Genomic DNA, 109978 nt, shown 5'->3' with positions numbered 1-109978 from the left:
CCAGAACACTCTTCTTCTGCGTCGCGCTCGAGTTGGACGGGATCCCGGCACACGCTTGGAGCAGCCGCACTGGGAGAAAAATGTTATCCTCTTCGTGCTGGATTGAGAAGGTCGAAGAGGTAGACGAAGGCAGAACTGACATGAGGAAGATGAAGGTCCAGGCCTGGACGCATGATCCTGATCGAATTCCTCGTCGAGTCAAGCTTCAGATCGCTGAGCATGAGCCGCAGATCCAGTACGATGACCCGGAAATGCAGCGCATTTGGGGTAACCTCCCTCCCTACTTACGGTTACGGCAAAAGAAGGTGCTGTCGTATGATGTTATCGTCCGCCTCCGGCACATCGCCGATTTCCGGTCACGCAACCCCACACCCTCGCCGTCGCCGCCGTCGAGCGACGGAGACTCAGGCCATGATGGTGACCCGGACAGCGATTACGGCGGCTCAAGGGGATACGGTCCGAGATTCCACGGCTTCTTCACCAGGGCAGGGATTGCGGATGGCTGCGAACTGCCGGACGATGGCGAGCCGGGGAGTTCGCGTTTCAGGGAACTGGCGAGTATGCCGCCGCCGTCGTGTATGGCGCAGCAGGCTTACGATGCCTCCTTCTCGGCGAACACCTTGCAGCGTGAGCATCCGGCGCCCAGGCAGCGCCATATCTCCAGCGGGGACGCTGGAACGACAGCACCGGAGGCGGGGGCGCAGCCCCAGCAGCGAGCCGTTGCGAGGGTCAACGATTCAAACAGCCACTGCGCCAAGGAGGGAAATGCGACCACGCCCGTGACTGGTTCAGTCTACAACGTGCGTGCAGGCCAGTACGCGCGTGACTGACGCGGACAGGCGCGCGGCGCGCCCATACCCTGAAGGCGCACCGCTGACGCTGCTACAGTCCGCGCGCGAACACACGCAAGAGCAGCACGTGATGGGGTCACGGGGACGTGCCTCACCCAGTCTACGCGCCGAGCTACCACCTGTTGCTGCCTCTGAACCGCTGCACAAGTGTAGCCTCTGAAGACCCCATGCTGCTTGAAGCTGCAGCCCACCACAGTGCCAACCCCTCCCACGCTGCCGAGCACGCTTGCACCAACATCCCCATCAGCGGTGCACAGCTTCCCACTTCAGACCAGCAGCCACTGCAAACCTACACGCGACGCGCGCGGGTAGGCCCTGAACGTGTGCCCAGAGGCGTATCCGCCCAGAGAAACTCCTTAGCTGATGCACCTGACGCGCCGGAGGGGTCTGAGCAACCGTTTCCTCCCAGCCCGACGGTGCTGAACCGCGATGCCACAACTCCAGCAGCACCTTCACCCACGGCACCCTAGTCATCGCCCGGGTCTTTGGCGGCAGCAAAAGCAAAAACTGCCGCCTTCTTGAGCAGCATACGGCTCGCCTTACAGATGCCGCTCTCCGACATGCATGCCACCAGCTGTAACCAACACGGCTAAGACACAGATGATGAACACTCCGAGAAGAAGCGACAGACTGGCCAGCAAACCGCTGAACGTTGCGGTTCGACCATCAAGAAAGGGTGAGATCCTTGCAATGAAAAAACTTGGTGTAATCAGCAATGACGCCGAGGACGACAGCATCACTTCAACCGCAGCACTTTGCGGCGGTTAGAGACATCTTCCCCTTGGCCAATGGTCTCTCTGGTGACCAACTCCTGCAGATCGCATGCCAGGGGACACAGGTCGGCGCCTGACGGCCAGAGGCAGATGCTACGCCACCTCCTGTCGCCGATGATCCACATGGATACAGCAAACGTCAACGTCCTTGTGTGGAATGTTCGGGGGCTGAGTGCCCGTTGCCATAGAGATGCTCTACGCTCCGTCGTTGCTGACGCTGCGGCGTCCATTTTCTGCATCCAGGAGACTAAGTTGGTTGTAATTAGCCCGTTCGTAGCAATAGTGGATTGGTGGCTGTCAAAAAGAACCGGCCTTAACAAGGTGCAGAGGAAAGGTTTCGATTCCACGTTTGTGCTAGTGTCGTGGAGGATATGGAAGGAAAGGAATGATCAGGTGTTTAACAGAGCAGCTGGAAAAACGCCATTGCAGCTGACCGACACCATCACAGCAGATGATGCAATGTGGTCTGCAGCAGATGATAGGCTGGCAGGTTCAGACGATCCTAGTGTGATCAGTCTTTTTTCTTTCGGATGTAAAGGTTTCTAATGTAGTTTTTTTATGCCGTAATGCCTTAATCCATGTGCGTGCATCCAGTCAGCCCGCGTTGTAAAACACTTTATTCACTTCTTCTTATGGAATGATACACAACTATCCTACGTATTCTAGAAAAAAAAGATTTTCTGTACTAGTTTGACGTTCTGTAACAACAAATCTATCAAGTGCACCCTTCTGAGTCTGAGCAGCAAGATCTAGTCTTTTATTCTTCTTACGCTTTTCACAACCGGAATCATATTTTCTAACTCTAGAAGACATCGTAAATAAATAGACCTCCCTGTTTCATGAATCACAAACAAATTAAACGGATGTGCGCCTGTGCGACAATCACAATCATTAATGTAATGAGTTCAGAATTCTCACTGACCTACTTTCACCGTCGATGATCATATGTCCAACGGAGTAGAGCACGGAGCCGCCTGCCCTGCGCCCTTGAGGCGCTGCTCGAAGTAGGATTGAGATGGTCGACGTCCGACGAAGGAGACGAAGCCAGAGGAATTGCCGAATCAGGTCTCGCCGCTGGTGTTTGCCGAATCAGGAATTGCCGACGTCCGACGAAAGAAATTCTTTATATGTTTGCAGGAGTAAGTTATTTCATCCCCGAGGGGGGTTAAGTTATAATTAATGACTGGTCGTGGTAACTTAATCTGCTACCTATTGTCTATGTGATACTTTGACCTATGTGTCCCATCTAAGCTACAATTGAGAAACTAAGTTATGATAAATTACCATGTGCTTTTGCTGTCCTTATTGTAGAGTATTTATCTCTTCGCTACTGGTTTGATCTAGCTTACATTATCTAGTTCTACATATTGTAATCACTTGTCTATCAGCATTCAGCAACATAGCTGTTGTTTCTGTCGTTTGGGTCTATCCTCAGGAAACTGGAAAGATGGGTTAGCTAGGCAGTTCTCGCTTTCGCTTTTGTTGTTTTAGTCATTTGGTCTATCCCCAGGAAACGGGGAGGATGTGTTAACCAGGCACTTCTCAGAGTGCTGCCTACTCATGGAATGTTGTAGGCTATCGTTGTTTTCACTTTTCACCCTGTTAGATATGTAGGGAGCTTTGCATTGCTGCCCCCTGCTTCCTGTTTACTGTCAGTGTATTTTTGAGGTAATGCCCGTGATCAACCGGAATGTTTGTAAAGTTTTTTTTTTATTGTTCTTTCTTTGTCATTGCTATTTCTTTCATCATGGTATTTTGGAAGATCTGAAGAAAAATGTAGCATGCTGGCCATTACATTGCTGCACTTCCACTCTGTGGGAGTTCTTGATTTACCCTTTGCAGCTACTTCACTGTGCCACTGAATATCCACGCTGCTACTGAGTAGTTCCTGAATGTTAATTAAGACGAAAGTCGGCCTCAGTGATCCGACGGTGCCGAGTGGAAGGGCCGTTGCTCAACGGATAAAAGTTACTCTAGGGATAGCATTGGCAGGTGGTGCCATTTAGTCTGCATCAACTGAACGTCTGTTAGTGTCGTCGCATTGAGATGTAATACGCAGGGGGAGCTGTGCAAACTCGCGTCTTGTTACTGCTTATTATTAGTTGATATTCTGGCCCCGGCTTTGGCTGTACATACGCTGCTCTGTTTTGGTAGGCTCCCTTTGTTACAGCCAAAAACTTCCAGGCGGTTTGAGTTTCAACTCGAATAAAATGCATAGTGCACCCCTGGTAACTTGTTATGCTGATGTGGCATAGTCCTGCAAGCCTGGCCAGTTGAGCACCGAGGAGAGCTCACCTGGCATCGCCATGTCTCTGCTTCTGGATTGGAGCGCTGAATGTCTGCACGAACTGAATGCTGCTGTCCATGTCAGCTGCTCTGCTCGAGTACAGTGCCACTGCCACGGGAGCGATTCAGCGACGACGGAACGACTGCGCCGGCGAGGGCTCGCCCAGCCTTTTGGATGCCATGTCACGGCCTTCGCAAACACGGTGGCAGTGCCAGGCAGCATACGAGTATAACTTGACATAACAAAGTGCCAAAGCATACGAATAATTCGTCAGCCTATTTGTTTAGCAACAAAAGGACAAGTCTCAGATGCTATTTTCACTCGAAACTCCTTGGATGACCAGGCAATCCAGAAATTTTTGCCAAACATCTACCAGTACACACATTGCACTGTTTTATATTTCAATCAGATACGAAACCAATTCCAGTTAGGCAAGGAACTATCTCACCACAAAATTTGCCAATCCTCAAGGGATTCAAGTTCAGGGCCTAGTAGAAATTGATCTATTTCGTCAACCAACTCTTGCAAATTCACAGGAACTCCCCCATAACATAGGTGACTGAACCATACAATCAGGCATAGGCAAGCTCAAAGGAAGCGGAGAGCCCAACCGTGCAGCACCGGCTGGCATGCGGCAATTTGAGAGTTCTGAATGGGGAGGAATCCAGCACGGTGGAGCGCCAAGGAGTCCAGCGTGACGGGGTATGGGAACCTCCATGTTTCTGAAACCAAAAGACTGACCTCAGCCAATCTGGTTGTCACTCCAAAATTATTATTTTTTTTAATTTTTTTAAAAGAAATCAATTCTAAGATTTCAATGTTGGGACCTTTATGAAACAGCTGATCAGCATATTCTTCTCTATCCTAAGTCTAGTTGAGTTAGCCTTGTTAATGCTATGAGAAAAGTACCACAAATAATAAACAACAATATAACGCTTGCAGAAAATAATCAACATTGTATCTGCTACCTCCTCCACACTGTACACTCCACCAAAAAGAGGGAACAGAGCCAACTGTATTTTGCAACACAGAAAGACCAGAGCAAATACAGCGCATGTGCTGACTTAGCTACTGAGAGGGCAAATTCATCAATGAGCCTATAGATAACACAGTATGATTTTACGTTGCAATCAAACATTTATTCTCTATTACAACAGGCAATCCAAGTAGTACTTAAGGAGCCCTTTGGTAGGGCTTTGGCTCCGGCTTATTTGCCGGCTTATGCCGAAGCCCTACCAAATGCTAAAAATCAAAACGGCTTCTTCCCAGAAGCCGGTAAAAGCCTCTAGCGTTTTTGCACTAGGATGAGAGAGCCGAAAAAAGTGGCTTCCCCCAGCTTCTCTTCCTCCCTTGCGCCAAGACAAATGGAACTATCCCTCAACTTGGCTGGAATTGCAACGAAATTGCCATTCCTACCTCTTTGGTGGTGGCGTGAAGCTCACCGGTGATGAGAGGTCGCAGCTGCCCGGCGCGAATGGTAGCAGGTGCACGCGTGCAGCTGCAGCTGGATGGCGCGGACTGACAGCGGGGTGGAGCAGCGGCAGCGCGGTGCTGGGCAGATCAATGACGGCGTGACCCCACAGGGCGCACTAGCGGCAGAGCAGCTCAGCAGCAGGTCGAATCAACAGCGTAGCCTAGCACGAGAGACGAGAGAGCGAGATTGGGTGAGCGGACGGTGGACTCCGGATAAGAGGATAAGGATGTACGGAAAGAAAGGGAAATAGGAAAGGAGGAAACGAAAAAAATAGAAAAGAAAAATAAAAGGATAAAAATAAATACAAAGAAAAGAGGAAAAAAGAAAGAAGGAAAAATCATAAGGGTATTATCATTTTATTTCACACAAATCACATTATCAATAGAGCCACACATAAAACTCATATGTGCAAGCAGCATACATATGCAAGGGCAAAATGGACAATTGACATCTTCTATACATTCTAAAAAGCTAGGAGAAGCCGTTTTGCCAAACGTTTTCCTACAAAATAAGCCAGAGCCAGAAAAAACTGCTTTTCCATATGAGCTAGAGCCAGAGCTATTTTTTCATGAGCCAAAGCCGTGACAAACGGGCCCTAAGTGTGCAACCAGAAAATAAAATGCTTCTAATGGCCTACTTAGAAGCTACCACCAAGAAGTCAAAACTGCCGGCAATCCTGAAGGTCCTGAAGGTAAAAGAGGAACAAAAATAAAGAAACTAAAGAATTCAGCACGACATAATTCAACATGATTGGCGGCAGTTAAGTATCCCAAATCAAAGGACAAACAAAAAACATGTGTCAATGCTGCAAGCTTAAATTTCAGGTGAAGAACTGCAAAATGAAATGAAAAAAAAAGGAAATACTGTGCATACAGAGCCAAATATGCATTTTGAGACTATAGGGACCCAAGTGATACAGCCGAACAAGTTTAGGGACCGGCCATGCACTTCACTCTAGATAATTATAACTGTAACTGAACTCCAAATACGACTTAGTGATTTTTTCTGTCATCATAAAGAAATAATCATATCTGACACTAATGAAACCCAGTTATTCAGCCCTATGTGGGTAGATATGGCAAATAGAAAAGTTTTTGCTTAATCCATAACATAGCTAAAGAAATGAATAGGTATTGTAAACGATAATAACAATTCAACATGAGTCCAAACTAACCTTGACGTGCACTGTAAAATCACTGAATACCTCAACATCTGGGTGGCTTGGTACCTGAATGTCCGAATCCAATTTCAAATCTGCATGCCGTGCCTGATTGAAATTGAAACTTATGAATAAAGCAAACATGGTGTAGCCAAATCCATGGCCTCTGTCGAATCAGAAGCCAATGCACTTCTTTGAGATATTCCTATTGTTTCCAATCTTAGACGTTCTTCCAGTCCTTCACGCAAAAAATCCAACTTTCTACACACCATTGCAGGGGTGAGCCAGCTGACGGAGCCACTGGTGTCAGCTCCGTAGGTAAACAGTGCATAATAGTAATTTTCTACTGATTTTGCAAAAAATCATTGGTATCAACTGGTACCAATAAACAGGCCTGGCAACGCCCCTGCACCATTGGGCCAACGAAACATACTCATATACATAATATGTACTGCAAAACTTCATTTGGGCCTGAAAGAACCAAGGGAAATCAATTATGGGAAATGGAACCTGAGATGTCCGAGGCAGAGGGTGATGGCAGGCTTAGCCAGCGGAATTGAGGCCGTGGAGGTGGCCTGCTTTGCCTCTTCTGTGACTTGTGGCCAAGATGGAGAGGAGGCTACCATGGCTGCTGTTGGAGGCGGCAGAGCTCACCCCACTCAATAGGACTCCTGCTGTCATCCAGGAATACAATACCTTGTACAAACACAACAGAGACACAGCTGAATTACTGTTAGGAGATATTACAGAATTGAAGTATTTACATCCTGACACAGTATTTCAAAATTTAGAGAACTATTTAGCGTAACTCCCGTAATCTGGCAACCAGAACTAATATTTCGACCATAATGTAAGCAATTGCTAGTTGCGTGTAAAGAACCAACTATTAACTCACAATTGAAGTAGCACCAGACTTAATGATTCCATCCTCCCTGGTTTTCATGGTAATGCTGTAAGCACCCATGATCTAAGTTCATGTTAGTAGCAGAATCCACCGTATTGTCATTGGAAAGCACCCCATGATCTACAACGTTGGTCACAAAACCTTATTGATGACTCTTCCTTCCTCCTGGACAGACATAAGTTCAGTAATAGCAGTCCAGAACTTAATTTCAGTAATCCTTAAAAGGGTTATGCATGTCATGTGCCATAAGGGGAAAAAAATACTTTAACATGTAAGTTCAGCCAACCCACTTTTTTTTTCTCAAACGTGCATACTTCAACATGTAAGTTCAGCCAACCCACAGTTTTTTCCCCCCTTGAACATGCAGAATAGCTGTGTGTCATTCCATCATTGAGAAAGAATATAGTAAATGAGAGGGAGACCTCCTCTCCTCCACTCCAAACACACCCTACGCACACCAACATCCGGGTCCGGGAACCAACTAAAACAGACGTGCCACACACAAATTCCAGTGACCAACTCACTTAACACAAACTAGGTGTCTGGGGTAAGCCAACCCACAATTGCAAGGCTACCTTGGTCACTTGTCCAGTGACTATGTCTATCATGCAATATGCAACAGGAACAGGGAATAATTAAAAAGAAGAGAGAAAGTAAAAAAAGAAAAAATTTGAATCCATCTAGAACCCCTTGCTTTTCTTGCAAGTTCATTAACCAAACTGCACCCACCTCTTCCCTGTGCTATGGCGCCAACATGGCGACATCCACCAGCCGAGGCCACCAACATCACCATAACAATCGTGCAAAAGTTGTCACAATTGCAGTAGCGTCAAGCAAAAAGACACACAAGAAGTGAGGCTCCACAACTGCAGGCTCCCAACTAACCCACAGTAGGAAGGTCGGTGTCCATCTGATGCAAAGGAAACAGTAGACAATTGAAAGGATTGCTTATACAAAGTGAGGAAGAGATCAAACTATGAAAATTGACAGCAATCAAACACAGAAGCGAAGAAAAATTAAATACGACCTGCTTAATATTGAGGTTTGTCAGTAACCTCATCAACAGATAAATGTGAAGTTTAAAACTCAATGGCAAATTTATGAGACTTAAAACAACTGGGATAGAGAGACGTTGAGGGCAATTAGATTGCTTTCTTCCTTGATTTGCAATGAGTACATCTCCCTCGATTATATAGGGACTCTAAGACTTGAAGCCTAAGGCGACTAGGACTGGATTCCTTATAGATTGGATCCATCCTTTCCTAAACAAACTCTCAACTTCCTAAGCAAACCAAGATACTAATATCTAATTTGACTAAGACTAGACTTCCTGAAGATAAGCGCCAGTGGGGCCCCACGGTGGCCAAGCTGGAGCCCTTCCTAAGGCCTGCTGACCAGCCCCTGGCGTGCCTGCTGGCCGCCTCAGGCCTAACAGGGGCCCTTGAGCCTGTAACATCCTCATAGTAACAGAAGTAAAACATATCATTGACTAAGAATTCTAGCATTATATAAGACTCCAGTTCAAACAGCAAAAGAAACTAAACTGCCATTAATCCAAATAATTCAGGACACATAATCCTTGAATAATGATGACATTTTATTTTAGTTTTGCAATGCAATCATTTCTTGTTCCTACATGCATCTGAAATACAAGGACGCTATGAAAACTGCAGGAAGAAACCATGGCACCACTATGGAATGAGCTAAATCTAATGTGATATAATTATTAAGTGTATCACTACAATCTGATCACACATTACATATCCTACAACCAAATTAGAAGAACGGTTATGCCACATTACATATCCTACAACTGATTGGTACTTATAACCTCATGTGAATGGAAGCCTAGAAACAGCTGTCATTAAACTCACATCCCTAACATATCCAAATGAGCGGGCCATTGAAACAACAACTGAGAAAACAGAAGGATGAAACATCACCTTGACTGGAGGAATGGAGGGCAAAGCACATGATCCAAAAGATCCAGATTTACTCAGGCCTTTGATATTAAATATGTAGGTTTGTGATCATGCTCAACCTGCAGTAACATCAGAACATGGCTTAGGCATTCTGTCAAACACATCGCAAGCACTGGATCTGCACCAAAAAGAAAAAACAGAAAGGAGGCATAGTGGTATTATTTACCAGGACTTGCAGGGTAGAGGAAGAAGATAGTGAGCATAAGCTGGGGCACCATGGCGAGCAGCTCGTCGCTAAGGCCATAGACCTGGACCAACAATGCGCAAACAATCGAGCGGCGGCAGCACAGGTAGCGCTGTCTGAATCAGGGTTTAGATGTTGGCATTGCTTCGTCCACACCTGAGGCGTCATAATGCTTTTAGTAGCAGCAGCCGGTTCATGGAAACCACCATCTAATCATAACTAGTACCATTGAAAACCAAAACAATGCTACGATTGCTGCACTTAAAATTAAATCAGGGACAGGTTGTCTAATTAGTTAATGTGCCAGAATCAAACCCAATATAACAAATCCATCTATAAAGTTCGAAAGATAAAGGACCCAATACATCTATATGCATTTTTCTTATTCATATAGGATCATACCATGACAGTAGGGCCCAATATCTCAATGTGCATGATTCTTATTCCTATAGGATCATACCATGACAGTAGCTAACAATCTCTGCTCCTTTTATTTGAGAAAAAGAATCTCTGTTCTAGCTAACATTTATGTCCAGTAATGGAAATAGCCAAACACAGAACATAGACAAGGTACAATGGAGATGCAGACTTGTCAGCTCAGTTGTACTTGTTCTAGAGAAAATTTTCTTTGCTAAGTTGTCATGCATTAGGTTAGGCGGGCTGCAACCACCACCTCCTAGCAAGGCAATACAGTATGCTACTTTTGGCTGATGGTGCAGAATTGCCCATTGCCAGCGAGGCAGCTCAACCCATGGCAGCACACTGCAGATATCCTGCTGGTGAGGTTTGCAGTCATATGATGGTTATAGGCAAGGCCTGTTTGATGTTCAGTTGGAGCAAAGCCAAATAGATGTTTCATGGAGTCTATTGAACCAGCAGGCCAGCAGTAATGTGAGCCAATGCAAGAACTCTGTGATCATGATGTTGCATAGCAATTCCATATAAGCTGGAGAAAAATGCTTGCCATAAGTTACAGGTACAGAAATTTTAGGCCAGCTGGGTGGTTATTAACATTTTCGAGTAGTATTTTAGATCAAAGAACTAACAAGGATTTCTTTGGCTACTAAAATCTCTATTAGAGCAGTAGAGACTCTCACATTCCCCGTTTGCATCGTTATGCAGTGAACAAAGAACCGAGCTAAAATTTTCAACAAAAAAAAAAAGAACAGAGCTAACAAGTAGCAGCACATCACCTGATCCTCCTTTCTCGGAGTCGAGGCATGAAGCCGCCGTATACTCCTTTTGGATACCAGCGTGCCGCGCCGCGGCGACCGGAACCGGCGTCGTGAGGGAAGATGGGACGAGGATGCAGTGCAGCATCCTGTTGGTGTTGGTGCGGGGTGCGGCCTGGTGGAGGAGGGATACGGAGGCTCGGTGAAGGAGCCGAGGCGGAGAAACGAAGGGGAGGGGACGAATTGAGAGGCGGCGCGGCGGTGACGGATGCTGGCGGCGGCGCCGTCGGCACGAAGTGGGGAGGGGGTAGGAGGATGGAACTGGCAATCGATGTTTTCCAAGGGACCCAGATGCGAACATCTCATGAGGGACTGGTGGTGACGTGGCAAGGGATCGATAAGACGACGACGTGTCGTCGCCCGCAATACAGGGGGCGGGAGGTCCTGACGATGGCACGGTGGAATCCCTGCGCGCCGAATTCCGTGCGCGGCCGGGGGGCCGGGGGCCGTTTGATTTGCCGCTCCGTGGCACATCGAATATTCGAAGGTTAATTAGAAGAATTAAATATAAGTTAATTATAAAACTAATTGCATATATAGAGGCTAAACAACGAGACGAATCTATTAAGCCTAATTAATCCATCATTAACAAATGTTTACTGTAGCAACACATTGTCAAAATCATGAACTAATTAGGCTTAATAGATTCGTCTCGCTGTTTAACCTCCACTTATGTAATGAGTTTTGTAAATAGTCTACATTTAATACTTCTAATTAGTATCTAAACATTCGATGTGACGGGAGTTAAAGTTAGGGAGGAACCAAACACCCCCTTACATGCGTAGGCATGGTAGAGTTTTGACTTTTGTGAGGTAAAGAGCTCCACGGAGGGAGAGGAATGAGTATTAATATAGATTAATTACAAAATTAATTGTATAAATGGTGTTTAATTAGCAAGACGAACCTATCAAACTTAATTAATTTAATAGTTTATGTGTAGTATCTAAACATTCAACGATGAACATTCGATTCGATGAGACACGACTAAACCTTAGTTCGAAACACGCCAGGCTTGCATCGGCCATCGGGGAGGCGGAATAAAGGAGAGATGGGCCTCTGCTGCCGTCCCGTTCCCCGTGGCAGCGAGCGTTCAGATCTGGCTGGAACGGGGTCCGTCCGGTCCATCTATCGTATCGCGCGACCCGCGAGAAGATCTCGTAACGGGACGGCGTTGACGGCCACCAACCAAGCCACACGCCGTTCCGTCATGTGTGTGTGTGTGTTACGTGTATGGGGGCAGCCAGGCAGGGCAGTCCCAGGCCCCAGCAGGCGCGGCCGCGCGGTCCCGGCGGCGAGGCGAGAGCAACACCGGCCAAACCGGCCGGCTCGTCCGCTCCGCACCCGACCGACGCGTCTCTCTCTCCATCTCTTTGGAAAGCCCTCACTCTTGAAAACTCTATCTCTCTCGTACAGGGAACAGGGAAGCAAAAGCCTGGGTCTGGGTCTTACCTCAAAAATAAGCCTGGGTCCGGGCGTGCCTGGCACGCACGCTACGCGGTTGTTTGGATCTATAAAATATAAATCCATTTTAGTAAAACGAGTTTTAATCGGAATTTTAGGAAAACCAGTTTTAGGTGAGTTTTTTTAGAAAAACGTGTTGGACTGTATTGGCTTAAAAAACATTTGAGTAAAATTATATTTGGCTGGCGCATGTAGAAGCATGCTACAGAGTTCACTTCTCATCCTTTCTACCGTACCCTCTCTATTGACTCAATCCTCCTTCCTGCCCTCTAACCTCTCCCACTCACTTTTCACCATCTTATCGGCTCATCATCGTTGCTGCTATCTCCTTACCACCATCGGCCAAATTAGGTAGCCCAGGCTCCACGGCGACTTAGGCGAAGCTTCCTGGAGGCTGAGACATGGCCTGTCTTGCTCCAATGCCTGCGCGGCACCGACATGTTCTACTTCGACATGAAGCCAGAGCGCATTCCCGTGACTCCGGCGACGCATCTGCAACTTCGCGGCAGCGGCGAGGGGGGCTCTTCTGGAAGGCGTCGCAACGGAGCGCACCACCGAGCTACAATGGCTTCCTCTACCGTGTGTATCTCGTCAACGCCGTCACTCATACTTGATAACTTCCCTGTTGCCTATGTACGGGTCTGCTCCCCTTCTTGCATGCTGCAGCTAATGATCCTATTTTGCCTTGGGTGTCATGTTAATTTCGCAATACTGCTGCCGCACTAGACTTAGATTCAATACTTGCATATCCTGATGAGAATGTCTTATCTAGTAACCGGAAAAGTAGAATGAATTCTCATTTGGTTTATTGTACAGATAAAATTGGGCATGTGCTCTGAGTCAGAAATATCATCATCTAATACTTGTGATGAGTTCATAGCACCATGCATGATACAACATTCTCAGTACATAAATAAATTAATTTCACATGAACATAGCAAACATGATTATGAAACACAAACAAATCCCTCGGAAAAAAAGTTAATAGAGACTGTTCCATCACAACCTGGAAATAAAATACATATAGTCTGTATTATGAAACCAAATGTAATCTAAAGACCATAAACTCAGTTTCTAATTCATAAATCTAAAGTTCATGTATCCATAGAGTCCGCATCTCCTCATCCATCTCAACAAAGACTCCCCTTTGTTCAACATTTATAAATGTTGCTACAACCTTTACTTTCTTTCTTAGGTTAACACCACTCATATTCTTTTTTAGTATTTTCATGTAGGCTTTCACTGAATATGCTTCCTCCCGTAAGGCTGCTCTTTTCTTCATTTCATGCAGACACTTTGTTTAAATCTTTGTTCTGTAATGTAGATTGTAGTGCTTCTTCGCTATGTATTTATAATATTGAGCATACATGAACAGATACAAGGCTTTGCTTGTTCAGAGATAGGATCGAGCTAGACTAATTATAGTAATAAACTAATAATAGCATTCTGTATGTAGCAAGTATGAAACAAGTTATCGTGCTTGATCTATAAGCAGGCAACAAGAGAGATGTACTATCTAATCAAAGATGATCCTATTGCTCGACATTAAATTAATGTGCAAGAGAAGAAATTACCTTTGATCAATTGCAGTTCAACTGGATTGGCCTTGACTGCTGAAGGGACTCCAGACAAAGGATGGCGACTCAACGGGTAGCCGGCGGCAGCCAACGACCCTCTCCGATCTCGTTTGATTAATTAGGTGCAGTAAAACCTAAATGTGGTCTTATATAATGCTAGGTGGCAATATCTACTGCGCACCAAAGTGACGCGGTGTAAGGTAGTTTCCTGCACAGAAGCCGAAAAAGTGACGTCCAGATCGTGGATATCCAAAACCTGTTCAGATATCGTGGATATCCAAAACCTGTTCCACCAAAAATGAGTCAAAGTTGTTTTTACTAATACACATTTTTCTGGTTTTGTGAAAATCGAGTTTTCCTTGGATTGAGACTTGGTTAAAGTGCATGATCGTGTGTCAGGCGACTTAAGTACATTTTAGTCAAGTTAATTTGAGCGGTTCTGCCACAGCTGCGTGAGGCGCTGGCCCGACAGCACGCCGCACTCGGGGACTTGCAAGCGGAGCTCGATGTCGAGCGCGACCGGCACCACCAGCGAGGCCATGACCATGATCCTCTGCCTGCAGTACGGGAAGGCCGAGGCCATGATGGAGGCGCGCCAGTTCTGCCATTACGCCGAGGAAAAGATGGCCCACGACGCCGTCGAGCTCGCTGCCCTCGAGGAAGCGCGACGCCGCGGTGCGCGTGCTCCAAGTCCAGCGCCCGACGCCGCGCCACCCCATGTCACCGTCGAGGGCATCCACCCCACGCCATCCTGGAACCACCACGCCGCAGCACCTGCCGTCGTTGTCGTCTCCTTCGGTGTCGTCCGCCAACGGTAGCGGCAACGGATACTACCCGCCACTGCGGTGATGCATCGACCACCCGCGCACCATGTCGGAGGCGGATGCCCTCGAGACTCCGCACGACCAGCTAACCCGCCTCGCCCACCGCGTCCACCTCGTCGAGCGTGGCTCCACGCCCATGGCCTCCACCACCACGCCCATCATCCGCGTCGCGCCGGGCTCCGCCTTACTAGTTTGGGGGTATTTTTGTCCAAGTTAACAGAGCTGACGCTGAAATCTAACCGATTGGTATTTTCAGTTGAGGTCCGCACCTTTCAATGGTATTTTTTACGAGACCGATGTCTTTTAGTGGTATTTTACGAAAGTCACGATCTTTTGATGCTATAGAACTATTTTTTTTTAAAAAAAAAGAGAACGAGTCGTAGAAGGAGGGCTGGGGTGGCCGAAAAAATAGGAGCGGGGGAGCAACCACGGAAGAATGGACGGCAGAGGGGCCTAGAGGGAAGGTGGTGAGGGGGGAATGCCGATTTGGAGTGCTGAAATCGGCCTGAGGGAGAACCATGGGGCGGGGGTAATACGACGCTCGCTTTTGGTTTTTTTTTAGTAGAGATATTACTGGCTGCCGTTGATTTGCCTCTCAAATTAGTCGGCCATTCTTTTGCAAGCAAGCTTGGTCTTTTTGCTGCAAAACATGCTGGACTAGCTCCATGGATTTGGTGGGAGCCTAGGAGTGCGGTTTTGCAAGATGATTTCCTGGGCCAACACTAGACTGGACATTCCGACTGGTTGACCAACACAGTAGTAGAACTCCAGGAGTCTGAAAACAATCGGTGCTTGCCTCTGCAAACCACTCAGAGTCAGATAGCATCAGCCATCATAGTACTGGAAGGCCCATGGGGTCCTGGTGAGTTAAAAGTAACCAAAGATAATGAAGCTGCTGCCTACAAGGTCTTCTTTCATGGATTGAGGAAACGTCACGACTCATGAAGAAGACCTTACAAGTTAAAAGAATCCTCTCCAAATCCTCTCCACTTCATCCTCGTTCAGTTTCAGTTTCGTCGGAACATCATCCTGCCGCTGCTCCTGGTTCTTCAGTTTCGTCAGAGCTTTCATCGATGGTGACGGCTCATCCTCGTTCAGTTTCAGTTTCATCAGAACATGCCTCTCCTGGTTACTAGCAGATTGTTGTTGATTTTTTTTAGGACATAAATTGTTGTTGCTTAAAATTGCGGTAAGCGAGCGAGAGAGAGCTGAAACGCTTCCTAATCTGGACATTTCGTTGGGCCGGGCCGTGTTTCTTAAAAATAGTTGGGCCCGCGCTGGCCCAACCAATTTGGAGGTTGGAAACCAACCCGACCCAACACCGCCGCTGCCCCCCACAAATATGCCGCGAGACCCGCCGCAGCCGCCGCCGCTTGTCCCCATCGAAACCTAGGGTTTCCAAATTCCCCGAAGCATCCGTCCCGAAATCCTCAGCGAGGGAGGGTCGGATCAGGCGAGGAGGGCGCGATGCTGAGGCGCGGCACCACCAAGGGCAAGGGCGCGAGGGGGGCGCCGCGGAGCAGATCCGTCGGGGGGGAGCCGTCCGGCGACGAGGGGGGCCTGCAGGTGCGGCGCGCCGCCATGGACGCGGAGTTGGCGGCGCGGATCTGGTCCGTCGACGGGTGCGTGCCGGAGGATGCGGTGGCGATCGGGAGCAAGGCGGCCAAGGGTCGTCCGGTGAGGAAGCTCTCCAACAAGCTCATCGGGGCGATCGTCTCATCCGAGGCGGGGAAGGCGACGGCGGCGGCGGCGGCGGCTGCTGTTTCTGCGGCCGAGGTGGCGGGAGGCGTGGACGATGGGGAGAAGCACGCTGCTGACGTGGCACCGGCGGCAGCGGCGGAAGCCGACGACACAAGCCGCAAGGAAGGGCGGCTGCGGCTTTCGGAGGAGTACGTCAAGTGCATCCTGTCACTGAAGCAGGAGTTCTTCGTGGACCCGGACGAGGAATACGCCCGGATGGTCAACCACCCCGGCAAGATCTACCCCCAGGAGTTCATCGAAAAGACCTACGAGGTCTACCGGGACCAGGCCGAGTCGAGCAAGCGCACCTTCGCCAGGTTCGAGAAGCTTCAGGCCTGGATGCGCGCGGAGTTGGAGGAGAAGGGATACGTCGAGGTCGACGACGACTACATCGCTCAGAGGGTCCTGTGCCGCGTGGCCGCGGAAGCGGGACTGGACGAATGGGTCGACGCTTTTGTATCCATGGAATGAAGACCGGGGAGAGCTGAGAGGGGAATGCGTGGCCTCAACTTGATGACATCCGGCTGGTCTATGTGGTCTAGTCTATATGGTCTATGTTTTATGTGTGCAATAAGTTCTGTCCTCATGGTGTGGTTAATTAACTAGTGCCATCATCTCTCGTTGCAACCAGTTTGAGGAGTGAGGACTGATGTTGCTAAGTTAACTAATTAGTGCCCATCATTGCATCCATAAACTATCTAGGCTACAACCTCGGAACTAAGTTTATAATGTCGCGAGGAACATGTGTTTCCTAATAGCATATGCAGTGCCTCTTGTCTTCTGTCATCTGTGCTGATTTGTGTTGGCTAGAGTTAGCTGCTCCTTGTCATGGTGATGCCCAACCAGAAAGAGCATTCTATTCTGCATAATGCTGCAGGGTGATCGAGGTATTGATATTCTGCATAGCGCTGCAGGGTGATCCGGATATTGTTGATTATTGTTTGACACGTCAGTCCTTGCCTATTTTAATTGCAGAATAGTTCTTGCTCTGAACTGTGAATCGGGATCACCTGGGTGTCTACTTTTTTTTATTATTATGGTTTTGTCCTGGTTTAATTAACTAATGCCACCATCCTCTATCTGCTATGCTAAGTTAGAGTTGTTTTTCAAAGTTGCAAATCTGAGGAACATGTGTTTTTCCTAGTAGCCTATTGCTGTATTACCATATTTTCTGTCGTGTTGGTTTCTGTTGAATGGATCTGGCTGAGCCTGGTCATGCCATATTAAATACTGACAGTCTAAGATTGGGGTAACATCAGTTATTGGCTGTTTATGTCGGTCCTTGCCTATTTCATCTTGCTCGGAACTGTGAATCGATTGTCATTGCCTGTTTCAAAGCATCTGGATAAGGTCTATTCATGGGGTACATCTGTTTGCAGTACTGTCCTCATATTGGTTGAGTAGCATTATCCATCTCTACTTGACATTTAGTGTGTTTCTTTTAAGTTACAACTCCAAGGAACATGTGCTTTTGCCATTAGTATAATACAGTAATATGGATGAATCTTGCGAAAAATGATCGTGTGTGCGTGTGACTTAGAATTGGGGGTTTTCCCAGTTATTGGGTATGCTTGGACTCATTGCAGATTCTTTTGTGTGAAGTGCTTGTCGGTTTTAGTCGGTCGTCATTGTAGATTCTATTTTTTGTGAAGTGAAATTTAGTTGACATTGTCACTTGTTGTTTGGATTTATATGTAATTTTATCCTCAATTGAAGGATTGGCAGGAGTTTGCTACTTGTGTTTTGGGCTTGTGACTGTCGCACCGTAGCGTGTTGTGATCTTTGGATAGAATGGCATCTACTTCAGAGCTCAGATTTGCTCAAATACTCTTGATTATATTCGCTGCTTGGTATACCTGGAAAGCGTGTGCTCTCTGCCTTGTTGCGGATTTCTGAAAACCGAAACTATCGATGGGTTATGTGTAGCAAGAATGCAGGTCCGCGTGGGATAGGATCATCACGACTTCACGAGTGCAGAGCTGTGTGCTCCGCAAAAGCTGAAGAAGCCATGCCAAACATTTTGCCCCCATGCAAAACATGATTTAGGAACGCTAGCTGAGCTCCCCACTAACCATAAGGCAAGACCGAAAATAAAATTATGATTGGTGCACAATGCGATAAGTGTTATCTGAATATGACCAAACAAAGCATGAGATAGTTTCAAGAGACATAAATCAATGCATAGTAAACAATATTACTCCGGAAAGCACCAACTTATCGCCAAACAGCCGGCCTTGTTTACTTGCCCAACTTGGGACAACCAAAATTACCGTAGCGCAACTATAGCATTTCGTTTGTATTTGTGAATTATTGTCAAATATTGACTAATTAGGCTTAAAAGATTCGTCTCGCAAAGTACAACAAAACTGTGCAATTAGTTTTTAATTTTGTCTCTGTTCAGTACTCCATGCATGTACCGCAAGTTTGATGTGATGGGAAATCTTTTTTTTGCATAGTGTTGAAGTTGGAATTTGGAGGTGAACTAAACATGGATTATCCATGGTTACCACCAAAAACCGAATTCACTGCATGGCATAGGTTCGGAACGGCACGGACAAATTGATCCTCATCTCAGTTCAGTCAGTGGGCACCCTCCTCGACGTCGTCTTCACTGTCAGAATCAGAAAACCCCTCCTCCCACAGCTTCCTGGAGAACTCTTCTGTGCGAGCCCTCCTGGCGATGTACTCATCACTGACAGCAACGTAGCCCTTGGCCTCGTACTCGCTGCGCACCCAATCATGGAACCGGATCCTCATGTTCTGATTCTCCTCGTGCTCGTAGGAAGCATCGTCGATGTCTTCCTGCGTCGTGGAGGGGTCTGCGATCAGGGCCTTGTACATCTCGGTGTCAGCAAAGAGAGTGCGCTGCACAGGATTCTGCATGATCAGCTCCACCTCGAACGGCGGCAGCTCCTTGTAGGTCATGATGTACTCCATGGAAGTCATCCCATCCTCCTCGTCTTCACTATCAGTGGCATAAGCATCAATAGCAGCAGCAGCCTCCTGCTCCTCCTCCTCCACCTCCACCACCTCCTCCTCCTCCTCCCTCCCCCCCACCTCCTCCTCCTCTGCTTGATTGGCCTCCTTCGCTTGCTTTTCCGCGTCCGCCTGCTTCGACGGCGCCGCCGCTAGCACAGCCGCCTGCTGCGCCGCCTCCATCGCCTTCTGAGCCATCGCCGTCGCCGGCGCCGACATCGCAAACGCCTTCTCCACAGCGGATGCCGCCGTCTCCTGGTCCGCCTTCCCCTTGGCGGAGTACCCCGCGAACAGGCCGTGCGGCCCGATCGCGGCCGCCGCCGCCTTCAGGCTCTTGGTGGTGCCCCGCGCCATGGCACCCTCCTTGCCGGACGCCTCCGCGGCCTTGGGGCCGTAACCCTCCATCGATGCGGACCCGCCTCGCCTGATCTCGCCTTCGCCGAGGGATTTGGGGGTGTGGATGCTTCGAACCCGAGCTTTCGATTTGGGGGGAAGGAGGCGGCGGCGCGTCTCGTCCTATGTAGGTAGACGAAGGGCTCTCTCGGGTGCGAGTCGGAGTCCGAGTGGGCGGGCCTGGATCTCGGGTGCGAGTCGGAGTCCTGATGGGCTGCGAGCTCTCTCTCTTTTTGCTTGGAATCTAAATTGGGCTGGGCCTTGTAGCCCACGCCGGCGGACTCGGATACGGAAGCGATCCAGGCCGTCCACTCCGACTCCGAATCGCAGACCGAACGGGCGAACGAGCCGCGAGACGGAGGCGCGGGGGCGGAGCGGATGGCGACCTAGGGTTCGCCGATTCAAATCGGCGGCGCGCGGTGGCCATCCCCCGCCGGATCCGGGCATCCGGCGACGGCGACTCGGGCGACGCGTCGACGGAGGGAGCCAGGGAGGCAGGAGAGGAGGAGCGAGCCGGCGTCCGGCAAGGGAGGCGCGGCCGCGCGGAGGAGATCCGGCGGGCGGCAGCGGCGGCGGGTGGGCTGGCTCTCCGGCGGCGCCCTCAGCCGACAGCCTGGCGTAGCAGGAGCAGAGGAGCGACAGGGAAGCAGCCGACACCCAGCACCAAGCCGGTAGGCAAGCAGCAAGGTAGCTCACCAATTTCAGTTATTCGTAACTTGTTTTGGTTAGCTTGCAGCCTTGCACACTGGTAGCCATGGTAGGAAGCTAGGAATGTAGGATTGTAGCGCATTGGTAGCGCATTGCGCATTGTTGTGAGAAAACATGGAATGCACATTGGTAGCCGGCGGTAGGAATGTACATCTGTAAATTCGCAAGCAACTAGTAATTTGTGAAGATGTTTTATTCAGTGTGAATGAAGATGGTATAATGGTATAATGGAGACTTTATGGCTGTTGGAAAGCATAAGCCCGACATCGGGAAGAAATAGTATTGTTGTCTTATTTGAACTATTGTAAGTGTGTAAGCTCTCTTTTGAGGCAAATTTAATACTTAATTGTGGATCTGAAGATGTTTGTAGGACAAGCTTTTGTTCTTGTATTTAAGTTGATAATTTACATGAGATATTCAAAAGTTTTGACTTATTGGACCACCCTAGCTTCAAATCCTATATAAGCGCGACTGACCTGATGCCTCCATTCCTTTCATGTTTTGCTCCAGAGCCATGTAACCCTCCACCAAAAAGACATCAGGTGCTCTGCGTTTGCTCCAGAGCCATGTGACCCCACTACCAAAGGATATCCTGGCAAGGTGCTTCTCGGGCTGACCATCGAAACAGAGAGCTTCATGCCTGCCTAGTACTAGCAGCTAACGATCTAGCTAGTAAGATGGCATCCATGATCGCCTCGTCCAAGATGATTGCACTTCGTGCACTGATCTTCCTCCTCCTTGTCTTGTATGGCTCATGCACTAGGATCGTCAACTTCAATGCCTCCCACATCACCGCAGACCCCTACTGGGTGGCTGCCAGGGCAACTTGGTATGGTGCGCCAACCGGCGCTGGCCCCTATGACAATGGTATGTACATTAATGTCGGTGCATGGCGCCAGATTATATATGGTGTGTATTGTTGTTGGACGATCTATAAGCTTCCATGCATGCAGGTGGAGCTTGCGGGTTCAAGAACGTGAACCTGCCTCCTTTCTCGGCCATGACGTCATGCGGCAACCAGCCCCTGTTCAAGGATGGCAAGGGCTGCGGCTCGTGCTACCAGGTACGTTACTTGGTCAGAGATACTATTTCTAGGATGTCGACAAGCTTGTTTGTGCTGTTGGATGCCCTCATGAAAATGGAAACAGAGATACACTGAGAGAAAACTAGATGAGGCACAGTGGACTAAATCCTTTCATTTGTTGCTGACCTTTCTCAGATAAGATGCCTCAACCACCCTGCATGCTCCGGCAATCCGGAGACGGTGGCAATCACTGACATGAACTACTACCCAGTCGCCAAGTACCACTTTGACCTCAGCGGCACGGCGTTTGGTGCCTTGGCAAAGCCCGGCCGCAATGATGAGCTCCGCCACGCCGGCATCATCGACATCCAGTTCAAGAGGTCTGTGACATGCACTGCTTATTTCATAGAACCAGAGGCCAACCAATCTCATGGCCCTACTTTGCTATGGAGCCCTTGTACTTTTGCTCAACAAACTTTAGCGACAACAATCAGTTTGAGTAGATTCGCACAAATAGCAGTAGTACTTCCACTTTACAATTTGGTGTTTTATATATAACATGTAACATATAACATGGCCTAATCCAAATTACATATAACATGGCCTGTTCCTGTAGGGTGCCCTGCATCTACCCCGGGCAGATGGTGACCTTCCACATCGAGCACGGCTCAAACCCTAACTACTTGGCGGTGCTCGTTGAATTCGAAGATGGCGACGGCGATGTCGTCCAGGTGGACCTCATGGAGGCCAACTCCGGGTGGTGGACGCCGATGCGGGAGTCGTGGGGATCCATCTGGAGGTTGGACACCAGACGACCGCTCACGGCCCCCTTCTCGCTGCGCATCACCAACGAGTCTGGCCAGAAGCTGGTGGCTTACCAGGTCATCCCGGCCAACTGGGCGCCCAACACCTACTACCGCTCCAACATCCAGTACCAGGCTTTTAGCTCTGATGATGGTCTGGATATTGGCTCTGCTGCTGGACTGGTTATTAGCTCTGCTGCTGGACTGGACACGAAAATTCTCGGCGTTATTGGCTTGATTTGTTTGGTGTTGTCTCGTTTGCATGGGACTGATGTGCCGTAGTTAATTTGCAGGTGACAAGTGATATGTCGGGTGTCCTATGCGGCTATGCTGTAGGAGGTGTTGTGTGTCTTCAACAATTTGATGATGAAAACCATAATATTCCTATGAATTTCGTTGATTCCTCTGCATTTGTTTTCCCCCACCTCTGAAAACTATAAAAAAAAACTCGTCAGGTTGGGCCGAATCCATATCCGTCTCGCTTGTCTCCCGTCGAAGCCGCCTGGGCTGGGCCATCGTCAGGCAGCCCTTATTGCCTCCTAGCCGCGTGTGCCGCAGCACTATTGGAAAACATGGGCCTGAAAACACCTTGTTCAGCCCACGGCGCGCGGTCCGGACGATCGGAGCACACTTGGCACCAGCACTATCAACTAAGGTTCGAAATTGATTACATAAGAATCTAGGAGATCACGCACCTATTTTATTTCTCAAAAATAAACAAAAACTTGGCATCAGCACAGTCAAATCATCAGAAGCAAGTTAAAGCTGTAGGGATTAAACATGAAACAGGCGCAATTCTTCCGAAGGCTAGTCCAAATCCACCTGTCGCTGCATCAACTAACCAGATCACAACTAGCAGGAAAGATGGGAATGGGAATGAGCAAGTAAAATATTCTGCAAAAGCAACAAAGTGCTTAGCGCGCCTTCGCCGGAGCTCCGGGACTCCTCATCGCGGGCGAGGTCGTGTCACTGCTCTTCTCGTCTGCTCTGCTCCCAACGTCCCCACGTCCGAGCACGGCCACCGTGAGCAGCAGCAACAGTATGGCCGGGACGAGCTTGGTCGCCTTCTTGGACCCGTGCGAGCTGGCGGCCGGAAGCGCCGCGCCGGTGGAGCCGGTCTACGGGAAGCTGCAACTGCAGGTTGATCCCCTGTTGATTAGGCGATGCGTACGCGGGCATCAATTTTGATCGAGAGTGAAAGAGCAATCACTTCCCAAATCCAAATCAATCGAGTTCGTACGGTGCCAATGGACGTCCCGCCCGACGTCGGCCACCATAAGCGTGTAGCGCGCCACCGTGCCGTCCTCCGCGCCGACGTCGCGCACGATGAACGGGACCGGCGGGTGCAACCGGAGGCTCTCCTGGATGACGGCGCGCAGGTACGGCAGGTCGCGGAGGCGCTCGTCGGAGATCGCGCCATCGCCCTGGTCGGCGTCGGCGATCTCCCGGTGTAGGTTGTCCTGGAGTTCTGGATCGGCGACGAGGTGGGCGAGCTTCCACTCGACGCAGGCGACCGCCGTCTCGGTGGCGGCGCTGACGAACTCCCACACGAGCGACGCCATCTCGTGGTCCGTGAGCGGGCGGCGCGCGCCGTCCACGTCGTCGTCGGGGACTCGGAGGTCGAGGAGCGAGTCGACGTACGGGCGGATCGTTCCTCCGTCGTCGTCGCCGCCGCCGCCGTAACCGCATTGAGATCGCCGCCGCTGCCTCGCCGCGACCAGAGGGAGGAAGAGCCCGATGAGCCGGTCGAACGTGCCGCCGAAGTGCTGCCACTGCCTCCAGTGCAGGAGCCTCGCCACCCTCGAGGCCGCGAGGCCCCTGGCCTCCACGATGTTGTCGAAGAACTCCCTGAGCGTGTCCTGCATGGCGCGCACGTCGTCGCGCGTGACGACGCCGTCGCCAAAGCACATGCGCACGGAGATCGTGTGCACCGCCGTGTGGACAGCGTCGCGGAGGAGGACGCCGCCGCCCTGGCCCTGCGCGGAGAGGCCGGCGACGAGGTCCTCGACGGCGTCCCGGTGGAGCTAGCGGCGCGACGACGCCGAGGCTCGAGCGGTGGAGGACGCCGGCGCTGAGGTTGCACCGGAGCGCGCGCCACAGCGGGCCGTGGGGCACGATGTTGATCATGCTGTGGCTGGGGCGGCGCCGCCCGGCGTCGTAGTCGACGGGGAAGGGCGCGAGCGGGCGGTTGGAGAAGACGTCGGCGTGGTCGACGAGCATGCTCCGGGCGACGGCCGGGTCGGTGACTTCAATGGTGGGCGGGATTGGGTACACCTATATAAGTAGGCATTAATCGTCCTTTCTTTTGAACAAATTTACTTCTCCCTGAAATAATGTTTTGATGGGGTGGATTATTTGCACCAAAAAGTATCCCACTGTAAGTTTTATTCCGAACCAAACATACGAATTTGAATGAAAAATTGCCTTGTTTGTTGTACACCTAAAACTTGTCCTTGCTTTCCAAGCAATCCCATCCATTCTCAGAGTGCCAGTTGTACCGTACATGCAATGATTCACAAGGCTTTAGAGAATGCAACTTAGAAAATGGGGAGAGGTGCACGTCGTGCGTGATTATATTAAGATTGAGAAAAGAAATACACCACAGGAAAAATGGAAAGTAGTTAAGCTAGGCTGTAGCGTGATGAAGAGATTAGCCTTTGAAGTTTTAATACGTGATGCACATTTGTTAAAAGCCAAATATATTACCTTTAATTTCCATAACAATATCTTATGATCTCAAGATAATACCTGAGTAGTTAACTATTACAGCAGATCACGAGGATCACCATGCATTACTGTAAAAAGCCTCACACGTTCCCCATGCCGCTACTCGATCGGTGGAGCAGTTTGTCGGCCGTGTCCACAACTTAAAAAAGAGAAAGGAAATGTAAAGGGAACAGAAGAAGAGCTACTCCTAATGAATTAGGCCAATCCTAATGAAGAATCGTGGATTGACGTTTCTAAGAGTGCCACGTACTATTAAAGGGAGAATTTAATTGATTATTACGATATATAGTTCCAATGTATTGTTTCATTATTTATTGTTTCATACGCAACACTAGGCAAATATATCTTGCACTTTCTAGTAGTGGGTAGTATTTGTGTTGGAAATAGGTAGATTTTGTTTCATCTAGATGAAACATCTTTCTTTTCTTTTTACTTTTTAATCATAAACCGTCTATTAGAATTGTCCCCGATTAGGAATGACTAAAGATAGTGATTTTCTTTTGCTGCAGCACCTTCGAGGCTGATTATCGTACAGGAATATAGGATTACGCTATATTCTTAATTAGCGTGCGTTTGGTTCGAAGACAATGTGGGATGGCATGGTCCCATCTCAGTTTTTTGGATAGGATGATCCTGATTTTTGTTTGGTTATATGGGATGGAATGGTCCCAGATTCCCGGTTTTATGTTTGGTAGGAGGGATGGATGGATTTGTTGGAAGTACAAATATATGCTGAAGCTTGAAGGCCATATGAGCAGTACTGCAGTAGTGCTTTCCACATATGATCATCTTCCTTCATTTTTTATTGCCTTCTTATCCCGAAAGCACATGCATGGATGGATGATGTGGACGGCCAGACCAGATAATCATCACTAAAGCAAGATAACACTGCAATTAATAACGTTGTTCTAGTGCACTATGCATATGTGTATACTCCTATACTAGCTAGAGAATTCCGTGCCAAATATTTTGGGGAGACAAAGTCCATTTTACCTCTGCATTTATCCTTCCCGAACTCAAAAACCATAAATCTCTCACCACCACATCCCCCCCCCCCCCCCCCCCCCCCCCCCCCCACAAAAAAAATATGTCTCTGCCACCCCTGCCTTGTTCAGTATCCCAAACACCGCCACCTTGGGGAGGGGATTAACCGAACAAACTCTCAAGGGTTCAACGTGGAGAACGCCCAACCTTTTAGCTAAGGGCAAACACAGCCGGCACTAGTTGCTCATAAGTTGTGGTTGTGTTACTTTGCACATTGGTCGGCACCGATCTCATCACGTAACTAGCAGAATTTTCGAGTTGAAAGAGTGAAGAAGGTAAATACAGTCGCTGTCAGGCACTCTATATCGCACAATATGACAATACTCCGATAACTAAACCAATATCCCCCGTGCCCTTTCAAGATCTCAAAGTAGCAAGGATGTTGTAACAGGTAATGTAGAATATAATCTTCTCAAATCATGATGTAGCAACTCAGAGAACAGTGTAGTAACTTAATTCATAGCGGTTAGCATAGTTGATTGGCTTTTCAGTCAAGTTCATATATTTCAACCACGTTTTGTTCCCTGCTAGAGACCATTTTTTAAAATAAAGTTTTTGTCTCAAGGACATTTCATATTCTCAGATTCCACTAGCTGCCAAATCGACGAGTGGAAGCATCTCAGTAGCGTGCCATGCAGATCTCATTTCAATTTGAATGAAATAGAAGCAAAACAACATACATACACTGTCCTATGGAGGAAAGAAAAGCAAAGCAGCCGATGAGATGACTACATCGCGCACAGTCTTATTACATTGCACGCAAAACAGTGCGCTAGCTAATGAGCATAACATGTTTGGGCACACGGCGTAACAAAGAGGAGAACAAAGACCATCAAGCAGAAGCTGGGTGCCCCTCCCCCTCGCCGACGTCGCCGCCGCGGTCGACGAACCTGCCATTGTTGGTCCTGAAGCAGCTGAACCGTCGGATCTCGCCGAACCCGGCGCGGGGCACGTTGTAGAGCTTGTCCATCTTGGACGAGAAATGGTTGAGGAACTCCTGCGGGTGATCGTTGTAGTACCTCACCCACATGGCAGTCAACGGGTGACTCAGCAGCGCCACGTCGGATGTCAGCACCCCCTCGCCCCTGTACAGCAGGTTCCTGTAGTACTGGCTGTCGAGCGCCCGCGGCGTGACGCCGTCGAGGTCCTCCACCATGTACGCGTCCCTCCCTGAAGAGCTTCCTGGTGAAGTCGTCGTCGTACAGCGCCGCCCGGTCGCGGAACGACGGGCACAGTGCGCCTTGCCGATGGAGTGCGCGCCGGAGAGCTCGACGAGGTCGGTGAGGCCCCGGCTGGCGAAGGCGGCGAGGAGCTTGTCGGCGTCGCTGGTGTTCGGCAGCGGGATGGCGGCGACGTCGCGGTGGGTCGCCGGCGCGACGTTGTCATAGCGGCCGAGGCGGACAGGGAAGGTTCAGCCGCCTGCGCGGACGACGGCGCGGCGGGTGGCGAGGGCCAGGATGTCGGCGCAGGACACGGTGGGCCCGCACTGTGCGTGCACGGTGATGCGGGTGTCCTCGATCAGCTGCATCGCCCGCTGGTTCAGGAACAGACACCGCTGGTTCAGGAAGGGATATCGATCGTGCTATGGGGAGCACGACGAGAGCGGAGAAGAACAGCTGCACTGCTGCAGGGCCGCATCGAGTTGGTACGTATTACTACTGACATAATTCGCTACTAAAACAATGCACCCTGCATGCTACACTCTACTGCCACGTCAGTCTAATAACGTGGATTTTGCTAAATTCATAACATTCATGAATCTTCATGACGACCCCTGGATTTTGTTGCGCTATTGGAACTTAGGTAAAAAAATAAATACTCCCTTCGTTCCAAATTATAGTTCCTTTTAGTTTTCTAGGTGCATAGATATTATTATGCATAGATATATGTCTAGATGCATAATAATATCTATGAACTTAGAAAAATCAAAATGACCTAAAATTTGAAATGAAACGGAGGGAGTAAATAAGCATCAAACACTCAAATTCGTGGGATCATCAGGGTTGGATTACTGTTAGGTATAGTAGCAATTTAAGCTCCGATTAACTTATAACTGGATATTGATATGCACAGGATACCTTTTCTTTTTGGCGACGATATATATATATATATATATATATATATATATATATATATATTGTTTGAAACTCATAAAAATTTTGCATTACTTAATAATATTGTTTGAAACTCACCAGATCAGATCCAGATCTTCAGTTTGGTCATACAAAATTTGTTTGCAGTTTGCCATGTGATCGAACCAGAGTCATGACACATATTTGTTAAGAAATAAGAATCTTTTACCTTCCATGCTTAAGTAGTATTGTTCTCTAGGACCTTAGGTTAAAAAATAGGGACAACTCTCCATCCCATTATTGGCATCTTGCTTAACATTTCGTGGGGCTCGCCATGGTGATAGTAGTAGTCCAAGCCCTCCTTACATCATCTGCTCTGTCACTTTTAATAAGTAAGTAAAACATCTAAAACTTTCCACCACAAACAATATAAACTTTTTCATTCTAATAAAGAGGTAACTTTCATTGCGCAAGACCTTGTGGATCCTGAACTTTTAATTTGTATGACAATAGATATTCACAGCACTGAAACGTACACTTTCAATCAACAAACAGAAATTGTGATTGCACTGCGTTCCCAGTCCACTGAGAACCTCCCGCATTAGCGAGAAATATTGCGTAGCAATTGAACGAATCCAACATCATGAAGACTAAGAAATTGGTATGAGAAGATCCAGTTAAAATGATCAATTATCCATACAGGACGAAGAAAGCCGTAATGCATGCAGCCAATACAAAACGGAAGTTGAACCTAGTAAGTACTGCGCGTGGCACGAAGGTTATCAAATTAAAGCCTAGCATTGCACAATCGCCAAGGATCGCAAAACAATCCTCCTCCTCATCTGAGGAGCTGTAGCTGTCCTCATCGTCGTCCTCCTCATCCGATGAGTAGTCACTGTCGTGGTCATCTTCCTCCTCATCCGACGAGAAGTAGCTGCTGTCGTCCTCATCATCGTCGTCTTCCTCCTCGTCATCTGACGAGCAGTCGCTGCCATCATCGTTGTCATCTTCCTCTTCGTCTGATGATGAGTAGTCACTGTCGTCACCATCATCTTCCTCATCCGAAGAGCAGTCGCTGATGTCGTTGTCGTCATAATCTTCCTCCTCATCCGACGTGTAGTCGTCGCTGCCATCGTCATCGGACGAAGACGAAGACTCAGTCTCCGGCTCGAGTATCCCTTCGAGTTTCTTCAGTACCCGTTCAATGGCTGCCTGTAAGCCTGCCTTCTGCCTGACCCAATCGTCGTCTACCTCGACATAGCCCTCCTTGGCCTCCATCTCTTTGCGCACGCACTTCTGCAACTTCTGATAGCCCTCCTCCGTCTGACAGAACGCGTTGGCCCTGAATTAGAAGAGGTCAGGTAGCCGTCGGCGTCAGGCCGGGGTTGCTCGTCTCTGCTAATATTGCAGTGCATCTAGGCAGGAGTCCGAATTGAACTCAGAGTCCTCGATCGATCCGGATTGGCGTTAAAGCACGGATTAGGGTAGGTTTGCAGGTTATGTGGTCTGCAGATTTCTTCCTTTCAGAGTTTGTTACGGACTTCTGAGTGCAATATATGGCCGTGCTGGGGTACGGTGTTGGGTCGGATCGGACTGTGGGCTGAAATTGGGAGCAGGTCGAACCGAAAAAAAATAGAGAAGAAAAGGATTTTGTGGGCTATAGATGGCTAGTGAGTAGTGCCTGATTCTTATGTCCTTCGAAACTTGGAGGGGCTCATATAAATGTTGTGGTAAAACTAGCAAAAAACAAAATGGAGAGAGAGCGAGCGAGCGAGATGACACAAATTGAACAATGCAGAGTCTACTCAATGTTCTTCCTCCTTTGGGTCGGATTTCTACGAAGCAATGTTCATGTTTTTTCACGCGACCCGGATCCTATATTTCCTTTTTCTCTTTTTTCCTAGGAATTGGTGGGATTTGCCCAACTTGATCATCTCACAATATTGACTTAGAATGTCTCTTGCAGTGTAATGCTCATCATTGGTGCAAAGCATTCTAGCAGGTGAGAAAACATGAACGACTCAATGACATCCATGAGGATTGGCTCATGGAACAAATCCTATCCGAGTCAGATGAACAATGAAGCTCAAAATGATTTGCATCCACATCAGCAAATCACACCTTTACAAACCAACTTTAACAAAGTGGAACACATATTTTTGTGGCTAAGACTTTCACGTGTTTAAAGGTGAACCGACCATGATGTTGTCACAAAGACAATACCAACAGAAGAAGACACTTTTTTGCTTGTACAACTGCAAGTTGTCTTGCCAACACATACATTACAACACAAGGGTATTTATCACTAAATGCCAAAATTGACTAGATACCATGTCATCTCTAGTTTATCAAGCTAGCGATTTGCAAGGCACAAGCAAAAATCTTGCTAAAGCTACATGAGCTCTCATGCCTATAAATAGGCCCCAAATGTTGTGTAGGTATTCCAATCACCCATCAATCTAGCAACATAGACATTGAAACCGACAACCAACCTCTTAGCAACAATGGCAGCCAAGATATTTGCCTTCCTTGCGCTCCTTGCTCTTTCAGTGAGCGCTGCTACCGCGGTCCTTGTCCCACAGTGCTCAGTAGCCGCCGCCGCAGCCACAATTCCCCAGTACCTCTCACCTTACACAGCTCTTGGGTATGAACACCCAATTGTGCAATCCTACAGGCTACAGCAGGCACTTGCAGCAAGCATCCTACCATCATCGGCCATGTTCCTACCACAACAGTCGGCCTTATTGCAGCAGCAATCCCTATCTCATCTGACAGTACAGAGCATCACGGCACAGCAACAACGCATTCTATCACCGTTGAACCAACTAGCCTTGGTGAACCCCGCCGCATACTTGCAACAACAGACGCTACTCCCGTTCAACCAGCTGGCCCTGGCGAACCCCGCTGCCTTCTTGCAGCAACAACAGCTGCTTCCGTTCAACCAACTGGCTGCTGTGAACCCAGCCGCCATCTTGCAGCAGCAACTGTCACCATTGAACCCACTTGCATTGGCAAACCCCGCCGCCTTCTGGCAGCAGCAACAGCTAGTCAACCAACTAGCTTTGACGAGTCCCGCCGCCTTCTTGCAGCAACCCATCGTTGGTTCTGCCCTCTTCTAGATTACTTATGAGTTGTACTTGAATAATTATGTTTGCATGAGGACATGGGTGACTCCCCGGAAATAAGAAAAGTATTGGTTGAGATTATGAAGTCCTATCTGTGTCCAAATGTGTTTCGTAATTCTTTGTGCCATACATTCGACAACTACCAAATACTATGTATCGTACCTATGGAGCCATACATGATTTAAGTACATATTACATCATGCAAATACCGTGAGGCGGTTCAGTATCTCCAAAAGTTCAGATTTCACTAGATGGGACAGCACAGCCATGCCACGGGCGCGTAGTAGGACTTAAGATAACACAATGGTTGTTTCGAATGTTCCATAGGAGAGAGAATTGGTCAACATCACTAATTATTATTGTGCATGTTATATGCCAGTATATCTACATGTTTCAATCATTGCCACTGAAATCCCTGAGTATAACATAGTTCTCACGAAGAAGGCCAAAGTTGAGCCCAAAATTTTTCGATAAAGTCATTACATCTTATTTCGTACTTATATCATCTTTACACACATGATCAATATTTTTTTCTAGCAAAAAGTCATGCATGCTTCCATATACAGTGAAGATATGGGCATGGATAAATCCTAGGAACGCAAAAAAAATTGACCTTGCTATGGCCCACGACTTCTTGATTCTACCAATTTGACGCATGAAACCTCTCTCAAGAATGGACATAAATTTTTGGCAAAACAGGTTCAACCCAAGTATATAACATAACACACGTATCACAATAGTCTACGTTGCTAGCATGATGGGGAACAATACATGCTCATAAACCAGACATCATTGTTTAAAATTTTTTGGTTACATGTTTGATTCACATGTTGCCGTAAAATGGTGCTGATGAGCTTAGACGAAGGACTCATTGCGCTTCCTGTTATCTTGTGCAAACATCTCAAAAGTCATTATTCAAATTCATAAAGTGAACGATACAACACTTTTAACCGGCGTAATAGTTTAATAGAGGTAGCGTATAGGGTCGGAATATCATCTTCTTTGTAGCCATAGGCATGTCGCACCCAAGAATTGAATGGCAATATGATACGGTTAAGTTGAGCGCCAGTGTCTCATTTTGTTGTGCACCGATGAAATTGGTTCCTGAGTATATATGGAAAACAAAAGAGTCTAGGTTTTAATCCGATCCATTGTTACCACACATCCAGAAACACTATCTTCAACTTTTCATAGAAATATTATGCAAAAGCAGGAAAAAAAACTTCCATTGGATCCATATAGATGTCCCTACAATATGTATCTGTAGACAAGGTAGAATACATTCAAATATGTCAAAAGTAGAATCTTGGGAAACTACAATGTGCACAAGCAGCGGTCCTCCCACTTTGAGCGACTTTCACCTTTAGAGAGATAGCTCTAACATATGCATGCGTAGATCTGGTGCAATATATGCACACCGATTGCAAACGGATTCCTCGCAACCACAACGCAAACACCTTGTTTGCATGACTTACAATACTGACTTAATCTAGGTTCTTGTGTATTGGCTCATTACTTACTTGATAACTTCTTCTAGAACTAGTGTGTTACCTCTATCATCCATGAGGATTGGCTCATGGAACAAATCCTATCCGAGTCAGATGAACAATGAAGCTCAAAATGATTTGCATCCACATCAGCAAATCACACCTTTACAAACCAACTTTAACAAAGTGGAACACATATTTTTGTGGCTAAGACTTTCACGTGTTTAAAGGTGAACCGACCATGATGTTGTCACAAAGACAATACCAACAGAAGAAGACACTTTTTTGCTTGTACAACTGCAAGTTGTCTTGCCAACACATACATTACAACACAAGGGTATTTATCACTAAATGCCAAAATTGACTAGATACCATGTCATCTCTAGTTTATCAAGCTAGCGATTTGCAAGGCACAAGCAAAAATCTTGCTAAAGCTACATGAGCTCTCATGCCTATAAATAGGCCCCAAATGTTGTGTAGGTATTCCAATCACCCATCAATCTAGCAACATAGACATTGAAACCGACAACCAACCTCTTAGCAACAATGGCAGCCAAGATATTTGCCTTCCTTGCGCTCCTTGCTCTTTCAGTGAGCGCTGCTACCGCGGTCCTTGTCCCACAGTGCTCAGTAGCCGCCGCCGCAGCCACAATTCCCCAGTACCTCTCACCTTACACAGCTCTTGGGTATGAACACCCAATTGTGCAATCCTACAGGCTACAGCAGGCACTTGCAGCAAGCATCCTACCATCATCGGCCATGTTCCTACCACAACAGTCGGCCTTATTGCAGCAGCAATCCCTATCTCATCTGACAGTACAGAGCATCACGGCACAGCAACAACGCATTCTATCACCGTTGAACCAACTAGCCTTGGCGAACCCCGCCGCATACTTGCAACAACAGACGCTACTCCCGTTCAACCAGCTGGCCCTGGCGAACCCCGCTGCCTTCTTGCAGCAACAACAGCTGCTTCCGTTCAACCAACTGGCTGCTGTGAACCCAGCCGCCATCTTGCAGCAGCAACTGTCACCATTGAACCCACTTGCATTGGCAAACCCCGCCGCCTTCTGGCAGCAGCAACAGCTAGTCAACCAACTAGCTTTGACGAGTCCCGCCGCCTTCTTGCAGCAACCCATCGTTGGTTCTGCCCTCTTCTAGATTACTTATGAGTTGTACTTGAATAATTATGTTTGCATGAGGACATGGGTGACTCCCCGGAAATAAGAAAAGTATTGGTTGAGATTATGAAGTCCTATCTGTGTCCAAATGTGTTTCGTAATTCTTTGTGCCATACATTCGACAACTACCAAATACTATGTATCGTACCTATGGAGCCATACATGATTTAAGTACATATTACATCATGCAAATACCGTGAGGCGGTTCAGTATCTCCGAAAGTTCAGATTTCACTAGATGGGACAGCACAGCCATGCCACGGGCGCGTAGTAGGACTTAAGATAACACAATGGTTGTTTCGAATGTTCCATAGGAGAGAGAATTGGTCAACATCACTAATTATTATTGTGCATGTTATATGCCAGTATATCTACATGTTTCAATCATTGCCACTGAAATCCCTGAGTATAACATAGTTCTCACGAAGAAGGCCAAAGTTGAGCCCAAAATTTTTCGATAAAGTCATTACATCTTATTTCGTACTTATATCATCTTTACACACATGATCAATATTTTTTTCTAGCAAAAAGTCATGCATGCTTCCATATACAGTGAAGATATGGGCATGGATAAATCCTAGGAACGCAAAAAAAATTGACCTTGCTATGGCCCACGACTTCTTGATTCTACCAATTTGACGCATGAAACCTCTCTCAAGAATGGACATAAATTTTTGGCAAAACAGGTTCAACCCAAGTATATAACATAACACACGTATCACAATAGTCTACGTTGCTAGCATGATGGGGAACAATACATGCTCATAAACCAGACATCATTGTTTAAAATTTTTTGGTTACATGTTTGATTCACATGTTGCCGTAAAATGGTGCTGATGAGCTTAGACGAAGGACTCATTGCGCTTCCTGTTATCTTGTGCAAACATCTCAAAAGTCATTATTCAAATTCATAAAGTGAACGATACAACACTTTTAACCGGCGTAATAGTTTAATAGAGGTAGCGTATAGGGTCGGAATATCATCTTCTTTGTAACCATAGGCATGTCGCACCCAAGAATTGAATGGCAATATGATACGGTTAAGTTGAGCGCCCGTGTCTCATGTTGTTGTGCACCGATGAAATTGGTTCCTGAGTATATATGGAAAACAAAAGAGTCTAGGTTTTAATCCGATCCATTGTTACCACACATCCAGAAACACTATCTTCAACTTTTCATAGAAATATTATGCAAAAGCAGGAAAAAAAAAACTTCCTATGGATCGATATAGATGGCCCTACAATATGTATCTGTAGACAAGGTAGAATACATTCAAATATGTCAAAAGTAGAATCTTGGGAAACTACAATGTGCACAAGCAGCGGTCCTCCCACTTTGAGCGACTTTCACCTTTAGAGAGATAGCTCTAACATATGCATGCGTAGATCTGGTGCAATATATGCACACCGATTGCAAACGGATTCCTCGCAACCACAACGCAAACACCTTGTTTGCATGACTTACAATACTGACTTAATCTAGGTTCTTGTGTATTGGCTCATTACTTACTTGATAACTTCTTCTAGAACTAGTGTGTTACCTCTATCATCCATGAGGATTGGCTCATGGAACAAATCCTATCCGAGTTAGATGAACAATGAAGCTCAAAATGATTTGGATCCACATCAGCAAATCACAGCTTTACAAACCAACTTTAACAAAGTGGAACACATATTTTTGTGGCTAAGACTTTCACGTGTTTAAAGGTGAACCGACCATGATGTTGTCACAAAGACAATACCAACAGAAGAAGACACTTTTTTGCTTGTACAACTGCAAGTTGTCTTGCCAACACATACATTACAACACAAGGGTATTTATCACTAAATGCCAAAATTGACTAGATACCATGTCATCTCTAGTTTATCAAGCTAGCGATTTGCAAGGCACAAGCAAAAATCTTGCTAAAGCTACATGAGCTCTCATGCCTATAAATAGGCCCCAAATGTTGTGTAGGTATTCCAATCACCCATCAATCTAGCAACATAGACATTGAAACCGACAACCAACCTCTTAGCAACAATGGCAGCCAAGATATTTGCCTTCCTTGCGCTCCTTGCTCTTTCAGTGAGCGCTGCTACCGCGGTCCTTGTCCCACAGTGCTCAGTAGCCGCCGCCGCAGCCACAATTCCCCAGTACCTCTCACCTTACACAGCTCTTGGGTATGAACACCCAATTGTGCAATCCTACAGGCTACAGCAGGCACTTGCAGCAAGCATCCTACCATCATCGGCCATGTTCCTACCACAACAGTCGGCCTTATTGCAGCAGCAATCCCTATCTCATCTGACAGTACAGAGCATCACGGCACAGCAACAACGCATTCTATCACCGTTGAACCAACTAGCCTTGGCGAACCCCGCCGCATACTTGCAACAACAGACGCTACTCCCGTTCAACCAGCTGGCCCTGGCGAACCCCGCTGCCTTCTTGCAGCAACAACAGCTGCTTCCGTTCAACCAACTGGCTGCTGTGAACCCAGCCGCCATCTTGCAGCAGCAACTGTCACCATTGAACCCACTTGCATTGGCAAACCCCGCCGCCTTCTGGCAGCAGCAACAGCTAGTCAACCAACTAGCTTTGACGAGTCCCGCCGCCTTCTTGCAGCAACCCATCGTTGGTTCTGCCCTCTTCTAGATTACTTATGAGTTGTACTTGAATAATTATGTTTGCATGAGGACATGGGTGACTCCCCGGAAATAAGAAAAGTATTGGTTGAGATTATGAAGTCCTATCTGTGTCCAAATGTGTTTCGTAATTCTTTGTGCCATACATTCGACAACTACCAAATACTATGTATCGTACCTATGGAGCCATACATGATTTAAGTACATATTACATCATGCAAATACCGTGAGGCGGTTCAGTATCTCCGAAAGTTCAGATTTCACTAGATGGGACAGCACAGCCATGCCACGGGCGCGTAGTAGGACTTAAGATAACACAATGGTTGTTTCGAATGTTCCATAGGAGAGAGAATTGGTCAACATCACTAATTATTATTGTGCATGTTATATGCCAGTATATCTACATGTTTCAATCATTGCCACTGAAATCCCTGAGTATAACATAGTTCTCACGAAGAAGGCCAAAGTTGAGCCCAAAATTTTTCGATAAAGTCATTACATCTTATTTCGTACTTATATCATCTTTACACACATGATCAATATTTTTTTCTAGCAAAAAGTCATGCATGCTTCCATATACAGTGAAGATATGGGCATGGATAAATCCTAGGAACGCAAAAAAAATTGACCTTGCTATGGCCCACGACTTCTTGATTCTACCAATTTGACGCATGAAACCTCTCTCAAGAATGGACATAAATTTTTGGCAAAACAGGTTCAACCCAAGTATATAACATAACACACGTATCACAATAGTCTACGTTGCTAGCATGATGGGGAACAATACATGCTCATAAACCAGACATCATTGTTTAAAATTTTTTGGTTACATGTTTGATTCACATGTTGCCGTAAAATGGTGCTGATGAGCTTAGACGAAGGACTCATTGCGCTTCCTGTTATCTTGTGCAAACATCTCAAAAGTCATTATTCAAATTCATAAAGTGAACGATACAACACTTTTAACCGGCGTAATAGTTTAATAGAGGTAGCGTATAGGGTCGGAATATCATCTTCTTTGTAGCCATAGGCATGTCGCACCCAAGAATTGAATGGCAATATGATACGGTTAAGTTGAGCGCCCGTGTCTCATGTTGTTGTGCACCGATGAAATTGGTTCCTGAGTATATATGGAAAACAAAAGAGTCTAGGTTTTAATCCGATCCATTGTTACCACACATCCAGAAACACTATCTTCAACTTTTCATAGAAATATTATGCAAAAGCAGGAAAAAAAAAACTTCCTATGGATCGATATAGATGGCCCTACAATATGTATCTGTAGACAAGGTAGAATACATTCAAATATGTCAAAAGTAGAATCTTGGGAAACTACAATGTGCACAAGCAGCGGTCCTCCCACTTTGAGCGACTTTCACCTTTAGAGAGATAGCTCTAACATATGCATGCGTAGATCTGGTGCAATATATGCACACCGATTGCAAACGGATTCCTCGCAACCACAACGCAAACACCTTGTTTGCATGACTTACAATACTGACTTAATCTAGGTTCTTGTGTATTGGCTCATTACTTACTTGATAACTTCTTCTAGAACTAGTGTGTTACCTCTATCATCCATGAGGATTGGCTCATGGAACAAATCCTATCCGAGTTAGATGAACAATGAAGCTCAAAATGATTTGGATCCACATCAGCAAATCACAGCTTTACAAACCAACTTTAACAAAGTGGAACACATATTTTTGTGGCTAAGACTTTCACGTGTTTAAAGGTGAACCGACCATGATGTTGTCACAAAGACAATACCAACAGAAGAAGACACTTTTTTGCTTGTACAACTGCAAGTTGTCTTGCCAACACATACATTACAACACAAGGGTATTTATCACTAAATGCCAAAATTGACTAGATACCATGTCATCTCTAGTTTATCAAGCTAGCGATTTGCAAGGCACAAGCAAAAATCTTGCTAAAGCTACATGAGCTCTCATGCCTATAAATAGGCCCCAAATGTTGTGTAGGTATTCCAATCACCCATCAATCTAGCAACATAGACATTGAAACCGACAACCAACCTCTTAGCAACAATGGCAGCCAAGATATTTGCCTTCCTTGCGCTCCTTGCTCTTTCAGTGAGCGCTGCTACCGCGGTCCTTGTCCCACAGTGCTCAGTAGCCGCCGCCGCAGCCACAATTCCCCAGTACCTCTCACCTTACACAGCTCTTGGGTATGAACACCCAATTGTGCAATCCTACAGGCTACAGCAGGCACTTGCAGCAAGCATCCTACCATCATCGGCCATGTTCCTACCACAACAGTCGGCCTTATTGCAGCAGCAATCCCTATCTCATCTGACAGTACAGAGCATCACGGCACAGCAACAACGCATTCTATCACCGTTGAACCAACTAGCCTTGGCGAACCCCGCCGCATACTTGCAACAACAGACGCTACTCCCGTTCAACCAGCTGGCCCTGGCGAACCCCGCTGCCTTCTTGCAGCAACAACAGCTGCTTCCGTTCAACCAACTGGCTGCTGTGAACCCAGCCGCCATCTTGCAGCAGCAACTGTCACCATTGAACCCACTTGCATTGGCAAACCCCGCCGCCTTCTGGCAGCAGCAACAGCTAGTCAACCAACTAGCTTTGACGAGTCCCGCCGCCTTCTTGCAGCAACCCATCGTTGGTTCTGCCCTCTTCTAGATTACTTATGAGTTGTACTTGAATAATTATGTTTGCATGAGGACATGGGTGACTCCCCGGAAATAAGAAAAGTATTGGTTGAGATTATGAAGTCCTATCTGTGTCCAAATGTGTTTCGTAATTCTTTGTGCCATACATTCGACAACTACCAAATACTATGTATCGTACCTATGGAGCCATACATGATTTAAGTACATATTACATCATGCAAATACCGTGAGGCGGTTCAGTATCTCCGAAAGTTCAGATTTCACTAGATGGGACAGCACAGCCATGCCACGGGCGCGTAGTAGGACTTAAGATAACACAATGGTTGTTTCGAATGTTCCATAGGAGAGAGAATTGGTCAACATCACTAATTATTATTGTGCATGTTATATGCCAGTATATCTACATGTTTCAATCATTGCCACTGAAATCCCTGAGTATAACATAGTTCTCACGAAGAAGGCCAAAGTTGAGCCCAAAATTTTTCGATAAAGTCATTACATCTTATTTCGTACTTATATCATCTTTACACACATGATCAATATTTTTTTCTAGCAAAAAGTCATGCATGCTTCCATATACAGTGAAGATATGGGCATGGATAAATCCTAGGAACGCAAAAAAATTGACCTTGCTATGGCCCACGACTTCTTGATTCTACCAATTTGACGCATGAAACCTCTCTCAAGAATGGACATAAATTTTTGGCAAAACAGGTTCAACCCAAGTATATAACATAACACACGTATCACAATAGTCTACGTTGCTAGCATGATGGGGAACAATACATGCTCATAAACCAGACATCATTGTTTAAAATTTTTTGGTTACATGTTTGATTCACATGGTACCGTAAAATGGTGCTGATGAGCTTAGACGAAGGACTCATTGCGCTTCCTGTTATCTTGTGCAAACATCTCAAAAGTCATTATTCAAATTCATAAAGTGAACGATACAACACTTTTAACCGGCGTAATAGTTTAATAGAGGTAGCGTATAGGGTCGGAATATCATCTTCTTTGTAGCCATAGGCATGTCGCACCCAAGAATTGAATGGCAATATGATACGGTTAAGTTGAGCGCCAGTGTCTCATGTTGTTGTGCACCGATGAAATTGGTTCCTGAGTATATATGGAAAACAAAAGAGTCTAGGTTTTAATTCGATCCATTGTTACCACACATCCAGAAACACTATCTTCAACTTTTCATAGAAATATTATGCAAAAGCAGGAAAAAAAAAACTTCCTATGGATCGATATAGATGGCCCTACAATATGTATCTGTAGACAAGGTAGAATACATTCAAATATGTCAAAAGTAGAATCTTGGGAAACTACAATGTGCACAAGCAGCGGTCCTCCCACTTTGAGCGACTTTCACCTTTAGAGAGATAGCTCTAACATATGCATGCGTAGATCTGGTGCAATATATGCACACCGATTGCAAACGGATTCCTCGCAACCACAACGCAAACACCTTGTTTGCATGACTTACAATACTGACTTAATCTAGGTTCTTGTGTATTGGCTCATTACTTACTTGATAACTTCTTCTAGAACTAGTGTGTTACCTCTATCATCCATGAGGATTGGCTCATGGAACAAATCCTATCCGAGTTAGATGAACAATGAAGCTCAAAATGATTTGGATCCACATCAGCAAATCACAGCTTTACAAACCAACTTTAACAAAGTGGAACACATATTTTTGTGGCTAAGACTTTCACGTGTTTAAAGGTGAACCGACCATGATGTTGTCACAAAGACAATACCAACAGAAGAAGACACTTTTTTGCTTGTACAACTGCAAGTTGTCTTGCCAACACATACATTACAACACAAGGGTATTTATCACTAAATGCCAAAATTGACTAGATACCATGTCGTCTCTAGTTTATCAAGCTAGCGATTTGCAAGGCACAAGCAAAAATCTTGCTAAAGCTACATGAGCTCTCATGCCTATAAATAGGCCCCAAATGTTGTGTAGGTATTCCAATCACCCATCAATCTAGCAACATAGACATTGAAACCGACAACCAACCTCTTAGCAACAATGGCAGCCAAGATATTTGCCTTCCTTGCGCTCCTTGCTCTTTCAGTGAGCGCTGCTACCGCGGTCCTTGTCCCACAGTGCTCAGTAGCCGCCGCCGCAGCCACAATTCCCCAGTACCTCTCACCTTACACAGCTCTTGGGTATGAACACCCAATTGTGCAATCCTACAGGCTACAGCAGGCACTTGCAGCAAGCATCCTACCATCATCGGCCATGTTCCTACCACAACAGTCGGCCTTATTGCAGCAGCAATCCCTATCTCATCTGACAGTACAGAGCATCACGGCACAGCAACAACGCATTCTATCACCGTTGAACCAACTAGCCTTGGCGAACCCCGCCGCATACTTGCAACAACAGACGCTACTCCCGTTCAACCAGCTGGCCCTGGCGAACCCCGCTGCCTTCTTGCAGCAACAACAGCTGCTTCCGTTCAACCAACTGGCTGCTGTGAACCCAGCCGCCATCTTGCAGCAGCAACTGTCACCATTGAACCCACTTGCATTGGCAAACCCCGCCGCCTTCTGGCAGCAGCAACAGCTAGTCAACCAACTAGCTTTGACGAGTCCCGCCGCCTTCTTGCAGCAACCCATCGTTGGTTCTGCCCTCTTCTAGATTACTTATGAGTTGTACTTGAATAATTATGTTTGCATGAGGACATGGGTGACTCCCCGGAAATAAGAAAAGTATTGGTTGAGATTATGAAGTCCTATCTGTGTCCAAATGTGTTTCGTAATTCTTTGTGCCATACATTCGACAACTACCAAATACTATGTATCGTACCTATGGAGCCATACATGATTTAAGTACATATTACATCATGCAAATACCGTGAGGCGGTTCAGTATCTCCGAAAGTTCAGATTTCACTAGATGGGACAGCACAGCCATGCCACGGGCGCGTAGTAGGACTTAAGATAACACAATGGTTGTTTCGAATGTTCCATAGGAGAGAGAATTGGTCAACATCACTAATTATTATTGTGCATGTTATATGCCAGTATATCTACATGTTTCAATCATTGCCACTGAAATCCCTGAGTATAACATAGTTCTCACGAAGAAGGCCAAAGTTGAGCCCAAAATTTTTCGATAAAGTCATTACATCTTATTTCGTACTTATATCATCTTTACACACATGATCAATATTTTTTTCTAGCAAAAAGTCATGCATGCTTCCATATACAGTGAAGATATGGGCATGGATAAATCCTAGGAACGCAAAAAAAATTGACCTTGCTATGGCCCACGACTTCTTGATTCTACCAATTTGACGCATGAAACCTCTCTCAAGAATGGACATAAATTTTTGGCAAAATAGGTTCAACCCAAGTATATAACATAACACACGTATCACAATAGTCTACGTTGCTAGCATGATGGGGAACAATACATGCTCATAAACCAGACATCATTGTTTAAAATTTTTTGGTTACATGTTTGATTCACATGTTGCCGTAAAATGGTGCTGATGAGCTTAGACGAAGGACTCATTGCGCTTCCTGTTATCTTGTGCAAACATCTCAAAAGTCATTATTCAAATTCATAAAGTGAACGATACAACACTTTTAACCGGCGTAATAGTTTAATAGAGGTAGCGTATAGGGTCGGAATATCATCTTCTTTGTAGCCATAGGCATGTCGCACCCAAGAATTGAATGGCAATATGGTACGGTTAAGTTGAGCGCCAGTGTCTCATGTTGTTGTGCACCGATGAAATTGGTTCCTGAGTATATATGGAAAACAAAAGAGTCTAGGTTTTAATCCGATCCATTGTTACCACACATCCAGAAACACTATCTTCAACTTTTCATAGAAATATTATGCAAAAGCAGGAAAAAAAACTTCCTATGGATCGATATAGATGGCCCTACAATATGTATGTGTAGACAAGGTAGAATACATTCAAATATGTCAAAAGTAGAATCTTGGGAAACTACAATGTGCACAAGCAGCGGTCCTCCCACTTTGAGCGACTTTCACCTTTAGAGAGATAGCTCTAACATATGCATGCGTAGATCTGGTGCAATATATCCACACCGATTGCAAACGGATTCCTCGCAACCACAACGCAAACACCTTGTTTGCATGACTTACAATACTGACTTAATCTAGGTTCTTGTGTATTGGCTCATTACTTACTTGATAACTTCTTCTAGAACTAGTGTGTTACCTCTATCATCCATGAGGATTGGCTCATGGAACAAATCCTATCCGAGTTAGATGAACAATGAAGCTCAAAATGATTTGGATCCACACCAGCAAATCACAGCTTTACAAACCAACTTTAACAAAGTGGAACACATATTTTTGTGGCTAAGACTTTCACGTGTTTAAAGGTGAACCGACCATGATGTTGTCACAAAGACAATACCAACAGAAGAAGACACTTTTTTGCTTGTACAACTGCAAGTTGTCTTGCCAACACATGCATTACAACACAAGGGTATTTATCACTAAATGCCAAAATTGACTAGATACCATGTCGTCTCTAGTTTATCAAGCTAGCGATTTGCAAGGCACAAGCAAAAATCTTGCTAAAGCTACATGAGCTCTCATGCCTATAAATAGGCCCCAAATGTTGTGTAGGTATTCCAATCACCCATCAATCTAGCTACATAGACATTGAAACCGACAACCAACCTCTTAGCAACAATGGCAGCCAAGATATTTGCCTTCCTTGCGCTCCTTGCTCTTTCAGTGAGCGCTGCTACCGCGGTCCTTGTCCCACAGTGCTCAGTAGCCGCCGCCGCAGCCACAATTCCCCAGTACCTCTCACCTTACACAGCTCTTGGGTATGAACACCCAATTGTGCAATCCTACAGGCTACAGCAGGCACTTGCAGCAAGCATCCTACCATCATCGGCCATGTTCCTACCACAACAGTCGGCCTTATTGCAGCAGCAATCCCTATCTCATCTGACAGTACAGAGCATCACGGCACAGCAACAACGCATTCTATCACCGTTGAACCAACTAGCCTTGGCGAACCCCGCCGCATACTTGCAACAACAGACGCTACTCCCGTTCAACCAGCTGGCCCTGGCGAACCCCGCTGCCTTCTTGCAGCAACAACAGCTGCTTCCGTTCAACCAACTGGCTGCTGTGAACCCAGCCGCCATCTTGCAGCAGCAACTGTCACCATTGAACCCACTTGCATTGGCAAACCCCGCCGCCTTCTGGCAGCAGCAACAGCTAGTCAACCAACTAGCTTTGACGAGTCCCGCCGCCTTCTTGCAGCAACCCATCGTTGGTTCTGCCCTCTTCTAGATTACTTATGAGTTGTACTTGAATAATTATGTTTGCATGAGGACATGGGTGACTCCCCGGAAATAAGAAAAGTATTGGTTGAGATTATGAAGTCCTATCTGTGTCCAAATGTGTTTCGTAATTCTTTGTGCCATACATTCGACAACTACCAAATACTATGTATCGTACCTATGGAGCCATACATGATTTAAGTACATATTACATCATGCAAATACCGTGAGGCGGTTCAGTATCTCCGAAAGTTCAGATTTCACTAGATGGGACAGCACAGCCATGCCACGGGCGCGTAGTAGGACTTAAGATAACACAATGGTTGTTTCGAATGTTCCATAGGAGAGAGAATTGGTCAACATCACTAATTATTATTGTGCATGTTATATGCCAGTATATCTACATGTTTCAATCATTGCCACTGAAATCCCTGAGTATAACATAGTTCTCACGAAGAAGGCCAAAGTTGAGCCCAAAATTTTTCGATAAAGTCATTACATCTTATTTCGTACTTATATCATCTTTACACACATGATCAATATTTTTTTCTAGCAAAAAGTCATGCATGCTTCCATATACAGTGAAGATATGGGCATGGATAAATCCTAGGAACGCAAAAAAAATTGACCTTGCTATGGCCCACGACTTCTTGATTCTACCAATTTGACGCATGAAACCTCTCTCAAGAATGGACATAAATTTTTGGCAAAATAGGTTCAACCCAAGTATATAACATAACACACGTATCACAATAGTCTACGTTGCTAGCATGATGGGGAACAATACATGCTCATAAACCAGACATCATTGTTTAAAATTTTTTGGTTACATGTTTGATTCACATGTTGCCGTAAAATGGTGCTGATGAGCTTAGACGAAGGACTCATTGCGCTTCCTGTTATCTTGTGCAAACATCTCAAAAGTCATTATTCAAATTCATAAAGTGAACGATACAACACTTTTAACCGGCGTAATAGTTTAATAGAGGTAGCGTATAGGGTCGGAATATCATCTTCTTTGTAGCCATAGGCATGTCGCACCCAAGAATTGAATGGCAATATGGTACGGTTAAGTTGAGCGCCAGTGTCTCATGTTGTTGTGCACCGATGAAATTGGTTCCTGAGTATATATGGAAAACAAAAGAGTCTAGGTTTTAATCCGATCCATTGTTACCACACATCCAGAAACACTATCTTCAACTTTTCATAGAAATATTATGCAAAAGCAGGAAAAAAAACTTCCTATGGATCGATATAGATGGCCCTACAATATGTATGTGTAGACAAGGTAGAATACATTCAAATATGTCAAAAGTAGAATCTTGGGAAACTACAATGTGCACAAGCAGCGGTCCTCCCACTTTGAGCGACTTTCACCTTTAGAGAGATAGCTCTAACATATGCATGCGTAGATCTGGTGCAATATATCCACACCGATTGCAAACGGATTCCTCGCAACCACAACGCAAACACCTTGTTTGCATGACTTACAATACTGACTTAATCTAGGTTCTTGTGTATTGGCTCATTACTTACTTGATAACTTCTTCTAGAACTAGTGTGTTACCTCTATCATCCATGAGGATTGGCTCATGGAACAAATCCTATCCGAGTTAGATGAACAATGAAGCTCAAAATGATTTGGATCCACACCAGCAAATCACAGCTTTACAAACCAACTTTAACAAAGTGGAACACATATTTTTGTGGCTAAGACTTTCACGTGTTTAAAGGTGAACCGACCATGATGTTGTCACAAAGACAATACCAACAGAAGAAGACACTTTTTTGCTTGTACAACTGCAAGTTGTCTTGCCAACACATGCATTACAACACAAGGGTATTTATCACTAAATGCCAAAATTGACTAGATACCATGTCGTCTCTAGTTTATCAAGCTAGCGATTTGCAAGGCACAAGCAAAAATCTTGCTAAAGCTACATGAGCTCTCATGCCTATAAATAGGCCCCAAATGTTGTGTAGGTATTCCAATCACCCATCAATCTAGCTACATAGACATTGAAACCGACAACCAACCTCTTAGCAACAATGGCAGCCAAGATATTTGCCTTCCTTGCGCTCCTTGCTCTTTCAGTGAGCGCTGCTACCGCGGTCCTTGTCCCACAGTGCTCAGTAGCCGCCGCCGCAGCCACAATTCCCCAGTACCTCTCACCTTACACAGCTCTTGGGTATGAACACCCAATTGTGCAATCCTACAGGCTACAGCAGGCACTTGCAGCAAGCATCCTACCATCATCGGCCATGTTCCTACCACAACAGTCGGCCTTATTGCAGCAGCAATCCCTATCTCATCTGACAGTACAGAGCATCACGGCACAGCAACAACGCATTCTATCACCGTTGAACCAACTAGCCTTGGCGAACCCCGCCGCATACTTGCAACAACAGACGCTACTCCCGTTCAACCAGCTGGCCCTGGCGAACCCCGCTGCCTTCTTGCAGCAACAACAGCTGCTTCCGTTCAACCAACTGGCTGCTGTGAACCCAGCCGCCATCTTGCAGCAGCAACTGTCACCATTGAACCCACTTGCATTGGCAAACCCCGCCGCCTTCTGGCAGCAGCAACAGCTAGTCAACCAACTAGCTTTGACGAGTCCCGCCGCCTTCTTGCAGCAACCCATCGTTGGTTCTGCCCTCTTCTAGATTACTTATGAGTTGTACTTGAATAATTATGTTTGCATGAGGACATGGGTGACTCCCCGAAAATAAGAAAAGTATTGGTTGAGATTATGAAGTCCTATCTGTGTCCAAATGTGTTTCGTAATTCTTTGTGCCATACATTCGACAACTACCAAATACTATGTATCGTACCTATGGAGCCATACATGATTTAAGTACATATTACATCATGCAAATACCGTGAGGCGGTTCAGTATCTCCGAAAGTTCAGATTTCACTAGATGGGACAGCACAGCCATGCCACGGGCGCGTAGTAGGACTTAAGATAACACAATGGTTGTTTCGAATGTTCCATAGGAGAGAGAATTGGTCAACATCACTAATTATTATTGTGCATGTTATATGCCAGTATATCTACATGTTTCAATCATTGCCACTGAAATCCCTGAGTATAACATAGTTCTCACGAAGAAGGCCAAAGTTGAGCCCAAAATTTTTCGATAAAGTCATTACATCTTATTTCGTACTTATATCATCTTTACACACATGATCAATATTTTTTTCTAGCAAAAAGTCATGCATGCTTCCATATACAGTGAAGATATGGGCATGGATAAATCCTAGGAACGCAAAAAAAATTGACCTTGCTATGGCCCACGACTTCTTGATTCTACCAATTTGACGCATGAAACCTCTCTCAAGAATGGACATAAATTTTTGGCAAAACAGGTTCAACCCAAGTATATAACATAACACACGTATCACAATAGTCTACGTTGCTAGCATGATGGGGAACAATACATGCTCATAAACCAGACATCATTATTTAAAATTTTATTTGTTACATGTTTGATTCACATGTTGCCGTAAAATGGTGCTGATGAGCTTAGACGAAGGACTCATTGCGCTTCATGTTATCTTGTGCAAACATCTCAAAAGTCATTATTCAAATTCATAAAGTGAACGATACAACACTTTTAGCCGGCGTAATAGTTTAATATAGGTAGCGTATAGGGTCGGAATATCATCTTCTTTGTAGCCATAGGCATGTCGCACCCAAGAATTGAATGGAAATATGATACGGTTAAGTTGAGCGCCAGTGTCTCATGTTGTTGTGCACCGATGAAATTGGTTCCTGAGTATATATGGAAAACAAAAGAGTCTAGGTTTTAATCCGATCCATTGTTACCACACAACAAGAAAAGTATTGGTTGAGATTATGAAGTCCTATCTGTGTCCAAATTTGTTTCGTAATTCTTTGTGCCATACATTCGACAACTACCAAATATTATGTATCGTACCTATGGAGCCATTACATGATTTAAGTACATATTACATCATGCAAATACCGTGAGGCGGTTCAGTATCTCCGAAAGTTCAGATTTCACTGGACGGGACAGCACAGCCACGCAAAGCCCACCAAATTTGTGGACAGGATGCCACAACTCTCCCGGACCCGCATCCTCGCAGCAGGAACAGCTGGATCTCTTTCCCCCGAGAAAACGGCTGAATCCCTCCAAGCCAAAAGACGGCGGCGGTTGCGGCGACTGACTGTCGCCGGCTCGCCGGCCAGGTCGCGGGGCAAGTCGATTGCGGGGACGGAGCGTAGCCAGAGCAAGTAGATGCTGCTTCAACGCCCGGCCAATTACACTGTTGCCTCCGCCCTGCAGAGAGTTCATGGCGTTGCTGCTGCGGCGCTCGAGCACATCACAGACCCAGCCGTCGCAGTCAAGGTACTGCCTCAGCCTCACCTATTGTCGAATGCGATCCTCTTGAGCTTGATCTGGCGATGTTCGATCGGTAGCAAATGCGTCAGCTACTGAGTTCTGACCCACCGCCACCGGCACGGAGGTGTTCCATCTGCAGCCATGGCGATTGGCCGCGTACGTCATGGCAGACACTGGGCTACCTGCCCGGCCTGCACCCTGAGTTGCAGTGCTCACAAGGTGTTTGACGTGGTGTGTTCCCTGTTGTGCTGGGGTAAAGGATGCCTCGAAGAAGCTGCACTTTTGAGTTCGTGAGGTTCGATGATACATTCATAGTGGAGAACCTCAGGTTACCCAGGTCAATCAAAATCAAAACAAATAATTAGCGTAGCCAGGAGACCTTTATCAGCAGCAGCAGCAGTGAGCGAGGAGTGATTTGTTCCCGGCACGCAAGCAGCTTGATTAACGAGTGTTGAGTATTGAGTAGCCTCGCATTCTTCACGCTTAACGAGTGTTGAGTATTGCAATCGTTTTCTGGCTGGCGTGGATGCCTTGGCCGGCTGCATGTTGCACTCTTGCACTGCATTGAGTCGCTCGCTCTCGCTTCTGGTTACCTATCATTAATCAGTCTTTACTCTTACAAAACCCATTGCATGCATCCACCGTGGAAGGCAAAAAAATAAAAACAAGATGGAAAGTGTATAAAACTTGTCCTACGACATTTTTCTAAATGCAGTCTTATACAAAATTACTTAGAAAATCATCTGCATACGTGGAAAAAGGAAAAACAAGATGAGAAGAGGATAAAACGAGCCAGTGGCTCCAACGATCCCTATCGGCCTATACTTTTCTTTACCCTATGCCTAGATTCCCCAAAACGTCCGCACGGGCGCCGCATACTGATACAACATAGACAGGTACGTCGACAACACATACGTGTGCGTGCCAAGCGGACCCGTCGTGGTCGTCTCCCCGTCCACCAACTCCTGCCGCGCCTCCGCCCACTCGCTGTCGACGATCTCCTGCCACTCGTCGGGGTCGGAGAAGAGCATGTCTTCCCGGATCATGACGCGGCCGTCCTCGCCGAGCACGCCGAGCACCCATGCTCGGAAGTCGGCGAACTCGTCGTACGCCACCTGCAGCGAGCCGATGACTCCGAGGATCGCCTCCGCGCCGGACTCGGCGATCTCCTCCCGCGTGTAGTCCTCGAGCGTCGGCACGCGGTAGTCCTCCTTGTCCTGCGCCAGCACCCACAGGAGGTACTCCACCGGCATGTCGACCATCTTCACCATCGCGGCTCCGTCGCCGCCTCCTGAAGCCATCGTCGCGCCGCCTGCCTCTCCGAGCTTGATGACGACGACGCCGGCCGGAGCTCTTGATCGACACGACGACACTGCTTCTTCTTGTTATTGAAAGTTGAAACTGAGGACTGTAAGGGAAGTAACTCGCGCGATATATAGCGGAGCAGGCTCAGCTCGTGTCCGATAAGGGAAGGTAGTCCGTGCGTCCCTCGGACTACAGCTCCTTCCCAGGCGAGAGTCGATGCCGACTCCGTCTCGAGCCGGACTGACTGGTTCTTCGGATGGCACATACGAGTATACAACATCACATTCGTGATGTGCCAAACTTAAAAGGTGTAGGACTCTCGATTTACTTTAAGCCTTTCCTTTAGTTACACAAAAAATCCCATAATTCACCAAAAAAATGTAGAAATCTCCTAGAGCATAACCATGTGTTTTCTTAACCTTTTTTAGTAGAAAATTTACACAATAATGAACCATAAAAAGTATTATAGGCCCATTTCGCTGGTGACTTCACAAGAAACATAAGTGGTCATCCCTAGGTGGGAATGTGGGATATAGCTCCATTGCTGGCCATGTACCATGGTGGCAACAACTAGACCACGTGCCAAGTGCTGGCACCCATGCAATGGCGGGGCTCCAACGCACGCGCTCCCGAGGGTACTGCATTGTAACTTTTAGCCCTTTCGTTATTCTATATTGTAGTTTGTAGTTTGTTCAATAATTAATAAAGTGCATGGGTCCTTAAACTTGTCTCTTAAAATGCAGACCTAGCTGTCTAAACATGACCTCGGATGTCATTTAGGTCCCTATATACTCTCAAAATGCATATATGCCCTCCTAAACTTGGTTGCGGATGCTATTTGAGTGCCTATACTGTTTACATGATGTGTCATACCATCAAAAGGACATTAGAAGATCAAATTTGTTCTTTCAATCATACGACTACTTCATTAGCACATTTCCTGACTTTTTTTATCGCACCTTTTAGCTTTTCCCGGTATTCATTTGGTAATTTACGGAGCTTATAAGCTCATGATTTTTAGATGATTTTTAGTTTGGTAAGTGCAACTATAAGTTATTCAAATTCGAATTTGAATAGCATTCCAAGAATAATAGAGCACGGCGCCGGCTGTCATCTGCACCAACAAGCTAAAATATTGCCTACAATATAAAAGATCATCATCAATAAGTTTAAGGACCGGCATAAACTTTACTATTAGTTATTTTTTAAGTTTTGATTTTTTTTATCAAGGCTTAAATATTTTTTTAGTTCCTTGTGTACTATTGTATCATTAGGACAACTCCTATACATTCTAGAAGCTTTTCGGTATTTTTGAGCTTGACTACGTACGCCGGGGTTAACACACCGTGACCCTGAAAACAAGACTAATAAAGTCCATAACAGGCAAGTATGAAACTGTTTGGCCAAAAGAGAAAAAATCTTCATATAGCTGGCCCTACAACTTAGTTTATGAGTAAACCACGTGGAATATATTCGCAACGGCCGCAATTGGACTCAACCGCAACCATGCTGTGGACAAGCGGTAGTCCTCCTACTTTGAGCGACTTATAGATATATAGATAGATAGCCCTAAAATATGTGAGCGTATATACATACCAGATGGAATATCCGCGCCAGCCGCAATTAGCCGGATTCCATTGAAACCACGGTGTGCAAAAGCTATAGTTCTTATTTGAGCGGCTACGTGCTGAATAACTTGGGGGTTGTTTTCGTCTTAGCTCATTTGTTACTCAACAACTTCTCCTCTAACAAAGGATGTTATCCCTTTCATCCATGAGTAATGACTCTTCATACATATCCTACTTTAGGTAGATGACAAATTCAGCTCAAAACGATTTAGATCCTAAGAAATAAGGAAAGTGTTGATTGAGATTCTATAGTTCTATCTGCTCAAGTGTGTTTGGTAATTGTTTGTGCCGTAATGACTTGTAACTTTATATCGTACAATGGTTGACATACTTTTTTCAGTACTCCCTCTCCTAAATTGTAGATTGTTTTGGTATTTCTAGGTGCATAATTTTTACTATGCATCTAGATATAGCCTATATCTAGATGCATAATAATGTCTATGAATCTAGAAAAGCTAAAACGACCTATAATTTGAAACGGAAGGAGTATAATGGAATCTCCTAATAAATCATGTTGTTGTTCCCTCTGTAAATTTGAAATTTGAAAAGGAGAATTTGATACAAATGTACCGAAAGAATAACGTAACAGAGACGACATGTCAAGGTAGCTTCTTAAACTACGTATGAGTGTTCATGCATCACACACACTCCCACATGGTGTTCATCGATAATCAATCCCAAACATAGGACGTGGATAGACGTGACATGGACGACACTAACCAAAAACTTATGTCATACGCTGGTAGAACAGAGGCAGGTAGATCGACAGAGTTTGCAGATGCGGGCCGCATGCGACCCTCATCTTGGACGACGACGAAGACGCCATGACACCCTCACCGTCCTTGGCGGCGACGTCATCAGAACCGGCGACAACTCCATCTCTGTCCCCGTGCTATTGGAAAATCATAAAATGTACAAGTATATTTGAATATGCATGTGTTAAATTTGTACTAGGTTTGAACCCCCAATATTGTCGAAATCGTGGATGTTTGCTTGTGCCTTAAAATGCACAACCTCAGCCTTTGCTATTGACTATTGAATGAACATATCAAACAGTTCAAAAGGGAACTTCAAACACAAGTATTCTGATACCTTGGCTTATGATTTCCTCTTAAAATTCTCTTGGATTATATGTCACTGGACCCGAGGCCTCCATCGAAGCTGCACCGACAATGTGGAGCATGTATGTTGAAATTAGAGTCCGATACGTTCTACAGTGAGTGATTAATATCACGTGCATCATCTAATTAATAATGATAATCCTAAAAAGTAAGACAAAAATCATGAAAATAATCATAGCTAGAGTAAAAGGGTTCATAGCACTACGCAAACCCACCACCTTTTCTATGTTAATTCAAACATTTTAGAATGATTTGCACCTGCAGCTTTTGGTCTCCACTTCAACCAGCAAAATACTTTTCACCCCTTGCTGCCAAAATCTGAAAAAACAAACAGATAGGCGAGAGGAGAATACTAGTAGAGAACTGACCTTCCATCCGGTAGCTTTTATCCTGGATCACTTTGGACCCGGGACTAAAGGACCTTTAGTCACGGGTCTAAATTTTGTATATCGACGGAGCCCTTTTAATCCCGGTTGGTGGTTCCAACCGAGACAAAAGTGGAGCTTTTAATCCCGGTTGGAGCCATCAACCGAGATAAAATGAATTAGTCCCGGTTGGTGGCTCCAACCTGGACTAAAAGGATGCTTTTTAGTCCCGGTTTGAGCCACCAACCTAGATAAATGATGCTACCAACCGAGACTAAAAGGATCCTCTTAGTCCCTGTTGGAGCCACTAACTAGAATTTATCCACCTCTCCAACTCCTCTCTCTCTCCCCTGTCTAGCGACCCGCACCCACCCTTATCTCCTAAGGACATGCGCCCATCCCTCTCCACCCCTCTCTCTCCTTATCTCCTGCGCTACTCTCCTTCTCCCTCAGCTCATCCCTTCCTCCACGCCGCACCGCCCTCGCCCGTAGGGAGGAGGAGGCCGGGGAGGCGGGGAGGGAGCAGAGGGAGGACGGGCGGTGCGGCGTGGCCCGGGCCCTGCGCGGACGGAGCAGTGCCGCCATGGCATTGGCGGGCGCAGGCACGGGCCCGGCGCGTAGCGAGCGGAGCGGCGCCGGGGCGGAGCAGAGCGGCACGGGGGGAGCGGCACCGGCAGAGCGGGCTTTTTTTATTTACTTTGAAACTTTTTAGTCCCGGTTGGGAATACCAATCAGGATAAAGGCCCGAGACTAAAGGACCCCCTTTGTCTCGAATAATTAGTCCTGGATGGATTTTCGGGGTCTATGACCCCTACCAACCGGAACTAAAGGTCTGTTTTCCACCAATGGAAAAGGAGGCAGACCAGGAGATGTGTCCTTTCTACCACCGCAGAGGAGAAAAGGAGCCAGGCCAGAAAAGCAGATGCGTCACTTTCTCCTGCCGCAACTGTGTGAAGCTTACTTGGCCTTCTCCAACAGTTGAGCCGGATCCACGTGTCACTTCCACCTCATCCACACAAACAGTGCAAGAGACAGTCCATATATCCAACAGTCCGACTTTTAGGGTGATCCATGAAGTTCCTTTAGGGCCCACGTGTCAGCTATTTTATACTCATTACTCCAACCGCACGCCCGCCACCCAGCAGCCCTGTCGTCCGCCTGAGCACCGCCGGGGGCGAGCTGCTCGGCCGACATGGGATGGCTGGCTGTCGGCTTCCACTTCACCTCCACACACCGGCTGCCCTGCAGTGCCGCAGCGCTACGCTCGCCTGAGCACCGCCGGGGGCGAGCGGCTCAGCCACCGGACGACAGCAATCTCGCGGCGGCAGATTTGCTGCCAGATGCGATAAAGCCAGGGGCCGGTATTCCCGTCATTGCACATCAAACTCCCTACCGCATCTATGAATTACCAGGGTTCCCGGCCAGGGAAGAGGTCGTTGGGAATTCCTCCCATCAACTCCTGACCTTTCCCCATCCCAGACTAATTCCCTATCCCATGAATAAAACAAAGGGACTTTTAGTCTCCTCCCCATAAACTCCCATTCCCTCTCATCAATTCCCTCCATATAAGTAACACAAAAACTCCAATAAACTTAGGCAAAATAGGCATCTTGGTCCCTAAACTTTACACAAAGGGTCAACTTCATCCCTCAACTTTACCATAATGATTTTGACTAAATTGGCCAATCTGAAAGTTGGGGACGAAATTGACCGTACCATCCGTGCAAAGTTCATGGACCGAAGTGCCTATTTTGCCATAAATTTACCAAAAATTCTAGAAATCTCCAAGAGCATAACCATGTGTTTTCTCAATCTTTTTTAGTGGAAACTTTTCACAATAATAAACCCTAAAAAGTATGATAGGCCCATTTCTTCGCTGGTGACTTCACAAGAAATATAAGTGGTGATCCCTAGATGGGATATAGCTCCACTGCTACCATGCACCATGGTGGTAACAACTAGAGCACGTGCCAAAGTTCATGCACGATGCACCCATGCAATGGCGGGGCTCCAATGCAGGCACTCCATAGGCTAGCACATTACTATTTTTAGCCCTTCGTTTTTTTCTATTTTTTAGTTTATTTTACTTGAAGCTTCTAAATTTTTTATCGAGGCTTAAATATCTTTGGAGTTCCTTGTATCCTAATCTATCTTTAGGCTTCTCCTAGAATCCTTAGAAGCTTTTGGCTCTTCTTCCTATAGATTATGCCCACTAAACTTGATCATCAAGCCACATAGATTATGCCCTTAAACTTGATAAAATAACAACTATTGTGAATTCTTGGAGGGAGTATACAGATAAATTCAGCTAAGCCTGGCAGCCCCTTTGGCTATGGTTTAGACGCCCCATGCCTACAAACCTCGGACGTTGCACTGTGCAGAACCCTGAAAGTTATAATGATTTAAATTTTTAATGTAAACACATCCAATGTTTTTAACGGTACATAATGGTTTCACTAATGAACTTTGATTACCCAAAAAACAGAGATATTGAAAAATAGTTATATGTTAATTAGTACTATAAGATAGGATGGATTCCAACACATGCGTAGACAAAATCTACCAACTTCTTATAGAAATACCACGCGAGAAGAGAGAAAACTTCATATAGATGGCCATATACATATAGACCAGGTGGAATGTATCAATATAGATTGCAATTGGACTTTTACGCCATCATGGTGTGCACAAGCGGTACTCGTGCTACTTTAAGCGACTCATAGATATAGATTTATAGCCCTAAAATATGTAAGTATACTGTATAGACCAGTACAATATATCCCCACCGGTTGCAATTAGAACATATCCTACCTTATATTAGATAGATGACAAATTCAGCTCAAAATGATTTAGATCCACATCAGTTTTTGAATAAGTAGGGGGAATTCGTAGATCCTCCGAACGTAGAGCGCGTAGGGCTTTGAAACCAAAAATGTTAGCTGCCTTCCCTTTCCTGGCTTAATTATTTTTGAGGTTGTTTTCGTCATAACTTATTTTACACTCAACAACATCACGTGAAGTTATCCCTTTCATCCATGAGTAATGGCTCTTGAAATATATCCTACTTTAGATAGGTGACAAATTCAGCTTAAAAAGATTTAGATCCACATCACCATATCACAACTTTACAGACTCTCTTTAATAAAGTGGAACATGCATGATGTGGCCAATGCCTTCACATGTCTTATGGTGAACTTGTGATGATATTCTCACCCACGGTATCAAGAAAATACCAACAAGAAACGTCACTTTTTCCTTTTATTAAGTGCACATTTTGTTGCCAACACATACCGTACAACCTAAGAAAATTAATCACTAAATGTCGAAATTGACTGGATACCATGTCATGGCTTGGTTATCTAGATAATAATTAGCTTGGGAAAAGCCAAAATCATTCTAGAGCTACATGATCTCTCATGAGTATAAATAGGTCTCGGATATGTAGTTAATCCATAACTCATTTCATTGAGACCCAGTAGCAGAAATTGAAACCCACTAGCAGCCTCATAATAGCAACAATGGCAGCCAAGATATGTACCCTCCTTGTGCTCCTTGCTCTTTCAGCTAGCGCTGCCACTGCCATCCTTATTCCACAGTGCTCCACTATTCCCCAGTACCTCCCACATCTGACAGCCCTAGGATATGGAAACCCAATTGTGCAGCCCTACAGGCTGCAGCAGGCTCTTGCAGCAAGCATCTTATCATCACCGGCCATGTCCTTACAACAACAGTCTGCCCTGTGGCAGCATCAATCCTTGGCAAGCCCTGCCGCATACTGGCAACAACAGGTTCTGTCACCATTTAGCCAACTAGCCCTGACTAGCCCAGCAGCATACTGGCAACAACAACAGTTGCTTCCATTCAACCAGCTAGCTTTAGCGAATGCCTTCTCGCAGCAACAACAGCTGCTTCCATTCAACCAGCTAGCTTTGGCGAATGCCTTCTCGCAGCAACAACAGCTTCTTCCATTCAACCAGCTAGCTTTGGCGAATGCCTTCTCGCAACAACAACAGCTGCTTCCATTCAACCAGCTAGCTTCGGCGAATGCCTTCCAGCAACAGCTGCTTCCATTCAACCAACTAGCTATCACCAACCCCGCCGCCTTCTGGCAACAACAGCAGCTACTGCGTGTCAACCCACTTGCTGCGATGAACGCCGCTGCCTTCTTGCAGCAACCAATCATTGGTTCTGGCCTTTGCTAGATCAATTATTTGTTGTACTTTTATAATAAAGTTTGCATGCCGACTCGTGTGATCCTAAGAAATAAGAAAAGTGTTGGTTGAGATTCTATTGTCCTATGTTGTCCAAGTGTATTCTGTAATTGTTCGTACCATAGTCATCAACCACCAAAAATTGTACATCGTACCTTCAGAGACGTACTTGATTATGTATGTACTAAGAAACAAATATCAAGAATTGGGAAAGTAGCTCCGAACAAGCATACTTAACTAGATGGACAGCGCAGCCACACAACGGGCGCATAGTGAAGATGTTGCTCAAGTTTAATTGAATATATATACAAAAACCCTCCGTTGTAGAGGATTGATCCTTTCCAATTACAAACATAACCATTGGACAATCAAAATCCATAACCTCTTAATCCACTTCTCCGCTGGCCACCGCTTCGCCACTAGGACGAGAGGGTGCTGCCGCCTCTGAATCCAGGACGAGAGGGTGCTGCCGCCACCACCGTTTTGCCACCAGGTCGACGCCGCTCGCACCGAGGGGATCCGCAGCCGCACGTGCATGGTCGCAGACGAGCGGGGAGGGTCCGAGGGGGGCTGCTACCCTGTCGGCAGGGTGGAGGGAGGGGGCAGCGGAGGTCGCCGGGCCACCGGGCCGCGCCACCGTCCACCGGGCAGTTGACAGGGATTTGGGGATTTCTTTGGTCAACTGGAAAGGAAAGGGCGTGATTTGTGGTCTCTGGTCAGCTGGATGAGCCTCACGTCTCGTTATTCCGCTCGCGCTCGACTCGCTTCGCTGGGCTCGTCGCCGGCTCGCCCGATTTGTAACCCCGTACGTGGGGTGGATGAGCTCGATTGGACAGTTAGATGGTCTGGCTACAGAATAGCTTATTTTGTGGCTGGCAAAAAAAAATAGATCTATATATATAGAGAGAGATATTCTCTATCCAATAGGGGCTACCCAACATCATCGATATTGTGGGTTCTCGTTTGTGCCTGAAATGCAGAAGCTAAGCCTTTGTTTGTGCCTGAAATGCAGAAGCTAAGCGTTTGTTATTGAGTATTTAATGCATATCTCAAACAACCCAAAAGGGAACATGTAACACAAGTCCATCTGATACATCGCCTCCTAAAATTCTCTTGAATTAAATGCCATCGGAATGATGCCTCCATCGAAGCCGCACCAAGCATGCACTCGCATCATCTAATAATGATAATCCTAGAAAGTAAGACAAAAAGCGTGAACATACCATAGCTAGAGTAAAAGGGTTCATAGCACTACGCAAACCCTACTGCCTTTTCTATCTTAATTCAAATATATAGCACGAATATTTCATAACTTATTTTTTTTACTAAAGTGCTTGAGATAGGAACAAGGGAATAATTTATGTGGATACTACGTTTATGAGCACATACACCATTTCATAATGGACAAGGTACGTAAAATAAACATATTAATTATTAATCATTTTCTATCTCCTTTTATTTAATTGTTGGTGTAACATTCACATATTTCCAAATTACAGATGCGGTAGATTTGTGAAGAACTCTCGGAGAAGGAAAGGCTTTTGGCAATCCAAGAAGCACTCATAGGATTTATGGTGGACGAGGTGATAATTCCCCAGAAGAATTTTATTACGATGGATATTCAGTAGCCAAACCGAGCAACACCACGACGGGAGGATCCTAAGAATTACGAGGATAAATTATTCTATATACAGTAATGGTATTAATACTAGTTTGATGTGTATAATATACTAAGAATTGTATATATAGTAGTTAAAATTAATATTATGCATATACTATCATGAAATATATATACGATATGCATACAATATGTGCATACACGTGTAAGTAGTTTACACTAAGGATGTATACGTAGAGGTGTATATATAAGTGAAGCAACAATTAGCATTAATATGGAAAATAATTCAGGTAAAAAGAAAAAATTCTTTAGTCCCGGTTGATATTATCAACTATGACTAAAGATCTTTTTTCTTTTTATCCAGAATTCTCTTTAGTCCTAGGCGAATGACCCGGGACTAAGGGAGGCTTTAGTCTTGAAAGATTAGTCCTGGTTGGATTTTCGAGATATATTAGCCTATCCAACCGGGACTAATGCCTGTTTTTCGACCAGTGGCACTTGCCCTAATACAATAATCGTTTGTTACTTTTACAGATTTCCTTATAACTTGCCCAAATTATAATTGAACATCATGGAAGGAACCACCGTGCACTAACATCAACGTTATGTGCGCACTCTTTTTCTACTTAAATTCTATACCACATCAACAATTTTACTGATTTGGCAAGATCATTAAGAGAGGCGGGGGAGTTTCATCAGATGAGAGAAGAATTTCATCCTAAAAAACCCATCAGGCCCTTAATTACAAGTCCTCAGTCTTGGTAATAGTGGAACAAAACTGTGCACTAAGAACGCCCTTAGAAGAGGCACCGGTAACCCGTCGTCTTGTTGAAAATTCTCAAGAATGCATACTTGTTGAAAATTCTCCGTTGAGTGTATGGTCTCTCCAGCGCATAAATGGTCGTGAGTTTACGTTTTCATCATCTTTAGTAAAATTAAGTCCACCGCGTAGACATCATAACACGCTCTACCCTAATTTTGTTGCGGATAATCCCAATTTTGGTTTAATAGTACATCCCAATAAAGGACGACCATACTTGTGCAACTTATCCCTTTCAACTGGATACCGTGAGGCGGACCTTGGAAAGTTTTTGAATAAGTAGGGGGAATTCGCAGATCCTCCAAACGTAGAGCACGTAGGGATTTGAAACCAAAAATGTTAAGCTGCCTTCCGTTTCTTGGCTTAATTATTTTTGAGGTTGTTTTCGTCATAACTTATTTTACACTCAACAACATCACCTGACGTTATCCCTTTCATCCATGAGTAATGGCTCTTGAAATATATCCTACTTTAGATAGGTGACAAATTCAGCTTAAAAAGATTTAGATCCACATCACCATATCACAAATTTATACTCTCTTTAATAAACTTGAATATGTATGATGTGGCCAATGCCTTCACATGTCTTATGGTGAACTTGTGATGATATTGTCACCCACGGTATCAAGAAACTACCAACAAGAAAAGTCACTTTTTTCCTTTTATCAAGTGCACATTTTGTTGCCAACACATACCGTACAACCCAAAAACATTAATCACTAAATGTCGAAATTTACTAGAAACCATGTCATGGCTTGGTTATGTAGATAATAATTAGCTTGGGAAAAGAAAAATCATGCTAGGGCTACATCACCTCCCAAGAGTATAAATAGGTCCCGAGTATGTAGCCAATCCATCACCCATTTCATTAAATCCATTAGCAACTCAGAAATCGAAACCCCACTAGCAGCCTCGTAGTAGCAACAATGGCGGCAAAGATATGTACCATGCTTGTGCTCCTTGCTCTTTCAGCTAGCCCTGCAACTGCCGTCCTTATTCCGCAGTGCTCTGCCACTATTCCCCAGTACCTCCCACATGTGACAGCACTGGGAAATGGAAACCCAATTGTGCAATCCTACAGGCTACTACCTCCCACATGTGACAGCACTGGGAAATGAAACCCAATTGTGCAATCCTACAGGCTACGACAGGCTCACGGAAAGCATCTTATCATCACCGGCTGTGTTCTTACAACAACAGTCCGCCCTATTGCAACAGCAATACTTGGCGCATCTGACAGTACAAAGCATCATGGCACAACAACAACGGGTTCTTTCACCATTCCGCCAACTATCCTTGGCTAGCACCGCTGCATACTGGCAACAACAACAGCTGCTTCCATTCAACCAGCTGGCTGTGGAGAATGCCTACTTGCAGCAACAGCAGCTACTTCCACTCAACCCACTGGTTGTTGGCAACCCTGCCGTCTTCTGGCAACAGCAGCTGCTGCCATTCACCCCATTGGCTATCTCTAACCCCGCCGCCTTCTGGCAACAACAGCAGCTACTGCGTGTCAACCCAGTTGCTGCGATGAACCCCGCTACTTTTTGGCAACAACAGCAGCTACTGCACGGCAACCCAGTTGCTGCGATGAACCCCGCCGCTTTCTGGCAACAGCAGCAACTACTGCGCGTCAACCCACTTACTGCGATGAACCTTGCCGCTTTGTTGCAGCAACCACTCGTTAGTTCTTGACTTTTCTAGATCAATTATGAAATGTACTTCTATAATAAATTTCATATGCCGGCGCGTGTGATCCTAAGGAATAAGGAAAGTGTTGATTGAGATTCTATAGTTCTATATGCTCAAGTGTGTTTGGTAATTGTTTGTGCCAAAATGACTAGTAACTCTATATCGTACATAGGTTGAACTTTTTTAGTATATATTAAGAAATACAAATATCATGAAGCATGATAGTAGCTCCGAGCATACACACTTCACTCAAGCAGGGGATTTGGATGCCAATGGAATCTCGTAATCCTGTCGCAGATAATGTGAACCCAACCACGGTTCACTCAAGTTGTTGTAAATTGAAAATTTGAGAAGGAGAGTTGACACAAACATCACCAGGCCATAAAAGATTTGTGCTGGCAGCTAAAAAGACTCTGTGCTGGCGGGCCGAGCACCCGCCAGCAACTTTGGAGCCAGCACAAATGGCGCTTTGTGCTGGCGAGGGAGCACCCACCACCACAGACCGCTCTATGCTGACGGACGACGTTAGCTACCCGCCAGGAAAGTTGATTTTTCGATTAAAAAAAGCATGCACGTCGCCCGTCGCAGTCAGGTCGCCGCCGCCCGCCGCTCGCCCCACCTGTCGTCCGCCGCCCGCCCCACCGGCCGCCATCGCCCGCCGCTCCCGCGCCCTCCCCCCACCCCCCCCTCCCCACATCGCCCCACCGCTCCTGCCAAAGCCGTGCCCGGGCCCACCCCACCGGCCACCGCTCCCACCCTCACCCGCCACCCACCGAAGTAGATAAGGATGACTCTGTGCTCCTGGATAAAATGAAGATAAGGATGGGCGGCCAGCGTCGCTCCTGGAGAGAGATAAGTAGATGGCTCTGTGCTGGCGGATGCTTAGATAGCTCACCGGCACAGAGCCATCTGTGCTGGCAGGCACTAGCCCGGCGGTCCCGATCACCTTTATGCTGGCAGGTGCTAATTCTACCTGTCAACACACTAATTTCAATGTGCCAGCACAAATCGTTTCTGACATAGTGCGTACCGAGAGAATAACGTAGCATAGACATCAAGATAGCTTCTTAAACTCCGTGTGAGTGCTCATGCATCACAGATTCACACGTGGTGCTCGTCGATAATCAATCCCAAACTTAGGCAGGACATGGATAGAAGTCACATGACATGGACGACACTAACCAAAAACTTATGTCATGCGCTGGTAGATAAGAGACAGGTAGATCGACAGAGTTTGCAGATGCGGGCCGCGTGGGACCCTCATCTTGGACGACGATGACGACGACGCCATGGCGCCCTCACCGTCCTCCTTGACGGCGGCGTCATCAGAACCGACGAAGACGACTCCATCTCCATCCCCCATGCTGAGCTCCCGCTCACCTCCGACCACTCGGCGACGATGATCTCCTGCAGTCCCCGGGGGTTGGACGTGCTCCCGAGCATGACGCGGCTGTCCTTGTCGACGACGCCGTGGACCCAGGCCTGGAAGGCGGCGAAGCCGTCCTTCGTGGCCTGGACGTCGGTGTTCACCCGGCGGACCGTCGTCTCCCTCTCCTCGGCGGCGGCGTCCGGCGACGGCGAGCAGTCGTCGAGGGCCGGGACGTGGTAGTCCTCGCTGCTCTGCGCCAGGAACCACCTGAGGAACTCCACCGTCAAGGCCACCGCTGTCGGAGGCCCCCGTCGCCGCCCCCGTTGCGCCCAGTAGCGGCAGTCGTCGTCGCTTTCGCTTCGGCCCCATTATTGCGCCTACGTCGTGATGAACTCAATGCTTTGTTTTTCTACATTGGGATGAGTACACGATCGAACCGCGGCGGTGTGCCTCGCCCTCGACTTTTTTAGCAAGAAAGAGGCAGTGCGAGGAGGCTATGGCCTACGGGGTCAATCAGTGTGCGACCTCTCCTTTCGAAATTCGAATCCAGGAACAATGAATCGGGACTCCGGCTCGATCTGGACTGCGTTTTGGGTCGGGACACATTGTTCCACTTTCATGGTGATGAAGAGATTTATCAAAGGTTTCAGAAAATTTATTTTTTTGTACCTTCGCCTTTTTACCGTAAGTTCAAAGGAGAACTAGAAGTAAAAGCTGAACGAATGAAAAGATGGTGCACATGTTTCCATTCTTCCACCTCAAAGCGAACTATTGAAGGCATAATCTTTGTAATGCTACGCAGAGTAGGCGGCCAATCTAATGTTGTGATAGCTTTACATGAATTCGAGAACAAAAACAAGGCCATTTAGGACACGTCATGAAACAACAGCCCGAATCACAAAACTCAATATTCTACTGACCCACGGTTCACTCGTATGTTATCCATCCAGCTCAATTTTTCACGGATACCGCAAGCTTAACAGTGGGTGACTGTGTAGGTGATCACTTGGATTTTGGGGTGAGCACCTTGAGTCCACCCACAAAGGGTCTTATTATGCCAGTCTCAATAGTGGATTTCATGTGAGTTTCATTAGCATTAAATTCTATGGTACATTAGCAATTTTGCTAACTTGGCAGGATCATTAAGAGAGGAGAGAGAGTTTCATTAGATGAGAGAGCAATTTCATCCCCATAAAACCCATCAGACTCAGTGCAATAAAACTGTGCACAGAGACTGGCCTTGGAGGCTCTTGAATCACAATCGACCCGTCTTCCTACTGAAAATTCTCCAGAATGCACGCTATCAGAAGAGGAGCCTCTAGTATAGTGGTTCGACTCTCCGTGGGAGCAAATTAAAGTGATCTAGAATAAAAAAATGTACAAAAAGTAGGTTGGGTTTCTCCTACTAAAAAGATAGCTAAAAAAGATAGCTCTTGCGTTGAGTGTATGGATAAATTGAGTTGGCCCGCCAGCTGCCTTCCCTTTCTTAGATTATGTTTGGGGTTCTTTTCGTCATAGCGTATTTTTCACTCAACAATGTGTCTCCTTATCCCTTTCATCCATGAGTAATGGCTCTTGGAACATATCCTACTTTAGATAGGTGACAAATTCAGCTTAAAAAGATTTAGATCCACATCACCCTATCACAACTTTAAAGACTCTCTTTAATAAAGTGGAACGCGTATGATGTGACCGATGCCTTCACATGTCTTATGGTGAACTTGTGATGATATTGTCACCCACGGTATCAAGAAAATACCAACAAGAAAAGTCACTTTTTTCCTTTTATTAAGTGCATATTTTGTTGCCAACACATACCGTACAACCTAAGAAAATTAATCACAAAATGTTGAAATTGACTAGATACCATGTCATGGCTTGGTTATCTAGATAATAATTTGCTTAGGAAAAGCAAAAATCATGCTAGAGCTATATGATCTCTCAAGAGTATAAATAGGTCCCGGATATGTAGCCAATCTATCACCCATTTCATTAAGACCCATTAGCAACTCAGAAATTGAAACCCCACTAGCAGCCTCGTAGTGGCAACAATGGTGGCCAAGATATGTACCCTGCTTGTGCTCCTTGCTCTTTCAGCTAGCGCTGCAACTGCCGTCCTTATTCCGCAGTGCTCTGCCGCTATTCCCCAGTACCTCCCTCATGTGACAGCACTGGGATATGGAAACCCAATTGCGCAATCCTACAGGCTACAACAGGCTCTCGCGGCAAGCATCTTATCATCACCGGCCGTGTTCTTACAACAACAGTCCGCCCTATTGCAGCAGCAATACTTGGCGCATTTGACATTACAGAGCATCATGGCACAACAACACCAGGTGCTTTCACCATTCAGCCGACTATCCTTGGCTAGCCCCGCCGCATACTGGCAACACCAACAGCTGCTTCCATTCAACCAGCTAGCCGTGGAGAATGCCTACTTGCAGCAACAGCAGCTGCTTCCACTCAACCCACTTGCTGTTGGCAACCCCGCCGCCTTCTGGCAACAACAACAGCTACTACGTGTCAACCCATTTTCTGCGATGAACCCCGCTGCATTCTGGCAACAACAGCAGCTATTGCGTGTCAACCCAGTTGCTGCGATGAACCCCGCCGCTTTCTGGCAACAACAACAGCTACTGCGCATCAACCCACTTGCTGCGATGAACCCCACCGCCTTATGGCAACAACAACAGCTACTGCGTATCAACCCACTTGCTACGATGAACCCTGCCGCTTTCTTGCAGCAACCAATCATTGGTTCTGGCCTTTTCTAGATCAATTATGAATTGTACTTCTATAATAAATAAGGAAGAAGGAAAGTGTTGATTGATCTATCTGCTCAAGTGTGTTTGGTAAATGTTTGTTTCGTCACGACTAGTAACTCTACATCGTACATAGGTTGACATACTTTTTTAAGGGGAAAAGCTATACGTTGCTTGGGTGATTCACGAGCTCCTGTCACCTGAATTTGGCACCGTCCGATCTGACGATCTGTTTTTTTTTCCTCCGTTCTGATCCAAATCAAAGTTGGGCTTCTTTTCTGCAGGCGGCGGGTACGCCGCCCCGTGATTATTGCGAGTCGGAGTACCAGTAGATACAGCGGTGGGGGGTGCTATCCTATCTTTGCGAGATCGCAGCGCATTTAATTTTTTGGCAGCAGTTTGCGGTCTGACGACCGGACCTGCTCCTCATTCAAACCCTCTGCCTGCCTGCCAAGGATCTCTCCTGCCTCTCTCCTTTCGTTATACATTATATTAGTAACTAACTTTAGGATTCCATATACATTAGGATTCTTAGGCCCCGTTTTCTTCCGAGCACCCGTCACATCGAATGTTTAGATACTAATTAGGAGTATTAAACATAGACTATTTACAAAATCCATTACATAAGACGAATCTAAACGGCGAGACGAATCTATTAAGCCTAATTAGTCCATGATTTGACAATGTGTTGCTACAGTAAACATTTGCTAATGATGGATTAATTAGGCTTAATTAGGCTTAATAGATTCGTCTCGCCGTTTAGATTCGTCTTATGTAATGGGTTTTGTAAATAGTCTACGTTTAATACTCCTAATTAGTATCTAAACATTCGATGTGACACGTGCTAAAAATAAGTCAATGGAAGAAAACGCCCCCTTAATGATTTACACTATACTTACAGTGATATTGTTATTGTAATTTCAATTTGTATATTGCGTAATTTTAAATCTGTGTAAATTTGCATGCTGTGTTTGCATCTTTAGAGTTTCCACTAACCCAGAATTATTTGTTCTTTGGCTGACCATAGAAAAAATATGTTCAGCTATTTTGCTTTTCCTTGTTTATATAATCTTTTTTGTTAATCGTCTGATCAGAATCTTAGGGTCAGAACTTTCAGGTGACAGATCTCTTTGCAGCACCTGGATTTTTTTCCAGTTCAAAACCGGGTGTTATTCCCCTATAAATCACCTGGGTGATTGTGGTCAGAATAACACCCGAGTTACCAGTAGACAGTCCCTTTTTAAGTATATATTAAGAAATACAAATATCATGAAGCGTGAAGGTAACTCCGAGCATAACCACTTCACTCAAGTAGGGGATTTTGGATGCCAATGGAATCTCCTCGTAAAGACCTTACTTTACGATCTTACCAAATCAGCAAAATTGCTCATGTGGTATGGAATTTATTGACCATGAAACTCTTCAGGAAACTCCCACCGAGACTGCCTAAGTTAGATACGACATGGATATACGTGACATGAACGACCCTAACCAAAAACTTATGTCATGCGCTGGTAGATCAGAGACAGGTAGATCGACAGGGTTTGCAGATGCGGGCCGCGTGGGACCCTCATCATCTTGGACGATGACGACGACGACGCCATGGCGCCCTCACCGTCCTCCTTGCCGGCAGCGTCATCAGAACCGGCGACAACTCCATCTCCATCCCCCATGCCGAGCTCCCACCTCGCTTCTGCCCACTCGCCGTCGATGATCTCCTGCAGCTCCCGGGGGTTGGACGTGCGCCCGAGCACGACGCGGCCGTCCTTGTCGGCGACGCCGCGGACCCAAGCATGGAACGCGGCGAAGCCATCCTTCGTGGCCTGGGCGTCGGCGCTCACCCGGCGGACCGTCGTCTCCCGCTCCTCGGCGGCGTCCCAGCGACGGCGAGTAGTCGTCGAGGGCCGGGACGCGGTAGTCCTCGCTGCTCTGCGCCAGGAACCACCTGAGGAACTCCACCGGCAATGCCACCGCCTTCACCGCCGTCGGAGCCCCGTCGCCGCCGCCGTTGCGGCCAGTTGCAGCAATCGTCGTCGCTTTCGCTTCGGCCCCATTATTGCGCCTCCGCGCGCCGTGAGCTCGATGCTTTGTGTTTCTTCATTGCGATGAGGACTCAATCGATCCGCGGCGGTTAGCCTCGCACTCGACCTTTGTAGCTTAGAGGCAGAGCTAGGTTAGGGATATGATCAATCTCGGCGTCCGTCGTCTCTTTTCCAATCCAATCAGGAATCGAGACTCCAGCTCGATCTGAACTCCTTTTCGGTCGGCAGACCCTTGCTAGATCTTTGAGAAGTTACCAAAGTTTCCTGGTGAAGAAATTATCAAAGTTTCAGAAGCTCCATTCTTGTACTTCTTTTCCCTCAGCATTCCATTGCTAGATCTTCGAAAGAAGAAAAACACACAGACGTGCTTCAAGGAGACTAGGTGGTCCGATCCATGTACCAAAAGATGTGCCAGTTTTCATTCTTTCACGTCAAAGTGAAGGCATAATCTTTGTAAATGCTATGCAGAGTAGGTGGCCAATATAATCTGTGCTAGCTTACATGAATTCAAGAACGAAAAGAAAAAAGATCATTTAAGGCATGTTATGAAACAGGAGCCCAAATCACAAAACTCAAATGACCCTCAGTTCATTTCTACGTTATCCATCCAGCTCAATTTTTCACGGATACCGCAAGCTCAACTGTGGGTGACTGTAGGTCACTTAGATTTTGGGGTGAGCACCTCGAGTCCACCCATGAAGGGTCTTAGAGGCTCTGGAATCACAATCGACCCGTCGTCCTGTTGAAAATTCTCCAGAATGCATACTATCAGACGAGGCACTGCAACAGCTGTTGCGTTGAGTGTATGGACAAATTGAGTTGGCCCGCCAGCTGCCTTCACTTTCTTGGCGTTCGCCGGTGGAGGCTCTGTGGGTGCTGGACGATAACGGATGCCTAGCCGCCTACTTTGATAGTCTGTGCAGTTAGATGCACTGGAGATCTGCAAGTTTTCATCACGAACTATCAAAAAGACTGAATGAAATGGGATGAGCAGGAAACGGTAGATGTGGAGGCCTGGAACCCTTACCTCACCATATCGCTCTAGGCCTGGCATCCACGCTTCAATGTCAAATTTCCGGTAAGCTGGTGCACCCAAATCCCCAGTTGCCATATCCAAAGTTCTATTAAAAAAAGAATATTGGCATTGGTATTACACTCGTGTCAATGAAATTCCATCTCCAAAACAGATAAGGCACACAAATTAAGAGGAACAGGATGTACTTGAAATGAAGTCCAAGTGATGCATAAAGATCCTCTTCAATCGTAATTAGTTCTTCATGCCATTTGTCACTTTCCTCTGGTCGACAGAATATGAACATCTCAACCTTGCTAAATTGATGTACTCGATAGAGGCCCCTGTTCAGGATAAAAGGACATAAACGTAGCAACTTTACAAAGGCACTGTAAAATAAATCTCAATGCAGAGCAAGTGAAAAGTCTGCTTATCAATTACTGTTTTATGCCATCAAAAAATAGACTGCTTATCAATTACTGTTTTATGCCATCAAAAAATAGAACCACCACATAATCTCACTACACCTACTTTTTCATGCTATGGTGAAATTTCATAAATCAAATAAAAAAAATTGAACCACATAATCTCACTACACCTACTTTTTCATGCTATGCTGAAATTTCATAAATCAATAAACTCAATCAGTCATAATCTTTAAGGCGAAAGGAGAACAGACTAACCTAGTAGCAGCACCTGCTGCACCAGCTTCCGTGCGGAAACAGTGTGAATAGGCTACATATTTTAAAGGCAAAGCAGATTCGAGAAGTATTGAGTCCATGTGGATGCCTCCAACAGGAATTTCAGCAGTTCCAATGAGACACTGATCGCTGTTCTCAATTGAATAGACCTACACAGCAGAGTGCAAGAGATCATATTAGCATCAGTAAAACTAGAACTCAAATGTACCCTTCTGAGGAAGAGAAACGAAGGTATTGAAATTTGAAAAGCAAAGAATGCCACAGAAACCTAGAGGGCATATCAGGGGCAAACAAATACTCCTACTCAGTAAAGGGTGAAATTTTGGGACACGTGTGGTCAAGTTTTATAAAATTTGGCTCTTGATATCCTTTTGAATTTTGAGATTGAAGATTTGAAATGATAGGATTAGAGTCATCTTGAAAAGTAGTTCCACTTTTCAAACTATTATGACTTCCCTGTTACTTTTTAATAAATATATTATAACAGAATTAGTGGCTAATCTTATGTTTTGGAGACTCCATAGATGCCCAAAACAGAAAAACTTTTGTGATCACAGGGAATACTCCACAATACCAAACAGTTGATAATGCAAACATATGACAATAGCAAAAACTAGTCATTAGACCAAAGGGGTGCTTGAGTGGCTATTCTCATGCCATTTATGATATAAATAATTAATAGTGAATACTATGCTTAACAAGGGAGATCATACCTGAGTATTTTGGGCCCTTGGCTGGAAGCCGCATTTCTCAACAACAGATGACCGTACAATCTCTGGAGTTATGAGTGGTGTGAAACCCTTCTTTGCGACCTCCGAGATAGCCCAATTTACAAGAGCCATCTCCAACAAAACAGCTTCATTCTTTAAGTAGTAGAACTTTGAACCACTGACCTGTGCAACACAGTATGGATCTTTTGTAAAAAAGAAAGACCCAACAATACATCCACTTTTATAAGAATTTCATAACATAGACAAACTAACTAGATCCATTTTCATAGAGAATTTCAGACCTATTTACTTAATGTCATGCAGTTTGACTTTGGGTGTCCCAAGTCCCAACAAACCTCTTAGTCAACAACTTTCTAGAATGTGTTTAAATATGAGTGAATTCCCTCAATGCCGTTGGAATTTATAACGATTCCCTCAATGCCATCGAAATTTTTCTCTTCCCCTCACTACCACTAATTCTAATTTCCTTTCCCTTCATTGCAATTCCGTTAGATTTTCCGTCTCAGCTCGTCCTCTCCACTAGAGGCGTACGTGTACGCGGCAACATTGGCCTTGGGCGCGACGATGAGGACGCGCGTGGTGCAGACAGCGCCGACGATGCCGGGGATCCCAGACGCGGCCTCAAACCTGGCCCATGATGACTGCGGCGGCAGGGCTGTCTGGCCAGATGACCTCGGCGAGCCGAGAACGCCGATTGCTAATAGAACTCGATTCCGTCAATGGTCATATAGATAAGGTTCCAGTGGGGCCACGTTGTCAGTGTCATATGGATGGAGAATCTAACGGAATGGCAATGAAGGGAAAGGAAATTAGAAACAGTGGCAGTGCAGGGAAGAGAAAAATTTCGATGGCATTGAGGGAATCGTTATAAATTCCAATGGCATTGAGGGAATTCACTCTTTAAATATAGAGTGGAAGTAAAGTTGTCAGAGCTATACCTCAGCTGCTGCATCAAAATCAAATAAATCAAGTTCCTTTCCCAGCTGAAGGTGATCTTTGATTGTGAAATTGAAGCTCCTCTGACTTCCTACCTACACAGTTCAAACAAAAGAAATTATTGATCTACAAAGTGAAGGCAGCAGGAAATATATACAGCAACACGCTACCTCCTTCCTGACAACAGAGCTTTCCTCACCGCCTACAGGAACATCTGGATGTGTAGCGTTAGGAATACTTTGTGCTTCAAGTTGAAGCTTATCGGTCAGCTCAACAAGATCCTCTTCAAGTCCAATAAGTGCCTCTTTCAGGTTCTTGCCTGTAAAAACTCAAATAAGTAAAAAAAATCCTTAACTTCCTGCTCGAACTTTAAAAAGTGTTTATTATACCTTCTTCAACAAGGGCTTGGCGCACAGATGGGTCTAGTTTCCCTTTCATCTTGTTAGCAACTGCATTTCTTTCAGCTCGGAGCCGTTCAACCTCCTGCCATCTGTCATAATTAGAAATTGTTGCCATGTTTCTGTTACCACCATATTACAGTCTGGAACTTCTAATAAACTCTCACGGAAAATCTGCCGCACTTTCGAAAAAAAAAGAACAGTCTGGAACTGAATAACCAACTGTGTTCAGCAATTGTGTGTATAGAAACATGTTTAACTATTATATATGTCCTCAGCAGAAGATAAAACTTCTATAAAGGAACTATTTAAAGGGAACTAGCAGATGTACACCATTAACAAAATTGCACATGAACAAGCACTAAGAACCTGAGGATCTTAAAATTTTCGCAATTTAGCTTTGCTATCATAAAAGACAAATTGACAAGAGGACAGTCTTAAATCAGTTAAGGGTCAACCAAAGCCACCTAAAATCGGGCACAGGAGAACTCTGGGGCATGATTGGAACAATACAGATCATTCAGCTGAACACAGAAGATGGCAATTGGGATGAAACTGGAAGCATCGTCGCCAATAGACCTGTGTAGTTTCTGTCATGTTTTGGTTACATAGCTTTCAAATTTTAATAGGCGTGCCTAATGGGTTTCTTTGATCTTACTTGTTAGTAGTGTCTCTACCTGAAACAGGTAACGATTACACTAGAGGTAAGATGCGGTTAGAGGTCAAACTGTCTCTCTTTCTATGTCATTGCTGTAAACTCTAAAACTCTGTTGTATTTCCGTTCTTGTTAATGGAAATGGAGGACAGACTCAATTCAGAAAAAACAAAAACAAAGCCATCTAAAGGTTGAGCTTTCAAGAATATGTACATATTCATTATAATTCAATGTTGACATAACATCAATGCATTATTATAAGGTATGTCTGGAAGAGCTCCATAACAAGCACCAGGTCAGTATGAGTTCCTACATTCAACTTTCACGGGCAATGGGTTTGTCCACTCTAAATCACCTTTAGTGAGCATTGAATTTGCATGGAATTAGTGGGCTATGTGCTTGAATGTCAATCTAATGTATAAAAAAACTGTGACTTATGCTAAACACAAAATTATCTTTGCTACAAATAAACATCACGATTTATGTCCAATTTTTAAGTTCAGTTTCTAATTTTTGCTAGCCAGAAGGATACCACAAGGTACAAGCTTAGTTTGTCAACCATACCATTGGACAGTTGAAACAACAGTTTAAAAGTAAATTCAGAAGAAAATTGGGATTCCATGAAAATTGTAGCAACCATCTGCACACCACTCGAAGGCATCATAATCCACGCACTAGAACATGAACTACTCACAGTGCAAGCTTTCAGTTGGACTATTGCCCAATCTAACGAAGCACAATCAGACAGCTTGAGCAATTGGAACAAAGAGCTACGACATTGTGAAAGCTCCTGACCTTCTGCAGCGCGAGGTACTGGTCATAGAGCTTCAGGACGAGGTCGAGGTTCGCAGCGGAGTTCCTGCTCCGGATGTTGTCAGCGACGGCGTCCCGGTTGTCCCGGATCCATTTGAAGTCAATCGACGCCTTCCACTGCGGCCTCACCGCACCACCTCCACCTGCACCCGCGCCGCTGCCGACTGCAGCCAAAACCGAAGCTTAGATGTACGGCTACGAACGAATCAACGAAAGAAGGCTAAAGCTCTTACCTTTGGTGTCGGGCTCGACGGCGGTCGTGGCGGCGGCGGCGGAGGAGCAGAAGAGGAGGCGGGGATGGGGGCGGCGGAGGAGGGAGCGGGTCAGGGTCCGGAGCGGAGAAAAGGAAGCTGTGGTTGTGGCGGCGGATGAGGAGAGGAAGCGGCCGCAGGTCAGCATCTCGCCGGCGAGGTGGAGGTGGCCGGCGGGCGGCGGGCCGGCGGATAGGTGACGGGGATAAGAAAAGGTGGGGTTTTTGGGGCGCACGGGGCAGCGACTTGGCAATGGCAACGGTGAATGCTAACCGTCCGATCAGACAGGTCGATGAGATCGCTCATCGCTGTGCTTGTGAATACGGATGAAATTCGGATCCAATTCGCATCGGGTAGCATTTTTATCACATTTTAAGTCGAATACGAATTTGGATATTTTTAAATACAAATACAAAACAAATGTCTTTAATTCGGATATCCATCGAATATTTACTCGGTTTGAAGATAACATTTATCTAGTTTATTTGTTGATGGTTGTAATAACAAAACTTTTATACAAGTAGAGACCAAAGTATGAGTAAGTGCAAACAAAAATTGCTCATGAAAATACTGCATTAATTAATAATTATTTGATTTTAGTGCAATCTATGAAACAATAATATATGGATAAATATATATTTTAATAAATATAAATATTTATCAATGAATAATAAAAATTGTACAAAAAATGTTTTTATTAATAAATAGATAAACTAGAGTATTTAAAAATAAAATTAATACTCACATAAATATTTATTATTAAATTTAATGACATTGGTCACTAAAATTAGAGATAAATTTTAAATAGTTTTATGGGTACAATATTAGTAATAAAAAATTGATATAATTAACTATTAGTTATAAAAATAAATTTTGAATGGTTTGAATGATATATTGTCATTATTAATATTTAAAGTAACATCATTTATCATTAGTTATAGAGATAACTAGCAGTTTCATATGGTCGGATACGGATAGTGTCGGATATTGTTGAATACAAATGTGGAATCGGATAGAAAAAATCAAGAAAAACGAATTCGAATATATCCATTTTAGTACCATATTAAATTCGGATATGAATACGAATATCCATATTTGTTGTTTTAGTGGATACGGATTCAGATAATTCGGATATCCATTTTCACATTTCCATCCCTACTTGTGAAATCATTTTGTTGTGACAGAATTACTTTGTAATAAGACAATGCTAAGGTATGCCTTTATTCTTCTATAATTATTATTGTTATAAATCAGAAAAAGGATCTCTGGAAGAAGGAAATACAGTGTGTGTGTGTATAGTAGGTATTTGAATTATTATTTGGCATACAAATAATCTACAAAGCTTGTTGAGCAAACATCACAAAGTCAAGTATTTTCTTTATAATCGCTCATCTTTTTCTTAATTCATAAATTTGGCATACCATGCTATGTGTTTACAAGAATGTTAAATCGACAAACACACGAGAAAAGGCGTATAAAATGAATAGGGCTAGAACATAGAGCAAACAACCAAACATATTATATTTTATATTTAAAATATGAAATGAGGATCAATTTAGAAATAAAAACAATTTGTATTTTTTTTAGATTTTTTTTAACTTTTTGGTGTACTAACACTAACATTTGACCAAGATCCTCGTTGGAAACACTTTTTTAGAGGGGAAAGGTCAAGTGGTCAACCAAGAACGCATCCTTTGCACAACCGCGTCAGCGTCACGCCATCACCTCCGCACGCGCACACCTCCCCCACCGTCAGCCGCGCGTTCTCCGGCGACCACCACCACCGACATCACCCATCTCCCCCGCAGGCCGGCGGCGATGGCGGCCCGCGGCGGGCAGTCCTACGGGTTCCCGATCTACTGCGCCGCCTGGCTCCCCCTCGCCCACATCGTCAATCCGGACCCTCCCGCCACCGATGCGGACGCGGATGCCGCCTCCTCCTCCCCTCCGCCGCCCCCGATGGCCGCCCTCGGCGGCGGCGGCGGGGAGGGCCGGAGCGGCGTGCCCAACAAGCTCGTCGTGGCCGCGCTGGACCCCGCCGCTGCGGCGGGGGAAGAGGCGGCCCTCTCCCCTGAAGCGGTGAGCGATCCGTCCCATCCCAGATCCTGCGCCGATCTAGGCCGTGTGTGAGGATCCCGTGCTTATCTGGTGTCTCGTGGCGGTGTTGGGCAGGTTGTTGAGGTCAACACCGAGGAGGAGGTGCCGTATAGGATGGCCGTCCACCCGCGCGGCGACGGCGTGCTCTGCGCCTTCCCCAACGGATGCAGGTTGGTGCCCTCCTCGCCTCGGGTCACGTCCTTGGAGTTCCATACTCGATGCGCACGTACGCCGTGTGCGTCTGCTCCTGTTGCTTGATATTGGTACTTGTTGGTTGTGAATTCTGATTTGTGCTGGTGATCAAAATGTGATACATTTGTATCCTTCTATGGCTTGTGTCGGTAATGTAATCAGTTAATTTGCTGCTTCTGTGTTGCTTAAGCTCGGAATAGTTAGTTGGGATTGTTTTGTGAAATTCTACTCGGTTGTCAAATAAGTTGTGACTAGTGATAGTGTTTTGTTTTTGGTTCCAAGGAATGCATTGTAATGTAGCCTAGGCCAATTCTATTCGAGAAGATAGTTTCTGATGTTGATTCTTTTTGGTAACAAGTGACATGGCCTGAAGGGGATTGTGGTATTTGTGAATTGTCTTGTTATGTAGCCTAGCCTTTCCATGCAAGATTCTTCTTTAACAGGTTGAGGCATGTTAGATTAGTTCCTGCTTCTATATCTAATTTACTGTCCTGTTTGGTATTTTGGTAGCCTATCTCGAAGCATTGTTCGGCCATGCAGCTTGCTTAGTTATTATTGATGAATTAGTGGTTCAGAAAGTAGCAGCTGCAAAAGATAATGAGGATGTCCCCCCCCCCCCCCCCCCTCCCCCTCCCCCTCCCTCTAACTTGTAAATTTTTCCTGCCGTAGTTTTAACTATGAAAACACCCATGTAGGTTGTATCGATGGGAATCACAGGAAGGAGACGAACCACGTAACCTAGCTTTGGAGGCTGACCAGGAAGCATTAGCGGAGCTAACAGATGTTGGTTTGCAGTTGGCCGTATCATTCAGTGGAGAAGGTTCAATACTTGCCACTGGTGGTGAGGTAAGTTAATATGGCATATTTTTCATTGATTTTACTGTTTACTAGTTCTTGTAGATATTTTAGTACTTTTGTTCCTTAGGAGTATTATTCCTTTTCTGTTGTGAATATATCTGAAGGAACACTCTAGGTACTTCAAGTACCTAGTTTGGAAATTATTCTATTTTCAACTTTATTTCATAAGCTAAGCAAGATATGATTATTCGTTTTTGTTCTGCTTATTCTGACATCACAAAAGTCAAACAATGTCTTACGAAGATCTGATAGATCTAGTTGCTTGTAGGGGTGCTATTCTTCTGGCGTATGCAGCTAGCAATGTAAACTACATTCTGTGGTCATCATGAGCTACACTTTTGCATACTTGCTAATGTAGCCACATAATTAACTCGTTTAAGCAACTAAACAAGCATTTGACAAAATTGACAACATTTGTTATGGAGGATTCTATGAAGAGGTGGCTGTATACTTTTTATGTTAGCCAAAGAGATTCTTCTTGTTTCATGGTCTTCATGGCACAGAATTCTTTGGCAAGAATGTAAAGCTAGGGTGTCTTTAGTAATTGAACAAAATTGTAGCACTTTAACATGAGAGACAAGCTAACATTTGAGTAGTTCTTGAGATGTGCTTTTCCAGATTTCATTGGCTACTGTTTTATACGTGATTGCTTCATCACCTTAAGCTATATTTAAGCAAGTCTATGCTTATCAGTTTCTGTAGGTTTATCCATTGTTGACGGGTTTTTAATAATCATTTCTTGCTGGCAGAAAATTCCTAACACTTGGCCTTGCTTTTACATTATAGTAATGCAAATATGGTTTGCCTTCATTTAAGTGATAACTTTATTAAGCATGATCTTGCATTTATGCTTTGAGGATTTGTTTATAGTTTCTTGTTTCAGGGAGGTTCTGTTATGGCACTGGAATTGTTTTATTATTGACATGTCTTCATTTGTTTCTATATTTTTGTAGGACGGACATTTAAGGGTCTTCAAATGGCCTGCCTTGGAGTCTGTTCTCACAGAAGCTGATACTAAAACCTCAATTAAGGATCTTAGTTTCAGGTGAAGAAGTGGCAATCAAACTTATATTCCCTTATTAATATTATTTGCAAGATACTGATGGAATTTTTGTGCTTCTAAAACCTGCTTTCAGTACCGATGAGAAGTTTCTTGCTGTGAATAGGAGCAGTGGTCCATGTAAAGTGTGGGATTTGCTGTCATCCGAAGTTGTAGCTAATCTCCCAAGAGAAGCAGTGAGTGTTGTTTTTTGACAGAATTCATAAGGTTAACGATTCAATGTCATTAATTTAATGATTTTGTATCTTGTTTAAGTGAGTTGCTGATCTGTACATTTCCAGGGAGAAATATTTGGATTCTGCAGATTCTCCAATAAGACTGACAATAGTAACGTCTTATTTATAGCTGCAATGCAAGGTGACATTAAGATTTAAGTTGACCTTGTTACTAATCACATTTGTTAATGAGCTTGAAGCATGACAATAACAAAATAATGCTGATTTTTAGGTGACTATTGGAAAATAATATCTTGGGATACTACCTCATGGACAAGAGTTGGATCAAAGAAAATAACTCGAGAGGCTATTTCAGCTTTCGCTGTGTCACCTGATGGTGCTCTTCTGGCAATGTGAGCATGGAATAATATTGTTGCCATCATTCCATTTAGGTACTCAGCTTTAGGAGATAACATGGCTGTATTTTCTTGGAAATCTTATGTTTTGCCCTTGATACCCAGTGGAACAATTGAAGGAACCGTCATCGTACTAGGGTCAAAAGATATGCGAACACTCATAACAGTTAAAAAGGCACATCTTGGCATTGTTACTACGCTGGGCTTCTCCCAGGATTCAAGGTTAGATCTACTTCAGTTGAGTCCTAAAAATCAAAAATGCAATTTCTCAATGTAGTTGGTTTACATCATTTCAGAACCTTGCTGTCAACTTCCTTTGACTCAACTGCAAGAGTGACGTCAGTTGGGTCCCCTAAGAGTAATGGTATGAGGCATCTTTGGTTCTTAGATTTATTTCACCCAGCCATTCTTTGCAATTCTTATTCTAAAAATGGATGCTTTTGTCTTGACAGGTTCAAATGTATGGCCTATGATACTAGTTATCATTCTAGCAATTTTGGTATACTACTGTATGCAACACAAGGCAGAGCTTTTGGCAATTTTGCCGCGTTGAGATAGATTTTTGATCAGGCACAACTGATATCGCATTTACTTGCCTTTGTGATTACTGATCCTCAGCTTGAGATATATGCGGTATTGCTTTAGAATTGAGCAATTTTGTCTTAGGTCAACTGTCACTATTGTATCTAGGTAAGCGAAACAGCAAAAGGTGTTGAGGCCTTTACCTTGTCATGCTTGTGTAAAAAGGGGGGCATGCACTCATGTTGTCAAAAGTTTTGTAAGTTGATGGCTGCGAGAGTTGTCTGTAGCTATGTTTCTTCTTGCTCCAAGTTAGGAGGAGAATGCCCCCAAGAGTTCAATATAGAGAGTTCAACGACAGTTTATTTTGTATTTGTATGCCAAAACAATTTATAAACCTATTAAAGCTGTATGAAAGTTACTTTTAACGAAGAAAAAAAATGCAAATTGCCTCTTGGTGCCTATGCATGTGATGACCAATCTTGGATGATGAAAAAGGGTTGTCCCACTGTGCTCTGCATCTCTGTGTTCGGATTTAAGGAACCGTATGGGTTGGTTTGTCCTTGCCTTTGATGTGTTTGCTGCAGTATATTTTGTACACGCCGATGTATTATAGTCAATGTTGTCAACTTTCTTAACCGTCCCTGCTAGGTACTATACACGTATCCCAGCAGTGGCGTGCAGTCTACAGACAGATAAAACTTCTGGGTGAACGCACATGCTGCAGTCACACAAAACAGCTAGCTTGAAAAAGAGACATCCCAAATGGGTCAACATGTGCACTGCGCATGACCTTATCCTAAACCTACATGAATTGTGAGAGGTACACCTAATTTTAGCTTTTATAAAAAAAGAAAAGGCACTTCAAAACTTGAAGCTAATTGGTCACTCCATCTCACAGAAGCTTCATCCACAGCCAACAGTTTGCACACTGCAACTTCCACATCTCACTTGATGACCAACAACGACCAGCAACAACCGTCCGGTCCAAATAATTGATGCACCCTGCCCTCTGAGGTGACTGGGCTCTGTCTACCCTGCCTACTTTTAACCTCACACCATTAGCGTTGCAAACTGGAGCATCATTTTTAACGCGGTGTTAGTGCCCTGACAGAGACATGGCCTGTCAGTAGGTAAGGTGGCCTGTCAGCTGGAGCTTTCTTCACAATCCTGAGCTGGGCAGGCAAATCCAGCAAGGCTCTTCAGGTACAATGCTTGGTGAACTTTTGGTGAGTATGGTTGCAACAGAATCCAATTCAGCTGGATTGCAATTTGGAACAGAACCAATTCCATGGATGGCATGTACCAAAAGTTGCTTTCATGTTGTACAATATATATTGCTATATGGTGCCTGCACCTGAATCTTTAGAAATTTGAGGCAATGGTGTCGGAAAAGAGGGATATTCGCGCATGTGAATTGAAAGAGTATGATCCTGAACTCCTGATTCCTCCGGCAGCTGAAGATCATGGACATACAAAATGGCCACATGAGACGGATTCTTTGCGATAGATTCAGAGAAACTAGAGATCAGTGGGGTAAATTTTTGTAAGGAACAGCAGTGATCTCGCACATATAAAACCTCTTCTTTGTAAGGAATTCTTTTGTACAATTTCTGACGCTCCGCAGTGTATGCACAGACTCGAGTTATTTACTTGTTACTGCATACAGTACTAATCAAGTAATCATACACGGAACTAGGAAAGGTTGCATTTTTACCTTCCCTTGTGGTACCACACCAAACACCAACCTCACCCCTCCAAGCTTCAAAGTTGCCACTTTTATCCGGTCACTTCATCGCCGCCGCCGTCGGCGTCAACCGGCTCACCGTGGCATCTCGTCGGAGCTGACGCCGGCGGCCGATGGCCCGGACCTTGCCGGAGGGTGCTGGCAGCTCCCGGCGCTGAAAGAAACTGACCGCCCTGCCCCGATGCCGGTCATCTCCATGGAGTCTGAGAACTTCAGAAGCCTCATGATCTTGCCGAGCCCCGTCATGTCCCCCTCCCGCCCGCTGCTCGACGCTGGCGCCCGGAACGAGACGTCCGGCCACGCCCGCCGCGGCAGCGCCACCATGGACGCGGCCCGCCGGACGGCGGCGCGCTCCGGCACGCCGCCGCGCTCTGTTTCCTCGGTCTGATCGACGCCGCCGTCGGCGCGAAGATTCCTCTCCGGCTGACGCTCGCCCCCTGGCGTCGCCGTGGCCGCGCCAGGCACGGTGTTGGAACTGGCGGCGGCGACCTGGACGGGCGCGCGGCAGAGCGGGCAGTTGACGTGGGCGCGGAGCCAGGTGTCGATGCACCCGCGGTGGAACGCGTGGCCGCACCGCGGCAGCAGGCGCAGCGTCTCGCCGTCCCGGAACTCAGCGAGGCACACCGCGCAGCTGCCGTCGCCGCCGTCGTCCACCGCGCCGGCGCCGCGCTTCTTGCCGGCATCGTACACCACCGCGGCGATCGCCGCGATGGCGCGCTCGTCGAGCCCCTTGGTCCGTATGTACCACACGTGGTGCACGCCACCGCCGTCGGCCTCCTCCTCCTCCTCGTCGCCGCCCAACCCCTCCGCCACGGCACCGGCCAGCACATGGCCCCCCTCCGCATCGTGCTGGGCCGCCAGCGCCGCGTTCCGCGCCAGCCTCCGCCGCCGCCGCCGCACCAGGCGGTGGACGAGCAGCGCGAGGAGGAGCACGGCGGAGACGGCGAGCAGGGACGCCGACAGCGCGATGAGCGGCGTCGGCAGCCGGCCCGAACTGATGTGCACGGTGGCGGCGGGGGACGGCGGCGGCGGCGGCGGCGGGCAGAGGCGGTAGAAGGAGCATGAGTCGGAGCAGCTGCTGGCGCAGGCGAGGGGGTCCGGCACCGGCAGGACCGGGACGCCGCCGGGGGTCCCTTCCCGCTGCGGCAACGGCCTCGGCGGCTTCGGCTTCGGATTCGGCTCCGGCCCCGTCTTGGGCTCGGGCTTGGGCGGCTTTGGCTTCGGCTTCGGCCGCGGCAGCGGCGGCCTCTCCTCCTCCGGCGGCGGCATGGGTTTGCCTTGCCCCTCGACGCGCCTCAGCCGGCCGTGCGAGACGCGGTGTGTGTGTGTGGTTGCGCGACTCAACTTGGCGTTGTGTTCAACTCGCGTGTGAATGTGATGATGTGGTGGAAGAAGGGTGACCTGTGAAAAGTGGCAGTGGTTTTAGTGATAAATATTTTTCCCTTGAATTTTATCGAAATTTGTATTTCAAAATGTCGATTTGACGGTGATTGTGATGTTACTAATAAGCTATGCATGATGGGCATGTATCTGTGTGTAGTTTAAAAGCAGGGGTTGAAAAGGATATTTCGTGAATATCTTGTTCTAGGCTCCAACATTGACAACAGAGAGTCATTGTTAATTAAACACCATTTCTTTTGCATTATTTATGCCACGTTTAGAAGTGGCTCAGTCTCACGCGAGTGCTAACCAAAATTCTTGGTGATTTTTTATTGGAAAAACAAACCCCATGGCTCAGACATGTGAAGATTTTTACTGCCATGTTTGAAACTTTGAATGGTGCATTGGAATAAACCATTTGACCATGGAGATCACTTCTCATCACGGGCATTGGAAGGTTCTCCAAGGAAACAACGTACTTTTCCACCTCACATACAGAGATGAAATTCAACATTCAGGTCAAGTGTTTATACCTCATAAAATAAGATTTTTGATTATAGTATCTGTGGAAGAAAAGATTTTTTGTTCATGTAATAGGACTATCAATCAGGTAAGAAGGTACGTATAATCATATGCCAAGAATAAAAACTGCCTCATAAATAATCAGATTTTTTTTTGATAAAGAGGTTGAGCGTTTAATTCCATCCTGCAAGAGGCAAGACGTGGACAGCGCGTGGCGTGGGAATTGGACGGGAGCAGTCGTGCAATAACGGCAGTTGATCTGGTTTGGTGCCTGGTGGCTGGCCGTTGCCATTACGAAGCCGCACCCGTATCCTGGCCCGTGCTAGCTAGGCTGCAATCTCACAGCTGAATTCGCGCGCTCAGGCCCTCCCATGTTAACATTTTTGGACCGGTAGGCTTTTCGATGGTATGGTCTATGGTGCACGTGCTGACGACGCGCACGTAGCACCCTCTTCTACGTCCGTGTCCGTCGTCGTCGCTACTCGCTTGTCGGCTTGTGCCCGACGGTCCCGTAATCGGAGACTATGGGACGTCGTATGCCGTTTGATCCTTCGACAAAAATCTTAAAACGAATTGGACTTGGACCGAAGCATTAGTACCGGTATAAATTTCGTAGCCTCTCTTAAAGTCTTCTTAGTCCTGGTTGGTAATTCCAACTGAGACAAAAGTGGAGCTTTTAATCTCGATTGAAACCACCAACTGGGACTAAATCCACTGGTGGCCTTTAATTATCTCTTCGATTGCTATCTCTCTCCCTTATGCTTAGCTCCTTCCTCTGCTCCCTCCATCCTCCTCCCCGACCTCCTCCTATAGCTCCCTCCCCATGAGCCAAAGCGAGATGGCTCGGCATGGCGCATGCGGGCAAGCCAACGGCCCGGCGAGGTGTGTCGGCCCCGTGCGGTGCGAGCGGGCGAGCCGCCACCGCGCGGCCTGGTGAGGCGCGGCGTGGACGTAGCCAGGTGAGCCGCCGTCGTGGCGCGGAGTTACCAGATGAGCTGCGGGCAGGTGGGATTGGTGAGCGGTGAATGATTATTTGTTTGCGAATGATTGTTTGTGATTTTTGCTAGTGAATCCACTGCGTGTTGTGAATTAAATCGAACGATGTTGTGAATTAGATCTTGTGCGAATTAATTGGTTATGTGTTCTTACTTGTATGATGATCATGTAAGATGAGCACGTCTCTTGCTTCAATTTATGAAGCGTCAATTGTTTCTCGCTCTTAATTATCTCTATAGTGGAGTTGAAGCTCGAGGAGATGGTGGTTGAAGGGGTCTCGGTGGGTATTTTGGAGACATATGCGTCTCTCCGGTCACACTGCATCTCAATTTTCCACCGGTGCGTGCAACAGCATTGGAGAAGGCGGTGGCACAGTCGGCGTCGTGGTGTCTCGGACGACGAGGGCGCCGAGCTGCTGACTCGTGGTCATCCGCCGGTGGACCGTTTCGCCGTTCGGTGTGGCCACGAAAGAGAGCGGAACAGCACGACCTCGAAAGTCGCAGTGGTTTTAGGTAAAAAATGTATATATTTCTCATCTGAATTCTATAGAAATTTGTAACTTTTTTTAAAAAAATAGATGGAGATTGTGATGTTACTGGACCATGCCTGATGCCGTGATTGGTATGTATCTTTCTATATGTGGTAGTGATTCTTGTGAGTAGTTTAAAAGCAAGGGTTCTGAAAAAATATCTTTCATGAACATCTTGCTTTTGACTACATACTCCAATTGAGAATGTAGTCATTGTTTTATCGAAACATGATTTCCTTTCTGCTTTGTGTTATATTATCTTGATGACATGTTAACATGCGGGCTAATAAAGTAAGGTGAGAATAATATAATACTCACACCATTTCAAATTATATGTCATTTTAACTTTTATAGGTACATCATCTGTACTAGGCACAACATATATTAAGATGCATAGCGAATTTTATTAATCTATAAAAACTAAAATGATTTATAATTTTGGACGGATGAAGTAGTTACCGATTCAGCTCGGTAGCGGTGACCAAAGTTTTCGAGACCATTTTTATGAAAAAGTAAATAATCTTTTTGCATGATTTTACAAATGTGAGGATTTCTAATTGTCATGTGTGAAACTTTGGATGAGACGTACGTTGAAATAAACTCGGCCAATCTGGGGGCAAAAACAGAAGGGGCCATCCCAATGTACTCTCTCCGTGTAGGAAAAGGAAATCATTTTGGACAGCGACACGGTCTCCAAAACATTACTTTGACTCCTTGTTTTTATAAAAATATTTATCCAAAAGTGATATATGTATATTTTTATAAAAGTATTTTTCAAGACAAATCTATTTACTCCCTCCATACTGGTAAAAAATGACGTTTAGGACAGCATTTAGCATACCAAGGAGTGATTAATTAGGGTAAAGTTTTCCCTGTCTACCCCTATTAAATACAGCTGTGGCTGCATTCCATACAAGAAAGTTCCACACCCTTACTGGCTAGCGCAGTGGGGGTTGGTGTCTGGTGTTGAGAGCGGTGCGGGTTCGACTCCCCACTGTCTCCATTTTTTTTGTAGTTTTAGCGCATTTTGCATGGCACCGTGCAGCGGCGCATTTTGCATGGCTTGCGCGCGGCCTGGACGATTTCGCGCTGCATGCATGGCGCTTCTACTACTCCAGCCCCGCTTCTTTTTGGCAAAACACACTGGTTGCCGCTTCTTTTTTTTTCTTTGCGCGCGTTTTGAGCGTTTGGTTGCGCGCGTTTTACCAAAAACAGTTCGCGCATTGGACTTTTGGGTTCCAGCGGCCGCCTGGCTATTTATTCCCTTGTTGCATGCGCCTGTGTACTAGACTGTTCATTTGCTAGAACCAGCTGAACACATGGCCAGCAGTTCCATTCGCCTGTAGTATTAGAACCAGTAGAACGCATGGCCAGTTCGTTTGCTAGCTTTGATCTAAACGTCCCTGTAGTAGAAGATGACAATGGCAATGCAACCTTCGATCTCAACGAGCCTGTACTGGAGGATGTCAACGACAACGGTAAGTTTCCTTCTGCATATGATATGATTTGATGGGATTCCATCTCCACGGCATATGATTTCATATCATCATTTACTTTTTTGACAGGAATCGATTTGAACTTGCCTCTAGACGAATATGGCGCGGTTAATTTTGATTTTCTAGAAAACATTGCTGGTAAGAATTTTTTGTTGCAACAAGCATTTCATATCCTTGGTTCCTTGCTGTTTTTTAATGTGTTCTTTTACAACTAGAACATGCTCCCGTTCAAGGGAACCAACGGAGGAAAGACATGCCCGAAGAAGTCAGAAAACAAGTTTTCCAAGCTTTGTTGACAAGAAGCAAGAATGGAGGACTAGGCAAGAATGATACGACAGATGTTGCTGCTCAGTTTGGTCTACACATTCGTGCAGTTCAGCGCCTGTGGAAGAAAGGTAAAATACCACTTGCAAATAACATTCCGGTTGACCTTGGTAGTCGAAAGAAGGGTAGAGTTGGTCGTAAGGCATCTCCTGTTGATTTGGAACAATTGCGTAGCATTCCTCTCAAGGAAAGAATGACCATAGAAGATGTTTGCACCAAACTTAACATGAGCAAATGGACAATACAAAGGCATTTGAAAAAAGGTTTGCTTAGGCGCCACTCTAGTAGCATCAAACCATATCTCACGCAAGCTAACAAGAAGGCTAGATTAAAGTGGTGTGTTGACATGGTTATGAGGGATTTGCTAGCTGATCCAAGGTTTAAGGATTTGTATGACTATGTGTTCATTGATGAAAAATGGTTCTACCTCTATCAAAAATCTGAAAAATATTATTTGCTACCCGACGAAGATGATCCCCATCGGACTTGTAAGAACAAGAACTACATCCCTAGGCTTATGTTCTTGTGTGTTGTTGCTCGGCCAAGGTTTAGGGATGGGAATTGTATTTTTGATGGTAGGATTGGTTGTTTTCCACTTGTTCGATATGAACCGGCTATGAGAGGTAATGAGAGAACCGGCCGTGTCCGTGGAGACTTGGTTATGAAGCCCATAGCTTCGATTACTAGAGAAGTGATTAGAGATTTCATGATCAACCAAGTGTTGCCTGCCATTCGAACCAAATGGCCAAGAGAAGATGTGGGCAAACCAATCTACATTCAACAAGATAATGCACCTACCCATTTGAAATTGGATGATCCGGATTTTTGTGAGGCAGCTAAGCAAGAAGGATTCGATATTCGCCTAGTTTGTCAACCACCCAATTCTCCAGATTTCAACATTCTTGACTTGGGTTTTTTTCGTGCTATTCAAGCAATTCAATACAAGAAGAATGCAAAAACAATAGAAGAGCTAGTTCCAGCAGTGCAAGAGGTAATTTGATCAAATTGTTCACACATGTTTCATTGTTTCATCAACTACAAATTTGCTCATCCATTCATTCATTTGTTGCACACTTATTTTGTAGGCATTTCTAGATTACTCGGCAAAGAAAGCTAATCGAATGTTTGTAACACTACAAAGTGTTTACATTGAAGCTATGAAGGTGAAGGGATGCAATAAGTTCAAGATTCCTCACATGAACAAAAATACACTAGAAAGAGAAGATCGGCTGCCAACTTCTATCCCTTGTGAACCATCTTTGCTTCACGAAGCCGAGGCTACTCTTGCTGCACCAAACAATTAGAATGATGCTAGTTAGCTTAAGTAGTAGAGACATCCTTGTAAAAGTTAATGAGAACTCAAGCTTGTTATCTTACTGATGCTTTGGCGTCATCCTTCGCGGCTGCTAGCTTCTCGTCGAGCATCTTGATCACGTGTGCAGGTACCTCGATAGAATTTCCATGCATCACGACATTGTTGGGATCGGGAATGAAAATCTCGCAGTCGAACTCGTCGAGGCCGTAAAGCATGGCGCCGAGTTCGTACTCCATGTGGACGAGACCGCAGCGAGAACACGGCCAAAACACCGAGTGCGCACGATTCCATGCTTCGCGGTCCTCATGGACGAGATGACAGCGACCACATGTAAAAGCGCCCGGCGGCAAGGAATCCGGCACCATCTCGGAGTCCGGCGCGAGCTCCTGCAACTCCGGCGTGATGGAGTCCAGCACCATCTCCTGCGACACGGCGATGGAGTCTGGCACGAAGGACTCCAGCAGTGAGTCTGGGACGATCTCCATGGCAAGAGAGAGCTTCATGGTGGAATCCGGCGCCACCTCCTCGGACACGACGGAGTCCAGCGCCATCTCCTGCGGCACGACGGAGCGGACCGGCGAGCGTGAGTGGCGCGGCGAGCGGACCGGCGAGCGCGAGCAGCGAGCAGCGAGCGGCGCGGCTAGCGGCGCGGCGAGCGGCGAGCATGAGCGGCGCAGCGAGCAGCGAGGCGAGCGCGAGCGGACCGGCGAGCGCGAGCGGCGCGGCGAGCGGACCGGCGAGCGCGATGAAGCCATGCGCGCGACGAGCGGACCGGCGAGCGCGAGCAGCGAGCGGCGCGGCGAGCGGCGCAGCGAGCAGCGAGGCGAGTTGGGGCCAAGCACGAGCGGCGCAGCGTGCAGCGATGCGAGCTGGTACTCGAGCGGCGCGCGGTTTTAAGACGCAGACGACCACACGAGAGGGCGAGCGTCGCACGCGCGGCGTGAATCGAGGCGAGCGTCCCACGCGCGGCGCTGAGTAACTGCACGCAGAGATCGATGAGCCAGGGGCAAACAAGTCCAGGGGAGGCGCTGCGGCGCTACAACGACGTTTTATCCGCAAACTGCGTGAGGAGCCAGGACGTCGTTTTATTTGTATACGGAGGGAGTATATGGCTTTCACATTTCCAAACTCAACAACTTAAAAGTTATTCACGATTTATATTCCCAATGTTTGATCCAAATCTTGTCCAAAACGACTTCCTTTTACTATACGGAGGAAGTATGCATGTACAGGGTATACATAGGTAGTGTGCTGCAGGCCTAGGAAGCTGTGGCTCAATAGCCGCTTACGAGTTCAGTCGGGCTAGGCCTATAGGACGAGCACGAGCAGCAGAAATCCTGAACATGACTATTCGCATGCCCTCCGCAGCTCCGCCGCCGCAACGCCGACGGCCGACTATAGGGCCATTTTTTAGTTCCGCTCCAGGCTACAGAAGTCTCAGTACCGGACTTGACTTCTAATGCATTCTAATGCACCGTGGACTAGCGTCAAATAAATCGATCTTCATTTGTAGTTTTCCCTTGCAATAGGACGATTCCAGTCATGAAAAATACAGTCAACCAAACCTTTAATAATACCTTTTTCTTTCTTGTTTCACTAGGACACTTCCTTCGCTTCTTGGTCAACTGTGATCCATGAGTTGAATCTATGGCACGGTAAAGGCCCCGTTTGGATCAGGGCAGATTTTCAGAATTCAGAAGCTGAAATCAGGAGCTCCTCCAAACTGGTCAAATTCTAGCTCAAATTTTAGTAGATTCTGAATTTTAGGAATCCCAAAAGCTTCTCAATGGTTGATTCTGCCAGCTTTTGCGCATGTAATTTACCATTTTGCCCATCCACTTTTGGGCAATTCTAGCTTTCCGCACATGCAATGGTAGCAAGGGCAAAAGAGGCATGTATGTAACAAATGAAATAACTATAGAATCACAGTCTGGAATAAAGTCCACCCAGATTTTGCCCAGAATCCGGATTTTGAAAATCCATCCAAAATTCAGATTTTCAGAATTGATCCAAACGGTGCCAAAAATCAGTAGTGACTTTGTTACAGCCACTAAGAAATCCAGTAACATAGGACCAACCAGCAGTAGGATATCCCTGGTTTGGTGTTGGGTGGCTGCTGCCATTACACAACTGCACCGTGCTAGCCCCTAGCTGATTTTTTTTTCTTTTTTGAAAAACACTAGCTGAATTTTCACCCAGGCCCTCCCATGCTTGCAGTTTTGCACTCTCGTAACAGGCTCTTCGACGACATCGTGCACGTGCACGTTGCAGTCCAGTCCAGCAGTATGATTGTACGTACGTGCGTCTCCTCTATGTACGGACATGGCATTTCATCACCAACTCCTCGAGAGGGCTTTTTTGAGAAGAAGAAAAAAACTCGACTCGTGAGTAATAACGCGCGGTCAGCGTAGTTGGTTGGGAGGAAAGGAGGAGGCAGCGGCCGGCGTGGCGTCTCCGGCGGCGGCGGGCCGGCAGGTCATGCACGGCGCGTCCGCCGGGGGGTGGGGGCCCACACGCTGCGCGCACGCCACGCTGGACCATGCACGCGGCACGCCGCGTGGCGCAGAATAATGCAACTGGACAAAGTGCCTTGCAAATTTTGGCTTCACTTCTAATATACTCCTTTTTTATATATACAAATTGTCTACTCGTCCTTAGAAATATTGTCTCGGGAATAGGATCGGAGTTACCTCCGTCCCAAATTATATGTCGTTTTAGCTTTTTTAATGCATAGTACGCATCTAGAGTATATCTAAGTGATAACAAAATTTATGAATTTTAAAAAAACTAAAACGATCTATAATTTGGTAAAACGATCTATAATTTGGGATGGATGGAATACCTATTATTTAAAATAAAGAGAAGTTCAAACTGGGAAAAGCAGAACGCGGGCAGCCATAAGTATGGAGGGATGCTATCTTTCGTTTGAGCTTTCTAAAAGAAAAAATGTACCTGAAGGCAAATGTTATTACCCAACATCCAAACAGGAGAGGTCAAGGATCAATTTTTTTACTCCAAAAAATCTAAAATTTGCAACATCGCTGATCCTGAGTTCATCTTGCCTGAAGAAACTAGTCATGCTCGCTTGAGAACAAATGAACCATGGAAAGCAACTTTACGAAAAGAGAGAACACAGTCAACCACTGTTGTGGGCCGGCCTTTCTGCTGCAGGGGAAGAAGAATACGAACGAGAGAGCCCACAGCATAACATGATTGATATTGGGCCTAGAAAATGTTAAGTCGCAAAAAAAAAGATAATGGAAATTGGAGATGCGGGGTATCGATCCCCGTACCTCTCGCATGCTAAGCGAGCGCTCTACCATCTGAGCTACATCCCCAAGTTGGTGAATTTTGAAAACAAAATTTAATTAACTCTATAATACGATTTCGTTTCTCCACTATGGAAACGGCAGCTTGGCTGCTAGTGCTAGAAAAATATGCTCATGAGGAGCAAACTCCAACGCCTCTTTCTCCTCGCCGCCTTCCACATATAGATGCAGACATCACTGTCTGGATAAAGCCAGAGACGACACATAGTTTTTTTTTCACTCAAAAGCGTGTCAGTTCATCAACATCTAACTGCATTGAACTTAGCAATTCACTTTGCATAAGATTCTTGAATTTGGGAAATGTTAACATGGTTTCGTATTGCGCTGTTCTCTCCATCACACCACTGCAGTTCTTACTGAAAAAAAAAACTACAGATGTGTATCTGCTAATCCACAGACCGGATTTTCCATAGTACTTGTACGCATCAAGGAGCTTATCCAATCTCTTCAATGCAGTTCTCACTGAAAAAGAAAAACAATGGTCTTCTGTTGTACGCGCCAAGAACCTTATCAAATGTATGATTAAACAAAGAACGCCGAGGATGCAAGAGATTCCGTCGAGCAGGTAGCGCTTGTCTGCCCCAATGTCGCTGCTCATGCAGGCCTAGCCGTGTGCTCGTGCTAGTAAAGCTGAAATTCAGACATCAACATCCAATCTTCAGGTTCGCTGTTTCTGTTGCGTGACTAAATCGCTGTTGGAAATAAATGTACCTGGTTTGAAACGGGTACCTTTTTTTTATTAGGGATGATGCACTGGTGGGCTGGTATGGCAGTGGCACGGCCCATCAATTGCAGAAGTCATCAAAGAGATATTCAGAACCATCTCCTATGCTCTCTCTCTCTCTCCGGCTCCTGTTCTTCCTCCTTGAGATGCTCAAGCAGTATTTCTGATTTCTCTGTCTCTATATTTTGCTACTCTACTATTCTTTATTTCCCTACTGTGCTTCCTTCCTCAAATTATATCGATTAAGTTTGTATCGGGTTCCATTGTATCATCACTTGCAACTGGTGATCTTGTTCATGAGCTTGTGTGATCGGATTGCGAACAATTTTCACTGCAATCGGAAGGCTGGCACAGATAGATTTGGAGTAGGAAACAAACTATGGGGTCCCTTAGGATTATATATTTTCCCTTTAGTTGCGAGCTTCAAAAACTTGATTGTTCTACAGTGTTAAAAAAAGTTCGATTTGTTCTACAGAACTACTAATTGATCATGCTTTCTTCAGATTCCAGTCCCTTGCTTGCATCGCAATGGCAGCATAGTCCGTGCCATGCATTATATTCTTGCTCCATCCTAAGCAAAAGACAAAGTGAAAGAGTTCGAAGTACGCGACTAGCTCACTCATAAGAAAAGCATCAGCATCGTATCTCTTTCTTTACTCTTTGCTCTCCTTGCAAGAAATGTATCCAAGGACAGCGATACCGTGAGAGTTCTAGCGCTTTTGTATGCCTCCGCTACTACAAGAAAGGAATAGCAGAATGAGAACGCGGCATACTTCTAAGCATGCAAACAGATAATGCAGGCTTCACATGCAGCAACCTAGAAAACGCATATCTTGAGGCTTACCGGTGCAAGTACCCAAAGCATTCCGTCTAGATAATCTAAGGTATGAGCTCGTAACTTTTGATTGCTTAATCTCAGTCACATAAACTAGTCCCGTGTGCTCTTTGTTTTCTCCTCTCTTCGTGTCTGTGCTCCCTTTCTAACTAGCTTTTTGTTTCTAATTTTCGATAATGCATAATAATTACTAGCTCCCAAGATATGAGTTAAATAAAAGTATATACATCTCTGCCAGCATAGTGTCAATGAAATTTCTATAGCTTCTAGAGATGAATATAAGTCAACCAATTTTTTTGAACGGTACATAAATATACATCAATAGAAAATCAGTTGACTACGGCATTTGGAATTGGTTCCTTGGACATAATGTTGGCATTTTATCAACTTGCTTAATCAAGCCCGTGACACTAATCCAAGGACCAAAGAATCCAATCATCCATTAACAAGGAGGCATTACTCTTTCCTCTGTTTATATATGTTATATATACAGTACTCACTCTGTTCCAAATTGTAGGTCGTTTTGGTTTTCTAGATGCATGTCTTCTGCTATGCATCTACGTATAAATTATGTCTAAATACATAGCAAAACATATGAAAATAATCTACAATTTGAAACGGAGGGAGTACTTGTGAATCTTTTATGTAAACATATCTATTTCTCTACGATTGATATTCAGAAAAGTAGAACTTCTGCTAGCTAGTTGTATTCAAACTTAGAGATGAGATTCAGTTTCGAGTTTAATTATATTTCAGTTGGATATTGTAACTTCTTGTAATCATCAGCTTGATATGTATTCCTTTGTTTAGTTTAATTTCAAACTTAATTATAGCTCATAACTGGAACATATGTACACTAAAATATAATTGATTCACTTCTAGACGTCGCGTGTGTGTATATACACACACACAACAATAGAATGATAGATTTATAAAAATTTCATGTTATATTAAATATAATGTTATCATTTGGAATCATGGGTATATTTGGATGGAAGCCAGCATTGGCCAAGCCAAATTTTGGCATGGACTGTGGGTGAGCCTACCCGTTGGATTAGCACCGTGATTTGACCGCGCCCAACTTGCCTGCCCATTATGCAATTCATTTTCGCAGCCCCACGCGACAGATTCCTAGGCGGCTGTTTCGGCTGCCAAAAATTTGGCTGACCGATGGATTGGCACGGCACATACTGGACCGCATCCAAATGCACCCCATATTCCAGTTATGCCAAGCTTGCATTGAATATCAAATTCAAGACATTACCAATTTAAGATGTGTTAGAGCTTTTTCATTGCGTCTTTTTCATTCTGAAAAAAAAAATTGAACTACATTTTGCTTCTACATTAAAGTTAGAGTTCAAGTTTTTTCTCCCTCCAAGAATTAGCATATATACAGATTCCAGAAAACCTTCATTCTAGTGCAGATAGGACATAACGGGTATAATTAGGAGAGAAATAATGTCCAAAAACAAAGGCTTGACAATATTCATGTTATGCGTGCATAACGGAGAACCAACTGTTTGTTTGAGTTTTGAGGATTATGATACTTTCCAAAATTCACACTAAACTCGCACTGAAATTACTTTCCCCCAGGTGGTCTGAGACATATAAATCCTACATGTCTGCAATGGAGAGCTTTGTCAAACTATTCAATGAGTTTGAAATCCAGCTACTTGTGCTCCTCAGCTTCACACTACAACTATTCCTCTTCTTTGCTGGCAACCTACGGCGCAGGAGCAGCAACAGACTCTTAAGGCTCTCCCTCTGGGCAGCTTACTTGGGGGCAGACCTGGCAGCAGTTTATGCACTCGGCTATCTCTCACGGCACCAGCAGACCCAACAGCTGGTTTTCTTTTGGGCACCATTCCTCCTCATCCACCTTGGTGGGCAGGACACCATTACTGCTTTTGCCTTGGAGGACAACAACTTGTGGCTGAGGCATCTGTTGAATCTGGTGACGCAAGTTACCCTAGCATTATATGTTTTCTCGAAGTCCATTGGAAGACACAATACAGAACTTCTGATTTCTGGTACCTTTGCGTTTGTTGCTGGAATGATCAAGTATGGAGAAAGAACATGGTCTCTCAAGTTTGGCAGCATTACAAGTCTTGAGAGCTCAGCTGCACACCGTTACAGAAAAGAATTGCCCGAAGGAACTGCTAGTGATGTTGCCCCTTTTGTTGGTGCTGCTCTGGAATCCATGCCATATGTCCTAAAGGTCTTTTCCAACCGCATCGTTCTTGCTGATCGTAGACACAAATTGGAAAATACAGTAGATGACTTGGACCAAATGATCCGGATGGTAATGCTTCAGCTTGGCATGATGTATGATGATCTCTACACTAAGGCTCTTGTGCTCAGGACTCGAAGGGGAGTCATCCTTCGATGCATCTCTGAGGCCTCTGTTATTGTTGCTTTTGCGCTCTTCCATGTAAGTGAGAAAGGGAGATACAGCAAAGCTGACATTGCAATCACCTATTCACTATTTGTCGGATGCTTTTTCCTGGATGTCTGTTCAATGTTTATTCCCATGATGTCACCACGGACATGGGCATGGTTGAAGGCTCACAAATGCCATGCACTTGCCAGGTTGTCGTTGTTTGTTTTTTATAGCGACATTGGATACCCTAAGATGAAACTTCGGTGGCCAAATTCCATTGGACAGTACAACTTGTATAGGAGGTGGAGTACTGACAGGGACCTGCAGCCAAGGACATGCACCCAACACATAATGATCTTGCTCAGAAAGTTGTTTGTGGATTTGTTCCGTGTTGAACAGAAGAAGTTGTTTTGGCTGAGCAAGATACTAGACACTGAGTTTACGGATGTGGATATCATGATTGTGGAGGGTGTCGCAAAAGAGCTTACTCTATTAAGCTCTGAACGCCGCCATAATGACAAAGAGTGGACACATATGGCCGCCCTGCTTTCTTGGATGCAGGGAAATTTCCTTCTTGATTTTGGTACGGGTATAATCACCATGCATTACGTCACTGAGACATATTTAAGAAAATATGCTTCTCATTCGGACATGAAGGCACATGCTGGTCTCATGGAGGTATGCCGGAAACTATCGGGATACATGATGTACCTTTTGGTTACCCACCCTTCCATTCTACCGCTCAACAACAGTGCGGAACTTGCCCTGGATCGGTTTAAGAACGCTCACTCTATGGACCTTGAGATTGGTCAGTCGTTGGATCCAAGCAAGGAAACACTGGAGGAGTTAGCTTGCATGTGGACGCGGCTACTTCTTTACTCGGCCGGCAAGTCGCATCCGGGGATGCATGCAGCGCAGCTGAGCGGAGGAGGAGAGCTCATCACATTCGCCTGGCTATTCATGGCCCACTATGGGTTAGGGGATTCAGGTATTATAAAGATCCAACTTACCAACAAAGATTTAGTTCAAGATGCGAACTTAGGTAGGTTATATGCTTTCTGTGTTCCTCCGGAACAACAACGTCTATTCTGACTTCGGTCAAATTTAATTTCTAAAGCAACGCGAAATCCAGTTACTGGGGGCTAATAACAACCTATCTGTTGGTGGCTGTGGGTGTGCTTCTGATTTGCATTGCATGCTTTTCTTGTTTGTTGTGTGATGAAATAAGGCACCATGTACATCTTTGCTTATTTTTTCCCACTGATATATGTGTACGGACATGTAATAATCATTAATTGTGCTATTCATTCAGTTGACATCAACTTGAAAGTATGCTTGAATTCGTAAGGTGTCCCGTGCAAGTAGCGCGGCTACAACCGCGGCAATTTTTTTCTGATCAAAATCGATCGTCCTTTTTTGTTGAAAACATAAGTATATGTTATACTTCACGTGATGTTAGACTTGAAAATTTTTTAGTGCAATATATGAGTAAGTATTCAATACTAACATTTTTTTTTCTAAACATTAACTACCAACATAGCTATATCCAACATGCATAACCACCTAACACTAAAACGCACCATCCATTACCGTCACTGAATCTTGTTAGTATATCGTGTGCATGGTGGATAGGACTGCATGTTTTTCATTTCAGTTGATGCATGCATGCGCGCCAGCACCGGGCTGTGGCTGCCGCGCGCGTAGGAGGTCGTGGCTCGAGACTCGCTCGTCCACGAACCTGAGCATGCACGCATGGCTGGCGTTGCGGAGCGTGGGGATGGACGCGCTGATTTCCCGCAACGAACACGCTGTGATCGTGTAGCTCTTGACTCTTCTACTCTTGAATAAGCAAGAACAGAAAACGCTGCCGTTTTATCGCAGCACCAAAAAAAAAAAAACTCTCGCCACTACAGTTTCTGTGTGAGTTCGTATTCACCACCACAGCGCTTGTGACCTCACCGCCGGTCGGCGTTAACCGCCGTCCGTTGAATAACAATTGTTATCAGAGCCGCGAGAGAGGGTCTAGCACGTCGTCATGACATTGCCGAAGGTTCGAGGCCGTTCGCCGATGCCGGCAGGCGCGAAGCAGAAGGGCAGTGGCTCCGGTGAGAAAACTTGGCCACCGCCAGCGGGCACGAAGGAGAAGGGCAGCGCGCGGCTCCAGTAGCAAACCTCCACCGCGCGCACGCTGTCTCCAAGCCGCTCGCCGTTGCGTCATCCGCGGACCCGCAATGCCCGCCGTTCGCAAACGCGCCGTCCACGCGAGGTCGTGATCGAGCACGTGATCCGCGACACCGGCGGGTCCGGCAACTGGCCGCAACTCACGAAGACCAACTACGATTCATGGTCACTGTTGATGAAGCTGAAGCTACAGGCGCGTTGCCTGTGGGACATCATCGAGACCGGTGACACTGAGTTCCACGACGACCGAACCGCGCTGGACGCAATCTGCTCTGGCGTGCCCCCGGAGATGGTGCCCACCCTGGCAACCAAGCCGTCAGCCAAGGAGGCGTGGGAGGCGATTTGTTCCATGTGCATCGGTGACGAGTGCGTGAGGAAGTCGACGGCGCAGAGTCTACGTGCTGAGTACGAGCAGATCACGTTCCGCGATGGCGCGATGGCGAGTCCATCGAGGACTTTGCCCTGCTCTCCAACATCATGCAGCGGCTAGCGATCTTCGGCGACCCGGAGCCGGAATCGAAGGTGGTGGCCAAGTATCTTCGCGTCGCTCGACCAAGGTACAAGCAGCTCGTGATTTCCATTGAAACCCTCCTCGACATTGACAAGCTCACCGTTGAGGAGGTCACTGGGCGGCTGAAGGCGGCGACCGACGATGAACCGTCGCTGGTCCAGCACGTCGCCGGCAAGCTACTGCTTACAGAGGAGCAGTGGCTGGAGCACTACAAGAAGCGGGAGGAGGACTCCGGCCGTAGCGGATCGAGCTCCGGCAGCCACGGCAAACGTCAGGGAAGAGGGCGCGGTCGCGGCACCGGCAGCGACCCTCGGGCCGGCGCGAACCCGGGCCAAGTCAACCCCAACGACGCGTGCAAGTTCTGCGGGAAGAAAGGCCATTGGGCCAAGGACTGTCGAAGCAAGAAGAGGCAGGACTAAGCTCATGTTGCCTAGGATGACGAGCCCACTCTACTCCTTGCGGTGGGCAGTGTGCAAGAGGAGGGGATTTATCCCCAAATCGAGCCACCGCCGCCGGAGATGGAGACGACGATCCTGCTGCCAATCCACCACGATCGCCAGCTCCACTTCACCGAGAGCAAGGTGTTCGCTGCCTTCGACAAATCCGGTGACTGGGACCTGAAGCAATGGGTCCTGGACACGGGCGCATCGAACCACATGTCCGGGGCGTGGGCGGCATTCTCCAGCCTCGACACCGGCGTCACCGGCTCCGTTCGGTTCGGGGATGGTTCCGTCGCCCGCATCGAGGGGATCGGCATTGTCATGCTGTCCTGCAAGAACGGCGAGCACTGCGCCATTGCCAACGTCTACTACCTGCCCCGCCTCACCGTCAACATCATCTCTGTCGGCCAGCTCGACGAGAACGGGTACCAAGTACTGGTGGAAGATGGCGTGATGTGGGTTCGTGTTGAGGAGCGGCGTCTCCTTGCCAAGATCCACCGCAACCCAGGGCGGCTCTACGTGCTCGATGTCGACATCGCACGGCCGGTCTGCCTGGCAGCACGCATTGACGACGATGCCTGGACATGGCACACCCGGTTCGGCCACATCCACTTCGCCGCGCTGCGCAAGATGGCACGTGAAGAGCTGGTCCGAGGCCTGCCCCTGAGGTGGAGCAGTTTTGCCAGGCTTGCCTCGCCGGCAAGCAACGTTGAGCGCCATTCCCTCAAAAGGCGCTCGAGCGTTCAACGGAGGTGCTCCAACTCCTCCATGGGGACCTGTGCGGACCCATCACGCCGGCGACACCTAGCGGCAACCAGTACTTCCTTCTGCTCTCGTGGATGATTTCTCACGTTACATGTGGATCTCCTTGCTGCCATCCAAGGATGCTGCTGCGACGGCCATCAAGAACATTCAGGCCGCGGCAGAACGCAAGACAGGGAAGAAGGTCAAGGCTCTCCGCACCGATCGTGGAGGAGAGTTTGCCGCGGTGGACTTCATCGCGTACTGCGCCCAGCTCGGCGTGCGATGCGAGCTCACGGTGCCGTATACGCCCCAACAAAATGGGGTCGTGGAGCGCCGCAACCAGACCATGGTAGGCACGGCACGGAGCATGCTGAAGGCAAAGGGCCTACCTGGCGTGTTCTGAGGAGAAGCTGTCACCACCGCTGTATACCTCCTGAATAGGTCGTCGTCCAAAAGCATCGGTGGGAAGACACCGTACGAGCTGTGGACCGGGAGCACACCGGGGGTACAACACCTCCGCACGTTCGGGTGCGTCGCCCACGTCAAGGTGACCACGCCGAACTTGAAGAAGCTGGATGACCGCAACCGTCGCATGATCTTCGTCGGGTACGAGTCGGGCTCCAAGGCGTATCGCGTCTACGACCCCACGACCCGGCGCGTCCACATCAGCCGCGACATCATCTTCGACGAGGCTGCGCAGTGGACATGGTTCGCTGAGCACGAAGGCGAGCCCGCAGACTTCGTCGTCGAGCAGCCTGCACCAGTGGAGCCTGCGGTGATCACCACTACCAGTACAACGACAAGGCGTACATCAACATCTCCCACTGCGCCGAGCTCATCTCACCAACACCGTCGATATCCACATCTCCACCGGGAATGACCCGGTCTGCCAGCTCTGCGTGCACGACGTCACCGCCGCACCACGACATTGAGTTCACCTCACCACCAAGTGCTGGAGTTAGCAAGCAGCTGGACAACGACCACGACGACGATGCCCTACTCCGGTTCCGCCGCATCGACAACGTGCTTGGGCCGGCCCCGACGCTCGGGCTCGCTGAATGAAACCTGGAGGAGCATCTGCTGCTGGCAAGTGACACTGAGCCGGCGTCGTTCGAGGAGGCGCTGCACCACGAGTGCTGGCGCCACGCGATGCTAGACGAGATGACATCCATCGAGGGGAGCGGCACCTGGGAGCTGGTCGAGCCGCTGCCGCACACGAAGCCAATCGGCCTCAAGTGGGTCTTCAAGACCAAGAAGGACGCAGCTGGGGTCGTCACCAAGCACAAGGCCCGGCTCATCGCTAAAGGTTATGTCCAGCGCCAAGGAGTTGATTTTGATGAAGTTTTTGCTCCGGTCGCACGACTTGAGTCCGTCCGACTGCTGCTCGCCCTTGCTGCCTCTAAAGGCTGGGCGGTGCATCACATGGACGTCAAGTCCGCATTCCTCAATGGCGTTCTCCAGGAAGAGGTGTACATTGAGCAGCCCCCTGGTTTTGTGCTCAAGGGACACGAACGCAAGGTGCTCCACCTCATCAAAGCTCTCTATGGACTCCGTCAGGCCCCGCGTGCCTGGTACTCCAAATTGGATGAGTCGCTGATCAACCTCGGCTTCCAGCGGAGTTCATGTGAGCACGCTGTCTACCTCCGCGGCGAACGCAGTCGCCACCTAGTTGTGGGGGTTTATGTGGATGATCTTGTGATCACTGGAGGGAACCAAGCTGACATCAATGTATTCAAGGCAGAAATGCAGGGAACATTCAAGATGAGTGACTTGGGTCTTCTCCACTACTATCTCGGGCTTGAGGTGGCACAAACAGAGACAGGCATCATTGTAAGTCAGAGTGCCTATGCAGCTAAGATACTGGAGAATGCAGGTATGGCTGGGTGTAATCCAAGTCAAGTCCCAATGGAGCCACGACTGAAATTGAGCAAGGTGAGCACTGCAGATGCTGTTGATCCTACATCCTATAGAAGCATTGTGGGCTCCCTGCGTTATCTGGTGAACTCAAGGCCAGACCTGGCGTATTCAGTCGGCTACATCAGTCGGTTTATGGAGGCACCGACAACGGAGCATATGGCAGCTGTGAAGCGAGTGTTGAGGTATGTTGCCGGTACCCTGCATTTTGGTTGTCATTATACTCGGAAGAAGGAAGCACAGCTCGTCGGCTACAGTGACAGTGATCTGGCCGGCGACGTTGACACACGGAGGAGCACTACTGGTGTCTTCTTCTTCCTCGGCAACAACTCATTACTTGGCAATCTCAGAAACAGAGAGTTGTGGCTTTATCCTCTTGCGAGGCTAAGTATATTGCTGCAGCTACTGGAGCCTGTCAAGCAACGTGGCTGGCGCGGCTTCTTGCAGAGCTCAGAACCACACTGAAGATCGACAATCAGTCCGCCATTGCACTGAGCAAGAACCCGGTGTTCCACGACCGTAGCAAACACATAGATATCAGGTACCACTACATCAGAGAGTGCATCGAGGAGGACCGGGTGCGACTTGAGTCCGTCGGAACAACAGAGCAGATGGCGGACATGCTGACGAAGGCCCTGGGAAAGGAACGCTTCTGCTGGTTGCACTCCAAGATCGGGGTCATTGATGTAAAGCACATGCACAAGAATTAGGAGGACATTTGTTAGTAATCGTGTGCATGGTGGATAGGACTGCATGTTTTTCATTTCAGTTGATGCATGCGCGCCAGCACCGGGCTGTGGCTGCCGTGCGCGTTGGAGGTCGTGGCTCGAGACTCGCTAGTCCACGAACCTGAGCATGCAGGTATGGCTGGCGTTGCGGAGCGTGGGGATGGACGCGCTGATTTCCTGCAACGAACACGCTGTGATCGTGTAGCTCTTCTACTCTTGAATAAATTAGAAAGCAAGAACAGAAAACGCTGCCGTTTTATCGCAGCACCAAAAAAAAAAAACTCTCGCCACTACAGTTTCCGTGTGAGTTCGTATTCACCACCGCAGCGCTCGTGACCTCGCCGCCGGCGTTAACCGCCGTCCGGTGAATAAGAAATCTATGTCAGCGCGCTGAGCCAGGCTTAGGAACCTCCACTAACTCGTTAGAGGCAAACCCAAGATATAGACTGCTTCTGGTTGATTGCCTCACTAGTTTAATCCACTATGAAATCTAAATGCACAACACTCTTAGCAATTCGCTCATAAGATTATTGAATTTGGCAAACGTTTGGTGCAATCTTCACTGCGAGAAAAATGACCTTTTACCCAACACATTAGTACCGGCCACATTTCAACCCGGTACTAATACCAACATTAGTACACCGGATCCAATTTAGTAGCCACCAGAGACCTTTTAGTACTAGGTTATAACACCACCCGGTACTAAAACACTGAAGATAGGTTGCCAACGGTGAGGTGGAGCGTGGGAACGACGACGGCAATGGTGGCGGGGAACTTCAATCCCGAGCCGAAGGGGCCATGGCTGGTGGCAGGGAGAGGTTGAGGCTGTAGAGGAGAGGGTGTGTGAGCTTTGGGGGTGGTGATTTGGATTTGTTGCGGTGGGATTTGACCGGCGAGAGGTGCTGCTCGTTGTGGTTCAGGCGGAGAAACAAAGAAGAGAGAAAGAGACGAAAACGTGGCCAACACTTCCAAGGAAAAGGACGAGGTGAGATGGAGGAATGTGTGAGCGAGCACGTGGATAGGCAACCCTTGAAAATGGATTTCCAAGGACGGATCGCGGGATGAACCGTCCCTGGAAATGGAGCTACTTTTAGGAGCATCTCGATCTCGTCCACGATGTCCAAGTTTTGCACTGCCCTATGAACAAAATAGTGCCCCTTATCGTGCAGGGTTTTTCATGTGAATTGGCCCCAAGGAACATCCAACTTATTTTGGCTGGCTTGTCCCCATAGTTTGAACCCAGATTTTGGATCTTTCTGCATTTAAATTGGTGCTGCTGCTGCATTTATTTGATAATGGTGCAAGATATGGAACCATACAACAAAGATAACTCATCATTAATTTAGAAGGTGCACAGATTCATGTAATAAATAATCTACACCACCTAAGATGTGTCTCTACCTCTATATAAACTAACAAGAGCAATCAAAGCAATATGTGCATACTGGAACAAAATATCTACAGGCATACCAATAGTGTTCTTTTCCATATGGCAGTGGTCAGGAGCAACACAGTGAGGTCTATGTGCACTGCACTTTGCATTCTTTTGATAATGTCTTCAGCCCTCTCAGAGCTGGTGGAAGGTGTGTATCTAACTGCTTTTCTACTTCCCATGGTTTCATTATATTGGTGGGGTTTACTAGGTGAGATGTGGATTTCATGCACATGCAGATCACACTGAGTGTGACCCTATGGACTCATGCACTGATCCGAAATGCGAGGATGAATGTCAGAACAAAAATACTGACCTACCTATTGAACCTGAGTGCACCACACCTAAGGAGTGTTGCTGCACATTTTATCGGGAGGAAGATAATGCACTTCTCTGAATAGATTAAAATGGACGCCGATGGCTAGATTCATTTCATGGATGCAGCCGATACCAGAATACTACGCTTGCATGTAATGCATCCATAGTATGTTTCTACCCAAATCTAATAAAATAAATGTGTCCCATTTGTCTTCTTGTCGTCTAGTGTTTTTTTTTACTCCAAAATTCCATGCTAATAAATGTTGTATACATGATTTTATTTAAAAAAACATTTCTGAATACATTTAATTTGATAAGTTTAAACACCGAGTGAGTCTTCTATCTATTGTAGGCTTATGTTTAGTGAAGTGTGCCGGGCCTACTACTTCGGTGTTGGGCTGAGCCCACATGAGAGCAGCTCCAGCGTTGCTCTTTTGATGGTGCTCCAAGGGGAGAGAAATATTCTCCGGCAGTGGATCAGAGGGTGCTAGGGAGCAGCTGATGATGAGTTTTGCACCAGGGGCTACGCATTCAATATATTTTCTGAAGTAACGTGGTTGGTTGGATAGGTGAGATGTGGGAAGAAAAGCTAGATCAATGATTCTTTATTCAGCTGGATCAATGATTTCTGAGATGAGGTTCTAGCAGATTGAACCGCCACAAATGCCCTTCTCTCCTTATCAGCCCGGTGTGCCTTGGTATTGTCTTCCTGAATAATGGCCTTGTTAACCATATTACTAGCTAGAGCTGTCGTAGTAACAGCCAAACGACCTGCAGCTTAGTACCGAGGCCCCTTCTGAAGCAAGCCTACTTTTTAGCATGATAACTGGCGTACCGAGCAAGTTGATTAACACTATTAGCATATTGGAACACTGTTTGATTTCTTTGTTTAAGTGACATGACCTCTGACTGTTTTCTTTAGGCCAGAATATGATGTAGAAAATGGCTCGTACCAACTCTGCTCGTTGAGAGGATCACACCTACTTACACTTACGCGTAAAAGGGGTGTTTGTTTGCCGCTGTTTCCATTACCCCGTTAGGAAAGGAAACACCAACCATTATCTTGTACCCAAGGTAATAAATAGCGTATAGCGAGTTGTTAGCGGATTGACGTCGAGGTAGCGGATTGCGGATAGCGGACGCTAAGTTCCAATAGCGGCACCTAATAATCTCACATAATTTTAATTTATATATATATATATATCATGAATAATAAGTATAAATAGATATTTAATTGCATACAAACAACTGATGTCTCACATACTTCAATTAAGAAAACAAACATGGTGTTCCAGTATTCCACACATTAAATTATCACATATAGTTTGCAAAGAAATATATTATGAGCCATAAAATAGTTCACAAGACTATCATTCGTTGTCATTGTCAGAAGCAACATCATCGGCACAAGCAACATCATTGGCCTCATGGTCATTTGAACCATCTCCATCTTCATAAGGTATGTTCCCTTCCTCTTCCCCTTCACTTTGCATAAGCGTTATTTGCTTCCACGTTATTGCGGCCTGCTACATGCAATTGCGGCCTGCTATAGCGCCCTGCTATTTAGAATTGCGACTGCAAAGTTCCAGGCTGCAAAATTCAAAGCGCTACCTTATAGCGATAGCGGCAATAGGCCGCTACCGCTATTGCGGCCGCTATTGCGGCCGCTACCACCACTATTTATTACCTTGCTTGTAGTCTATCTTTAACTCTGAAGTCTTCCTGGAATAATTTTCCGATGAGGGAAGTTTTATTGATTTAATAGATGTTACATCACGGTGATCAATAAACTTGAAATCCTCCTAGCATGTGCAAGCACAGAGCCTTCACCGGTGGAAAATGCGCCTTTAGTCCCGGTTGGATAAGGCCATAGATCCCGAAAATCCAACCGGAACTAAGTTTTCGAGACAAAAGGGGTCCTTTAGCATTGGGTCATCCCCTTTAGTCCCGGGACTAAAAAGGTTAAAAAATAAAAAAGTGGGCTGCCTCTGCTCCGCCGTGGCCCACCTCCGCCGGCCGCCGCCCGCCTCCACCCACGCTAACCGCCGCTGGGCCGCCCGCCCGCCCGCCCGTGCCCACTGCTCGCCCTACCCTCGCTCTGCTGCCGCTCCTCACTGCTAGTGAGGGGCAGCAGAGGGGGAGGGGCGGGAGAGGAAGGTAGAGAAGAGACAGAGGGAAGAGGGTGGCGGCGGCGGCATAGAGAGGAGAGAGGAGGAGAGGGAGGAGAGGAGAAGAGGAGGCACCAATGGAGGGAGAGAGGAGGCGCCTTGCATAAGGGAGGGGGTAAGGGTGAGGAAAAAATAAGGTGGAGAGAGAGGGGGCTGCGTGGGATGAGGGGGTGTTTCCAACCGGGACAAAACGCCCCCTCGCCCCACTAGCTGTTACAACCAGGACTGCTGGGGGTCTCCCTCGCCCCACTAGCCGTTACAACCGGGACTGGGGGGCTTGGTCTTTCCAACTGGGACTAAAGCTCCCCCTTCGGTTGCTCATTTTTGACCCGAGACTAAAGTATCCCGGGTCCAAAGTCAACCGGGACAAAAAGAGTTGGATGGAAGGTGAGTTCTCTGCTAGTGCTTACAGGCAGAAACAAATGCAGATGCGCTAATGACCGTCAATCCGAGGACTCCGCCACCCATGCACCAAGGTAAAAAAAAATTCTTCAACCATTCACCGAGCACTAAGATGCCGCTGCAACCGAAACATGTGATGTAGACTTTTGGAGCATAGCCCATATAGGAAGCTAGTGGATAACTCTAAAGATAACCTGCATTGGGGATGAAGGTTTGTTTTCAAATACCATAGCATTCTTGCAGAGCAACAATAACAAGATAGTAGCAATCACCCCAAGTAAATAATGCCCGTCAACCAAGTGCCGAAGTTATTTTCTACGCTAAGGGGCTTGAGAAAGACTTCAGTTGCAAACATAGCCGTATTATCCTCCACTGAATGGTCATAAGTGTTCCCTTCCGTTGCCGACACAAGACCATCCGACCGGGAAGGGTGACTAGCGCCACTAGCTGGTAAACTATTAAGTATGTTGGAACTTGTCCACTAAGGTTAGAGTCTAGCTAACTCAGTATGGGTGCCCATATTTCTTAATTATGTTTCCGTTGGTTGATAGCAAACCCATCGGCATCCTATCGTCATGAGTAGGGTGTGTATGCATGTGTGGTTAACTGGTATTTACTTTAAGGTCGGCTGAGCGGGCTTTCTCGATGTGTCTAATTATGCTTAAGAAAAAGAACCACTAGTGGAAAACTGAACTTTAGTTTGGTTGGAGAGACGCATAGGTCTTAAAAATCCAACCGGAACTAATCATTCAGGACTAAAGGTTCCCTTCTTTAGTCCGGGATCTTCACCTAGGACTAAAAATCCCCTTTAGTCCTCAAAAATAAAAAAAAACATGCTAGATCTACTCCAGCTTCCAAAAGACCCGCTTTTCCATGAATCACAATGAGAAATTCTTGCATGCATGCAGATTTCACAAGAATAAAAAAATCACAATCATATGAGTCACAATCACAAATTTCACAAGAATCACAATCATACATTTCACAAGAATCACAATTACACATTTCACAAGAATCACATAAAGAATTACAATCACAAAGTTCACCTGAGCTTCTCTGCGCCGTCAGACCTCCCACTGCGCCTCCTCACCCACTCACCACAGCAAGCGCCGCTGGGCCTCCTCACCCGCTCGCCATAGCAGTGCCCGCGCACCTACGGCGGTGACACCCAGTGGCTTGGGAGCCGGCTGGGGAGGCCCTGAGTGCCGGAGGCGCCCAGTGGTCTGGGGCTGGCCAGGGAGGGCCCGTTCGCCCGGCATGCCAAGCGGCCTAGGGCTGGCCATGGAGGCCGGCAGTGGCTAGCGTCCAAGGGGCTGAGCAGGGAGGCCCTGTGTGGAGGGAAGAGAGGAGGGAGAGGAGGCTGTGGAGGGAGGAGATAGGCCGGTGAGTGGGGAAAAAATAAGGTCGGTGGGGAGAGAGAGGCTGTTGGGTGGGGAGGAGATACAGATAATTAAGGCCGGTGGAGAAGGGAGAGTTGGAGGGAAATAAAAAAAGGATGTAGTCCCGGTTGGTGGCTTCAACCGAGACTAAAAGGATTCCTTTAGTCTCAGGTAGAGCTACCGACCAGGACTAATGCAATGCAGGTGACACCCATTAGTCCAAGCTGGTTGTTTCAACCGGGACTAAAAGTTTCTGTTCCGTCCCGGTTGATGCCTCTAACTGGGACTAAAGGATCCTCCACGGACTACGAAATTTAGATCCAGGACTAAAGCCTCCTTAATCCGGGGTCTAAAAACGTTCGGAACTTTTATCGCTGGATGGAAGGTCGTTACTCTGCTAGTGAACACCACTAGCTAACGCCGGCTGACACTTATTGACCACGAACCGATTGAGCTTGTTCTCTCCAAATGTACCTATGCTGATAGAGCATCAGAAACTTGCCAAATGATAACCAGCCGAGACACAGCTCTTCACCCCCAACCCCCGCATTAAGATAATAAATCATCATAACGTACGGAGATCACGGTGCACTCGTCCAAGTCAGTGAAGCCTCACTACAGCGATGGCACCACTCTCGCCGCCTCGGCCGGTGTCGTCCTACTCCGATCCGTGTGTTTGACATATGTATGCCTTCCACTCCTTGAGGCGGCGCTCTCGCCAAGACGTTGGCCGAGTACCGCGAGTGGGCTCCGACGCGCAACGGATCCTTGCTGGGTTGATTGAGATAGCCAGAATTGAGTTGCGCGAGGATGCAAGAGATGCCATCGAGCAGGGACCACCACGCAAACTAGCCATGTATACAAGCATAAGGGAGCGATAAGCGTATCGATTTCCAGGGCTTAGTAATTACGAAAGATATTCCATATTAACAAGTCACGTATCATTATATACTCCACCACCCTAGTTGGCGGTGCCCTCACAACTGATATCCGCATCCGCTAAACATCAATGCAGATATCCGCATTCGTATCCAAAATTAACGTGGCACTAAAATGGATGTATCTATATGTATTTTACATTGATTTTCTCTATCCGATTTCACATCCGTATTCGATAATATCTATAAGTCCAACCCGGACTTGCTGGGTACTACTCAGGTGCTCTAACCACTAGGCTAGATGCCCTTTCGTAATGATTAATGATATCAATTTTAATATTACTAATGTTGTGTCCATTGAAACTATATAAAAGCTATCTCTACTTTTAATGACCAATTTATTGATTTTAATAATAAAGATATATGAAGACTATTTAATTTGAAATACTTTAGTTTATCTATTTTTTGATGTAAATATTTTTAATATAGTTTTTTAATTATTCCTTAATAAATGTTTATATATTTATAGTTTTATTTATTTTGATATATTTTACTATTGACATATTTATTTGACCGAACTATTGAAATATTTATTGATAAATGTACTCATACTTTAGTCTTTGCTTTTTTATTTGTTTTTCTACAGCAATTAGTAAAGAAAATAAGTAAATAATATCTTCTAATTTGAGTAAATATCCAGATTTGAGCTATTCATTTTGCAGTCGTGTTTGAGAACATTTGAATTTGAGTTAAAATGTGGTAAAAGGTGCTACCGGAATTCAATTCCATGCGAATCTGATTCAATTCCAACCAGACACAGATCTTCGCTGGCTTGCGAACTGCTTTCAGCACCGGCTGGCCTTACTAAACCAAATTCCCCTCTAAGGGCCTGTTTGGTAGAGCTCCACGCAGCTCCAGATCCTCAAAAATAGCTCTGCTCTAGAATTTTTCAGCCAAACGGTTTTAGATCCAGCAACTCCACCACAGATCTGCTCCACGAAAACGGTGGATCTACCCCCAGATCCATGGATTTGGTGGAGCACCTCAGGGGGTGCTCCACGAAATCAAATTTGGTGGAGTTGGAGGAAATTACCCACCACTGCCACTCATTAGTGGAAAATGACCGGTTCGTTCTATTTCTTCACAGCTTCCTCTCGCGCTGCCATGGCCGCGCCCCGCTCGCCGCAGCCCCGCCGCGCCCCGCCCGCCGGACCGCCGCCTCGTACCCGCCGGAGCACCGCCCCGCCCGCCGGAGCGCCGTCTTGCTTCGCCGGCGGCCCGCGCGCCCCACCCGCTCGAGCGCCGTCCTGGCCGCCGGTGAGGCCGCGCCCGCCCGTCGCCCCGCTCCGCCCGTCGGAGCACCACCCGCCCGCCGAAGCCCCCCGCACCCACCCGCCTGGCCACCGGCGGGGCCGCGCCTGCCAGCACGCCGCCTGCCGGAGCGCCGTCCCGCCCGCCGGATCCCCGCCCCACACCCGGCCGCCGGTGAGGCCGCGCCCGCCCGCCGCCCCGCTCCGCCCGTCGGAGCACCACCCGCCCGCCGAAGCCCCCCGCACCCACCCGCCTGGCCACCGGCGGGGCCGCGCCTGCCAGCACGCCGCCTGCCGGAGCGCCGTCCCGCCCGCCGGATCCCCGCCCCACACCCGGCCGCCGGTGAGGCCGCGCCCGCCCGCCGCCCCGCTCCGCCCGTCGGAGCACCGCCCCGCCCGCCGAAGCCCCGCCCCGCACCCGGCTGCCTGGCCGCCGGCGTGGCCGCGCCCGCCCGCGCGCGTGAGGTCGCCTGGCCGCCGGCGTGGCCGCGCGCGCGAGGTTGCCGGCGAGGCCGTGCCCGCCAGCACCTCAACCATGCGTGCTACAGCGCTAGGAAGGAGATATTTTTTTTATTCTGATGAATGGGCCCAAATTGCCAGTGAGATAAAGACAACAATGGAGCTGTACCAAACGCTTTTTGAGATATTAGATCCACGGTGGAGCAGCTCTATGGCGGAGCTAGCTGGATCTATGGATTTGGAGCTATTTTTTCAGAGCTGGAGCTCTACCAAACAGGCCCTAAGGCTTCAAATATGTAAACTCCCAACTGACATCCCGTCCCATCTTGTTTTCTACTTTTACCCCGCTCAAATATATTCATAATTTTGGACAAAAAATGAAATCCGTACGAAACACGGAATATGAATATACGAAATTGTGACGAAATTGGTTGGGGTTATATCTTGATTGTTTTCGCTTATCCCGTATTTAACAGGGATATCCTGTATTTATAAAAGAGGTACGTCCTGTTTTTTGCAGTCCAAGGAAAGAAGCCCAGCCCAACAAAACTAGGGCTATCCTCTGCCTTTCCCCGAGTCTATCCACCCATCATTCCATTCCCTTGTTCCCCTCTCGAGGCACCACGCCACCTGCTGACCAGCACATCCCTGCTAGGCTGGTCACTGCCCTCGTTGCGCCATTCCTCTGTACCAGTCTAGGCCCCCGCGCCATCCTGTGAAGCCATGCCGCCCCAAATAAGTTGGCGACCACAAAGAGGATAACACCCTCTAGAGAAGCTCCTCTTCGTCCTCCTCATGCTAGATCGAAGGCCAAGACCTCCCTCTAGTGCTTGTGAGCTCCTGTTCGTCTGAGTGCCTTGCACT

At 46.5% G+C, this 109978-nt stretch overlaps 16 protein-coding genes, 1 long non-coding RNA gene and 1 other non-coding gene across 27 annotated transcripts; 12 read left to right on the top strand and 6 right to left on the bottom strand.

Moving 5' to 3' along the window:
- Positions 1-4168: 4168 nt before the first annotated feature.
- LOC117866411 (uncharacterized) lies at positions 4169-11144 on the bottom strand. Of its 6 annotated transcripts, none has more exons than XR_011898926.1 (8): positions 10808-11144; positions 9597-9770; positions 9392-9489; positions 8178-8358; positions 7055-7613; positions 6560-6950; positions 5328-5545; positions 4169-4633 (listed from the first exon to the last, which is right to left on the bottom strand). It is a non-coding gene; the product is annotated as an uncharacterized lncRNA (long non-coding RNA). The 6 variants fall into 6 exon arrangements; XR_011898927.1 differs by lacking the exon at positions 5328-5545 and having other exon boundaries at positions 7055-7266; positions 7440-7613; positions 10808-11143; XR_011898924.1 differs by lacking the exon at positions 5328-5545 and having other exon boundaries at positions 7055-7240; positions 7440-7613; positions 10808-11142.
- A 4904-nt stretch (positions 11145-16048) lies between these two features.
- On the top strand, positions 16049-17234 carry LOC140223576 (uncharacterized). Its single transcript, XM_072295550.1, has one exon. It carries the CDS (start codon positions 16176-16178, stop codon positions 16917-16919), a length of 744 nt encoding a protein of 247 aa, XP_072151651.1. The 5' UTR covers positions 16049-16175; the 3' UTR covers positions 16920-17234.
- A 2901-nt stretch (positions 17235-20135) lies between these two features.
- On the top strand, positions 20136-22762 carry LOC117866410 (expansin-B3). 4 transcript variants are annotated; one of them, XM_034750613.2, is made up of 6 exons: positions 20136-20488; positions 21036-21125; positions 21289-21392; positions 21479-21588; positions 21745-21929; positions 22166-22762. In XM_034750613.2, exons 4-6 carry the CDS (start codon positions 21526-21528, stop codon positions 22632-22634), a joined length of 717 nt encoding a protein of 238 aa, XP_034606504.1. In that variant the 5' UTR covers positions 20136-20488; positions 21036-21125; positions 21289-21392; positions 21479-21525; the 3' UTR covers positions 22635-22762. The 4 variants fall into 4 exon arrangements, with proteins under 4 accessions (XP_034606504.1, XP_034606503.1, XP_034606502.1 ...); XM_034750612.2 differs by having other exon boundaries at positions 20136-20504; XM_034750611.2 differs by having other exon boundaries at positions 20136-20504; positions 21036-21197.
- Positions 22763-23097: 335 nt separating this feature from the next.
- On the bottom strand, positions 23098-25174 carry LOC117834559 (cytochrome P450 89A2). Its single transcript, XM_072290315.1, is given in 3 exon segments — positions 23098-24379; positions 24381-24626; positions 25166-25174. Coding segments are annotated over 3 exon segments (1104 nt in total). The 3' UTR covers positions 23098-23530.
- Positions 25175-26955: 1781 nt separating this feature from the next.
- LOC117834558 (peroxidase) lies at positions 26956-27279 on the bottom strand. The gene has a single exon (XM_034714108.1). The coding sequence runs from the start codon at positions 27277-27279 to the stop codon at positions 26956-26958; it is 324 nt and encodes a 107-aa protein (XP_034569999.1).
- Positions 27280-30592: 3313 nt separating this feature from the next.
- LOC117866760 (uncharacterized) lies at positions 30593-34063 on the top strand. The gene is made up of 2 exons (XM_034751042.2): positions 30593-31301; positions 33668-34063. The coding sequence occupies exons 1-2, from the start codon at positions 30700-30702 to the stop codon at positions 33966-33968; spliced, it is 903 nt and encodes a 300-aa protein (XP_034606933.1). The 5' UTR covers positions 30593-30699; the 3' UTR covers positions 33969-34063.
- Positions 34064-35910: 1847 nt separating this feature from the next.
- Positions 35911-36719, top strand: LOC117866957 (zein-alpha PZ19.1). The gene has a single exon (XM_034751266.2). It carries the CDS (start codon positions 36010-36012, stop codon positions 36622-36624), a length of 615 nt encoding a protein of 204 aa, XP_034607157.1. The 5' UTR covers positions 35911-36009; the 3' UTR covers positions 36625-36719.
- A 1844-nt stretch (positions 36720-38563) lies between these two features.
- LOC117866756 (uncharacterized) lies at positions 38564-42030 on the top strand. The gene is made up of 2 exons (XM_034751038.2): positions 38564-39267; positions 41635-42030. The coding sequence occupies exons 1-2, from the start codon at positions 38666-38668 to the stop codon at positions 41933-41935; spliced, it is 903 nt and encodes a 300-aa protein (XP_034606929.1). The 5' UTR covers positions 38564-38665; the 3' UTR covers positions 41936-42030.
- A 1838-nt stretch (positions 42031-43868) lies between these two features.
- Positions 43869-47826, top strand: LOC117866773 (uncharacterized). The gene is made up of 2 exons (XM_034751050.2): positions 43869-44576; positions 46943-47826. Exons 1-2 carry the CDS (start codon positions 43975-43977, stop codon positions 47241-47243), a joined length of 903 nt encoding a protein of 300 aa, XP_034606941.1. The 5' UTR covers positions 43869-43974; the 3' UTR covers positions 47244-47826.
- Positions 47827-56815: 8989 nt separating this feature from the next.
- On the top strand, positions 56816-57765 carry LOC117833836 (uncharacterized). Its single transcript, XM_034713434.2, has one exon. The coding sequence runs from the start codon at positions 56884-56886 to the stop codon at positions 57565-57567; it is 684 nt and encodes a 227-aa protein (XP_034569325.1). The 5' UTR covers positions 56816-56883; the 3' UTR covers positions 57568-57765.
- A 2906-nt stretch (positions 57766-60671) lies between these two features.
- LOC117834557 (zein-alpha A30) lies at positions 60672-61709 on the top strand. The gene is made up of 2 exons (XM_072290314.1): positions 60672-61095; positions 61166-61709. Exons 1-2 carry the CDS (start codon positions 60941-60943, stop codon positions 61707-61709), a joined length of 699 nt encoding a protein of 232 aa, XP_072146415.1. The 5' UTR covers positions 60672-60940.
- A 3364-nt stretch (positions 61710-65073) lies between these two features.
- On the top strand, positions 65074-65907 carry LOC117833770 (zein-alpha A30). Its single transcript, XM_034713373.2, has one exon. It carries the CDS (start codon positions 65127-65129, stop codon positions 65847-65849), a length of 723 nt encoding a protein of 240 aa, XP_034569264.1. The 5' UTR covers positions 65074-65126; the 3' UTR covers positions 65850-65907.
- A 2369-nt stretch (positions 65908-68276) lies between these two features.
- LOC117834102 (serine--tRNA ligase, chloroplastic/mitochondrial) lies at positions 68277-73606 on the bottom strand. 2 transcript variants are annotated; one of them, XM_034713720.2, is made up of 10 exons: positions 73359-73606; positions 73108-73289; positions 71649-71742; positions 71430-71578; positions 71262-71354; positions 70306-70485; positions 69575-69741; positions 69101-69235; positions 68907-69000; positions 68277-68819 (listed from the first exon to the last, which is right to left on the bottom strand). In XM_034713720.2, exons 1-10 carry the CDS (start codon positions 73522-73524, stop codon positions 68538-68540), a joined length of 1542 nt encoding a protein of 513 aa, XP_034569611.1. In that variant the 5' UTR covers positions 73525-73606; the 3' UTR covers positions 68277-68537. The 2 variants fall into 2 exon arrangements, with proteins under 2 accessions (XP_034569611.1, XP_072151804.1); XM_072295703.1 differs by lacking the exon at positions 73359-73606 and having other exon boundaries at positions 71649-71749; positions 73108-73268.
- Positions 73607-75057: 1451 nt separating this feature from the next.
- On the top strand, positions 75058-79135 carry LOC117833568 (SEC12-like protein 2). The gene is made up of 10 exons (XM_034713121.2): positions 75058-75455; positions 75549-75643; positions 76361-76511; positions 77477-77568; positions 77660-77759; positions 77865-77940; positions 78031-78151; positions 78260-78376; positions 78451-78518; positions 78607-79135. The coding sequence occupies exons 1-10, from the start codon at positions 75195-75197 to the stop codon at positions 78705-78707; spliced, it is 1182 nt and encodes a 393-aa protein (XP_034569012.1). The 5' UTR covers positions 75058-75194; the 3' UTR covers positions 78708-79135.
- A 1098-nt stretch (positions 79136-80233) lies between these two features.
- On the bottom strand, positions 80234-81833 carry LOC117833567 (uncharacterized). Its single transcript, XM_034713120.2, has one exon. The coding sequence runs from the start codon at positions 81687-81689 to the stop codon at positions 80496-80498; it is 1194 nt and encodes a 397-aa protein (XP_034569011.1). The 5' UTR covers positions 81690-81833; the 3' UTR covers positions 80234-80495.
- Positions 81834-90247: 8414 nt separating this feature from the next.
- On the bottom strand, positions 90248-90320 carry TRNAA-AGC (transfer RNA alanine (anticodon AGC)). The gene has a single exon. It is a non-coding gene; the product is annotated as a tRNA-Ala (tRNA).
- Positions 90321-91779: 1459 nt separating this feature from the next.
- Positions 91780-95562, top strand: LOC117866851 (uncharacterized). Its single transcript, XM_034751139.2, has 2 exons — positions 91780-91919; positions 93464-95562. Exon 2 carries the CDS (start codon positions 93489-93491, stop codon positions 95340-95342), a length of 1854 nt encoding a protein of 617 aa, XP_034607030.1. The 5' UTR covers positions 91780-91919; positions 93464-93488; the 3' UTR covers positions 95343-95562.
- A 1044-nt stretch (positions 95563-96606) lies between these two features.
- LOC140220294 (uncharacterized) lies at positions 96607-97361 on the top strand. Its single transcript, XM_072290313.1, has 2 exons — positions 96607-96870; positions 96915-97361. Exons 1-2 carry the CDS (start codon positions 96607-96609, stop codon positions 97359-97361), a joined length of 711 nt encoding a protein of 236 aa, XP_072146414.1.
- Positions 97362-109978: the final 12617 nt, after the last annotated feature.

Source organism: Setaria viridis, chromosome 8, assembly GCF_005286985.2.
Source record: "Setaria viridis chromosome 8, Setaria_viridis_v4.0, whole genome shotgun sequence".
Taxonomy (NCBI): Eukaryota; Viridiplantae; Streptophyta; class Magnoliopsida; order Poales; family Poaceae; genus Setaria; species Setaria viridis.
Note: the sequence above shows the minus strand (reverse complement) of the source record. Positions and strands in the feature narration are given on the sequence as shown.

What these genes read in the sequence shown, in the direction of transcription:
- LOC117866760 (XM_034751042.2), top strand. Translation starts at nt 30,700, where the DNA reads ATGGCAGCCAAGATATTTGCCTTCCTTGCGCTCCTTGCTCTTTCAGTG. An exon ending in CAGCAACCCATCGTTGGTTC is followed by an intron (nt 31,302 to 33,667) that starts TGCCCTCTTCTA and finishes TCTATCACCGTT; the next exon opens with GAACCAACTAGCCTTGGCGA.
- LOC117866756 (XM_034751038.2), top strand. Translation starts at nt 38,666, where the DNA reads ATGGCAGCCAAGATATTTGCCTTCCTTGCGCTCCTTGCTCTTTCAGTG. An exon ending in CAGCAACCCATCGTTGGTTC is followed by an intron (nt 39,268 to 41,634) that starts TGCCCTCTTCTA and finishes TCTATCACCGTT; the next exon opens with GAACCAACTAGCCTTGGCGA.
- LOC117833567 (XM_034713120.2), bottom strand. Translation starts at nt 81,689, where the DNA reads ATGCCGCCGCCGGAGGAGGAGAGGCCGCCGCTGCCGCGGCCGAAGCCG.
- LOC140220294 (XM_072290313.1), top strand. Translation starts at nt 96,607, where the DNA reads ATGAAGCTGAAGCTACAGGCGCGTTGCCTGTGGGACATCATCGAGACC. An exon ending in CGTTCCGCGATGGCGCGATG is followed by an intron (nt 96,871 to 96,914) that starts GCGAGTCCATCG and finishes AACATCATGCAG; the next exon opens with CGGCTAGCGATCTTCGGCGA.
- LOC117833836 (XM_034713434.2), top strand. Translation starts at nt 56,884, where the DNA reads ATGGCAGCCAAGATATGTACCCTCCTTGTGCTCCTTGCTCTTTCAGCT.
- LOC117866773 (XM_034751050.2), top strand. Translation starts at nt 43,975, where the DNA reads ATGGCAGCCAAGATATTTGCCTTCCTTGCGCTCCTTGCTCTTTCAGTG. An exon ending in CAGCAACCCATCGTTGGTTC is followed by an intron (nt 44,577 to 46,942) that starts TGCCCTCTTCTA and finishes TCTATCACCGTT; the next exon opens with GAACCAACTAGCCTTGGCGA.
- LOC117866410 (XM_034750609.2), top strand. Translation starts at nt 21,203, where the DNA reads ATGGCATCCATGATCGCCTCGTCCAAGATGATTGCACTTCGTGCACTG. An exon ending in CGCTGGCCCCTATGACAATG is followed by an intron (nt 21,393 to 21,478) that starts GTATGTACATTA and finishes CCATGCATGCAG; the next exon opens with GTGGAGCTTGCGGGTTCAAG. An exon ending in ATCGACATCCAGTTCAAGAG is followed by an intron (nt 21,930 to 22,165) that starts GTCTGTGACATG and finishes CTGTTCCTGTAG; the next exon opens with GGTGCCCTGCATCTACCCCG.
- LOC117833770 (XM_034713373.2), top strand. Translation starts at nt 65,127, where the DNA reads ATGGTGGCCAAGATATGTACCCTGCTTGTGCTCCTTGCTCTTTCAGCT.
- LOC117834557 (XM_072290314.1), top strand. Translation starts at nt 60,941, where the DNA reads ATGGCGGCAAAGATATGTACCATGCTTGTGCTCCTTGCTCTTTCAGCT. An exon ending in CCAATTGTGCAATCCTACAG is followed by an intron (nt 61,096 to 61,165) that starts GCTACTACCTCC and finishes AGGCTACGACAG; the next exon opens with GCTCACGGAAAGCATCTTAT.
- LOC117834558 (XM_034714108.1), bottom strand. Translation starts at nt 27,279, where the DNA reads ATGGTGGAGGACCTCGACGGCGTCACGCCGCGGGCGCTCGACAGCCAG.
- LOC117833568 (XM_034713121.2), top strand. Translation starts at nt 75,195, where the DNA reads ATGGCGGCCCGCGGCGGGCAGTCCTACGGGTTCCCGATCTACTGCGCC. An exon ending in GCCTTCCCCAACGGATGCAG is followed by an intron (nt 75,644 to 76,360) that starts GTTGGTGCCCTC and finishes ACACCCATGTAG; the next exon opens with GTTGTATCGATGGGAATCAC. An exon ending in ATTAAGGATCTTAGTTTCAG is followed by an intron (nt 77,569 to 77,659) that starts GTGAAGAAGTGG and finishes ACCTGCTTTCAG; the next exon opens with TACCGATGAGAAGTTTCTTG.
- LOC117834102 (XM_034713720.2), bottom strand. Translation starts at nt 73,524, where the DNA reads ATGCTGACCTGCGGCCGCTTCCTCTCCTCATCCGCCGCCACAACCACA. An exon ending in CGTCGAGCCCGACACCAAAG is followed by an intron (nt 73,290 to 73,358) that starts GTAAGAGCTTTA and finishes TTTTGGCTGCAG; the next exon opens with TCGGCAGCGGCGCGGGTGCA. An exon ending in AGTACCTCGCGCTGCAGAAG is followed by an intron (nt 71,743 to 73,107) that starts GTCAGGAGCTTT and finishes GACAGATGGCAG; the next exon opens with GAGGTTGAACGGCTCCGAGC.
- LOC117866851 (XM_034751139.2), top strand. Translation starts at nt 93,489, where the DNA reads ATGTCTGCAATGGAGAGCTTTGTCAAACTATTCAATGAGTTTGAAATC.
- LOC140223576 (XM_072295550.1), top strand. Translation starts at nt 16,176, where the DNA reads ATGCTGAGGCGCGGCACCACCAAGGGCAAGGGCGCGAGGGGGGCGCCG.
- LOC117866957 (XM_034751266.2), top strand. Translation starts at nt 36,010, where the DNA reads ATGGCAGCCAAGATATTTGCCTTCCTTGCGCTCCTTGCTCTTTCAGTG.